The sequence below is a fragment of the Sus scrofa genome, chromosome X, assembly GCF_000003025.6.
Source record: "Sus scrofa isolate TJ Tabasco breed Duroc chromosome X, Sscrofa11.1, whole genome shotgun sequence".
In the NCBI taxonomy this organism is placed as follows: Eukaryota; Metazoa; Chordata; class Mammalia; order Artiodactyla; family Suidae; genus Sus; species Sus scrofa.
The window spans coordinates 98,751,602-98,895,780 of NC_010461.5; the positions used below are offsets into that span (position 1 = coordinate 98,751,602).

Sequence of the window (144,179 nt, forward strand, 5' to 3'; positions counted from 1 at the left end):
CTTCATAGTAGAGCTTTCACTAAATTGCCAAAGCAATGGCAAAAGCAATGTAACCATTCTTGCAAAGAATCAGTGAAAACTACTAAAGAAATGAGAATTACATGGGTTAAAAGAAATAGTATTTATCAAATTGAGGACTTTTAAGGCAACAAGGATTACCATATTCTAATACTAAACAGTGGCTTATTTTATTGCTCATGCAAAGCTTACATAAACTAATTGTTTGATTCCTTGTATGAATCATGTGTTTGGGCTTTTTGCTTTCCACAAAATACCAGGCCTATTGTTGACCTCATAGATAGTAAATATACACAAGGAATTGTATAGTGTACAGACTCTATACTAATAAAGGTGGACATCTTTTTTTATTATGCTAGAGACCCCAGATATACACCATAATTCATCATTTCATACTTTCTAAATAAGTCATTTCCCCCATTACCCTTTAAATACTTTATAGTATTTTATTATTGTTGGTACTGGAATTGAGTGATCTTTTTTTAATTAGAGTTAGGGGACTCCTTTGCGGAGGTTGGCAAAAATTTCTGAATGCCAAAAGAAAGCTAAATTTTTACAAACATGCTCTTCACATAACTACCCAGACATGCATTGAATGCACCAATCCAAGTCAGCTGGCACTAAAAAGAACACAATATTTTAAACAAATGAGTGGGAAATTAGTGGTACATCATTACTAGACTCTGTGCTTTCAGTAACTTTTCTTTTTTCTTTTTGTCTTTGTCTTATTAGGGCTGTACCCGAGGTTCCCAGGCAAGGGGTCCATTAGGAGCTGTAGCTGCTGGCCTATGCCAGAGCCACAGCAACGCCAGATCCGAGCCACGTCTTTGACCTATACCACAGCTCATCAGCTCATGACAATGCCAGATCCTTAACCCACTGAGTGAGGGCAGGGATCGAACCCGCAATTTCATGGTTCCTAGTCGAATTCATTTCTGCTGCGCCACGACAGGAACTCCAGGGTTATAGTTTTTGGCCTACTGAATGCATGATGGTCAAATCTGTAACTACGACCTCAGGAGCACTATTTTCTGTTTTACTGACTCAGATTTTATCTACAAGACTATAAATAAGTTCGAAGAGACAGCATATTATTTAAGACAACTAACATTTTATAAAGGAATAATCATGTATAAAAATACAATCAAGAGCATCAATTCAGTTTAAAAAGCAATTGTTTCCTAGTACCCACTAGGAAATCAAACAATGGAATGCATTCTCTATTTATTACAACTATACCTTGATACACTACTGTACTTGAAGGTGATAAATACAGTAGAACAAATTTCATTTTTTACTCACACTGAACATGATTTGATTTGTAGTAATTACATATAAGACCACATATTAGGGTAACTGATAAAAGGGTTTTATTATTTTTCAAAATTAATAACCCTTCATTTTAACCAAGAGCCCCACTGAAGAAAATTGGATAAATTAAAACAAAGGGTTTTATTTTTATTTATTTTTTGTCATTTTAGGGCCGTACCTGCAGCACATGGAAGTTCCCAGGCTAGGGGTCAAATCGAAGCTGTAGCTGCTAGCCTATGCCACAGCCACAATGCGGGATCCGAGCCATGTCTGCAATCTACACCACAGCTAACAGCAACACCGGATCCCCAACCCACTGAGCGAGGCTAGGGGTCAAACCCTCAACCTCATGGTTCCTAGTTGGATTTGTTTCTGCTGTGCCACGATGGGAAATCTCCTATTTATTTATTTATTTATTTATTTATCTTTTTAGGGCCACACCCATGTCATATGGAGGTTCCCAGGCTAAGGGTTGAATCGGAGCTACAGCTGCCACCCTACACCACAGCCACAGCAATGCCAGATCCAAGATGCGTCTGCCACTTACACCACAGCTCATGGCAACGCTGGATCCTTAATCCACTGAGCAAAGCCAGGGATTGAATCCGAGTCCTCATGGATATTAGTCTGGTCCATTAACCACTGAGCCACGATGGGAACTCCAAAACAAAGGGTTTTACACACTACTTTGATGATCAAATTTGAAGCCTGAGGCCTGCTTGAGGAAATTCTCTTTCTCGTTTGCAAAAGCTGTGGGAGACCATTAACATTACAAGGTCAATTTCAGAAAATACTGATCTCTAAAATATCATGGTCTCACACCCTATGGGGACTTATGGATCTAACTCAATATGGCATGTGCAGACCTGATGACAGAAGTCATCTCAAATATTTCACACATTTACTTATTTTTGGGGGCCACATCGGCAGCACATGGAAGTTCCCAAAATCGGAGCTGTAGCTGCCGGCCTATACCACAGCCACAGCAACACCAGATCCTTAACCCACTGAGCAAGGCCAGGGATCAAACCCACATCCTCACGGATACTACTCAGGTTCGTTACCACTAAGCCATGACAGGAACTCCCTATTCCACACATTTATAAACATAGAAGTTATTGGGTGCACCATCCATAAAGCTGGGTAGCCGCTGAAATTAGGCAAATGGCATAGTAATCCAAAGTGAATGATGAGGTTAAGGCCTCCACACCCAAAGCTGTTGGATATGGTGCAACTATGAACATGGGAAAAATTTCAGATTTGAACAGGTAAAGAAAAACCAGGATAGACTCAACACAGGTAAGTGAAATTGCCAGACTACCAAAAGAAGTTCTTCAAAGGAGATTTCCGCAGAACTTGTTTGCTCCGCAGGAGTAGATAAACCTCAGCTGATAAAAGTTTTATCCAAGCCACAGCTGAGAGCTTGATTAACTGGGAAACAACACAGTTAAATATTATATTCTTTATAGTCACCACTCCAATTTCAGTATCTGCATAGAGAAATACAGAGGGTTACATTGAAATTGTGTATGATGAGGAACGCCACTAAATTAGCTCCCAGGAAAATTATTAATCTTTATAAGTAATTCTTATTTTTTCTCACAGGGATAGATTTCAACTTTCACTTTAACAGTGGCTGAGAACATTTCCTTTGCTGCTTGCTTGTGGATGTTGAGAAAGCAAATCCACTGGCACTTGCAAAGGCTTAGAACATAAACTAACACTAGAAGTAACAGAAACATGAGGCTAAAAGTTGTACTTTAATCACAAAATCACAGAGATTTCATTTGCATATCTTAGAAAGCTAAAAAGTTTTATTTTTAACCAATCAGCAAAAATGTGCCAGACTTTTAATGTTCATAATTTAGAATTATCACATAAATATATTACTTATAAATATAAGCTTTATTTGTAAAATTATTCTTAAACATTTCTTTCCAACACACTTGAAATTTTCATATGTGATTTAAGGAAAAAAACCCACCCTATTTAAAAATGTACTGCTAAACTTCAATGTGCGAATAAACCAGTGTCACCAAACTGAAAAAGAGAAAAAACACAGAAAAGAAACATACTGTGTTGGATATTTGTTTGTTACTACAAATGATGACAATGTGTCCTACATAGTGATCATATACATGCTCTTGTTTCTAGTCATTGTCAGAACCATTTGGAGGTAGGAAAATCAATGCATCACTGAAAATATGCCCAAATGCCCTAAGACGGTATACCCCATACATCATCACATGCATCTGATTAGGCGTCAGTCCATTAAAAGTAACAGCCATATCTGAACAACACCCTTCTACCACCTGGTTGGGGTGATTAGTCATTGCCTCTTTAATAAAAAGCCCAACAGATTTGGTATTAAATACATCTTTTCCTTCAGCGTCTTCTGCATTTTCTGCAAACACTCCAGCATATTTCAGGCAGACTGCTAGCTGCTTATCTTCAGATATCTTCCAAATCATCCCTCCCTGTTCGGGACACTTTTCAGGAATATCGAGAAGGCTGTTAAGTCTTTTCATTGATTCTATACTTAAGACAATTCCTCCTTCCACACTCACATATTCAAGGTCTCCAGATTTTACAGTGTGGCCTAGATAGAAAGGTTGTGATGGATCCTTTTTTAACAAAAAGTACTTTAAGTTTTCAATAATAGCAAACGTCGTGGGGCGTGCAAGGAAGAACCAGTTGTATTGGTCTCTATATTTATCAAAGGCGTATTTGTAAGCTTTTCTCATCATTAACCACATGTCATTTGTTTCCATGTTAATTGACTCAAACACTTTAACATTTTCAGAACTGAAGAACTCTGCTTGGTCACAGTGTTTGGTCCAAGTCTCTTTCACTGCAGCCCATAGACTCACATCTTTGGGTTTTACAAGGATGATACAGTATACCTGAAAGCTCTTACTGAGCTCCATGCGTTCATCCTCTGAAATTTTCAAGATATCTTCTTTATTAGGAGCTTGTAGGTGATGGTGCTCATGGTGGTGCATTCTATTTCCATGAAAAATCCTAATGTGTCCTAGCGTAGTGATCAAGGCACAGAAAATGCTTCCGAGCATTACACCCTTCAAAAATGAACTGCTTTCAGAAAGCATTTTTCCTATAAAGAAGAGAAAGATCCTTAAGATACTGAATAGAAAAAGATTAGTCTAGGGATTTGATTTGGTATTTCTACTATCCTTATATTTTGATCTTAACGTTAAAAAAAAAAATGGGCTCCCAAGTTTGAAATTGAGTTAGTTGCAAATAGTACCAGAGAGTCTAAGAATTTTTTGCTTCCAATGGTATCTGATTACTGCCTGGTATAAACTGGAACTTTGCAGCAACACCTCTCTGTAGTAGAATTTTCTAGTAGGCTATTTTTGCACTTCATCTATGGGAATTTAATTAACCAAGTACTAAACTAAAGCACTAACCCCAGAAACCAATGTTACAGAGGTTGTCTGTCCATCATTCTCTTTAAAGGAGTTTTGTTTCGGGAGTTCCATAGTGGCCTAGTAGTTATAAGATTCAGCATTGCCACTGCTGTTGGCTCAGTTCAGTCTCTGGCTTGGGAACTTCCACATGCCAAGGGTATGGCCAAAAACAAAACAAAGTAAAGGAGTTTTGTTTCATAAGCTTGCATTATGATGTTTAAATACCTCTGTGGATATAGATGGACTTTTATATCAAAAACTTAAATTGAACAGATAAAACTACCTACAACTGGCAAATTGCCAATAGTTTCTGTGTTGGCCTTTGTTCTTAACCTAGTGCTTTATTTAACTGATGGCTGCTGTCCTTAGGTGTTCTGAGTACATCCAAATCAAGTTTCTTAAAATTGATACCATATACGTTAATATTTACCCTTTTGTTCCAAAGACTAAATGGTTTCCAATACAATATTCTAACTAACTGATGTAACAAAAGCCTATAATGAAAATAGTTATTTGAGAATTGAGTCAATATAGGCGTATCTGGGGACCATTAATGAACATTATTTCCTCGAAAGGCATTTTCTTATTCTTTGGGGAAGTAAAAAGGGAAAAGTCTATACTTTCATTTCAATTAGAAATGAAAAGAAAAGCCAACATTAAATACAACTGTTGAGATTTCCCCAATCTCCCTTCTTTCTCCACAAGGAATGTTCTACTGAGCTACTTAGATTTTCCCTTTGTCTCTTAAAGTTAAAAAGAGTCTTAGAAGCTACCTAATGTAATTTTATAGATAGGTAAACAGAAGGTCCACAGAGGTTAAGTAACAGATCTAAAGTTATAGTCAGTGATAGAATGGAACTAGAAATCAGATATCCTCACATCACCGTAATGACTTTTCTATTACAGAATAATGATCTCAACAGTGCTTCTACCCATATTATCGGAAATTTAATAAATTACTGAATAAACTTGTTTTCCTATAAAAGAAAAAAGGTAAGATCTGTTTTGATATTTTGCACCCAACATCAGTATGCTGCTACAAGGAAATCATTCCTTGGTTTTCTTCTAGAGGAAGTGGATTTTGACTTCCACTACCTTAGGACAAGGTGTGGAATAGCTTGACAGATTTAATTCCTACGCAGGGGTGAGAGCTGAGGTGGGGAAAGAGGTATGAAAGCTTTCCCGTGTCACTCACAGAACTTAGTCAACAAATGCAGGTCTAATAAGGAAAAAAGAATTGACAGGAAATGAGCTCTACTTAGAATTGTCAGATGTACTCTAAAATGAATTAGTTTATATAGGATTTTGGCATTATACAATTTTCATCATTTCTGGATAATATATAATTCACTAGTGTCTCTTAGCTTGATACGGCATATGTATGTCAGAATCCTTCCTGATGGGGATACTTACTACTTATGAATCATTTGCACAAATTTTTCTAAGGAGCAGCTTTTTTCTTTTTGCCGTCAGAAAAGGCAACCCCCCCCCCAAACCCCACTAGAGAGGCACATGATAGGATATTCGGTGCAAAGGAGAGGGAAACTTAAACCGCACACGGGCACAAACGAGGCACAAACTACCAGAGTGGCTTTTGAGATGAGTCTTTTTAGATGAAGGTGGTTGGGGTGGAGTATGGAAAAGGGAGGAGGATGAGATGAAGAAGAGAAATGAGGGGGGAAATCAAGACCCCGAGGAGGGGCCAAGGGAGCGCCTCCAGGAAGGCGGCGCTACATCTGCCCGACTCACGGTTCCTCCCACTGCACCTGCCCGGGGACCCCGCGCGGAGCATGCTGGGAGTGGGCCAGGGCCCAGGCCTTCCCCGAAGAGGGGCGGGGCTGGGCCTCTCCGGGGGCCGCTCCAGGTGCCGGCCGATGCCCCTGCACTCACCCGCGTCTAGAACGGCTCAGGGGAGGGAAAGCGCAGCCGCGCACGTCTTTCCTCTCACGTTCGCGCGCCACTCGGTTACGTTCCCGGTCGGGCTGCTCTAGATGCAGGCGGTGTCTTCTCGTTGGTTTCACTAAAGGTGGGGAGGGCCAGGAAGTGGACGCCACGACAGCGCGGGCAGCGAGGCGGGGCCGTCGGCCCGCGCCGACGTCGCAGGGGCCGACACGCACGCAGCGCGCCCTTTCTCCCCGCCCCCCGCGGAGTTCAGAGGCGCGCGTCTTGGCGTGACCCGCACGCTCGCCCGTACCCAATGGGACGCCCGAGAGTCGTGCGTGCGTACGACCCACCGACACCTCCCACCGGGGCACCTTCCTGCCGTGGAAACTGCGAGAGTTAAGAAGTGCCTTGCAGGAGGCTGGGTTCCTGCGGGCTCGCTAGGTGGTTTCTCTGAGGAGCCTCTGCGGCATTGCGCTCTCACCTTGACCAGAGGGTGCTCCAGCCAGTACTCCCGGGCTGAGGTTAAATGCAGTGAGCTAGTCATCGAATTATGAGGGCAAGAATTCGCTATGGTTATTGGAATGCCATCTGAAGCCCTACTGTTCGGAATCCAGTCCTGTCTTCACCGCGTTCTTTGGTATGCTGGGGAAGTTACTTCACCTCAGTTCCCTCCTTTCTAAAGTACAGAAAATACCACAGTAGTGCGGTCTCACAGAAGACGAAATGAGATAGTGCCAAAGACCCAGCCTAGAGTAAGCATTCATGAACTGTTAGCTGTTATGTTGTTCATCCACATAGCACTAGCGCTTAACTGCCAGCACGCAGTGGACAATACGTATTTGTGGAAGTAATGATTGTTAGAGCTACAGATGAGGAACTTTCTAAAGGGCACACAGTAATTAACGGGAGAGGTGAAACAAGAATTCAGCTCTAATTACAAGTGTAGAGCTCTCTTTCTGCTAAATATGTGATAGGTCTTTTAAAATTCACGTTTGTGGAAGAAAGAGCTTTATGCTAAAAAGCATACATTCTTACATGTTTTTTAAATGTACTGTTAACAGAGTACATCCAAATATCTTTGGTGACAACGCAGGCCTAATTTCCTAAAGGCACATTTTTGAGTATTGGCAATGACCCAGTTTAAGTGGACTGAAGTTTTCAGGAAGCACTGAAATAATGAACAAATAGAATAGATTTTAGGTGATTACTCTCCTGGCAGCACTACCGTGAACAAAATTAGCCCCCTGCCTTCAAGGAACTCTCAGTCTAGCAGGGAAGAAAGACATCAACCAATTCATTACAAATGCATGAACTGTGGTGGTAGTATGTTCTGCAAGGGAATATAGAGATGAATTTTAGAACTAGAAAAGAGCTTAAGACTGGGGAGTATCTCCACTATATTTTGTTAAATAATATATATTGCCTATTGTCATATATTATTGTTGGTGCAAGTTCCTGTGCCCAGAGCATGGTGAAGCCAAACAAACTGAAACGTCGAAGTTTGGAGCAGAGAAAAGTTTACTGCAGGGCCGTGCAAGGCCACGGGGGGAGTGGTTCGCAGGGTAATTGAGGAGCTTGTGCACAGTTCTCCGATTGGCTGATGATGAGGTCATGATTCTTAGGCTCAAGGAGGTTTGGGGGCTGTGTTCTCAGGGTCATCAAGTAGTTAACATTTTCCACTTGGTGGGGGGGATTTTCACATTTGTAAAACAAGTAAGGAAATAGGCATCTGAGGTGGTTATCTAGGTACTTCAGAGAGGAGGTAAAGCGGAGGATATGGAGGAAGGGCCAGTCCAGGGAAAGCCCTATAGGGTCCTGCTCAGTTAGATTATACGTAAATAAACGTGTATGTATATATATGTACATAAGTGAAACAAGTTAGAGAATGTAATATTATACTTTGGTGAAAACAAAATTTTATATATGCGTACATATGTTTGCTGAGTTTGTATGAACAAGGGGAGTTAAAATCTCAGCAGGCTTATTGATCACATCAGGAGGTCGAGGTGTGGCTGATTAGCTGATTAGTTTTGTCTTTATACATCCTCTATTTTGTTTCACTGGTTATAACAACATTTGTTATTTTTGAGTTTGAAGAACAGCAAATAAAGGGATCTTTAAAATTAGAGGGATAAAATGAATAAGAAGGAAAGATACCAATAAAAATACCTTTTAAAGAGTGCAGAGAATCAGTCTCGCCTTGTAAAAAGGGACCAAGGAAAGACAGAAATGGCACTCAAAATTCAGAGGCAGTGACAAGGAGACAATTTTTTTTTTTTTTTTTGTCTCTTTAGGGCGGCACCCATGGCATATGGAGGTTCCCAGGCTAGGGGTCAGATCAGCTGTAGCTGCCGGCCTACACCACAGCAATTCAGGATCCAAGTGGTGTGTCTGTGACCTACCCACTGAGTGAGGCCAGGGATCGAACCCTCATCTTCATGGATACTAGTCAGGTTCATTACCGCTGAGCCACAGTGAGAACTCCCCAGACAAGGAGACGATTTAAAATGCTGCTTCTTTGCAGGTTCGATCCCTGGTCTTGCTCAGTGGGTTAAGGATCTGGTGTTGCCATTAGCTGTGGTGTAGGTTGCAGGAGCCGCTCAGATCCTGCGCTGCTCTGGCCGTAGTGTAGGCCGGCAGCTACAGCTCTGATTCGACCACTAGCCTGGGAACCTCCATATGCTGTGGGTGTGGCCCTAAAAAGATCAAAAAATAAAATAAAATGCTCCTTCTTTCTAGTACAGGAAAGAATACCAACTGAAAATACTGATACAAAATGCTCTGAAACAATAAACCATGGGATTTTCAACACCAGAAGCACTATTGATGAGAAATGGTCTAAGAATCCAGTTCTCTACTTAAAGCAGAGCTTTTGCATCTGGAGTGAGGTGATTGCAATCTTAAAATGACTTTCCACATTGTAACCCTAATTAAAAATATATATGCAGTTAGTTTCTTCTATTTATAAATATTTGGCCCAGCAAACCCACATCTTGTAATCTCTCCTTCAGAAATTAAAGCACCAGCATATAAGGCTAAATGTATGTCATATGCATTGTTGTTTATAATAGTGGGAAATATCCATCAATAAGAGAATAGTTGAATTAATTACAGTGCATCCATATAGCATATAAGCATAAAATAAACAGTTTATTTCAGCTGCACTAAACACTTAACACACTAACCTGAACCTTGTTTGGGGTAGGGTTGCTTTTGAATTTGATTGCCTTCATGTACCCAGCCAGTAAGGCAAAACTGCATTGAAAACTGACAACACTGCATTTTTGGTAAAGCCCTCCTGCCAAGTGCATGCATTATTTAGTATGACAAGTCATTAATTTTTAGTAATTGGTGATCACTTTCATGTGAACACTCACATTTTCAAAATCTGTCCAAAGGCCTTTGGGAAATTAACATTGCTTTCCACAACAGTTCACTGGAATAATAAATATTGAAGAAAATCTAAAGTGGATTGTTTTCTGCATAACATCTTTTTGGAGGGTTAAAAATGTCTTCTATGTTTACTGAAATTAATACCTGTAATATATGTACCTCTTTTGCCCAGAATTTGACTACTGTTCATCTTCAATAAACAAATTCCCTTGTCTGAGCAAATTCATTATTTCCATTTGAGTATAGATTGGTCCCTAAATGAACCTCACTTGTGTTTTCAAGCATATTCATGCTTGCAATCTCATTTCAAAATGTTTTTCCATTTGATGACCATCTGGAAGCGTTCTTTTTTTTTTAATTAACAAACCCATTTGCCTGCCAACAAATATGTATTAATGTTTACAGTAGGTCAGGAATTGTGTTAGATACTGTTTTCTCAAAACCCTTTATATTATGAGGGATTTCAAACATACACAGAAATAGAAACGTATAATGAAGTCACACGTACTATTTAACATCATCAACTCTAAGCCAGTCTTGTTGCATCTTCACCCTTTCCACTTCCCTCCCTTCCAGATTATTGTAAAGCAATTCTGGGACATGTCATTTCATCCATAAACATTTCAAAATGTATCTGTAAGAGATAAGGCCTTCTTTAAAAAAACCCAACAAGACCACTAGAAAACTAAAAAGTGATTAATTCCTTAATATACTTAAGAAATTACTTAACAGTGTTCAAATTACCAATAATATCACAAATGTCATGATATTTTAATAATCTGAATCAGAATCCAAATAGTCTACCCACTGTGATTGGTTTTGTCTCTCTCTCTTTTTCCTTTTTGGCTGTCCTCAAGGCATATGGAGTTCCTTGGCCAGGGATCAGATCTGAGCTGAAGTTGCAGCCTGTGCTGCAGCTAGGTCCAGTTAGCTGGATCCTTAACCCACTGAGCAGGAACGCTAGGGTTTGTGTCTCTTAAGTCTCTCTCTCTCTTTTTTTTTTTTTTTTTTTTGGCTTTTTAGGGATGCACTTGCAGAGGTTCCCAGGCTAGGGGTCAAATTGGAGCTGTAGCTGCTGGCCTACACCACAGCCACAGCAATGCAGGACCTGAGCCGCGTCTGCGACCTACGCCACAGCTCACAGCAACGCCAGATTCTTAACTCACTGAGCAAGGCCAGGGATCAAACCTGTGTCCTCATGGATACTAGTCGTCCAGTGGTCCAGTTCGTTAACTACTGATCCATGATCGGAATTCCTCTTAGGTCTCTTTAGTCTATAGGTTTCTTTCTCTCTGTCCCCTCCCCCCCCCGGATATTTCTTTGTTGAAGTCTGGTTATTTGTCTTGTACATTTACTCACTGTCTGGTGCAGATAACCTCATTCTGATTCCTTTAGTATGTTTCTCTGTTCTTATTGTTCCTTATAAATGGGTAGTTGGATCTAAAGTAGGGTTGCCAGATTTAGCAAATAAAAACACAGAGTAGGAGTTCCCACTGTGGCACAGTGGAAACGAATCTGACTAGTAACCATGAGTTTTCGGATTTAATCCTCAGCCTCTCTTAGTGGGTTAAGGATCCAGCAATGCCGTGAACTCTGGTATAGGTTGCAGGTATGGTTCAGATCCTGCATTACTGTGGCTGTGGTGTAGGCCTGTAGCTGTAGCTCTGATTCAACCCATGCTTTGGGAACCTCCATATGCCATGGGTGTGGCCCTAAAAGAACAAAACAAAAAACCTTCGGGATACTCAGTTAAAATTGAATTTCAGATAAACAATGAATACTTTTTTAGTATAACTATGTCTCAAACGTAGCACATGGGACATAGTAAATATTGCATGGCCTATGCTTACACTAAAAATATTTGTTGTTTATCTGAATTTCAGTTTTAGCTGGGCATCCTGAAATTTATCTGGCAACCATTACCCTAATCTAAAACCTTTGTTTGGAGTTCTCTTGTGGTGCAGTGGTTTAAGGATCTGGTGTTTTCACTGTAGTGGCTTGGGTCGCTGATGTGGCACGGGTTTGATCCCTGGCCTGGGAACTTCCACATGCTGCTGGAGCAGTCGGAAAAAAAAAAAAAAAAAGCATTGTTTGATTTAGGTTCAATTTTTTGGGGAAAGGTGAATTACTTCTTAATGATGGTGTGTGCTTCCTTTGGGAATATTATGTCTGGTTGTCTTTATTATAGCTGCCATTGCTGCCTAGATCCACCATTCATTAGGGTTGCAATATGGTGATCTTCTAATTTTCCAAGGCTTTTTTTTTGGCCGTGGCATGGGGCAGCCTGATGTGGGATCTCAGTTCCCAGACCAAGGATTGAACCTGGGATTCAATAGTAGAAAAAATAAAATCCTAACTGCTGGACCACCAGGTAACTCCTCTAAGGCATATTTTTTTTATTGTTTTCTGCTTTTTTTTTTTTTAGGGCCACCCTTGCGGCATTTGGAAGTTCCCACGCTACGGGTCAAATTGGAGCCACAGCTGCAGGCCCACACCACAGCCACAGCAACACCAGATCTGACCTGCACCACAGCTCACGGCAACACTGGATCTTTAATTCACCGAACAAGGCCACAGATTGAACCCAAATCCCTGTGGATACTAAGTTGGATCCGTTTCTGCTGTGCCACAATGGGAACATCCTCCAAGGCATAGTTGTAAGACAAGTTTGGTGTAGTGATTAAGAGGTCAGGCTTTGGCATAGGAAAGACTTGGTATGAGCTCTGGCTCAGCCACTTTCTTAGCTGTGTGACTTAGGACATGTTGGTTTATTTTTCTCAGTCTTAGCTTCCTCACCTGTAAAACAAGGCTAATAAAATTATATGTATGTCGTGAGATTTTTTTAGAGGATCAAATGAGTTAAGGTATGTGGAAGATTTAGAACAGTGTCCAGCACACAGTAGGTGCTCCTAAGAGCTGTCTATTATATATTGAAGAATTGGAGCCTTTCTGTGAGGATGGCTTTCCCACCTTGGATATGAAATTTAATACACAATTTACAATCTCAAAAAAAAGAGCCTTTCAAATTCAAGATTCCCCAATATTAAAAACTTTAAATCCTCCATTCAGCACTTAAATTATATTTTCACATGGTAAAAATTATGAGAAAGAGGTACAGAATGAAAAGCCTCTCTTACTTGTCCAGTGCTTTGCAGTTAATAAAGACGTTCTTCACATGAATCCATTCTTTTTTTTGTTGTTTGTCTTTTTAGGGCTGCACCCACAGCGTATGGAGGTTCCCAGGCTAGGGGTCGAATCGGAGCTGGAGCAGCTGGCCTACGCCACAGCACATCAGAGCCGAGCTGCATCTTTGACCTACACCACAGCTCTCGGCAACGACAGATCCTTAACCCACTGATTGAGGCCAGGGATCGAACCCACAACCTCATGGTTCCTGGTTGGATTTGTTAACCACTGCGCCACGATGGGAACTCTGAAGTTCTTGTTTCTTTCTCAAACTACACCCTCCCTTTCCCCATCCTTGGTCTCTTTGTCCTCTTCTGAATGTAGTTGTTCCCCAAGGTTCTGTCCTTGAGTCATTTTTATTATTGTATCCTTCCCCTTTAATATCTACTCATTAGCTTCTTCTATTCAAATAGCTTCAACCCTTCCCTTTGGGAAGATGATTTCCAAATATTTATTTCTGGCTTCTACCTCTTGAATTTTTGACTGCAAATTTCAATTGCCTGCTTGATGTTTCCATATTGCTGTTTCAGACAGAATCTTACATTCAGTGGGTCTGCTTATCTAGATCCTGATTTTAACCAGTCAGCTATATAAATCAAACAAACATGGAGCCAACTGAGGAAGTTTGAGTGTTTACTGATGACACTGAAGGCTTGAAAACTTCCATATGCTGCACATTTGGCCCTAAAAAGCAAAAATAAATAAAGGCTTAATGTTACCTTATTTATTTATTTATTGTCTCTTTTTAGGGCATCACCCGCAGCATATGGAGGTTCCCAGGCTAGGGGTCAAATCGGAGCTGTAGTCACTGGCCTACACCACAGACACAGCAATTATCTTTAACCCACTGAGTGAGGCCAAGGATCAAACCCGTGTCCTCATGGGTACTAGTCGGGTTTGTTACTGCTGAGCCATGACGGGAACTCCCTAATATTACTTTTTTTAGATGGTTGAGATAATTATATGTGGCTATGTAAAGAATATCTTTCAGAAATACCAAAATGTTGATGGATAATATCGTATGATGTCTGGAATTTACTTCAAAATAATCCAGTTGGGGAAAGAGTAACTGTATTGATGAGAAAAAAGATTGGCTACGAGTTGATAATCCTTGAGCCAGGTAATGGGTATATGGGATTTCAATATCCTATTCTCTCTCTTTTTCTCTCTGTTTGGAAATTTGCATAATAAAACTAATAAAAGCTTAAATAGGCCCCAAACCAAATTGATTAACCTTGCCTACATCCATCTCCTGACAATAATTTCTCCTTATCTTCCCAGTCACTTATTACGAAAACGCAAAACTCTTGATTTCTTCCTTCTCCCTGACCTCTACACCCAGCCAGTTGCTAAGTTGGGTCAAGACTACCTTCACTGTAAATCCTGCTTCTTTCTTTTCTTTCCTGTTCAAAGTGCTACCACTCTATTAAATCCCTAAGTACTTCTTGCCTGCACTAGTGTAATAGCATTCATAAATTTCTCCCCGTTTCCAGTCCCTCCTCACTTGGTGCATGTAAAACATCTAGCACAGTGCTTGGTACTTAGTCCCTTCTACCTTTCTCCTTAATCGTGAATTCATCTTCCTCCCTGAGGCTTGTTTTACCCGCTGATGATATTTCCCTTCCCTGAGACTGCTCCTCACTCCTTTCATTCTTTTTTTCTCTTTTCATTCACACCCTCAACATATGGAAGTTCCTGGGCTAGGGATCAAACCTATGTCACTGCTGTGGCAATGCCAATCCTTAATGCACTACAGCAGGCTGGGGATCAAACCTGTGCCACCTCAGAGACAATGCTGGATCCTTAACCCCCTGTGCCACAGGAGGAACTCCCTCACTCCCTTTCAGAATTGCTTTCTTCCCTATCCCTCCTAGATCCTGAAGCCTCACTGTTGCCTCCACTTCACCCAACTGCTATGCTTTGTGGATGAATTGTGTGTCTGAATAAAGACTGATTTCTTAGTTCCAAAGTTAGAGCAGGGGAATTCTCTGGTGGCCTAGCGCTTAAGGATTCAGCAGTGTTGTCACCTCTGGCTCGGGTTTGATCCGCGGTCTGGGAACTTACACATACTGTGGGCAAGGCCAAAAAAAAAAAAAAAAAAAAACCCAAATAAAAATACCCCCACAAAGTTAGAGCAGGATTTTTCTTAGCTGTAGATGAGTGGAGCCCTTACGTACAAACAAAACAGGCATACTAAGTGTGAGAAAGCAAAATTTAAAGCTGCCTCTTGTTCCCTCAACTCTTTGGTGGAGAAGAAAATGGAACATCTCTATCTAGAGGGATCAGCTTCTAGATCCAGGCAGGGTAGGGTAAAAGCCAGTGGCAAAGAAGGGGCTAGGTGGATATTATTTCAGCAAATTGGGGACTTCTGGAGGAAATACCTCTTACCTTGTGTGGCTAAGGGAAGTTGAGAGGAGCTACCTCCAATGGGTCTCACAAGGACAGCATCAGCAGTATGGGTTGGGCAAAGGCCCTGTTGCTCAGGGCTGTCCCAGAGAAGTGGTTATAGAACCCTTACCTTTGGTGGACTGGCTAGGTGTAGTTCTGTCTGTTAAGAGAGCAGCCAGGCATTCAGGGGCTGGACTAACCAAGCACAAAGAACCCCCCTATCCTTTAAAAAGAAAATGCTATAAATCAATCACATTCTTACATTTTAAGCATAATGGTTGCAACTAAAACCAAACTTCTGTATTATAATCAAGATGCATCTGCCTGTTTTATCTTTAAGGCCCACAGGCTTCAACTAATTTAGGGGACCATCTGGTGAGAAAGAAAGTCTTATTACAAAGTGGTATTTGTTTGCAGCCTCAGGCATCAGAAGGGATTGTTCTGGGGATCCCAACCAGTTTCCTGTGCCAGCGCCCAGTGCTCCTTACCCTGGCACTTAGGTAGAAAGGCACAGCTCTTGGAGTCGGACAAGATTCAATTCCTCCTCCAGCATTCACAAACTGAGTGTCTTGAGTCACAGGATTTAAGAGGTTTGAATTTCTTCAGTTTCCTTATATGTAAAATGGGAATTAGATTATACCTGAAGTTGCCAGGAAGATGAAAGGAGATAAAGTCTCCCAGAGGGAACCTGGAAACATTGCTTCCTTTCCCTTGATCCATAACTTAATCCTCCATCTTATTCCCTTTGAGCCTTGCTCTTCTTGCCTTCTTTGCCCAATATCCACTTTCAGATGGGTAGATGTGGGCATGCTTTTACACAGATCTTTGAACAAAAGGTCTGAAAAATAAGTTTTATTCAAATGCTGTTATTTGTTCACTTCTATAGAAGGTAAAGAATTGAAATGGAATTGCCTTGGGATATAGTTGTCAGAAGGCAGTTTTGCCTCTTCTGCAGTATGCTAAATAAATCTTGTTTTCCAAGTCCTTCTGTCCTACATTTAAGTAGTTGAAGGGATGAGACCAGTTAGCTGGGACAGATGCCAGTTGCAGCTCAGGGACAGGAGGAGAGGGAGTTAGAAAGCGGGTTGGTTAGAGATGGAGAATCTGGGAATGGGCATGCTTTTATTTTTATTTCTTTGTTCATCTTCTATATTTTATTTTGTTTTCTATTTTATTATTTCTGCTCTTATTTTTATTGTACCATTCCCCTTTGGATTTATATGGATGTTCTTTTTTTTCTTTAAAAAAATTTTTTATTATAGTTGATTTACAGTGTTCTGTCAGTTTCTGCTGTATATATATATACATTCTTTTTCTAATATTCTATCATGTTCTATCACAAGTGATTGGATATAGTTCCCTGTGCTATCTAACAGGACCTCATTGCTTATCTTCCCTAAATGTAATAATAGTTCAGGATGCTTTCAGAGTCTAACTGGGTAACAGCTACTTTAGGTGACAGCTTTATTTCAAGTGAAACTATTGATTTGTCTGTATTCCTACTTAGATTTCTAGGAATCTAAAATTTACTCTAAATCAGGAAACAAATTTAAAAAGTGATAATTGAATTTCCTCTAAAATTTCCTCTAAATAAGGAAACGAACTTAAAAAGTGATAATTGAGATTGGCAGAGTGTAATAGCTGAAGCCGGAACTTCATTGCACTATACTCTATACTTTTGTGTGTGTTTGAAAATGCCTGTAATTAGAAGTGTTTTGTTTATGTAACAATTATGGGACAATGGAGATCACTTAAGAACTGTTGAGGTTTTTTTTTTTTTTTTTTTTTTTTTTTTGGTCTTTTTGTCTTTCTAAGGTGCACCCGTGGCCTATGGAGGTACCTAGGCTAGGGGTCGAATCAGAGCTATAGCTGCTGGCATACACCACAGCCACAACAATGCAGGATCTGAGCCGTGTCTGCAACCTACACCACAGCTCACGGCAACACCAGATCCTTAACCCACTGAGCGAGGCCAGGGATCGAACCCGAGTCCTCATGGATGCTAGTGAGGTTCATTAACCCACTGAGCCATGATGGGAACTCCCAAGAACTGTTGAGTTTGATGTCATATCAGTAAAGCTACTAGAGGATATTTGACCCAAAAGAACTCCTTAGAGGAAATACAGTGATTTCTATAATTCTTATCTAGCTAACTGGATTTACTTAAAGGATTAGAATAGCATGCTGATAAGACATTTGATGGATATAATATAAATTGGCCTCAAAAAGTTTTTTTTTTTTTTTTAAGAGCCATACCTGTGGCATATGGAAGCTCCCAGGCTATGGGTAGAATTGGAGCTGCCAGCCACAGCCACAGCAATGCCAGATCCAAGCCTTATCTATGACCTACTCTTCAGCTCAAGGCAATGCTGGATCCTTAACCCAATGAGCGAGGCCACATCCTCTTGGATACCGGTTGGGTTCTTAACCTGCTGAGCCACAAGAAGAACTCCCCTCAAAAAGTTTTTAACAAGATGTCAAGAGTATTATTTTTTTTTGGCTTTTTAGGGCTTTTTAGAGCATAATGGAAGTTCCCAGGCTAGGGGTTGAATTGGAGCTGCAGCTGCCAGCCTACGTCACAGCCACAGCAGTGCTGTATCCAAGCTGTGTCTGTGACCTACACCACAGCTCACGGCAATGCTAGATCCCCAGCCCACTGAGCAAAGCCAGGGATTGAACCCGCATCCTCATGGATACTAGTCGGATTTGTTTCTGCTGTGCCATGACAGGAGCTCCCAAGACTACTGTTTTTAAGGGAATTGAGTCATTGTAGAACCGTGACCCCGTTTCCTCTGAGTAGATGTCACCTTAAAAATAGGAAACACATAGAGATAAAGAAGGTTAAGGACATTACTTTGACATTTTGAAAGCATGATTTCTTAGGAATTGCAGGAAAAATGGGGGGCTAGTTTAAAAAAAATCTTTATAGAAGATTCAAAGGAAGGAATGCATAGTGAAATCTCCAAGTGGACAATTACATGAAACTTTCTGACAATAAAAAGCTTAGCTGATGGAAATAAACCATAAGGGGCTCGCATGGGTATGTTCACTGGTAGCTATGAAGACTGGCTTTAATTGTTGCTCTGAGTTGTTGCTAAACTACTTAGGGATATTCTGAAAACCTTGCTTGGAAAGGCCCTAGGCATGAAGACTTATTATTGAATGACCTAATAATAATTCACTCATGTAAATGTATACATATGTGTTTGATACTAGACTAGCAGCTGGGATTGATTGTGGATCACAGGAGAACAGATTTTTTTTCCTGCTATGATTGGCATTTTCAAAGGTAGATACTTTTATATAGATACTTGCAATCCATCCTGTTAGGCCGGGAGTGGGTGTACAAGTAAAAACTAGTAGGGGAGAAAAATAGTCTGCCCTCAGAGGCTTTCTCTTCCCTTCAGGGTGAGGATTGCTAGGCCTGCTGACAGTGGAAAAATGAGTCAAAAGCTTCCTTGTTGAGAGGTTTTACCCTTCTACCTGAAGGAACAAAAATGAAGTAGCAAGTTCACACATGGTGGTAGTTGCAGTGCAACACATTTCAGGAAGAGAGCTGAAGGGGCAAGCTATAATTCTGATAGGACCAGCTATGTAATTTGCAGGACTCAGTGCAAAATGAAAATGTGGGGCCCCTTGTTCAGGAATTATTCAGTATTTCAAAGTAGTGACAGCAGAATATTACATATGTGGATATGTACTCTTCTAAGTGTGGGATACTGTGTGATAGCACAGGTTGTATTGTTGTAGTCCCACCAAGCTGACCTTACTTCTGGGCAGTAGGAATAATGATAACAAAAATTCAGAAGGTATAATAGAAAGGTATAAAGCAGAAAATCAAGATCATCTAAAGTCCCACCACCTAGAAACGACCATTTTTTTATATTGCAGAGATTTTTTGGTATACATATACATATCGTACAGGTTTTTTTGGTGTGTGTGTCTTTTTAGGGCCGCACCCTTGGCATATGGAAGTTCCCAAGTTAGGGGTTGAATCAGAGCTGTAGCTGCCGGCCTACACCACAGCCACAGCAATGTGGGATTCAAGCCACGTCTGTGACCTACACCACATCTCATGGCAATGCCAAATCCTTAATTCACTGAGCGAGGCCAGGGATCGAATCTGAGTCCTCATGGATACTAATCGTGTTCGTTAACATGTGAACTCCCAAACAGGTTTTTATACTATGGAGATAGTATGTTAAAAAAGAGATAAGGCCTAAAATGGAGTCGCTTGTGCTAAACCCATGCTGCCAAACCAAGACTTGATACTTAACCTAATTCCAGTTTCAGCCTCTCCCAGAAATGTAATCTTAACTAGTCAGTCTGGAATTTCCTGGTCAGCACTAATGTGATAATCCACTTGTTAGACCCCTGCTGCTCTGCTCCGCCAGAGGAATGTGATCTTGCCTGAAATAGTCCACTCTTTGCTAGTAACTTTCTTTTCCCTCCCTCCTTCTGCTTATAAAATTTTTCCATTTTTGTACAGCTCCTTGGAGCTCCTTTCTGTTTACTTGATGGGATGCTGCTCAATTCATGAATTGTTGAACAAAGCCAATAAGATCTTTAAAATTTTGTTATTTAACAGATTTGGTGGCAGCAGTGAGATTGAAGGAGACTTCTGACAGCTTCAGGGACAATGAGAAATACAGGCCCAATGCCCTGTGAATCCTTTGAGTTCTTTGTCTTTTTTGAAGTTTCTGAGGGCCACAGGTAAGTTCCTCTGGGTTCTGAGCTCTACCTTCTTTGCATTGAGCTCCCAATCTAATTGTCTTTCTGTAGCTTTCAAATTAGGAACTTCTGGTAGTTAGATTACAATTCCCTATTTGATTGGAAACTCCAGACCCTGGTTTAGTCCCCAGATTCCATGCTGGGGACCGCTGGCAATTCAGTCAGTAGGTCCCCACTTTTTTTTTTTTTTTTTTTTTTTTGCTTTTTAGGGCTGCACTCGGGGCATATTGAGGTTCCCAGGCTAGGGGTCGATTCTGAACTATAGCTGCTGGCCTACGCCACAGCCACAGCAACGCAGGATCTGAGCTGTGTTTGCAACCTGCACCACAGCTCACGGCAGCGAGGGATCCTTATTCCACTGAGCGAGGCCAAGGATCAAACCCACAACCTCATGGTTCCTAGCCAGATTCATTTCCACTGTGCCACGACGGAAACTCCCATGGTCCCCATTTGTTTAGAATCCCAGTCTGCAGTCCGCATGTGTTAGGTTTGTTGGCTCAGTCCTTTCCCCAGTCCCAGGTTCCCCACTGGGAATTGGCAGTGGTGCACAGGGCCTTCTCTTGGCCAGGCTGCAGAAACAGTTCTTGGTTCTTGCTGGTGTGTTAACGTGCACATGTTCGTTTATCTTGTTTTGTGTAGATAAAGCCTATTGCTAATGGGAATCTCGGAAGCCAAAAGTCAGAAAATTGGTGTGCATGAATCGAACACTTCAAATCTGATGGAGCACTCACTACTTAACTCTAAGACTCCTGTGTTAGGATACGTTGATAATGGAGTGGTTACCCACCAACCTCATGAAAATTTCCATGCCGTGAGGTATACTGTAAAATACCACACAGTCCCCAACTTAGCAGCACAGCCCTCTTAGATATTACAGTAATCTCATATCTGCAGTTTCAACTTCCATAGTTTCTGTTACCTCTAGTCAACTATGGTCCAAAAATAATAAATGGAAAATTCTAGAATAAACAATTTATACATTTTAAATTGCACATTGTTCTGAATAGTGTGATGAAAACTTGTGCTGCCAACTCCATTCTGCTCAGGATTCACAACCATTGACATACATTGTCTGCTCCTGACATCCAACCAGCGACATCATTGTGGCTTGATGATCCAGGATCACCTGAAGCAGATAATCATCCTGACATTTTATCAGAAAGTCAGCAGTAGTGTAACACTACATCACAATGCCCATGTCATTCACCTTACTTCATCTCATCACATAGGCATTTTATCATCTCACATCATCACAAGAAGGTTGAGTACATAAGGTATTTTGTAACAATAAGATGTTTTGTGACAGTGACCACATTCACATAATTTTCATTACAGTGTATTATAATTGGTCTATTTTATTATTAGTTATTATTGTAAATTTCCTACTGTGCCTAATTTCTAAATTAAACTTCATAACAGGTATGTGTAGGAAAAAATACAGTATCTATAGGAGTCAGTACTACCCATGGTTTTAGGCATCCACTGGGGTCTTGGAATGTATCCCCTGTGATTAAGGAAGAACTGCTATAATTTGGCTCTGAGAGGGACCCAAAAGACTTAGCTGAAAAAATGGGATTCTTAAATTCTGGAGTTAAACACTCCACCTTCTGGCATTCCTGCTTATTTTATGTCTAAGAACTATGATCCTGGAAGCCATAAACATCAACAAAAATGGCAAAATCTTACTCAAAAAACCCCTAGAACTACAGTGGCCATTGTGGAGAACGTCTCAGACAAGATTTTTTAGTTAAGAGGTGCACTAAAAAGCAAGGGTTCCCAAATCAAACAAGCAGAATGGAATACCTAATTTAATTGGTATGTAGAAGTTTCCAAAGGGCTTCAAGATTCCAAAATAGCTTCTATGGAAATTTTAATGCAAAAGACTAATTGAAAAATAAAAAACACAAAAGGTATCTAAAACAACAACTAGGTCTCCTGAATTACACCCTCCTAGGTGTTCATCATCAAAATGTTGGCCCAGGGATTGATATTTCTTGTTCTATCAATGGGATAATAGAAAAGATGTTGTTCTCAAAGGTCCAATGCAAATTCTTCAACATTAGCTTGAATACCCTCATATCTACCCTATATGGACCCCCCAGAGTTGATTAGACTCTGAAGGATTTGTCTAGTAAACTATTACTTTATTCCCTTGAAGCAGCCAAGGGGAAACTGAAGTTAAAAATCAGTCAAAAACCTTACCAAATTCTGGTGTAGATACCAGAGCTACAATCTACTTTAAACCCCACTTGGAGCCTGCAGATAGGATCCTTGGAAAACTGGCAAAAGCTGGTTAAGGGTGAGAATTCTTACTAGAGTTGGCTGTCCTGGATCTGTCTATTGTATCGTGTACAGAAAGGAAAATAAAATATCTTTTGCACCCTCTTTGGGGGCACCTCTTAAGTCCAAGGGATTGTTCAGTACTGCCAGAAATATTTACTGTTTGTCCTAGATGAAACCTTACAAGATGTTTGAAAGGATTTTTTTTTTCAAAAAGTAGCTCTGTGGTCAGAAGTTGGCCAAGTTGGAAGCTGATAGCTAAAACCTGATGGGGACTTTTTAAAAGGCCTTCTCCTCCAGGCTGCAATGAAAACTATACACCCAGAGGGAAAGAAAAACCTTCTGAAGCCTTTGGGGAAGTATTTACTAAAACATTCCAAAGACAAATAGTGTTAAATCCAGAACATAGAAATATTTCGATTTCCTTCTTGTTGGGAATCTCTGATATAAAAAGCAAATTGAAGATAATGTGGTTGGATGGGTGGAACAACCTCTGATGCCATTTAAGTTGCAACCCAATTCCTTGAGAAATCAGAAGCAACTGTCCTTATCTTACAAATCTTAGCAAAACCAAAAGTAAGGCTCTAGAAATAATTCAAAGTCTATTTATCCTTTTTACCAATACCAAAACCTCCTCTATTTATCTCAGAAGGCTTGTAAGTATTGTAAAAATTCTGGTCTTTATTTATTTTTTTGTCTTTATAGAACTGCACTCACAGCATATGTAGGTTCCCAGGCTAGGGGTCAATTGGAGCTGTAGCTGCTGGCCTACGCCACAGCCATCGCAACACCAGATCCTAGGCGCATCTGCGATCTACACCAAAGTTTACACCACAGCTCATGGAAATGCCGGATCCTTAACCCACTGAGCAGGGATTGAACCTGAACCTGCATCCTCATGGATACTTGTCAGATTGGTTTCTGCTGAGCCATGATGGGAACTCCTAAAAATTCTGGACTTCAGAGAACAAAAGTCTTTCTTGGAGGAACTTGTATTTTTTCCTTGTGCTTTTGAGATGTAAATGTTTTACCTAGTCCTTCTCTGGGAACTCTTATCTAGACCATCCCCAATTCCTGAGACTGAAAGAAAAAAGTGATGAAGGCTTTCAAAAAAATGCAAGCTGCTGTAAAAGCTCTCTCACCCAAAATCTGTTCCACAGCTTCTATAAGATCACTTATCAAGGATAAATATAAATCTAAGTGTCTTCTCCACAAATGTTAGTACAAAAGACTTTAGTCATAGCCATCTGAACAGGTATACTTATTTCAGTTGTTCTTTTATAAGCTAGTGAGTTTTATATTATCATATCTGTCTCATGGCTAAAATTTTATTTTATTTTTATTTATTTAAGGAATTATTGGGAGTTTCCATCGTGGCTCAGCAGTAATGAACCCAACTAGTATCCCTGAGGATGCGAGTTCAATCCCTGGCCTGGCTCTGTGGGTTGGGGATCTGGCGTTGCTGTGAGCTGTGGTGTAGGTCACAGACATGGCTCAGATACTGCATTGCTGTGGCTGTGGCCAGCAGCTGTAGCTCCTGTTCGACCCCTAGCCTGGGAACTTCCATATGCCAAGGGTGTGGCCCTAAAAAGCAAATAAATAAATAGTAAGATAAAAGTGACCTATGACCTACACCATAGCTCAGGCAATGCCGGATCCTTAACCCACTGACCGAGGCCAGGGATCAATCCTGCATCCTCATGGATACTAGTAAGATTTGTTTCCACTGAGCCACGATGGGAACTCCTAAAATCATGTATTCTTTATCATTCATCTGTCAATGGACATTTAGGTTGCTTCCATGTCTTGGCTGTTGTAAATAGTGTTGTTATGCATGTTGGGGTATGTGTATCTTTTCAAATTAGTTTCCTCTGTATATATGTAATGGCTAAAATTTATTTATTTATTTATTATTTATTTATTTTTTGTCTTTTGTCTTTTTAGGGCCTCACTTGCGGCACATGGAGGTTCCCAGGCTAGGGGTCGAATCGGAGCTACAGCTGCTGGCCTACACCACAGCCACAGCAGCGTGGGATCTGAGCTGTGTCTGTGACCTACCCCACAGCTTATGGCAATGCCCGATCCTTAACCCACTGAGTGAGGCCAAGGGATGAACCTGCAACCTCATGGTTCCTAATCAGATTTTTTTCTGCTGCGCCAAGATGGGAACTCCATTTTTTTTTTTTTGAAAATTTTAGAATAAGAACTGTAAGGCCTCTTTTTGCATCTGTCTATGTTTATGTGTATCTCTTTATGTTGTAGATGTGCAGTATTTTTTTTTAACCTCCAGATAATATTGCCAGGATTACTTTGTAAAGGGTTTTATTTAATTGGCTTAAAGAAAATTAAATGCCTAAATGAATAAAGTATTCATAAAATTCTCAAAAAAACTAATAGAAACTAACTCAAGTGCTTTTTAGGTTCATGTGATCCAAGGAAATATTCTGTATTAAAGATAATTTAAATCTATTGGGTTTTTTGTTTGTTTGTTTCGACCATGCCTATAGCATGTAGAAGTTCCCAGACCAGGGATCAAACCTACACCACAGCAGCAACCTGAATCACTGCAATGACAATGCCAGATCCTTTACCTGCTGCACCACAAGGGAACTACTCCATTGGTTTAATTAAAATAGACATGTCTTTAGAGTTATCAACATTCTCTCTGTTAATTAAAAGGACAAAGTTTTTATGAACTGTTGGTCTGTACTTGTAAGAGATTGTAAATGGCTTTTCCTTATCTTTTAAGTAATTTGCCTAGAAGATAAAGATTTGGTATCTTACCAAAATAATTTCCTGTGTTTCATGTTGTCTTTATCAAATCTTTGATTACTTAAGGAAATTGAGTCTTCTCTATCAAAAGAGCTAAGTTTTTTTTTTGTTTTTGTTTTATTACAATTTTTTAACTTTCTGTATTTGCCTGTGAAGTCTTTGTCATTATGGCTAAATAGATAATTAAGTATTATTTCAGTGACCTATGATCCTATTTGACCAAATGTCTTTAAAATCTTTGGATATTTTTGACAGCTCTTCTCCAAAAAAATCAAATTCTTTTCTTTTTTTTTGCCTTTTCTAGGGCTGCTCCCACGGCATATGGAGGTTCCCAGGCTAGGGGTCCAATCGGTGCTGTAGCCACTGGCCTACGCCAGAGCCACAGTAACGAAGGATCCAAGCCTCGTCTGTGACCTACACCACAGCTCACAGCAACGCCGGATCCTTAACCCACTGAGCAAGGCCAGGGATCGAACCCGCAACCTCATGGTTCCTAGCCGGATTCGTTAACCACTGAGCCACGACGGGAACTCCCCAAAAAATCAAATTCTAAATGAAGTCTTTTGACCTAGAAGTACCTTTGGGATTTTTCCAGAAGGCCCCTGGAAAAGCATAAAAGAATTCTTTTCTCTTTTAATAAAAAAGAGAGATGTTAAACTAATTAGGCATTTTTTGGTATGCTAAATTACATAGGAAGCATTGTCAAATAAGAAGTAGTACTCTAGGGGAGTTCCCTTCCTGCTCAGCGGTTAACGAACCCAACTAGGATCCATAAGGATGCAGGTTCAATCCCTGGCCTTTCTCAGTGTGTTGAGGATCTGGCGTTGCTGTGGCTGTGGTGTAGGCCAGCGGCTATAGCTCCGATTGGACCCCTAGCCTGGGAGATGCCTAAGGTGTGGCCCTGAAATAGCCAAAAAAACAAAACAAAACAAAACAAAAGTAGTACTCTAACCTGTATGAGCAAAGAATCTGAAAAAGAATGGATATATGTATAATTGATTTACTTTGCTGTACACTTGAAACTAATACAACTTTCTAAGTCAACTATACTTCAATAAAATTTATTAAAAACAAAAATAATAATAATAAAGTAGTACTAAGTCTTCTTTACTGTATAGATATATGTTACGTGTTCCAGAAATTGTATGAAATTCCTGGGAATTTGATATGTTCTAGTATGTTATAATAATTCCAGCTATTATCTTAGAATGTTGTATGTTACAGAAATAACCGCATTTCCTCATCAATTCCATTGTAGTTAACGCTCATCAGATCTTTAACAGCATTTTAAAGTATTTTTATAGACAGTTACTGTTTTACTCTGATACTTTTCCAAAAGTGTTCCTGCAAAGTATTTCCATGTTCAAGGAGAGTCATGGTTCTTTCAAAGTTCTTTCTTTGACAGTTGACAAGTATAGATTTCTGGTAACTTTAAGGTCATAAAATTGAACTGGATAAGAATTTTCAGAACTAATGGAAAAACTGAATTCAAGCAGAACAGGTATTAATTACATGGGACTGAATGAACTGAAGAGGATGATTGTAATTTTTTATGACTTTTTGATTGAAACATTGCTGATTCCTTAATGTTTATTTTTCCAGATTTAAGGAAAACTTTTCTCTTATGTTAGCTATGACATGCAGCAGTGTGGTAAAGTATACCTTTGTAAACAATAATGAAACATTTACTTTTTCTCCCTACCCAGTCCCTCCAGAATTTGGAAACTTTCGAGTAGTCTTTTTCATAGCAATATGGTTATTTGCATAAGTTCAATAAAGATCTGTATTCCTTGTAACCAGACACAATTAGAAAAGTTGGCTTTATTATCAAGGTGACAGGGAGGTTGTATTTGAAAGAAATGTGCATAGACTCAGATATGACCAGACAGCTTTAAGGAACAAAGGTTGACTTTATAAAGCCAGTAAAGCCCCTTGGAAAAAATCGACCTGGTACCTTGCTTACTGGATCCCTGACAGCCTTACTAGGTAAGTAAGGAAGGTCACTTCCTGGCAGGCCCCAGAAGCTTGGGATGTTTGGGGAGTCTCAAGAAGGGAAGAATTCACATAAACTATAGGCAAAATCTTGGCTAAGCTTCCTGGCCTTAGAGGCTTTTAAGAGTTTAAGCTGAGATTTCTTATGAAAAGTTCCAGCAAAGCAGTGTTAAAAATAATTTATATGGTCAATCACTGTTGGTGCTGCACTTATGCAAATAACAAGGCCAAATTTATTTTTTAAATTTTTTAGTTTTTTTTTTTTGCTTTTTAGGGCCTTACCTGAGGCATATGGAAGTTCCCAGGCTAGAGGTCTAATAGAAGCCACAGCCGCCAGCCTACACCAGAGCCACAGCAATGCGGGATCTGAGCTGCGTCTGCAATCCTACAGCACAACTCACGGCAGTGCTAGATCTCTGATCCACTGAGTGAGGCCAGGGATCGAACCTGCATCCTCATGGATATTAATCAGATTCATTTCTGTTGCTCCACAGCAGGAACTCCAACAAGGCCAAATTTAATACGCACAGATTTGTTTTAGTGTGATTATCTGTCTTGGTTAGAAAAAATGATGGTGATTGTAGAGAGAAAAATTATGTTTGCACCTTTGCAGATACCAGATTTTAGTCCTGTTAACTGTCTTTGAAGTTTTGTTATATACCTATAAATTGGACTGGATCCTGCATTCTTTTTGTTTCCTCAACTATCTGGCTACAACTCTCTAAACTAATGTTCCAATTTTCTCACACCCTTCTGATTTGGAATCTCTAAGAACAAAGACTGCCCTTAAATTTTTTTGGAAGGGACTATACCAGGTCTTCCTCACTTACCCAGATGGCAACCAAACTTTAGGGACTTGAACCTTGGTACACATCTCATAGCTAAAGAAGGCTACACAGGACATCCTATCCTGTGTAGACACTGGAGACCTCCACATAGCTGCCCATGACTTGGAGCCTTGACTCCATGATCAAGGTTGCTCTTAATAAGAAGATAACCTTTGATTGTTTTTTAGGTGAGTAAGGAATTGTTTGTGCTATGGCCAACACCACTTACTGCACCTGGAGGAATACTTCTGAAGCTGAAACTCAGCTACATAAGATCACTGAATCAACCACTTGACTTAAGAGTAACTCCTTTCTTTGATGTATTTGATTTTGATTGGTTTGGTCTTAGGACCATGACTCTAAAGGGCACTGCAGACTTTGGGAATTGTCCTGCTTATCATAGTCATAGTAGTCTCCCTGGTGTGCCATATTCTCTCAAAAGCTTTAAATGCATGGTTGCAGCCACCCACCACCAAGCAAATGTTCTCCCTAAGCCTGGAATGTCAGGAATAGAGTGAAGAGAATGACTGGATAAAAAAAAATTGTGAACCCTAAGTCATGACCTGTAAATAACACAGAGAATATGCAAAAACTGTGGGAACCTCAGAGTTTTAGCTACAAGTGGTACTAATGCCTTAAATTTTGATCACATCTCACAGTTAAGCTGAGAGTCTGATCAAAAGGGGGGAATTGTTAAAAAAAGATACAGTAGTTCCCAAGTGGAGTCACTCATGCCAGAAGTCACCAAACTGAGACTTAATACCTAACCTAACTGAAGTCAGTCTGGAATTTTCTGGTCAGCACTAGTGATGTAGTCCACCAGATAGACCCCTGCTGCCCCCCGCGCCCCCCAAAGAACAGTGACCTTGCCTGAAACAGTCTACTCTTTGCTGGTAACTTCTTTATCCTTCCTCCTTCTCCTTGTAAAAGTCTTCCATTTTGTACAGCTCCTTGGAGCTCCTTTCTGTTTGCTTGATGGGATGCTGCCAAATTCATGAATTGTTGAATAAGGCCAAGAAGATCTTTAAAACTTAGTTGAATTTTGTTATTTACAGGTATATTGTACATTCTCTTCCATAGCCTTTTAAAAAATGTATTACATTTTAGGGAGTTTTTCATGTTAGTAAATATAAATCATTTCAGCCCTGTTTTATAGAAGTTGTATATTCCATTTAACCAAACCTTATTGTTGGGTGTCTGATGAGTCACAAGTTTTTTGTTATTGCACATGATGCACATTGAATATCAATAAAGTTGAATGAGGATTGAATAAGTCAATCAGTATAAAACATTTCACAGAGTACTTGGCAAATAGTAAGTTCTTTATAAATGTTAGTGTTATTTTTATATTGTCAAATTGCCCTGTATAAAAGTGAACTAATTTACATTCCCAACAGCAGCGTGAGAGGGTTCAGTTTCCCTTAATCCTTGCCAATTCTTTCAATTTTTGCCTTTTATATTTCTCCTTCTGTGAATGGCCTATTCATGTTCTTTGACAGTTCTCCTATTGGATTCTTCATGCTTTAAAGTTTTTAATTGATTTCTGTACTAGGGCTGTCAATCTTTTGTAATATGAATAACAGGTACTTTTTCTTCTATTTTTTGTTTGATTTTGCTTGCTTTAACCACAAAGGTATTTTAAAGTTTAATACAATTAAATCTGTTCATCTTTTCCTTTAAGATTTCTGTCTTTGCTGTCCTCCTGAGAAAGTCTTTTGGCATAGAACAGGTTTGGAGTTCAGTGGTGGTGAAACTTTTCCTACCTTAGGTTAGGACTGAAACTGGTAATATTAACAGCCTGAACCCAGCCTAAACCCAGATTGGGACTTGAACCCCAAGTTTTAAATTAGAATCACTCACCCTGTGTCTGGACTCACTGAGGTTCAGGTTCTTCATGTCTCTGCACAGAAGGAATTCAGCAAGAGACAAAGTGATAGGCAAGAAATAGATTTATTAGGGTAGGATGCTTGTGAGGGTTGCAAGCGGGCAGGCATGGAAGCTCTCCCTTGAGGATCTGGTGGGCTAGTTTTTATCAGCCAAAGGGTGGGGGTTGGAAAAGCCTCTTTCTTCTGGGTATCAACTCCTTAGTATCAGGTAAGGTGTGTATTCAAATCTGCGGAAGGGTTGTCCTCAAACTCTGACCCTTGGTCTCAATATGAATGCAGGCCTAATCCCACCCCCCACCCAACGACCTGAGGCAATTCTCAAGGCTCCACTAATGAAGCAAACCTGCCTTGTTTTGATGGCTTTTTTGAGCAATTTATTTACTTACAGCGATCTCCCAATGTCTCCTAAGTTTCCGTCCTTATACGTGGTCCCTTATCGGGACTTCTAAAAATACCTGTGTTTACTCCATCCCTATCAGGACCACCAGATTTCCTGAGGCTTCATTCTTCTGGGGTGTGGTGTTCCAAATTCTTCAGAATTCACACCACTAGAATACTTCAAACGTATATGGGAAAAGAATACTTTTATTAACTTTGAACTTATATGTGAAAACACGATATATTTATTAATAATGAATGTTTTCTACATTCTCTCAACCCGGAAAACAGTTTTGCCTTTTTATTTTTTCTGCTTTGCTTTCTAAGGATAGTTCAGTTTTTACCAAAGCTATTCTTTTGGGGATCCAACCAAAGAGAAATTGAGTTGCAGATATATTTATTTGGGGATAGTGGGTGTAGACTTAAAAAAAATGCACAACCTGGAGTTCCCGTCGTGGCGTAGTAGAAACAAATCCGACTAGGGACTATGAGGTTGCAGGTTTGATCGCTGGCCTCGCTCAGTGGGTTAAGGATCTGGTGTTGCCGTGAGCTGTGGTGTTGGCCGGCAGCTACAGCTCCGATTCGACCGCTAGCCTGGGAACCTCCATAAACCGAGGGGTGTGGCCCTAAAAAGACAAAACAAACAAAAAACAAAAAACGCACAACCTGAAAGTTGAGAGTTAAATTTTATTTGGGGCAAAATTAGGACTTAAGCCCAGGAGACAGCATCTTGGTAGCCCTGAGAGACCACTCCAAGGAGGCCAGGGGGGAGCTAGGATATACAGGAGTTTTTGCAGCAAAGGGCAGGTAGCTGGAACAAAAGAGGCCTGGGGTCACCGAAATAATTCCTTTGATATGCACCTTAGCTTTCAGGGCCAGTATCCTGAGTTTTCACAGCCTGCAGGACTCACTGGCTCTCACTCTTGGAGGTGACTGCATTCACAGATGACTGTGACATTCTTTGTTTTATCCTTAAGTACAGACCTGGAGGCAGTGAAATACCACCCAAAGAGGAAAGGGGGAATATCTGGTTATGATAAAGGTGACGGGGAGGTACATGCAGCCATACACACATCTTACAAAAGTTTGTTGCTGGTCTCCTGAAGGTTACTACTAGTCACAAGGAGCAGACATCACCATGAAGGATTCTGGTGTTTTTCTAAAACTAGATATGAGGAGATGCAAGAACTGGGCACATAAAATCTTCTGAAAAATATCTGACTCTCTGAAGACCAGTTTTCCCAAAGCACAGAGTGCTTCACTCCTGATTTTCACCCTGAGCTTCACCCAGGGGGTTCTGCGGGTTGGAGCTGCAGTGGCTCATAATTTAATCCATAGAGGCTGATGGCAAGTGCCAAACTCCAGTTCATGTGGGATATATTTATGTGGCTTGCTATCACTTCTGCATATAGTTAAGTTATTGCTGGCTGTACCAGTGTAGGAATGACTTGTGAAAACATTTCTGAAGTGGTAAATCTAAAGCTTATTTAAGATTAGTTATTGCATAAAGAAGTCAACACATCATAAAATATTACAGCTCACAGTATAAATGAAGTGATAGAGGTTTTCTTAAATATTACACAATCCAGAAAATTTACATGTTATTAACCAGTGGTGAGTTGTGAAGCTGAAAAAGACTTGCCCAAACTCTCAGAAAAAACTAAATTGTTTTTCTATTATTCTCTATAGAAATTGTACTATAAAAGGTGTGTTGGATGAAGAGGTGATCAAACGATATACAGCCAAAACCATATAGAAAACAAGGCAGCATAGAGGTATGCTAATTAGAGAGTTAATTAAAATAAAAATACGGTATTTAAGAAATTTTGGTGATGTTTGTGATATTTGTCAGCTTTAAAAGTGTGTATTTCTTATTTATTATCTGATTCTAAATAAATGTTAAGGATTATATCTAATTTTGCACTTAAACCCAATTTAACCCAATAGTATAAGCTTCAGACCCCACAAAACCTAGATCTACCACTGCTTGTAAAGTGAATATTAATGGTCATTTGGAACGTACCTTGTTACAGATGATACTGGGTTGTCCAAACTAGTGTAGATTGTTAGTGGTAGAGCCAGGATCCAACCCTGAGTCTGTCTGGCTTCAAAGCTTATGTTTTTTTCACTATGTAAAACTGTCTTCTTTCAGATTAAAATGTCTAATAGTCAACCAAAATATAATAATAATAATAATAAACTGAGTTCTTACTTGGTGTGAGGCATTGATATATCATATATATTTCATTTAAACTGTATAATAATCCTATTATGTGAGGTCATACCTCATAGTAGTTTTGATTTGCATTTCTCTAATAATTAGTGATATTAAGTATTATCATCCTCATTCTATATGTGGGACTTGAAGATTCAGAGAAGAAATTGTCCAGGCTCACACAGCTAATAAGTATTAAAGCCAAGATTTGAATTCATATCTAAACAAGTCTAAAGTCTCAACTATGTGTAAACTGCCAGGGGAGAAAACTCTGGAGTCACTACAAGGAAGACCCACTTATCATTTCCTTCCATCAACCTCCAGATGGGTACAGAAGATAATAGGTAATGCGTTCTCCAATCCAGATGTGAGCAGAAGGACAAGTCCTTCCCCCACAGAATTTGGTACATCAGGATACCTTGGATGCCTCCTTCTGCAAATCCTAGACAGCATTCTTCTTCTTCTTTTTTTTTAATGATTTTTATTTTTTCCATTATAGTTGGTTTACAGTGTTCTGTAAATTTTCTGCTATACAGCAAAGTGACCCGGTCATAATACATATATATTCTTTTTCTCACATTACCCTCAATCATGCTCCATCACAAGTGACTAGATACAGTTCCCAGTGCTATATAGCAGGATCTCATTGCTTATCCATTGCAAAGGCAATCGTTTGCATCTATTAACCCCAGATTCCCAGTCCCTCCCCACTTCTTCCCCCTCCCCCTTGGCAACCACAAGTCTATTCTTAAAGTCCACGAGTTTCTTTTCTGTGGAAAGGTTCCTTTTTGCCGTATATTAGATTCCAGATATAATTGATATCATATGGTTTTTGCCTTTCTCTGCTTAACTTCACTTAGTATGAGAGTCGCTAGTTCCATCCATGTTGCTGCAAATGGCATTCTTTTGTTCTTTTTTATGGCTGAGTAGTATTCCATTGTGTATATACACTACATTTTCTTAATCCATCCATCTGTCAATGGACATTTAGGTTGTTTCTATGTCTTGGCTATTGTGAATAGTGCTGCAATGAACATACAGGTGCATATGTCTTTTCCAAGGAACATTTTGTCCAGATGTATGCCCAAGAGTGGGATTGCTGGGTCATATGGTATTTCTATATTTAGTTTTCTGAGATATCTCCATACTGTTTTCCATAGTGGTTGTACCAGTTTACATTCCCACCAACAGTGTAGGAGGGTTTCCTTTTCTCCACACCCCGTCCAGCATTTGTTATTTGCTGACTTGTTAATGATGGCCATGCTGACAGGAGTGAGGTGGTACCTCATAGTTGTTTTGATTTGCATTTCTCTAATAATTAGTGATGTTGAGCATTTTTTCATGTGCTTGTTGGCCATCTGTATATCTTCTTTGGAGAAATTTCTATTCACATCTTGTGCCCATTTTTCAGTTGGGTTGTTGGTTGTTTTGCTGTTAAGTCTAGACAGCATTCTGTCATTCATTGCCTTTGCCCGTTCTTATTTTCTCTGATCTTGGCTGTTCAATTGTAGTGTTCCTGATAGAGTGAGTGCGGGCCCGAATGTGACCAGTCAAGGAGCTTTCTGGCTTCTTCTTCAGGGACATACTCACAGTTGCCTCTGAGGGCCCAATGCATTAATGCTGTAGTAACCCTGCCCTCCCTTCCTTACTTTCATCAGTCATGCTTTTGGCAATACTGCTATCTTTTTTGACTATTGATGTAAAAAATGGTTGCCAGCACCTGGGCTGCCATGGTCCCTTTTTCTTTGAGTCCAGACACACACCTGGATCCTGTCACTTCTCACTTCACCTCTCAGCTTGAAGGAGAGGAGGGACCCCTGGGTCATGGCCTTTTCTCATTCTACTATGAGATTTCAACCTGCCTCCTTGGTAGGCAGAGAGAGGCTGAAACAAGCATCTTGCAGTCCTCTGAAAAAGTGGGAGGCAGAGGTTGCCTTCTTGAAATAGCGCTTATTTGACTCAAGCAAGCTGAGGGAAAGCATTTTGCAGGTGTTTTCTCAGTTCCAGAGACTGAGCCTGTACTTCCTTTACACCTTCCTCCCCACCCTCTTTATCCAGCTAATAGTTCAACTCTCCAGCATAGTGGAGATGTCCTTTCCTGAATCAGCCTGGGCCTATGGTCCTTGCCTTCCAGGGCATAAAATACCTGAGGACATTGTCTGTAATTGTCTACTTTGTGCTACAAACTCAAATTTTTAAATTGGATCTCAGGTCTCGCCGGTTGACCAACTACACTTGGCAAGAAGCCATGGTTATCTTTGCCTCTACGTTTTTATGACGTAGCACAGATCCCAAGTCTTCAAAACTGGCATCAGTTTATAAAAGGCTTCCGTAACACATGCTAAAGCAGAACCCTGAGTCAGGCAGCCTGCAAGTCTCTGGAAGTTCAAGAGTCAGAGCACATGAGAAAAGTTTGCCCAGGCAAAAACTACTTTGTTTGCTTTTTGGGGGGGGTCCTCTCACAAGGACAGCTTTATTTTGATATGCAACATAGTTGAGCCCCAAGCACAGTTCTTCCTGACTAACAGGCCCTGGTATTTTGTCCCTGCCTTTCCCTCCTTTTTCAACTCTGTGCTCTGATGATTCTGATCTTAGGAGCCATCTCACTGATGTGTTTTGCAATCTTCGAACAGCCCTTCAACCGGTTCCTTTAATGTCTACTGAATCCCCAGCCAATGTTTTTAACTGTTGGACCCTGGCCATTTAGTGATATTCCACAGTCTGTGCCCAGCCCCTTTTGTGGTTTTATATGTTCAACATATTTTATTGAGGTTTGGTATGACTGGCATTTGTCAAGGGACAGTTTTCGGCTGTGTTTCCCAGGCAATCCAGTCACATAAGGAGCCATTGTTCCTCTCTTCCAAAGCTCTCTCAAACATAATTATTCCATCCAAACAAATAAGCACCTTCAGGTAATTCATATCGCTAATTGCTTTTTCCATCAAACTCCTCAAGGTGTCTGGGGCTCTAAAGTTGCGTGGGGCAGACTTTCACATAGGTAAAACCCCACAGGGCAGATGAAAGCTGGCTTTTCTTTACCCCAGTCAGCTGTAGGAATTCAACAGTAGCACTTCACAAACAGCACTGGAAATTACTGACATCCTCTACTGTGCAGTCCAGAGGTTAGTCTGGACACAGAACTCTCTCTGGAAGGTGGAGAAGGCTAAGAGAACATTGTTATCCCCACCCCTGTCCTGAGTCTGTCCTCTCCTATTATGAGCTTTCCTTCTTCTCCTTTACATATTCATATATTCAGCTAAATCATAGTTCTCAACCTGACTGCCTGTTATAACTTACCGAGTTTCTCATAGAACATCTATCCCCGGGCCCCACCCACCCCTAGAGATCCTAACATTTTCTGAACACTTACTCTGTGCTAGGCCCTGTGCCCTGCCCTAGGAGTAGAGGCTATTCACTCATGGTCCCTTCCTCCATGTAGTTCATAGTCGAGGGGAAGAGACAGATACATTAGAAAGTATAATTCAGTGAGAAAATACAGTGTAACTCCATGTTCTTTTCTTAATCTAACTCGGTTCTCATGAAACTGTGCCAGTATGGGTAAAGTAAATATGAATTTTTTCAATAAGTCCTAGTATATAGGAGAAGGAGGCTTTCTTGGGCTCTCAGGCCATAAAAATTTTATTTGTAATAGCCAAAAACTGGAAACAGCCCAAATGTCCTTCAGTGGATGAATGGTTACACAAACTGGCACATCCATACCTTGGAATACTACTTAGCAAGGAAAAGGAATGAGCTGAGGATACATATAACAATCTAGATGAATCACCAAATTACGATGAGTGAGAAAGGCTAATCCCAAAAGGTTACATCGTGTGTGGTTCCATGTAACATTTTCGAAGGGACAAAATTATAGAGATGGGAAAATGTTTAGTGATTAGGGAAATTAGAGAGGAAGGTAGGTAAGTGTGGGCAAAATGAAAAGGCAAAATGAAAGGGCAAAATGAAAGATCTTTGTAGTGTTGGAAATGTTCTATATTTTGATTGTGGTGGTGGTTATGCAAGGCTATACATGTGGTAAAATTATATGGAGCTAACCACCCATCCATATACACACCCAGATACAAATGAGTACATGTATAACTGGTGAAATCCGAATAAGCATTGTGAATTGTACCAATGTCAATTTCTGGTTTTGATGTTTCATTATAGTTGTATAAGATGCTAACATTGGGGATACTGAGGAAAGGGTGCATTGAAACCTCGTTATACATTTCTTGCAAACTTCTTTGAATGTACAATGATTTCAAAAAAAGAATAATGCAAGAAGTTACCAGAAATCTAAAGGATTAAAAATGTTACGTACATTTATAAGTGCAGAACCATAAATGGATACATTAGGAGAAGCTGGGACTTTAGCTACTCTCTGAAGTTATAAGGAAGACAAACAGTCCTTCTCAAGGAATATTAAAATTTAAAAATATGTTTTTTTTTTCCCATTAAAAATGAATGTTTCTGACTGGGTCACTATGCTGTACAGCAGAAATTGGCACAACACGGTAAATCAATTATACTTTTAAAAAAATCAGAAAAAAGAATGTTTCTTCTGGAAAATTTAGAACATGTAGCTCAAAAATGTCAGGTAATCCTACCATTTTGAGATAGCCATTTTTTCAACATTTAAGGTATATATCTTTGCAATCTTTATGCCTAAAAGTAAAAGAAAAAAAAATTCACACTCAGCGATAAGTAAATTCTTCCTGTCTTTAAAGAGCTTATGTAGTTTTAAAGTAATATGACTTTAATATATATAGTATTCTATCATATGGATGAAAACTAAATTATTTAGGTAGTCCTCTATTTTGAATAGATTGTTTTAAAGTTTTTGATATTATAAATAATCCTGTAATACAAATCATTGTGCTTGCATCTTTGTATATATCTCTGATTATTTCATTAGTAAAAATTCTTAGGAGCAAAATTACTGGGTCAAGAATTATAGAAAATTTTGGGGAGTTCCTATTGTGGCTCAGTGGTAATGAACCCAACTAATATCCATGAGGACGTGGGTTTGATCCCTGGCCTTGCTCAGTGGGTAAGGATCTGGCATTGCCACGAGCTGTGGTGTAGGTTGCAGACGCAGCTCGGATCTGGAGTTGCTGTGGCTGACAGCTGCAGCTCCCATTTGACCCCTGGCCTGGGAACTTCCATATGCTGCAAGCATGGTCCTAAAAAGCACCCCCCCAAATATATATAAAGATATATATATATAAAATTTTATATAAATTTAAATTATGAATATGAATGATAGAATTATACAAAATCTTAAAGCTTTTGCTATGATTGGCTAAATTGCCTGCCAGAATGGTTGTATGAATCTTCCACCTTTGTTTTTTCTTCGTTGCTGATGTTAGCAACTGGGTAGTAGGCTGGGTAGAGCCACTGTGACAATTCTTCTGTTCCTTGGTACAGTGGTATAGGATCTAGCACAATGCTGGATGCACACTAAGCCCTCAAAAAGTATTTGTTTATTTATTTATTTATTTAGTCTTATGGCCGCACCCGCGGCATATGGAGGTTCCCAGGCTAGGGGTAGAATCGGAGCTGTAGCTGCTGGCCTACACTATAGCCACAGCAACGTGGGACTCTAGCCGTCTGTGACCTACACCACAGCTCACGGCAACGCTGGGTCCTTAACCCACTGAGCGAGGCCAGGGATCGAACCTGCGTCCTCAAGGATGCTAGTCAGATTCATTAACCAGTGAGCCATTAGGGGAACTCCTATTTGTTGATTTAATATCCTTCATAATGCATTCTTTGAAACTCTTATCTATGGGTTTTGGGAAACAAAATCATAAATCATCAAAATATTACTGTGCTTTAACCCCGAATTATATTACTTATATCTAGTAAAGAGCAAGGACTTAAGGGAACAGATAGTTACATTTTGATAGAGAGGAAGGATTTGGGAAAGGTTTGGAGGCTCTAGAGTGGGAAGCAGAAACCATCTGAGGTTTCTGGGAGCAGACTGAAGGGGTCTGAAAAGCTGAGGTTTGCGGTTTGCTGGGAAGGGTAGTTGCTGGGAGAGAGAGAGGAAAGGTCTTGCCTGTTACCCCCCTTCCCACAACCCTACTCCGTTAAGCACTCAGGGTGTTAATAGACTTGGTGGCCTTCATGTAAAACATTAGTGTGCAAACTTCTCCCACTGAGAAGTCTGGGCATAATTATTCTGAATGATGCTTTTATTTTTTATTTGGAGTAGGGAGGATACAGATTTCATCTGTCTTTAAGTTTCACTCTTTGTGTCCTCCATGTGGCTATTACCCATGAAGTGGAACCAGTGGCCAGAGGTCTGGGCTTCCCATCACTGCTGCTTCTTCCACCCTCTGCCTGAAATACAAAGAGAGTGGGCCTCTTCACAGGCCCTAGGGCTCTCTGGAAGGAGCCCATTGTTTCGTCAGAAAAAATTTGAACACTATCAATTCTGTTCAATCACCAGATGTGATTAAATAATAAAACTATGTGAACACTAAAAAAAAACCCACAATCTTCTTGGATGACTTTATGTCATCTTATTTAATCTTTCTAATAACCTGGCAAGATAGATCATTATTTTCCTCACTTTACAGTTGAGGAAATGGACTTAAGATCACCCACCTAGTATGTTACAGATCTAGGGTTTGAAATTGGATTTGAAATCCCATCTATTTGATTCTACACTCCTCCTCCTAACCACTACCTAATTTAAAGCATACAGAGTAATGTGCTCTTCCTGAATCTATTTCCTGCATTGCATGTCTTATTTTCTTAGATTCCGCCATTTGAGATTCTATCCCTTGGCTTATGAAGGCTTTTCCTACCCAAATATCCCTTTTTTAAAAATTACTCAATGAATTTTATTACATTTATAGTTATACAACAACCATCACAACCAAATTTTACAGCATTTCCATCCTAAACCCTCATTGCATCCCCTCAGCCCCCAACCTGTCTCATTTGGAAACCATAAGTTTTTCAAAGTTGATCTGTTCTGCAAAGAAGTTCATTGTGTCCTTTTTTTAGATTCCACATGTAAGTGATAGCATTTGATGTTGGTGTCTCACTGTCTGACTAACTTCACCTAGCATGATAATTTCTATGTCCATCCATGTTGCCACAAATGCCATTAATTATTTCCTTTTAACGGCCGAGTAATATTCCATTGTGTATATGTACCACTCCTGCTTTATCCATTCCTCTGTCAATGGACATTTAGGTTGTTTCCATGTCTTGGCTATTGTATATAGTGCTGCAATGAACATTGGAGTACATGTGTCTTTTCGAGTCATGGTTTTCTCTGGATAGATGCCCAGGAGTGGGATTGCTGGATCAAATGGTAGTTCTATTTTTAGTTTTTTGAGGAATCTCCATATTGTTTTCCACAGTGGTTGCACCAATTTACATTCCCACCAACAGTGTACTAGGGTTTCCTTTTCTCCACACCCTCTCCAGCACTTATTGTTTGTAGACTTTTTGATGATGGCCATTCTGGCTGGTGTAAGGTGGTACCTCATAGTGGTTTTGATTTGCATTTCTCTAATGATGAGTGATGTTGAACATCTTTCATGTGTGTTTTGGCCATGTGTATGTCTTCTTTGGAGAACTGTCTGTTTAGATCTTTTGCCCATTTTTTGATGGGGTTGTTCATTTTTTTGGTATTGAGTGGTAGGAGGTGTTTATAAATTTTGGAGATTAATCCCTTGTCAGTTGCTTCATTTGCAAATATTTTCTCCCATTCTGTGGGTTGTCTTTTCGTTTAGGGTTTCCTTTGCTGTGCAGAAACTTTTAAGTTTACTTCATTCCTGTTTGTTTATTTTTGTTTTTATTGTCATTACTCTAGGAGGTGGATCTGAGAAGTTATTGCTGTCGTTTATGTCAGAGAGTGTTTGGCCTATGTTTTCCTCTAAGAGTTTTATAGTGTCTGGTCTTATATTTAGGTCTTTAATCCATTTTGAGTTTATTTTTGTGTATGGTGTTAGGAAGTGTTCTAATTTCATTCTTTTCCATGTGGCTGTCCAGTTTTCCCAGCACTACTTATTGAAGGGGCTGTCTTTTCTCCATTGTGTATTCTTGCCTCCTTTGTCATACATTAGTTGACTGTATGTGCATGGGTTGAATTCTGGGCTTTCTATCCTGTTCCACTGATCTATATTTCTGTCTTTGTGCCAGTACCATATAGTTTTGATGACTGTAGCTTTGTAGTATAGTCGGGAGCCTGATTCCTTCAGCTCCATTTTTCTTTTTCAGGATTGTCTTTGGCTATTCTGGGTCTTTTGTGCATCTATCCAAAGGAGCAAAGGTGGCTTAAGCATGATCAGATAACATTGATATAGAGGACAATGGGCTGTTAGCTAAGTTCCCCAAACAAAGGACATGGGCAATGAATTCAGTTTCCTCAGGGTAATCGGGTTTTGGAGAATCAGGGGCACAAAGGTCCAAAGAAGGAGAGATTAGATCAGGTATAAATTTTATATTGGTACCTTCAGAGATTGGCTACCATTTAGAAAGCAAACCCTTTGGGCCCACTCCATTGTTTCGGCATTCCAGATGATGTTACTAACATATAAAGTAAACAATTCATTTTAATTCTTCAGAGGCCCCAACTCAACTTTCTGTAGCTTTTCTTGTCTCCTTCAAAGTTCTCTTTATTTCTCAAGGTTACAGGGAGGTTCAGTCATGTTCCTGTATCATGAAGGAGTTTTTCCCCAAGCAGGCTGAGACAGCACGCTGTCATAGGCCCCTTAATATTTTGGTTTTGGTGTACATTTTAATAGGAACTTGTTGAGACTAATCAATGAGCTGTAAGATGTAACAGTAATATTGTTGAGTGCATGTTATATTCCAGACACTGTGCTAAACACTTTACATGCATGATCTCATTAAAGTCTCATGAGTTTGAGAACAAACTCTGTCCCAGACAAGTTGACTTGTTTAATGTCACAAAGATAGTAGCAGAACAAGGACTTAGTTCTAATCTGACTTCAGAGTCTTATAACTCTGCCTGTGGTAACTATAGTTATATAGTAATAATTGATCTAAACACAGGGCTTTGAAAAATTTGGTGTGATATTTACAGATGAATAGTGTAGCCTGTGCTACCATTATGCTTAGAGCTGGGTTAAAAAATGGAGTCACTTGGAATTCCAGTTGCAGCTCAGAGAGTTAAGGACCCAATATAGTCTCCGTGAGGGTGCAAGTTCCATCCTTGACCTTGCTCAGTGGGTTAAGGACCCAGTGTTGCCACAAGCTGTGGCATAGTTTGCAGATGTGACTGTGGCAAAGGCTTGCAGTTGCAGCTCCAAGTCCTGGAGACAGCATCTCCAGAACCCAGAGAAAACTGCTCAGAGGAGGCTGGAGGGAGCTAGGATATAAAAGAGTTTAGCAACAAAGGACAGGTAGCAGGAACAAAGGATTACTGTTAATAACGGGAAAACTAGATATCTCAAGTCAAGGAATTTAGCACTTTTCTATATATGGGAAGATGTAGAGGTCTGGGCTCAATGAAATCATTCCTTTGATGTGCACCTCAGCTATTTGGGGCCAGTATTCTGTGTTTTCAAGTCCTGAGCTTCCTCGGGGTGCTAGATGGCAGGTATTCTTTGTTTCCTTCCTGAGTTCCCTCAGGCCTCACCCTTGGAGGTGGTTGTAATCACTGACACTATGACATCCTTTGTTTACTGATATGGCAGGCAATATTTTATTTTTCACTGACTTTAAAAACCTTTCCTACAGTTCTTTGGAGCTCCTTTTTATTTTCTAGATGAGATGCTGCCTAATTCATGAATCATTGATGAAAGTCAATTTGATTTTTTTTTTTTAGGGCCGCACCCACAGCACATGGAGGTTTCCAGGCTAGGGGTCGAATCAGAGCTGTAGCTGCTGGCCTACACCACAGCCACAGCAATGCCAGATATGAGCCGCATCTGTGACCTACACCACAGCTCATGGCAATGCTAGATCCTTAACCCACTGAGCGAGGCCAGTGATCGAACCTACGGCCTCATGGATATTAGTCGGGTTTGTTAACCACTGAGCACAATGGGAACTCCAAAGCCAATTTGATCTTTAAATTTACTCAGTTGGACTTTGTTTTTTAAACAGCTGGTTCCTGGAGGGATAGTTATCAATGAAATAGCATATTAATAATAATAGTAATAATATTTAATATAATTAAATAATAAATAGTAATTATTACTATTAGTGTTATTTTTATTTGTAGTAGTTAACATCATCATCATTCAATCAACAAATATTCATTGAGTGTTTCCTATATGTCAAGCATTGGATAAGTTTCTGGGGATAAAAAAAGTAAGCAAGGAGTTCCCCTCGTGGCGCAGTGGTTAACGAATCTGACTAGGAACCATGAGGTTGCAGGTTCGGTCCCTGCCCTTGCTCAGTGGGTTAACGATCCGGCGTTGCCGTGAGCTGTGGTGTAGGTTGCAGACTCGGCTCGGATCCCGCGTTGCTGTGGCTCTGGCGTAGGCCGGTGGCTACAGCTCCGATTGGACCCCTAGCCTGGGAACCTCCATGTGCCGTGGGAGCGGCCCAAGAAATAGCAACAACAACAACAACAACAACAACAAGACAAAAGACAAAAAAAAAAAAAAAGTAAGCAAAAAAATACGTGTTCCTTGCTTTCTTGATGCTTACAGTTTAGTGAAACAGACATTAAACAATCATGCTGATGAGTATGTAATTATAGAGATAAGTGATCAGAAGGTTATATAGTGTCTTGGGTTCTCTGTGGGCAAATAACAAAAGAACCTGAAATAGATGGTGGGATCAGGGAAGGCTTCTCTGAAGAAGAGAAAGGTGGATGAGCTGGAATGAACTAGGGCAGAGGAGTTGGAGCTGAAATACACATCTCATTAAAGGGAACAGCATTAACATCTGTCTTAAATCCTAAGAGCAGTGAGAAGTCACTGGCAGGTTTTAAGCAAATGTGTGTTATGATCAGATTTACATTTTAGTAAGACTGAGTTGCTGCACAGATAACAGAGTGGAGGGGAGCAAAGGTGGAAGTTAGGGGACCAGTTAGCAATAGTCCAGGCTAGAGATGGTGATGTAGACCAGGGTGGTGGCAGTGGAGGAAGAAATGAATTTTGGAGGTATGAATGAAAAATGTGCTTGCCATATCAGCAAACAAAGCCATTGGCCACTAATGCTGCCCGATGGTGAACCCTGAGGGAACTCAGGATGGGAAAGCATAGGACTGGCCTTGGATAGTTAAGTTGCATATCAAAGGAGTGATTTTGATGAGCCCAGATTCTTGCATCTTCCCATACACAGAAAATCGCTACATTCATTAGGTTGAGATTCTGATTTTCTTTAATTAATAGTAATCTTTCAATGTTCCAACTACCTGGTTTTTGTTGCAAAACTCCTATATAGCCTGGCTCCTCCCTTACCTCTTTGGAGCAGTCCCTCAGAACTATCTGAGAGGCTGTCTTCTGGGTTTAAGCCCTTGTGCACCAAATAAAACATTATTTTCAACTTTTATGTTATGCATTTTTTTCAGTCTACATAGGTGACAAATTTCTGGGAGATGGTGCTGATAGAACTTGGTGGTAGGAGTTCCCGTTGCGGTGTAGTGGAAATGAACCCGACTGGTATCCATGAGGACTTGGGTTAGATCCCTGGCCTCGCTCACTGGTTAAGGATCCAGTGTTGCTTTGAGCTGTGGTGTAGGTTGCAGATGTGGCTCAGATCTGGCATTGCTGTGACTCTGCTGTAGGCGGGCAGCTGTAGCTCCGATTAGACCCCTAGCCTGGGAACCTCCATATGCCATGGGTGTGGCCCTAAAAAGCAAAAAAAGCAAAAAAAAAAGAACTTGGTGGTAGATTCAGTAAGGAGGTACAGAATGGGAGAGGGCAGTGGGGCTCTTTAATCAGCACAGCTACCCTATGAAGGAGGTGTACTATTTGTCCTCTTTTACAAATAAGGAAACAGACTTCTTACTGCTTTAGCATACGATTTACAGGCCTCATAGGGCCCTCAAGATGCTATAACCTAGATTTTGTTGTCTGACATGTTCTGGTCTCCCCTCTGCCATTATCCCTCTAGTTCTCTGTGCTTCAGCTATAGTGGCTTTTTATTTTTATTTTATTTAAAATTTTTTATTGGTGTATAGTTGACTTACAATGTTGTATTAGTTTCAGGTGTATAGCTACAGTGGCCTTTTAGTTCCTTGGCATGCCAGTTCCTACTCTTAGAGCCCCCTCCTACGCTCTTCACTTGCCCTTGAAATACGTTTCTCGTCTTCCTTGTCTGGCTCATCCTTCTTTGGGGAAACATCTAACCAATAAAACTGGATTAGGCTTCAGGTTATAGGCCTTCAGGTTATCTGCTCTCATAGCACTCTGTCCTTGTGCACCCATTACTATTGTATCTAGCTTCTTGGGTGATTATGATTAGACTTGGGTGATTTCTTTCTTGAGTGATTATGTTTATGTCTCCCCTACAAAACTGTAAGTTCCATAGAAGGAATCTTGTCTGTCTTGTTTATCCCCCTGTTCCCGATGACCAGCACAAGGTGTTACATACATATCTGTTGAATGAATGAGTGAAGCTTATAGAGTCTTAATTTAACTTGCTTACTGTTGAACAATAAGTGATGAATCCAAGCCCGGAACTAAGTCTAGCTAACAGCAGGGCCCAAGCTCTCACCACCATGCAGACTGTCACTGTTCATGTTTGCAGCTGAAACATGTTAAAGGCCATACAGCTCTAGAGAACTTACAATCACTTTTCTTTTTCCTCCCTGCCCCCTCCCCTGCTCCTCCTTTCTTTCCTTCCTCCCTCCCTTCTTACTTTTCTGTCTCCCTCCCTCCCTGCCTGCCTCCCTGTTTTTCTGTCTCTTTATTTTGTAAGATTTGGAAGGGCTATTAGAGGTCATCTTGTCCAACCTGCGCATTTCACAAATGACAAAACTGAAGCTAGACCAAATTGCCTGCCCAGAGGCTACAGTTATTGGCAGACTTAATAGAGAACTTTAGCTTTTATGGTGGGCATCATTCTAGCAAAATCAATGGAGATCTAATTTATTTCAATCTTGTTTACCCAATGTCCATTTGTTGTAACCAGGTTAGTCTCATCACTGACCTGGGTACATGTTTTGCTCATTTCTACCTCTGTAGCATGACCCACACTTGTCCCTTTGCCTGGGATTTATTCTTCCTTTCCAACCTATCTATTTTATTCATCCTTTAAGCCCCCGTTCAGTCTTCGCTCCCTCCGTGTAGACTTTCTTGCCCATTCTGGCTCATTTTAAAATCAGACGGCAGTCTATATCATCATTTGGCCTGTAATCTCACATTTACATATATTTTCATTTAAATGTTCTCAGATGTGTCTTTTCTTACCCTCAGACTGCCCTCTCTCAAGCTCAAGGGCAGGAACCATATCACATAGTATGCCTCTTTTGTAATCCTTTTGATTCCTAGAAAAGCACTAAAAACATAGCAGACATTCAAAGAATAATTTTTGAATGAATGAATGAATAAATGATGTAAGCAAGAAAAACATGAAATGGTAAACTCTGCCATCTTGTGGCTATCGGTCTTTAGTGTTGTCATTTTCAGAGTTTTTCAGTGTTGTAATTAGAAAAGTGGCACATGATAAGAAAGGTGATGGTGGTGAGTTGGTGAAGGTTTCTTTTTTTGCTCAATGTTGTGGCAACATGATTACTGAAATGTTTTATAAGAGAAAACAGAGTTGGAAGGAAACCAAAGACCAAACTAACTGTTTACTTAAGGACTGAGTATAGAACTGGGGGAACATGATTGGATTTCCTCCCTGCTTTGAAAGGGACAAGTAACAGAAACTGTCCCAACATGTTCAGCAGTCCAAAGCACTGATCAGATGACCACTCCCTTAATTAGGGGATCTATTAATAGACCTTTCATAACACTCATCTGGTGAGGAGAATCTCTGTCTTGGAGTTAATCATCCTAGGATCCCGTCTTAGTTTTGCTGAGCAACATGCTCAGCCTCAGTTTTCTTATCTGTTAATTTATTGCCTCATTCAACCCCAGGGCTGTTGTGAGACTCTGTGAACTACAGGCAGGAAGATTCTAAGTTGTTTTTTTTTTTTTTTTTTTTTTTGTCTTTCTCTCCTTTCAGGGCCGCACCTTCGGCATATGGAGGTTCCCAGGCTAAGGGTCCAATCAGAGCTATAGCTGCTGGCCTACGCCACAGCCACAGCAATGCCAGATCCGAGCTGCGTCTGCACCATAGCTCACGGCAACGCCAGATGCTTAACTCACTGAGTGAGGCCAGGGATTGAACCTGCGTCCTCATGGATGCCAATCAGGTTTGTTAACTGCTGAGCCATGACAGGAACTCCATTAGAAAAATTTTTAGGAAGTGATATATATGTTTAATATTTCCATAACAAAAATGCATACGCTTTACATACATAGAGTATCTAAATGTATGTAGAGTGCCTTGATAGCCATTATTTATTTTCAGTCTAGGAGGCAGGCAGGCAGGCACTATTGCCCTCAATTTACAGGTGAATTCGTATTTACAGATATTCATATACAGAGTAAATAAACATATTGAGGACCTCTTACATGCCCAGCATAGTGATAGGTGCTTTCACATGTTAGAGAAGAGAACTGCTCTAGCAGAAAGCCAGTCACTCAACATTCTAAAAGTCAGTCTGGGTGTTCCTGTCTTGGCTTAGTAGTAACGAACCTGACTAGTATCCATGAAGATGCAGGTTTGATCCCTGGCCCCGCTCAGTGGGTTAAGGATCCGGTGTTGCCGTGAGCTGTGGTATAATATAGGTCACAGACACAGCTCAGATCCTGTGTTGCTGTGGCTGTGGTGTAGGCCTGCAGCTGCAGCTCCAATTCGACCCCTAGCCTGGGAACTTCCATGTGCCATGGGTGTGGCCCTAAAAGGACAAAAAAAGTCGTTCCAACTTTCTCAGAGACTGGTCATGGCAAACGTCAACAGCATTTAGTGAGGGAGGGAAGGGCAGTAAAGAAACATTTTAGAAATGTCACTTGTTGAATCTGATTTTAGTAGTGCAAGCAAAGTGAACAGTGGTGACAGAGGTAAATCATTAGAGCTAAAGAAGAACTAGAAAAGAGAAGGACATGGATCCCACTTTGAGGAAGAGAAAGGGATGGCAGACATCTCACTTCAGAAGGACAGACATTAAAAGTCCCTATTCATTCATTTATTCATTCATTCATAAATTGAGTGTTTACTGAGCACCTCCTATGTGTCAGGCACTATTCTGGGTACTGGGGATATAGCAGTGAACAAGCCAGGCATAGAGTTTAGAATCATGGAACTTTCATTCTATTTGTGGGTCTAGGGGAATGGTGCTATCACCATGTCCTGGTGACCTTGAGTGTCTCAACAACAGTCTGACTCAAGCCTTAGAGGAATGCCCTGTAATCCTCTGTTAAACATGGCCAGATATGCAGTTTTTTTTCCCTTCATTTTATGGCCATACTCGCAGCATATGAAATTTCCTGGGCCAGGAATCGACCTATGCTGCAGCTGTGGCAACGCCAGATCCTTTAACCTGCTGTGCTGGGGATGGAACCTGGCCTTCGCAGCAACCTGAGCTGCTGTAGTCAGATTCTTAACCCACTGCAGTATGGTGTGATCTCCAAGATAAGACATATTGTGAGGAGATGTTACAAGATCATTTCTCATCCACCTCCCCATCGTGTGGGAGGCTGCCATGAAACAGTTTCTCATCTGCTTCTTTGGTTCTGGGAGGTATAGAGCTTTCCACTATCACATACACAATCCCCTTCTTTATACCTGCAGTATAAACTCCTTGGCTGTAGTTTAGAATTGGCTTCTCTGCAAAAGGTTGACCCATTGATCATGTCATCTGCCATCTGGCCCCTCCAATTCAGTGTCATCCTGTGGGATTAGGGACATAGGGTTCCGACACCATGATGATCTTGCTTTTGCTGCCTGTGTAAGAATTGAGCTGTCTAAATCCATTTGGGCTTGTTGTCTTCTAGTTAGTTGAATCCATGGAAGTGCCAGTAAGCTAACCTAGCAGCTGCCAGTGCATGCTGCTTAGGGACTACTTGACTGACTGCTTGATAGTAGGGACAGGCTCATACCAATTAGACAGAAAAACAAAATTATTACAAATTGTGATGAATACAATGAACCCTAAAATGTCAGCTCTATGTGAACTTAGAAATCACCTTAATTCTGGGGAGAAGAGACAGGCCTTACTTACAGATGAATTCCAATTTAGAAATTTAGAAATTCTAATAGAAAAAAAAGAGAAAAATACAAAATCACCATTTTATTTTTAAAAATTTTATTTTATATTTGTATTTTTTGCTTATTTATTTATTTATTTATTTTAGGGCTAAACCTGCGGCATATGGAGTTTCCCAGGCTAGGGGTCAAACTGGAGCTGTAGCTGCAGGCTTATGCCACAGCTGCAGCAACACAGGATCTGAGCTGTGTCTGTGACCTACACTGCAGCTCACAGCAATGCTGGATCCTTAACCCAGTGAGCAGGGCCAGGGATCGAACCTGCGTCCTCGTGGATACTAGTCAGATTCATTTCTGCTGAGCCATGACAGGAACTCTGCAAAATCTCCATTTTAAACAAAAAAAATAATAATAATTGTTGTGAATAAGTTGGACGCTTAAATCAGTGTGCAAACGTCTGAGAAGAAATGGGATTTGTGTAGTCTCAAAGTATCTCCCCCAAGATATTTAATAATTGCAAGGGGAAAAGTAGTAACTTTATAGTGGAGAAACCCAGTCCCCTCTGTTTGTTTGAGAGGGAACATTTGGGGGTCAGGTAACTAATGGAGTCCTGGCCCAGGAATAGTTCATCATAGGTGTTCTGGCTGTATGGACATACCTGATGGTCATTTCCCTAGTTCCAATCTGTAAAATTAGATTGGAAAAATTCAGCAGTTGGCAGAACCCTCTCATTGTTTCCTTGACTAGGAGAGTAAGAACTGTTGTGGTAGGAAAGGCCAAATAGAAGCCTCAGAAACTTCTTCACTCCCACATACCAAGATAGTTAAGTGAGTAAAATAAAATTTAAAAACCATATTGGGAGTTCCCGTTGTGGCTCAGTGGTTAACAAACCTGACTAGCATCCATGAGGAGGCAGATTTGATCCCTGGCCTTACTCAGTGAGTTGATGATCCGGCGTGGCCGTGAGCTGTGGTGTAGGTCGCAGACGCTGCTTGGATCCTGCGTTGCTATGGCTGTGATGAAGGCCAGCGGCCACCGCTCAGATTGGATCCCTAGCCTGGGAACCTCCACATGCGGTGGGTGTGGCCCTAAAAAGACAAAAACATAAACAAAAACCGTATTGTATCTCAGGGAGAATTGCAGAATTTAGTACTCTCAACGACTTAGATGATGCAGTCCCCATCAGGTACCTATTTAATTTGCTAGTGTGAGCCCTGAAAAAAAGATGAATCATGGCAGGTGACAAAATGAAGTACTACAAATTTTACTTAGTACCAGTTGCTGTGTCATATGTGGTATCATCACTAGAGCAGATTAACATATGTGGCTTTTGATCTAGTGAATGTGTTATTTTCTATACCCATTGGAAGGCAGATCAGAAAGTTTGCATTCACATGGCATGACTATCAATACATGTGCTGAATGCTGAAATGTGCCGTGTATATCTCCTTTCAGCAATGAAGACGTTTTATTCCTTCAGCTGCAGGGATCGTGTCTAGAAGATAGCCCTCAGTTGTCAGCTTTCCTTAGGGATTACCTCAGCTAAAGAAAACTGCCTCAGTTAAGATCATGCCTCCTTCCAAGGGGAGCTCACATGCAGGGGGGTATAGAGCCCTGCTCCCTTGACCTGGTTTGGGACAACCAGTTATCCTATTTCCAGAACCTACTGTGGGGTTGGGTGAGGCATTTATTGGGAATGCATTATAGCTTCTCTGACCAGTACTGTTTCCTCCAGTGCTTTTCCACAGGTGTTGATCCCAAGGGCACTCTCTAATAAACATCCCCCACACTAGTCTCTATTTCAGAGCCTTTTTCCTGGGGAACCCAGACTCTGTGATAGTTGATGCCAGGAGTGGTCTGTAGAAACAGGTGTTATGAGATTTTGGACTGGAGCACCCACTTATGCCTGGCACTGAAGACTCCATACTGGTGAAAAATGAAGCATGGATATTCCCTGACACAAGGTAGCAGTACAGTGAAAACTTGATGGAGGGAGTTCCCATTGTGGCTCAGTGGGTTAACAACCTGATATAGTCTCCATAGTGATGTGAGTTCGATTCCTGGCCTTGCTCAGTGAGTTAAGGATCCAGTGTTGTAAGCTGTGGTGTGGGTCGCAGATACAGCTCAGATCCGGTGCTGCTGTGGCTGTGGTGTAGGCCTGCAGCTGCAGTTCCTATTCAGCCCCTAGCCTGGGAACTTCCATATGCTGTAGGTGTGGCTGTAAAAAGGAAAGAAAAAGAGAAGAAAAAAAAAGCTTGGTGGAAAGGAATACATTAGCTATCGGCGTATAACAGACATTTGAGAAATATGAGGGGGGAATAGAAATCTTTAAAATAATAGAATTTGGTGGTTATTTCCAAGTTTGACTGACACCCTGGAAAAAGATTACAAAAAGCAGAAAGTGATTAGTTGGCAACTTTAAGTGTGAAAGCCACAGAATCTCCTTGGTAGTGTATAAAGGGGCTCCCATTCCCGAAGCAGGATGAGAGAATGGGAAGGACCAGGTCCAAGACCTAATCATAAGCGTAGTCGATCTCCGAAGGTGGTTAAAATCCCAACTAAGGCAGGTCTGTGATGCCAAGGTCAGGGCTCCGGTTGGGACAGGATGAGACTCTGACATGAGAGAGAGAGAGAGAGAGAGAGAGAGAGAGAGAGAGAGAGAGAGAGAGAGAGAGACACTACTGGGCCTTGAAAACCTTGAATTTCCAGATTTCTCTGAACCCTCTGAACCTGTAGAAGTGCCCAATCCTTCCTATTAAGAGCTAATATGCCCCGTTTGCTTGAACACAATACAGAGGCCTCTTCCTTACAAGATAACATGAGCCTGCCCTGTTTTGAGTTGCCCCCCCAACCCCCTACCTCACTTCTCCTGGACAGTAGGCCGATAACAAGAGTTAAATCACAATGTAGCCCAACTGGGGATGTGCTATGCTGCTAAGATGGGAAAGGGACAATACCCTGATAAAACTGCAGCATCTGTCAAAATGTATCAGCAGGAGCTGGGACAGTAGGTATGGGCAAGGATTTTGCTAAACCACCAGGGCAGGTAGAACACGAATTTGGAAGAAGATAGTTTGTAAATATAGGTGTACTCTCCTGGGATACAGGATTTAACACCCTGGCAAGGACCTACAAGATGATACAAATACACTGCTAGAATGGGTCCTAGAAGCGTGGAAAACATGCTGGCTGACAATAGGTTGGGTAGAGATATCTAAAGTACCACCACAGACTGTGGATCAAAAGACTCAGAATGAAGCCTGGGAGTGGATATATTATGTGAAGCTAGAAGATCTTCTGGAGGATTATGTTGCATACAAGGGCTCCGGGAACACTGTTCACCAAGGCCACGAGGAATGTGCTGTTGAGAGGGCACCAGCATCACTAAGAAGTTCATGTGCAGGCCACATGCAGACCAGGGAGGATAGGAGAGGTAACTGCAGAGTTAGGTTCATAGCAGGCAAAGGGGATGGGGAAATGGAAGTAATAGAGGCCAGGTGGTTATGCTTAACTGCCAGAAGTTAGGTGGATGCAGCAGTCATAAGAAGGAGCTAGATCAGAGTGGAAGCAAAGGGGGTCTGACCCAGCAGGAGTCAGTGGAAGGTGGCTAATAACATATGCTATCCCTAGGGGCAAAATAGATGGGCAGGCAACAAGGACGCTGCTCAATCTGCAAAATCAAAAGCAGTCAGGCTTGAATGATCAGGATGCTGAGAGCAGTTGCTCCAATACGAAGTCATGACCTCTTGCTGAGTTTCTGGACACGAGCCAGTTTTCATACCTGGAACCTGTGGACTAAATGGGGGTCCAAGTCCCCAGGGAGAAAGGACCTTACAATATCAGTGCAAGGTATATACCACCACAATACATATACTGCAAGTATATGTAGTAATGATTCCTTTAGTCCTTTCCTAAAGGGACCCATGGCCATTTACTTGAGTAACTGTACTCAAGTAACTGTACTGGAAAAAGGGAACAATCATTTGGATAACAGTTGGACTGATGGGCATGGGGGTACAATAGGCCTTTTTCTCAAGTTGAAAGGGATACTCTGTAGTGAAATTTGTACTCCAGAGGCTCTCCATGTGATCAGACTGAGGCTAGTCTCCTGCTAAGACCAAATTCTTGCCTAGCTTTCCCCTCTGGGTCTGTCCTGCTTGCCTGACTTCCTTCCCCTGAGAGCACCTTTTCAATGAATCGGATGCACAAGAATCCTTGTCTCAGATTCTGCTTCTAACAAACACAACCTAAAATTAACTGTGTCCATTAATACATGAAAGATTCATAGGAATCCATGGAATGGTGGTGTCCTGATATACTGATGGGCATTTGGGATTTATCTAGTCTTTTATTATTACTATTATGTTATTATTACAGACAACACTTCAGTGAACTTCTTTGCACCTGATTTTTTTTTGTCTTTTTGTCTTTTTAGGGCTGCACCTGCGGCATATGGAGGTTCCCAGACTAAGAGTCGAATCGGAGCTATAGCTGCCGGCCTCCAATTCGACTCCTAGCCTGGGAACCTCCATGTTTGTGGCCACAGCCACAGCAACAAGGGATCCAAGCTGTGTCTGTGACTTACACTACAGCTCATGGCAACGCCAGATCCTCAACCCACTGAGCCACTGAGCGAGGCCAGGGATCGAACCCGAGTCCTCATGGTTGCTAGTCGGGTTCATTAACCACTGAGCCACGACGGGAACTCCCTTTTTTGTTTGTTTGTTTTTTTGTTTTTGATTCTTTATATCCCATATGTTCTCAAACTTGTCTTCAGAAATGGCTCATCTAGGATTTTGGGTAGTCCCAAGAGGGCTATGAATATTAGTTTTGTGGACTATGGCTATATTCTAGGAAACTAATTACCTAAGGTAAATCATAAAAGTCCATGAATTATGGAGCTACACAAAGGTATTCACAAAGCATCACAGATTAGGGAAATGAAAAGGAAGAAGAATAGTTGGAGCAATAAGTTGAGTTAGTGTGAATACTCCAGATAAGATTTGAGGAAGTGGTTAGATGTAAGCAGCATTTAGGAGTACTCTTACTAGAGGAAAATTAGAATATTGAGGTTAGGTAGGATTAAGTAGCAAACACAGATTTGAATTTCTAGTTAATTAGGAGACTGAAGAGAGGAAGAGGAGGCAAGGGACTAAAGTGAGGATCTTAAAGTGCAATATTGGAAATTACAATCAAAATGGCTAAATTTAACAGATGCACTTAGGAATGAACTATTAATGAATACAGATGCCTAAGAATAATTTTTCTTGAGCTTATTTCCTGTAGTGCTTTTCTGAAAGAACACCGTGCCCTTTTCTAAGCTTATTTTCTTTGTTTTGATCATCATTCCTCCCTCACTTCCTGGCTTCATTGCCAAGATCCAAGAGGCAAAGATGGGCAAGAGAGCACGTCACGGACCATAACAAGACAAGCAATATGACTTGGGGGCCAAACGGAGGTTGGGGCACAGAAATTCTGCCTTGGCTAAGCTTTTACACAAATGGGTCACCTGTCCTATTTTTTAAAATTTTATCTGTCCATTAATATGACAATGTGCATTTTGTGATTGTTCCCTTTTATGTGTTCCTATGGCATGCTGCTTTTACTCCTATAATATCTCTGTTTTCATTCTGATTTTCATTATAGTTAAATTTTTTACTATTCTGAGGTCACAAAGTGGTGTTCAGGACACTTTTGGCCCATAGATATGCTTCATTAAGCTAACGTGTTTCCATTTAAAAAGTATTTCAAAAACAGGAGGGTTCATCCAGACATATGGATTCCTGACCTCTGAAAAAATGGAATCTGGCACATAGAGCCCCCCATTTACTCATGACAACAAGTGACTGTAAGCAAGCAGTGGCTGCCCTTATTATCAACTTGACATTGAATCTGAAAGTCTGTTACTGTTTTTTATGTGATAGAACCGGCATTGTTCTTACAGTGACATGAAGAAGAAAGTGAAATATTTTTCTATATCCAGTTTCTATAAGAATCTGGAAAACAATAGCTAGACTGAGAGGGAGAGGACTGTTACAATTTAAGAATCAAGTGACTGAGGTGGGTTGAAGACTTCGTTAGGTTAGGAAAGGAGAGCTTGGACAAAACTGCTGAGATGGCAGAGGGAGAAAGTAGAGGTGGCTGGATCACTTCTTTTACCAGGTTTCTCATGGGGAAACCACTCCCAGGGCATACTGTACTGTTTCTCTGCCTTCAACTGAAATTTTCATTAAGTACAGGCAATAGGGATATGGTGGTAAATAGAGGAGACATAGCTTCTTCTCTCCTGGAGGTCATTGTTGACTGGGGGAGCCAGACATTAATAAATACTATGAGGGAAAATAAGAGGGTGCTAAGAGAACAAACACTAAAGAAACTTTTCCTCAAGGTCCATTATGTTGTCACAAATGTCCTTCTTTCTCATGGCTGAATAATACTCTATTGTGTGTGTGTGTATATATATACATATATCTTCATACATGTACACACATATATATCTTCTATATCCTTGAGGACATTATACTGAGTGAGGTAAGTTGGACAGAGAAAGACACATACTGTATGATCTCACTAAAAAAGTCAAACTCAGAGTTCCCATCGTGGCTCAGTTGAAACGAATCTGACTAGTATCCTTGAGGACCCACGTTCGATCCCTGGCCTCCTTCAGCAGATTAAGGATCCATGTTGCTCTAAGCTCTGGTGTAGGTCGCAGATGCAGCTCGGATCCTGCATTGCTGTGGTTGTGGTGTAGGCTGGCAGCTGTAGCTCCGATTTGACCCCTAGCCTGGGAACCTCCATATGCCATGGGTGCAGCCCTAAAAAGACAAAAATAAAAATAAAATAAAAAAGTGAAACTTTAAAAAAAATTCAATTAATCAATCGTTTGACTAACCACAAGGGTGTGACTCTTTTTTTTTTTGACTGTGCCTGCAGCATGTGGAAATTCCCAGGCCAGGGACTGAACACAAGCCACAGCAGTGACAACACAGGATCCTTAACTGCTAGACCACTAGGGAACGCCTATATATTTTTTATTTTTTTGTTTTTTTATTTTTTATTTTTATTTTTATTTTTTTGAGGCTGCACTTGTGGCATATGGAAGTTGCCAGGCTAGGGGTTGAATTGGAGCTGCAGCTGCTGGCCCACAAATCCAAGCTGTGTCTGCGACCTATACCACAGCCCACGGCAATGCTGGATCCTTAACCCACTGAGTGAGGCCAGGGATTGAACCTGAGTTCTCATGGGTACTAGGTGGGTTCCTAACCTGCTGAGCCACAGTGGAAACTCCCTGTATCTTTTTTTTTTAAATAGGAGAATAGTTGCAGTACAATATTATGTTAACAGGTGTACAATATAGTGATGCACAATTTTTAAAAGTTATACTCCATTTATAGTTATTATAAAGTGTTGGCTATATTCCCTGTGTTGTACAATATATCCTTGTAGCTTATTTTATACATAATAGTTAATAATACCTAATGTGTAATAGTACCTTTTGCTCTTCCACCCCTATATTGCCCCTCCACATGTCCCTCTCCCTACTGGTAACCACTAGTTTGTTCCCTATACCTATGAGTCTGCTTCTTTTTTTTTTTTTTTTTTTTTTTTTTTTTTTTTTTTGTCTTTCGTCTTTTGTCTTTTTGTTGTTGTTGTTGCTATTTCTTGGGCCGCTCCCGCGGCATATGGAGGTTCCCAGGCTAGGGGTTGAATCGGAGCTGTAGCCACCGGCCTACACCAGAGCCACAGCAACGCAGGATCCGAGCCGCGTCTGCAACCTACACCACAGCTCACGGCACACGGCAACGCCGGATCGTTAACCCACTGAGCAAAGGCAGGGACCGAACCCGCAACCTCATGGTTCCTAGTCGGATTCGTTAACCACTGCGCCACAACGGGAACTCCTGCTTCTTTTTTGTTATATTCACTAATTTGTTGTATTTTTTAGATTCCACATATAAGTGAAATTATATAGTATTTGTCTTTCTCTGACTGACTTATTTCACTTAGCATAATGCCTTCCAAGTCTCTCCATGTTGCTGCAAATGGCATTATTTTATTCTTTTTTATGGCTGAGTAGTATTCCATTGCATATGTGTGTGTGTGTGTGTGTGTGTGTGTGTGTGTGTGTGTGTATCACATTTTCTTTATGTAATGCATCCATTGACGGACACTTAGGTTGCTCCTATATCTTGGCAATTGTAAATAATGATGCTATGAACATTGGGGTGCATATATCTTTTTGAATTTGTGTTTTTGTTTTTAAAAAGGCCAAATTCTGGAGTTCCCGTCATGGCTCAGCAGAAGCGAATCTGACTAGGAACCATGAGGTTTCAGGTTTGATCCCTGGCCTCGCTCAGTGGGTTAAGGATCTGGCATTGATGTGAGCTGTGGTGTAGGTCACAGACATGGCTCGGATCTGGTGTTGCTGTGGCTGTAGTATACGGCAGCAGCTGTAGCTCCGATTCGACCCCTAGCCTGGGAGCCTTCATATGCCATGGGTGCGGCCCTAAAAAAAGACAAAAATAAGATAAAATAAAATAAAAAAGCCAAATTCTCAAAAACAGAGTAAAATGGTACTTACTAGGGGATGGGGGTGACAGGAAAGGAAAGGTGTTTAAGGATACAAACTTACTACTAGTAGTAAATAAGTCCTGGAGATCTAATACGCAGTATGGTGAATATAGACAACAACATTGCATTATAATAATTATACCTGATAAAAGATTTAAAATTAATTATTCCAACCATTAAAAAGAAATAATTATATAACATGATAGAAGTGCTAATCATTGCTACAGTGGCAAGCATATTACAATCTATAAATGTATTAAATTAACATGTATACCTTAAATTTACACAGTGTTGTATGTCAAATATATTTCAATTAAAAAAAGGAAAAATTTTCCTAATCTAGGGGGTCAGAGAAACTTTCCCTGTAGAAGTGACACTTAAATTGAGGCCTGAAGTAAATAGGAGTTAGGCAGAGAGGAGGGGATAGAGCTTTACAAACAGAGGGAACAGTCTATGCAAATACCACAAAATAGGCAGTCGTTTGACAGCACTGAAGACCTGATAGAAAGTCTTGTTGGGGAGTAGAGAGGAGAGTGGCTGACAATAAGGCTGGAAATGTCAAAAAGGCTGCTGCACAGCCTTTGAGGCTGCCGGAAGCGGTCTGGATCTTATCTTCAGAGCAGCGAGAGTCACCAGCAGGTTTTAAGCAAAATGTACCAGGACACAAATTTTGTGGGTCTCTTTTTGTTTGTTTGTTTTTGGTCACAGCTTCAGCATATGGAAGTTCCTGGGCCTGGGATCAAACCAAAGCTGCAGTTGCAGTAATGCCATATCCTTAACTCACCGGACAGGGGGGGGGATGAACCCACGCCACCGCGGAGACAACGCTGGATCCTTAACCTGCTGCACCACAGCAGGAACTCCTACAAATTTTGTTTTAATACTTGCTTCAGCCACCCAGCAGTGAGCCCTTGTCCACAGAAGGCTTATCATTCTCACTATTTTCTATTGTAAAAGCAGCTAAAGGTTTTTCCCATAGAAAATTAAAATTTTTTTTCATTCAGAAATAATAATTGCAAAACAGATCTCTGACAACTGTGGACAATATGTCTTTCAGTAGATCTAAAGTAAGTCTAGGAAAAAAACGCCACTCTTCGCTGACTCGCTGAAACCAGTGGAAGTTAGGAGAGGTGTAATTTTTGGTCATGCCAATTAATTTTAAAATTTAGAAGAGTACAAACGAAATCATTTTATTTTTATTTATTTATTTATTGTTATTTCCCCAATACATTTTTTTTCTACTGTACAGCATAGTGACCCAGTTACACATACATGTATATACTCTTTTTTCTCCCATTATCATGCTCCATCATAAGTGACTAGACAGAGTTCTCAGTGCTACACAGCAGCATCTCATTGTGAATCCATTCCAAAGGCAATAGTTTGTATCTATTAACCCCAAGCTCCCAGTCCCTTCCACTCCCTCCCCTTCCCCCTTGGCAACCACAAGTCTATTCTCCAAGTCCATGATTTTCTTTTCTGTGGAAAGGTTCATTTGTGTGGTATACTAGATTCCAGATATAAGTGATATCATATGGTATTTGTCTTTCTCTTTCTGACTTACTTCACTCAGGATGAGAGTCTCTAGTTCCATCCATGTTGCTACATATGGCATTGTTTTGTTCTTTTTTATGGCTGAGTAGTATTCCATTGTGTATATATACCATACCTTCCTAATCCAATCATCTGTTGATGGCCATTTGGGTTGTTTCCATGTCTTGGCTATTGTGAATAGTGCTGCAATGAACATGCAGGTGCATGTGTCTTTTTTTTTTTTTCCTTTTCTAGGGCCACTCTCGAGGCACATGGAGGTTCCCAGGCTAGGGGTCTAATCGGAGCTGTAGCCGCCGGCCTATGCCAGAGCCACAGCAACGCAGGATCTGAGCCGTGTCTACAACCTATACCACAGCTCATGGCAACGCTGGATCCTTAACCCATAGAGCAAGGTCAGGGATCGAACCCACAACCTCATGGTTCCTAGTCAGATTTGTTAACCACTGAGCCACAACAGGAACTCCGGGTGCATGTATCTTTTTTAAGGCAAGTTTTGTCTGGATATATGCCCAAGAGTGGGGTTGCTGGGTCATATGGTAGTTCTATGTATAGTTTTCTAAAGTAAAAATCATTTTATTAATTAACTCTGGCTCATTTGCCCTTAGATGTATTTTTCCTATATATCTCTGCCATTCCAGTCTCATAGCTACTGCTCTTCTTCAGGCCCTTGTTACCTTGTGATTTGTGGTTTGCTCACTATGCTCCCTCTTCATCTTCCACCATGATATATGCTTGAGCTGGAAGCCATCAGTCATTTCTGCTGTCAGCAGGCCTGCCTACCCCATCACCATGTCACTCTGCAGCTCCAAAAACCCTGACAGCTCCCCCACTGCCTACTAAAGTGTGGCCCATGACTCTGCTCAAATATATGTATTTGCTTTCATATCATAAAAGATCTCTGGAAGGATACTTAAGTAACTGGTAACATTGATCACCTTCAGGGAGGAGAATGAGTGCCTGGGGGCATGGTGGGAAGGAGCTGTCTCTTTATATAATCCTTTATACTTTTTGAATTTTGACATGTGATTTTTAGTATTTAAAAATTTATTTTTAACTTTAAAATTTTAAAATTTTTATTTTTTTAATTACTCAATGAATTTTATTACATTTATAGTTGTACAACAATCATCACAATCAAATTTTACAGCATTTCCATCCCAAACCCTCAGTGCATCCCCCCAGCCCCCAACCTGTCTCATTTGGAAACCAAAAGTTTTTCAAAGTTGTTGAGTCAGTATCTGTTCTGCAAAGAAGTTCATCGTGTCCTTTTTTTAGATTCCACATGTAAGTGATAGCATTTGATGTTGGTGTCTCACTGTCTGACTAACTTCACCTAGCATGATAATTTCTAGGTCCATCCATGTTGCCGCAAATGCCATTAGTTATTTCCTTTTAACGGCCGAGTAATATTCCATTGTGTATATGTACCACATCTTCTTTATCCATTCACTGTTGATGGACATTTAGGTTGTTTCCATGTCTTGGCTATTGTATGTAGTGCTGCAATGAACATTGGAGTACATGTGTCTTTTCGAGTCATGGTTTTCTCTGGATAGATGCCCAGGAGTTGGATTTAGTATTTTTTAAAATTAAGAAGTATGGTTTGGAGTTCCCATTGTGGCTCAGCAGTAATGAATCCGACTAGTATCCATGAGGACATGGGTTCAATCTCTGGCCTCGCTCAGTGGGTTAAGGATTCGGCATTGCTGTGGCTGTGGTGTAGGTCGGCAGCTGTAGTTCTGATTTGACCCCTAGTCTGGGAGCTTCCATATGACATGGGTGTGGCCCTAAAAAGACAAAAAAAAAAAAAAAAAAAGAAAGAAAGAAAAAAAAGAAGTAAGGTTCATGAGTGTATTCTTTTGTTAGGGTTGCTGTAACAAAATACCACGGATAATACCACAGACTGAATGGCTTAAACAATAGAAATTTATTTATTTATTTATTTATTTATTTATTTATTTATTTATTTATCTTCTCACAGTCCTGGAGGCTAGAAGTCCAAGGTATTAGCTGAGGCCTCTCTTTGGCTTGCAGATGATTATCTTCTCACTGTGTTCCCTCATATGGTACATATTCCAGGTATTTTTTTTTTTTTTTTGGTTTAATGTCCTTGTCTGCTGTTTCCATCATCTTGGCTATATCTTGATCTCTTTCTATTGACTTTTTTACTGATTATGGGTCATGTTTTCTTGCATCTTTGTATGGCTAGTAACTTTGTATTGAATGCCAGAGATTGTTAGACATTTGTTGTTGGTTGCTGGATTTTGTCATATTCCTTTAAATAGTGAGTGTTGGATTTATTTTTCAGACATGCAGTTAAGTTACTCAGAATTAGTTTGATCCTTTCAAGTCTTGCTTTTTTTTTTTTTTGGCTGCACTTGCAGCATGCAGAAGTTCCTGGGCCAGGAATTGAACCCAAGCCACGGCAGCAACCTGAGCCACACCAAATCCTTAACTTGTTGAGCCACATGGGAACTCCTTTAAAGTCTTGTGGGTTTTTTTTTTTTTTTGTCTTTTTGTCTTTTTGTCCTTTTAGGGCCTCACCAGTGTCATATGGAGGTTCCCAGACTAGGGGTCTAATCAGAGCTGTTGCTGCCGGCCCATGCCACAGCCACAGCAACGCCAGAGCTGAGCCGCGTCTGTGACCACCACAGCTCATGGCAATGCCAGATCCTTAAATCGAACCTGCAACCTCATGGTTCCTAGTAGGATTCGTCCATGCTGTGCCACGACGGTAACTCCCTAAGTCTTGTTTTTAACCTTTGTCAGGACAGGTCCAGAACAGTTTTAGACTGGGATTGATTTTGTCTCCCTACTAAAGTACCATCTTTTGGTGTGAGGATTCCTTTTTTTTTTTTTTAAATTTTATTGTGGTATAGTTGATTTACAATGTTGTATTAGCGTCATCTGAGGATTCCTGCTGAGGATGATCTGTGTGTTAAAAGATCTTTCTATTCTGGCTGGTTGGGACATGAAATATTACCAGCCTTATAGGAGCTCCAGGAATTATTCTAGTGTGTGTATTCTTTGCTGTGTGTTTCTTTTCCTGGCCCTGGGTATCTTCCTCTCACATCTGTGCAGGTCATTACTCAGCCAAAGGCTTAAGGGGACACTTCTGCATATCTTTAGAGCTCTTTCTCTGTATAGCTCCTTCCTCTCTGATAGTCTGCCTTACCAATAGCTGTCTTGACTCCCCCACACACACACCAGTCTCCGTCTCTTCAACTCAGTGAGATTGCTGGACTCTGTGTGGGCTCCTTCTCCTTGCACTGCATCCTGGAAACTGCCTCAGTTCAGTAACCTGGTGCAATTATAAGGCTCACTTTATTTCCACAGGCTTGTAGCTTACAGTCCTTCACTGCTTGTTGCCCAATGTCTGAAAGACATTCTTTCATATATTTATACAGTTTCATAGTTTTTATGATGGAAGGATATCCAGTCCCTGTTACTCCTGCTTGACTGGAAGCAGAATTCAATTAACTAAATTTTAATTTTGGTTTGTTTTTCTTATCTTGCTATGCTTAGTTTTTAGGAGAATGAAGCAAAGAACACACAAAAAAAGGCTGTATTGGGAATTTATTTAAATAACTAATTTTTAAATAAATGTACCAGGCTCAGTCCATACTCACCTGATCTGAGAACTATATGCTCTAGATGTTTAATTTTTCGTAATTGATAACAGTGACCCTTAGGCTCTTGGCCAGGAGAAAGATACTGTGTCTCACGGGAGTTGGGGCAGTAACAATGCTGGAACCTTAACCCACTGTGCCATGAGAGAACTCCCATTCATTTCTTTTTAAATGTTACAATAAAATCAAGTGGGATAGAATGGTTTTAGCAATTAAATATCTATCTCTATCCCTACATCTTCATTTCTACCCTCTATCTCTATCTTTAGCATATATTTCTATATCGATCTAGGGTTTGTCCTTACATGTTAATCATAATGAGGGAGAGGGAAAGTAATAGTAAGAATTTGTTTTACATTAGATACTTTCTTGCCTCCTCCCCAAAGTCTAACCATTTCCCTACCATGTCTAAAAGGGACACATAGTTGATTCACAGTCTGAAGGCATAAGTTTAGTGAGGGCTGGTATTCCAGTTCAGAGAGCCTGGGAATAGCACAAGAGGCTAAACACTCCCCATGGGGTAGTAGGGGTGGATTCTCAGATTCTGGGCACTTTACTTCTGGCTCAGGGTTAGAGGGAAGGGCAAAAAAATTTACCTAGACGTAGGGAGGAGAATCAGAAATCGACTTGTGCAGGTGCAGCACCAGGGAAGGAGGTGGGGACATGAACAGGAACATTTTATTTTATTTTATTTTATTTATTTATTTTTATTTTTTTGGCTTTTTAGGGCTGCACCTGGGGCATATGGAGGTTCCCAGATTAGGGGTCTAATTGGAGCTACAGCTGCTGGCCACAGCCACAGCAACACCATCACCATATCCCAGCCGAGTCTGTGATCCACACCACAGCTCGCGGCAACGCCAGATCCTTAACTCACCAAGCAAGGCCAGGGATTCAACCTGCAACCTCACGGTTCCTAGTCAGATTCGTTTCCGCTTTGCCATGACGGGAACTCCGCATTTTATTTTATATCGCTGAACTCACTTGGGAAACTGGGAGAGACCATTTTAGCTATCCTTGAGGAAGGAAGGCTGGATGGATAATGGGAGATGCCTCTGGAAGGAGAAGGAGGAAAACGTGCTTAGGAGGGGTCAGCAGTCCATTTCTTTTTTAGCATGAGGAGAAAGCCAGAGCACCGGGTCTGTATGTGACTGTACAATGACAAGACAAATTTTTGCAGCTTAGGAATCACCTGTGTGCTCCCACCTAGCTTCTCCTTCTGCTCCTTGGCTCTTGGTGTGGGTGCTGGTCTCTGGCCTGGACAGCTCTTGGCCTGGAGCCCTGTCTCTTGTGTCTCTGGCATGACTGGCAGAGACTCCTCTGTCTGGGACCGCTGGATCTTGGTGGGGTGGTGGTAACCTTTCCTTCCTGGCAGCCTCCTCAGTACTGCCAGGCTGACCTCCTCCTTCTATTCCCCACTCCCCTTGGTGAGTGAGGCAGGAGATGCAATGTCTTCAACCTCTTTCTGGTTTCTCTTGGAGGATAGGCCTCTATTTGAATGGCTCCTATAAGGGAAATTTTTTCTCCTCCTCCTTCTCTTCCTTCTCCTCCTCCTCTTTTCCCTCCTTCTCCTTTCTTCTTCTGAGCCTCTTGGGGGCTCTCTTTTGGACTCAAGACTAAGAGGCGTTGACTCAGTGGTACCTCTGGTGGCCTGGGTTGCCTCCTCTGTCGACTCAGAGTGAGGGGACTCCCCTTTGCCTATCAATGCTAGTCTTTATTCAGGTGGCCATTTTCCTGTCCTTTAGCCTTGGTGGTGGGGCAGGGCTGGAATAAGCATTTGTATTGCCCTAGGGCACCTAAGAGCTCTGGATACTCATGGGGGCGGTGTTTGCTGGGGGATATTCAGGGCTTTCCCAGGCCCATGCCCCTGAGGGAGTCTGGTGCTAGTAGAGTGGTGAGCCTGCGTTACATGTCAGGAGAGGAGTTGCGCTAGAATCTCTCATTTTTTTTTTTTTTTTTTTTGCTTTTTAGGGCTCCACCTGCAGTATATGGAGGTTCCCAGGCTAAGGGTCGAATTGAGGCTGTAGCTGCTAGCCTACATCAGAGCCACAGCAATGCAGGATCCGATCTGAGTCTGCGACCTACACCACAGCTCACGGCAACACTGGGTCTGTAACCCACTGATTCAGGCCAGGGATGGAACCCACAACCTCATGGTTACTAGTTGGATTTGTTTCCGCTGAATCACAATGGGAACGCCCTCTCACTTAATTCTTAAGACAACTCTAGGAGATAGATAACTCTTGTTATTCTTGATGAATGATGAAACAGTATCAGAGGAATTAAGTTACTTGTCCAGTTACTTAATTTCCTAGTAAGTAGGAGGGGGGATCTTGGGGAGTCTTTTTTTTTTTTTTTTTTTTTTGACTGGGCTCAAAGTATGTGGAAGTTCCCGAGCCAGGGGTCGAACCTGTGCCATAGCAGCAACCAGAGCCACAGCAGTGACAATGCTGGATCCTTAACCCACTGAACCATCAGGGAACTAGGAAGGGGTGTCATAAATTAAAATCGATGTTTGTCTCCAGACCCTGTGTTCTTGACCAGGATAGGTTAGGTTAATTTGATTGTAAGTCAGTAAACTATTTGAATGTTAGTACAGGCAAATATGACTTTTCTTGCTGCTGACTGTGGATATAAGAAAGTTTCTAAGAGATATTACTATCCCTTCTGAATTATATACCTTTGTGGACAGGGATAGGACCACTTACTGTTCAGATGTCATGGCATATGTGACTAGGACATCTGAAGGAAACTGGAGTATTTGCCAGTTGGACAAGTTCAAGTCACTGCGTCACGGTCAACAGAGCCATAGGAAGTGCTAAAGGAGGCACAGTTAGTAGTGAATGGAGGAGAAACACACAGTGAAGCAGAGTTCCTCTCATTTGCCAAGCTTCTTCCCAAAGGGTTTCCTGATGAAACTTGTCTGGACTGTCTTTTCTTGAGTGAGTCAGGAGTTTAGAATGCAGGCATCTGGCTGCCAGCAGGGTCCTTTTACCCCCCTGTTGGAAGGTACCAGCCAGAGCTCTCCTGTGAGTGCAGTAAATTACTAAGCTGTTATTGGAATGGGCTTTGGAAGAAAACTTGTTTGAAGGGTTATATCCTGGGAATTTTTACTCCTCCAATGTTATTAAAACCCAGTTGCTTTTTTCCCAGTTAGGCAAATTTTAGAGGAAATGAAATATAAACAGAAATTAATTTCTTTTCTCTGACATTTGAATGCATCAATTCTAAATTATACTGTGTTCCTTTTAAGGCTCTGTTTTACAAAGTTAACATATATATGGTTTTATTTTGGGATTGATAATAAACTTTAAAGCTCATGTTTCTAGAAGAGAGCTTTGATGTGACGTGCCTCTTTTTTGGTTTACCCAAATGGTATACTCTTTTTCTTTTTCTTTTTGACTGTGCCTGAGGCGTACGGAAGTTCCTGGGCCAGGGACTGAACCCAAGCCACAGCAGTGACCCAAGCCACTGCAGGGACAATGCCGGATCCTTAAAGTGCTGTGTCACAAGAGAACTCCAAATGGTGTATTATTTTTTAAAAAATCATATTGGAGTATAATTAACCTACAAAGTTATTAATTTCAGGCATAGAGCAAAGTAAATCAGTTACACATATACATATATCCATTGTTTTTCAGATTTTTTTCCCATATAAGTTACCCTACTGTAATGTGCCTACCCTCTTCTCCCTTTCTCTTGCAAGAACTTAAATATCATCCAAATGTTCTCCCTCAGGACTTTCTACCCCACCTCCTGGCTTCATCCTACCATTTTCTTTCTTTTATTCTGGACTGGAACTGATTCTTCCTCACTCTCCTGGTCCAACCTCTACGTGACTCTGGTATCAGTCTCATTTACCCTACCCTGTGCCAGAGGTAACAATAAATATTTATTTGGAGTTCCTGTTGTAGCTCAGTAGGTTAAGAACCCAACATAGTGTCCATGAGGACACAAGTTCGATCCCTGGCCTCGCTCAGTGGGTTAAGGATCCAGCCTTGCTGCAAGCCGTGGTGTAGGTCACAGTTGCTGCTCGGATCCTGCATTGCTGTGGTTGTGGTTTAGGCCGGCAGCTCCAGCTCCAGTTTGACCCCTAGCTCAGGAACTGCTGCAGGTGCAGCCCTAAAAAGAAAAAAAAACAAACAAACATTTATCAAATGAATGAATAGGTGAATGAATTTGAGGAATTGTGATACCCAAACAGCATATGATATCCTTTATTTTATTTATTACTTTGAAATCATTTTATCATGAAAAATTTCAAATATACAGAAAAGTGGAGGGAGTAGTATAAAGAACTCTGATGTACTCATCACCTAGTTTCTGTGCTTTCAACACATAGTCACTCTTTTTTTATTTTCACCCCACCCACCTTTTGCCAGGCCCTTTAACCAAACAGGTGCATGAAAGCCACTAAGGTATCTGCTCTTCATCATCTGAATTCATTTAGAACTCCTCCTCGCTCCTGTGACTCTTTGCCCTTAACTTTCATTGTTCCTTGTTTGGTATCCTGTTTTTACTTCTCTCAGGGATTCTTAATGTGGGTGTAAGAGTTCCCAGGGAGTCCATGGATGAAAATCAAGGGGTAATTAAATTGGTATGGAGAAAAAAAAATACAGCTTTGTTTTCATTAACCTCTAACTGATTTTTAACATTTTCTTGTATCATGAATGTAAGCAGTGAACCACAGTAGTGTTCACAGTACCTGCAGCTTTGAAACCAGTAGGGATCCTTTTAAATCATATTGCAGAAGTTGTAGAGATTTCCAAATATTTTTATGCTCATCACTGCTTTTGAAATTATGGTAGTTATTACACCCACCACTAGGTCTTATTATTTAATGTGTTCATTAGGAGACGTATATTACTATATCATGTATAAAATCTTCTGTAATTTTTAGCAGCATATTTTGTTTCCTTTGTAATACATCATATTTTATTTCATGCACTTAAAAATATTATTCTGAAAAGAAATCCATAGTTTTTACCAGATTGTCGCAGGGGTCAATAGCTCAAAGAAGGTTAAGAACCTCAGGTCTAAACACTTTGATTGACAGCAGATTTGAACTCCCTATTCTAACTTTGACTTGCTGTCTTCCTCCCTGCGCCCCCCCCCCCATACTGTTTACTCCTTGTTTTCTGCCTAATACTACACAGGTAAGAAGCCTGTCTCTTCCAAATCCTACCCTTAAGGCTAACTGCCCAGGGCCTGCTCCTTTTACTGTCTGCCAGAAGAGCCTAAGCAAACTTTGGTGGCAACCCCGTAAAATGGATTCAGCCAATTATCATTTACTAGCAATAGGAGGGTCTGATGGATGACTTTAATATATTTCAGTTTTCTACTGCTCAGGTAATTCTCATAATTCAGCTAGTTTCACATTGTAATCTATTTTAGCCCCTGACTGATGGGTAAATATTTAATGCCTTACTCTTCTGAGGTATTGGCAAGGCACCCTCCCATTGCAACCCCGCCCCAGTCCTCGAAATTGTAACAGAAGAAATGGGTTATGTTCTATGCCTCTCCACACTTTTTTTTTGTTTTTTGCTTTTTCGGGCTGCACCTGCGGCATATGGAGGTTCCCAGGCTAGGGGTCAAATTGGAGCTACATTTGCTGGCCTACACCACAGCCATGACAGATCCAAGCTGCGTCTGCAACCTACACCACAGTTCACGGCAACGCCGGATCCTTAACTCACTGAGCAAGGCCAGGGATTGAACCCGCAACCTCATTGTTCCTAGTCAGATTTGTTTCTGCTGTGCCACGATGGGAACTCCCACACTTTCTTTTATCAATACCTCTCCTTACTTTTCTGTACCTTCTCTGCCTCTTTCCCCTTTACATTCAAAGGCATTTTCCTTCCTTCTGGGCCCAAATCTCTGCTAGGTGGCAATAGAAAAAGATCTAGTGGGCCTTATGATTTGATGGCCTCTGCACTGAATTGATAAGAATGAGCTGTAGGAGCACTGCTCAGGTTGAAAGGGAAGGCTTTCCCAGTTGTGTAGTAAGTCTCCTCTACTGGAGGTTTTGTCTCATTCGGCCTCAGCTCCACTCAGCTGTCCTCATTTTCTCTACCTCTTACCACTCTTAGCCTTTAGGCCACTGATCTGACTTGGATAACTAGCATGTGGGCTTACTTCCTCTGGGCGGGGGACTTCCATAGCAGATACTAACACCCCTGGAACAACTGTTTCATGTAATATGCACTTTCCAATGTCCAACCTCCAGCTTTCATGCAAGAGACAATTGTTTTCTCTTCCATTTCTAAAGTCCCTGTGCCTACAATGAAATGTCCTCTACATTCTTTTATTATGTCTGAGGGATGCTGCTATTTCCATAGGTCGTTTGCAGAGGAGAAAAGATTTACATGCCCCAATTCTTCCCTTCTCAGGCTAACAGCTCCTGTCAGTTTCCCAGGTAACTTCTCTCCTTAAAAGGGAATGTTCTCAAGAGAATCTAATAATTGTGGTTTATAATGTCAAAATACTTCAACTTTCTGTTCTTTTCAGGCCTTTAAATGCAAAATCAGGCATGAGAAATGTATAAAAATCTGAGGTAGACAGCTCAGGATTAATTTAGGCCCACCCTAACTTGCTTCTTATGTTAGCTTCCCTATATCTCTCTAATTTTTGCTTCTGTATCTTGGTTTTACATTTCTGCTAAGCCTTCAGACTGATTGATTTATGCTTTGGGCTCTATATCAGTTTGCATCTTAGCATCCTCCAGACTCTACCTTTGGGATCTGCTCCTTTGTTCCATGCCTTGTAACCCTGGGCAGCAAACATGTTGGCTCTATCCACAGATCTTGAAACATCCCCTCCCCCTGCCTAACACAAGCACTGAGATCATTCTCTTTCCAGGGCTTCCAGAGATCTCATATAGAGCCATGGATCATGAATCCTACCCTGAAGCTCAGCAAAGCAGCATCTGATGAGAATGGGATGAAAATTGAACGAGCACACCGAACTACCACCATCCTTATGCAAAAGCAAGTTTGGAGTTGCTGGCAGGGTTCTCAGGCCCCCTGTACAAATGCTCTTGAACTGATTCTGCTTCTGTAATGGCTTCTCATTTCAAATAAAACATTGACACGGATAAAGCAATCTCTTTTTTATTGTGGCAAAATATATATGATAGAAACTTTGCCACTTAAGCTATTTTAAGTGTACAGTGTAGTGGCATTAATTACATTCACAATATTATGCCGCCATCACCGCTACCTATTTCTAAAATTTTTCATCACCCCTAAAAGAAATTCTGTACCCATTAAGCAATAACCCCCTATTTTTCGATCCCTCCCATTCCTAGTCCCTGGTAACCACTAATCTATTTTCTGTCCCTATGAGTTTGCCTATTCAAGATATTTTCTATAAGCGGAACCATGTAATTTTTATTCTTTGCGCCTGGCTTATTTTGCTCAGAATGATATTTTCTAGGTTCATTCATGTATCTAGTATTTAATTCCTTTTTGTGGCTGAATAATATTCTATTGTATGGGCAGGCATACCATATTTTATTTATCCATTCATCTGTTGATGGACACTTGGGTTGTTTCCACCTCTTGGCTATTGTGAGTAGGGTTGCGATGAACATTGGTGAACAGATATCTTTTCTTTGAGTCCCTACTTTCACTTCAGAATAGTAATTCTGTGTTAAATTTTTGAAAAACTGCCACACTTTTTTACAGTGACCTCACCATTTTACTTCCATCAGCAGGGCATGGGGGCTCTGATTTCTTCAACTTCTCATCAACACTTCTTATTTTCTGATTTTTTAAAGATGATAGCTGTTTTAATTGGAGTGAAGAGTATTTCTTTTTGGTTTTGCTTTACATTTCCCTAATGACTAGTGACATGGAACATCTTATCTTTTGCTTATTGGCCATTTGTATATCTTCTTTGGCAAATGTTTTTTTTCAATTCTGTTGCCTATTTTATTTTTTTCTTCTTTTTCGGCCACCCCCTGGGCATATGGAAGTTCCTGGGCCAGGGATCAAATTCAAGCCACAGCTCTGACCTATGCCACAGCTGTGGCAGCCCTGGATCCTTAATCTACTGCACCGGGCTGAGGATCAAACTCATGCCTCCACATAGACAATGCCAGATCCTTAACCCATTGTGCCACAGCAGGAATTCTTCCTTTGCCTATTTTAAAATTGGGTTGTTTGTCTTTTTGTTGTTGAGTTGTAGGAGATCTTTCTGTATTTTGGATATTAAACCTGATTCAGATATATGATTTGTAATTATTTTTCTCCCATTCTGTGGGTTATCTTTTCACTCTCTTGATGTCCTTCAATTCACAGAAGCTTTCAATTTTAATGAAGTGCATTTAATTAATTTTTTTCTTTTGTTACTGTTCTTTTGGTATGGTATTTAAGAAACCATATTCCAGGTAGTTCCTGCTGTGGTGCAGTGGGTTAAAGATCTGGTGTTGCTGCAGCTGTGTTGTAGTTTGCAGCTGTGGCTCAGATTTGGTCCCTTCCATATGCTGTGGGTGTGACCAAAAAAGGGGGAAAATAAAGAAAGAAACTATACTCCAAACCATAGTAATGAAGATTTGTACTTAACGTTTTCTTCTATGAATTTAGGTCTTTGATCCATTTTGAGTTAGTTTTTGTAGGTGGTATATATTAAGGTCTGCTGCTTTTGACAGTCTTGAGTCATAAGTTCTCTTGGCTCTTTCTCCAAATTTGACTTCATAGCATTGTTTCTACCATTGAAAAAAAAATCCACACCTGAGGATTCGTTATGCATCTAGGACCTTAATCCCATCAAGTTTCTGCAAGTAAGAGTCACTTAACCTATGTGCTCTATGCTAGTGTGTCAGAGAAAGATATCAGATATAAACATGGAATACCAGAAGATTGGTCACCAACTCTAAGATAAGGATGTTTTCTTACATTATTGTGCAGGAGAACCATGTATTTACCACATGTCTAATCAAATATAAATGAATAAAAAAGTATAAAGAGTATAATATGTATAACTGTATAACAGTATCATTTATTAAAAGTATAAAAGGATATTGTAATACAGAATTCAGAAAGATTGAAGAATCATAGGTTGCCCACAGAAGATCTGTAAGAGCTGAGATCTGGCTCTCTCCATGTTAATCAGATGACCCAATATCTGCTACTGTTAATCCTTGACAGTATAAAGAATATATCCCATAGTAGAGGATAAAGGATAGTAGAAAAGTATATATCTCTTTTTTGTCTTTTTAGGGCTGCACCTGCAGCATATTTGACCTACACCACAGCTCACGGCAACATCAGATCCCCGAACCACTGAGAGAGGCCAGGGATCGAACCTGTATCCTCATGGATACTAGTCAGATTTGTTTCTGCTCCACCACAAAAAGTAACCCGAAATTCAGGATTTTACACTCAGATTTCTCTAGAGGAAATGGGCTTTGAGGATGTATGTGAGAAAGATGTAGAGTTGAATGAAGGAAATAGGGCATGCTCCTATAAGAAAATCTTCCCTCTGCCAACAACTATATGATTATATCTTGTTATATTGTTGGGCTTTGCTAATATAGTCTATTAACAACAACAACAATGATAATGGTAAAAAATAGTTAACAGTGAGTACTTATTTTTATTAGGCATTGTACTAAGCATTTTACATGTATGAACTCATTAAATCTTTGCCTCAATCACATGAAGTGAATTTATTATCATTCCCAGTTTACAGATGAGGAAACAGAGGCACAGACTGATATGCTGATTTTGCTGTATAGGTTTATATAAATAATTGTCGTGAGACATGTTTTTCCAATCTTCTTGCTTGATCATCCACCCATAGCCCCTCCTCACGTGATCTCATCAGAGTAATGTAAAAGCGTGTGGTTTCTTAAGGCGGGGCTCTTGGTTCCAGAGACCTTGAGTCCCCTGGTTCCCACCTGTACTGTCTCTGTGTCTTACTTTATGTTAGCTTTTTCCCTTAAGTTCCACAGCACCCGTTCTTCAGCCCCATCCTGCTGAGCTGGTCTCGGCAAATAATGCAGCACCCTTGGGGATAGATGTTTCCTTTCAAGGGAGTGGCAGTCCAGTTGAACTCCACCTGAATTGAGGCTGCATTTATTGCCTAAGAGTCTCTGGCTTACCATGTTGATCCTGTTGGCATGGATGATGTCCTGAAGGCTGTTGGAACCCTCTTAGGAAACCACGTGTCTTCTGCCTTCATCGGGGACTGCCTCTGTTAAAAAGGGCTATTAAAAGTCAGAAGCATATTGGTTAATTTAAAAATGTGACCAGAAAATTGAAGTTAATGTAAAATTTTGGGAGAACAACCTGAACTCCACAATTTGTTATAACTGACTTAGCATTGACTGAGAAATCTGTGACATGAGATTTTAGAACCATGGGGACTAACTCTATAAATCCTGATTAACCAAGCAAAAATTTCCCTAATTGTGCTTTGGAATTTCTTACATCACTCAGATTTCTCTGGCTAGTGAACTTGTTAACTGTTAATGTTGAGTGTTTTTCGTGTAACCTTGACACCGAAATCTATATAGCTATTGGCCAAAAGATATCCTTGAAAGCTTTTGGGAGGCAGCTGAGTAACAAATCAAAACACCCTTGGGATAGAACATTTTTTCTTTATCTTCTTCCCCCATCTTCTCTCCCTCTTCTTCTTATATATAAAAGCCCTCAATCCAGTGCTCTCACCAAAATATGCAATCTGCCTTGAAAGTGGATAAAAAGATAACCCCAATCCCCTCTTCAGTTGCATCGTGATCAGTAAGCTAGTTTTGCAAATTGTGCTAATTAAAAATACCAGGTAAACTACTTTTAAAGTGGAACAGAAAATTTTATTAAATTTCTGGTGCTGGGAATATAGTGATGGTCAGCAAGTATGTATATTTCTCTCATATGCAAAGCTCTTTGTTAGATGTTACAGTATAGGAGGTAAAAGAAGAATAAGACACAGTTTCTGTCTTCCACCAAAGGCTCAGCCCCAATTTACACTGTTCTTTAAATAGTCTTTTGACACGCCTGTTCCACTTAATTGTCCCTGCCAAGGTGGTGGTGTGGGCTGCTACTCCACCAGACCTGCTTTACTGCCCATAGTCTCCTGGGCCATTTTCATCTAATTTCTGCCTCACTTGTACACTGTTGCCAGATTAATCTTCCTAAAGTCTTCTTTCCCAAATTGTGCTTTGAGGAATGTTAGCCCCTTTAAAAAGAGAATTGTTGAGCTAACGCAAGTTTAGGAACCGGGGAATGTTCAAATCCCTCTCGAAAATTCACTTTGTACACTATTAAAGAGTCCAAGGAGTCCTGTGATAAAGAAATATCTTTAACTTTCTTTAAACCAGTATTTCGCATGTTTTAATTGACCACAAAACTTATTTTTCATGTAACATCAATTAATATTACATACAACACTTTTTCAGAAATGCTGTCCTAAAGCATCGTTTTATGTTTTTTTTGCTTTTTTTTTAGGGCCACACCAGCAGCATATGGAAGTTCCCAGGCCAGGGGTTGAATTGGAGCTACAGCTGTGGGCCTGAGCCACAGCCACAACCACAGCAATGTCAGATCCGAGCTGCGTCTGCAGCCTACACTGCAGCTTACGGCAACACCGGATCCTTAACCCACTGAGCAAGGCCAGGGATCGAACCTGCAACCTCACGGTTCCTAGTCGGATTTGTTTCCACTGCACCAGGACAGGAACTCCATAAAGCATCATTTTAATCATGCCACTTTCCCAGGTTAAAAATCTCCAATGGTTCTCCATTTTCTCCTTGGGGAAGGATCTCCACCTTGTCAGCCTTCTTTCAAGGGCCTTTGCAACCTGATCCTAACTTAGTCGGGCCCAACTTCATTTTTCACTGCTTCCTCACATGGACCATTTCCACCTAACTAGATTGCTCTTCTCTTCTCTCAGTGCTCCTCAGCTAATAAGGGCCAAGGGAGGAGGTAGGCCAAGAACGGGTGGGGACCGAGATCTGAGGCTTTAGGTAGCGGTCATTTGTGTGTAGGTTACCCTGGAAGGCCCAGCAGCAGGAACCTGAGCCTGGGGCAACCCAAGCAGGATGAGTAGGTATGGGAATACCAGTGGCTGAAAATGGCTTACAACTTGAGATGTAACCCCAGACACACAGTGCAAGGTCTGACAGCCAGAGAAATGAACAGGACAGGGAAGATTCCAAAGGTAAGTGCCAAAAAAAAAAAAAAAAAAAAAAAAAAAAAAAAAAGAAAAGAAAAGAAAAGAAGCAGTTGTGAGATCAGGTCAACCATTTTTCATGTTCAGAAATAGCTATAGGGCCTGCCAGGCTAAAACATCCCTAAAGACAAGACATGGTATGTGTGAGTGTGTTATGTGCATGCGTGCACATGTGCACACCTTTGTTTAAAACGGTAATTGATGATATTCTTTGAGAATCTGAGGGAAGTTATGAGACTATTCTTCACAAAAATGTACACACGCAAAGAATTTTAAGGGTTTCATAGACTCTGAAGTTCATGGGTCTAAGTTTACTGAAACCTTCTTATCTAATGTTTAAGAGGAAAGATAGAGATAAAAAGAGAGAGAACTTTCCAAATAGAGATGCTACCCAGGCTGATCTCTTAGGTGTGTTTTTCTCCTTTATTTTTCCAAAGCAGCCCCAATTATAAAAGCCAGCAGCATGACATCAACCAAATTGTACTTCACTTCTGCTTATTGACTTTGATACTTCTGGAATTGATTCAGTGACCTGTTCTCTGTTACACTTTTCTATGTCCCTGGGAAATATATTCTCTGTGACCTTTCGATCTGTGAAACACACATACAGACATACTCACACAGAGTTGCTTAGATACCTCCATGTCCATTTAGTATCCTGGAGAGAAGGGGACACATGAAAGAGGACAGGAGTGTGTATGAATCAAGATCCCCAGAGGGCTTTAAGAGAGGGAGATTTCAGTGTGTGTGAGGATAGGGCAGGGCAGGAATGAAGCTGTTGTGCTGGGTGAGTGATTAGTGCGCTGTGCTTGCTTCATGGAACAAGCTGGCTTGGGGTTTGCTGACACTAAAGCATGAGCCTTGACTTTCTTATCACAATTCCCCCAAAGCAGTAGTTGTCAACCCTGGCTATGCACTTGATTCACTTGAAAGGCTTTAAAAATATGCCAACGTCCAGGCCTGAAACCCCAGGGATTCTGATTTAATTATTCTGAGGTGGGGACAGAGCATAATTACATCTTATTAACTGTAAAACACTTAATATAAAAATGCTACTCTAGGAATTCCTATCGTGGCTCAGTGGTTAACAAACCTGACTAGTATCCATAAGGACTTGGGTTCAATCCCTGGCCTTGCTCAGTGGGTTAAGGATCTTGTGTTGCCTTGAGCTGTGGTGCAGGTCGCAGATGCAGCTTGGATCCCGAGCTATAGCTCCTATTTGACCCCTAGCCTGGGAACCTCCATATGCTGCAGGTGCGGCCCTAAAAAAAAAAAAAAGCCAAAAAAATGATACTCTATAATATATTAAAAATAGCTCTTATAAATACCCATAATGTATTCTTTTTTTTTCTGCTTTTTAGGGCTGCACCTGTGGCATATGAAAGTTTCCAGGCCAGGGGTCGAATCGGAGCTGCAGCTGCTGGCCTACACCGCAGCCACAGCAACTCAGGATCTGTGCCATGTCTGCAACCTGCACCACAGCTCAGGGCAACGCAGGATCCATAACCCACTGAGAGAGGCCAGGGAGTCTACCCACATCCTCATGGATACTAGTCGGGTTTATTACCACTAAGCCATGACGGGAACTGCCGATAATGTATTCTTTAGTTACCAGATTTCCTTCGCTTAAACATATTTTATCTATCTGTCTGTCTATCTATCTATCTATCTATCTATCTATCTATCTATCTATCTATCTATCTGTCATTATCATCATCCTCATCTAGCTAAGGAAACTGTAAGTTCCACCTATGGAAAGCCCATATTTATTCACAAATGTGTATGGCCAGATTCCTCAGACTCCATTTTTTGGGGGTAGTTATATTTTATTTTACATTTATTTATTTATTTAGTTAGTCTTTTTAGGGCTGCACCCACGGCATGTGGAGGTTCTCAGGCTAGGGGTCCAATCGGAGCTGTAGCTGCCGGCCTAAGCCAGAGCCACAGCAACTCAGAATCCGAGCCACGTCTGCAACCCACACCACAGCTCATGGCAACGCTGGATCCTTGACCCACTGATGGAGGCCAGGGATTGAACCCACAACCTCATTGTTCTTAGTCGGATTCATTTCTGCTGTGCCACTGGGAACCCATATTTTATTTTTTAATTGAAGTATAGTTGATTTACAGTGTTGTGTAAAGTGATTCAGTTATACATACATATACATTCTTGTTTATATTCTTTTCCATTATGGTTTATCACAGGATATTGAATATAGTTCCTTGTGCTATACAGTAGGACTTTGTTATTTGTCCATTCTATATGCAATAGTTTGCATCTGCTAACTCCAAAATCCCAGTCAATCCATCCCCACCCCCTCCCGCTTGGAACCACATGTATGTTCTCTATGTCTGTAGGTCTGTTTCTGTTTGATAGATAGGTTCATTTTTGTCTTTTTTTTTTTTTCCTTTTAGGGCTGCATCCGTAGCATATGGAAGTTCCCAGGCTAGGGGTTGAATTGGAGCCACAGCTGCCGACCTACACCCACAGCCACAGCAACGTGGGATCCCCAATCCACTTAGGGAGGCCAGGGATTGAACCTGCATCCTCATGGATACTAGTCGGATTTGTTTCTGCTGCACCATGAAGGGAACTCCTGTGTCATGTTTTAGTTTATTTTTTCTTTTTGGCCACACTTGCAGCATGTGGAAGTTCCCGGGCCAGGGATAAAACCCGAGCCACAGCAGCAACCCAAGTCACTTCAGTGACAGTGCAGGATCCTTAACCTGCTGCACCACAGGGAACTCCTGTGTCCTATTTTAGGTACTACATATAAGTAATATCATATGGTATTTGTCTTTCTCTTTCTTTCTTTTTTTTTTTTTTGTCTCTTTTTGTCTTTTTTTTTTGTTGTTGTTGTTGCTATTTCTTGGGCCGCTCCCGTGGCATATGGAGGTTCCCAGGCTAGGGGTCCAATCGGAGCTGTAGCCACCGGCCTACGCCAGAGCCACAGCAACTTGGGATCCGAGCCGCGTCTGCGATCTACACCACAGCTCACGGCGACGCCAGATCGTTAACCCACTGAGCAAGGTCAGGGACCGAACCCGCAACCTCATGGTTCCCAGTCGGATTCGTTAACCACTGCGCCACGACGGGAACTCCTGTCTTTCTCTTTCTGACTTACTTCACTTAGTATGATAATCTCTAGGTCCATCCATATTGCTGCACCTGACATTATTTCATTCTTTTTTATGGCTGAGTAGTATTCCACTGTATATACGTACGCCTTCTTTATCCATTCATCTGTCAGTGGACGCCTAGATTGTTTCCATGTCTTGGCTCTTGTGAATAGTGCTGCCGTGAATATAGGGGTGCATGTATCTTTTTGAATTATAGTTTTGTCTGAATATATGCCAGGAGTGGAATTCCTGGATCATATGGTAATTCTATTTTTAGTTTTTTGGGGAACCTCCATACTGTTTTCCATAGTGGCTGCACCAACTTACATTCCCATGGACAGTGTAGGAGGATTCTCCTTTCTCCATGCCCTCACCAGCATTTGTTATTTGTAGACTCTTCTTTTTTTAAAGTAAACTAATTTTATTATTTTTTGCAGTTTTTTGATTTATTTTATTACTATTATGTCTTTTGTCTTTTGAGGGCTGCACCTGAGGCATATGGAGGTTCCCAGGCTAGCGGTCCAATCAGAGCTGTAGCTGTCAGCCTTGCCAGAGCCATAGCAACACCAGATCCGAGCTGCGTCTGTGACCTACACCACAGCTCACCCACTGAGCGAGGCCAGGGATCGAACCTGCAACCCCATCATTCCTAGTCGGATTCGTTTCCACTGTGCCACGACGAGAACTCCTTATTATTTTTTTTGATAGTTATTTCCACAATACAATTTTTTTCTACTGTACAGCATAGTGACCCAGTTACACATACATGTACACATTCTATTTTCACACATTATCATGCTCCATCATAAGTGACTAGACAGAGTTCTCAGTGCTACACAGCAGGATCTCATTGCGAATCCATTCCAAAGGCAATAGTTTGTATCTATTAACCCCAAGCTCCCAGTCCCTTCCACTCCCTCCCCTTCCCCCTTGGCAACCACAAGTCTATTCTCCAAGTCCATGATTGTCTTTTCTGTGGAAAGGTTCATTTGTGTGGTATACTAGATTCCAGATATAAGTGATATCATATGGTATTTGTCTTTCTCTTTCTGACTTACTTCACTCAGGATGAGAGTCTCTAGTTCCATCCATGTTGCTACATATGGCATTGTTTTGTTCTTTTTTATGGCTGAGTAGTATTCCATTGTGTATATATACCATACCTTCCTAATCCAATCATCTGTTGATGGCCATTTGGGTTGTTTCCATGTCTTGGCTATTGTGAATAGTGCTGCAATGAACATGCGGGTGCATGTGTCTCTTTTAAGTAGAGTTTTGTCTGGATAGATGCCCAAGAGTGGGATTGCGGGGTCATATGGAAGTTCTATGTATAGATTTCTAAGGTATCTCCAAACTGTTCTCCATAGTGGCCGTACCAGTTTACATTCCCACCAGCAGTGCAGGAGGGTTCCCTTTTCTCCACATACTCTTCAGTATTTGTTATTTGCTGACTTGTTGATGATGGCCATTCTGACCAGTGTGAGGTGGTACCTCATAGTAGTTTCGATTTGCCTTTCTCTAATATGCAGTGCTGTTGAGCGTTTTTTCATATGCTTGTTGGCCATCTGTGTATCTTCTTTGGAGAAATTTCTATTCAGGTCTTTTGCCCATTTTTCAATTGAGTTGTTGGTTTTTTTGCTGTTGAGTTGTATAAGTTGTTTGTATATTTTAGAGATTAAGCCCTGTCAGTTGCATTGTTTGAAACTATTTTCTTCCATTCCATCGTAGGTTGTCTTTTTGGTTTTTTTAATGGTTTCCTTTGCTGTGCAAAAGCTTGTCAGTTTGATTAGGTCCCATTGGTTTATTTTGCTCTTGTCCCTTACATTTCTTTTAATTTATAGGTTCTCCTTATATCTTTTTATTCTTTGCACTTTATTGAAGAAACTGGATTGTTTGTCCAGAAGAGTTTTCCACAGCCTGGATTTTGCTGAATGCTCTACCATGGTGTTTAACATTTTCTTCTGTCCTCTGTATTTCCTATGAATTAGTAGTAGGTCTAGATACTACTCAGATTCAAGTTCAATTTTTTAAAAACAGCCTCAATTATTAAACACTGAGATCAAATCATAATCAATATTATTACAAAAGACCCACTACATGTTTAATTAGTTCTAGTATTATGATTGCTACCCAATAAGTTATTAACTTATTAATATACAAAAATATGCATCATGAGGAGGAGAAACTATCACCCATCCATTCTGTAGATTAGCAGTTTGCCACTCTTGAGCCACAGTGCTCCCTTCACTAAACCTGGGTAGTCATCGTTCACACTCATCTTGAGTGCATGAAGGGATGACCTAAGCTCAAATGCAACATATAGACATTTCTTTGTGTAAAAAAAAGTCACCAGTTAAAAAAAATATCTTGCGTAATCTACTACAGAACACATAAAAACTGCCTTAGCTTAAACTCTTTCTCACTCTATCGAGCAGGATAATAGGGCATCTTAGGGCATGATGGAGATTCTCTTATCAAAGATGACTCAGGTTAAAATCTTCAAATAAAACCACCCCGCATGCTTCACTGGCTTTCTGAAGTACCCTACGGCTATACTCTGGAACCTCAAATCTATTTTGAAGTCCTGGATAATTTCCCTTACCAGCTTCTGGAAAGAAAGCTTTTGGATCAGAAGCTCTATTGATTTCCAGCCTGTAAGACAAGATCTTTTAAGCCCCAGGCAGCCTTAGTAGCAAGCTAATTTTGTGGGGGCCTTCCAATCAGTGTGTTTGACGCAAGCAGAGTGCTTTGTGTCATCCATTTCCTTTAACCCAATATCAAAGTCTTAAGTTGCTTCTGTGTCTGTTTATGTTACTATACCACTAGAGTGCCCTAGTAATCAAGTGAAGAAAAAAAAAAAAGCGGCTCTTTTAACCAGTATTTAGCTTTTATACTCTTAGAGTCAATGTCTTTTTAAAAAGTTACATATATGTATCTATGTGCACACACACACATGTAACACATATACATGCATATATGTATGTGTTTGTATGTTCACATAGATACATGTATAATTTACATAACTGTTTGTTTATTTATTTATTTATCTTTTTAGGGCCTCACCCGGGGCATATGGAGGTTCCCAGGCTAGGGGTCAAAATGGAGCTGCAGCCCCTGGCCTATGCCACAGCCGCAGCAACGCCGGATTCGAGCTGCATCTGCAACCTACACCACAGCTCATAACAACACTGGATCCTTAACTCGCTGAGTGAGACCAGGCATCAAACCTGCATCCTCATGGTTACTAGTCAGATTCATTTCTTCTGAACCACAACAGGAACTCCTACACAACTTTTTAAAAACTAAGGACTTGGTTAGTTTATAACCACAATGCTATTTTCATTTCTAACAAAATTAGTAGTAATTCATTAATATAATCTAATAGCCAGTTCATATTTGAATTTCCCTGTTTCTCTTAAAAAATGGTTAGTTTGACTCATGATCCAAGCAAGGGTCACATATTGCATTTCGTGGCTGTGTTTCTTTTCTTTGCTTCCCTTTCCTTTTCTTTCTTTCTTTTTTTTTTAGTGACTCACCTGCGGCATATGGAAATTCCCAGGCTAGGGGTCCAATCAGAGCTATAGCCGCCTGGGGCTGTGTTTTTTGTCTTTTTTTATTCTATAACAATTTCCCCTCCTCATTTTCTTCCTATGTACTGTGGGCTGAATGTTCGTGTCCCCACCCTCCTCAAATTCATATATAGAAATCCTACCTCCCCAGTGTGGTGGTATTAGAAGGTAAGGCCTTTGGGAAGTGATTAGGTTATGAAGGTGGAGCCCTCATCATAAGATTAGTGCTTTTATAGAAGAGACCCCACAGAGTACTCTCACCCCTCATACCATCTGAAGGCAAAGCAAGAAGGTAGCTGTCTGCACCCAGGGAGCAGGCCCTAAGTAGAATCCAGTGATGCTGGCACCCTAATCTTGGATTCCAGCCCCCAGAAATAGGAGAAACAAATTTTTGTTGTTTATGAGCTATCTAGTCTATCATATATTCTGTTATAGCCACCTGAACTGGCTAAGACACCATGATATTGGAGAAATTGGGTTATTTGTTCTTTAAAATGCTCCATTTTCTGTATTTGGCTGATTACCTCCTTCTGGTACCATTTAACTTGTACTTCTGTCTCTTTTATTGCCTTTATAACTGGTATTTAGATCTAGGCTAGAGGATCAATTTGTTTCAGGTTCATTTCTTTTGGCAAAAATACTTTGTAGGTGGTTCTGTGTACATTTAATTGCATCAGTTAGAAGGCACATCTTGTCTGTCTCACTTTTAGTGATGAGGTTGATTTCATTATGAGGTGTGTTTGGCCTGTTCCTTGTTAAACTTGCACCTAATAGGTTTAGAATTCATTGATGATCTTTGCCTAAATCCATTATTTCATTAGGAGTTGGGAAATGGTGATTTTATCATCCTATCATTCCTTTTGCATTGATTAGTGGAATTCTCCATGATGAAGAACTTTCATTCTCAAGTATTTTAGTGACCCTGAAATACTGTTTGACCAGGAAATGCAGAATCAATGCTTAATTCTTTACCCTTATTAATTTTTAGTATAATAAATTGTTGCTCTAGAAACTTCCAATGATAATGAATTTTTTCTTGAGAATGAACTTGTAGGATTTTATATATTGGACGTGTTTGAATCAACTACAGTCGTTTTTTTCAATGCTCAACTAGTTTGACAATCTCTGGTCAATAGAAGCCCCATCAGGTTGGCTCCTGAGTCCTTTTGACATGCCGCAGTACTCTTGGATAGCGTCCTTGCTTTCTGGTATGACAAGGTAGCTTAGGCTCATCTTGAACATCTTCTACCTTAGATCTGGAATCAGCTGTTTTCCAGGGAGCCATGAATCCTTGTAATGAGAAATGCAATGGGCTTAAGTATTTTTTTTTTTTTTTTGTATTTTTAGGGCCACATTGCGGCATATGGAGGTTCCCAGGTTAGGGGGTCTAATCAGAGCTACAGCTGCCGGCCTATGCCAGAACCACAGCAGCGCCAGATCCGAGCTGCATCTGCGACCTACACCACAGCTCAAGGCAATGCTGGATCCTTTAACTCACTGAGCGAGGCCAGGGATTGAACCCACAACCTCATGGTTCGTAGTCGCATTTGTTTCCGCTGCGCCACGAAGGGAACTCCTTGTTTTTGTTTTTTGAATAGACTTTATTTTTAGAGCATTTTTGGGTTTATAGAGGCCAAAGTACAGAGAGTTTCCATATTATATCCCCTCTCCCCCTCTTCCACAGTTTCCCCTGTTATTACCATCTTGCATTACTCTGGTACATTTGTTACGATTAATGAACCAATATGGATATATATTATTAACTAAAGTTCATAGTTTAAATTAGGGCTCATTCTTTTTTTTTTTTTTTTTTTCGTCTTTACTAGGGCCGCAGCTGCGCCATATGGAGGTTCCCAGGCTAGAGGTCTTATCGGAGCTGTAGCCGCTGGCCTACGCCAGAGCCACAGCAACGCAGGATCCCAGCTGCGTCTGCAACCTACACCACAGCTCACTGCAACACCGGATCCTTAACCCACTGAGCAAGGCCAGGGATTGAACCCACAACCTCGTGGTTCCTAGTTGGATTTGCTAACCCCGAGCCATGACAGGAACTCCAGGGCTCATTCTTTGTGTTGTATAGTCTATGGATTTTGAAAAGTGCATTGTTTTGTGCGTCCACCATTGTAGTATCATACAGAATGTTTTCACTGCCTTAATAATGTCCTGTGCTCCACCTATTCATCCCTTTCCCCCTCTCTCTGAACTGCCAAGCTTTGATCTTTTCACTGCCTCCATAGTTTTGCTCATAAATATATTTTCTTAAGTTCCATCGAATGAAAGAAGTTGCTAAAAGACAAAAAGTGAGGATGAAATGTTACCCAGAGGAGATAAATGAAGGGCCAGTGTCCCTGTAGAGGCAAGAGGAGATGGAATCTATGAGGGATTAACCTCAGATAGAAGCACCTAAATTCACTAAGGATGTTGACAAGAAGTTAGAAGAGAGGATAACTAAGCCTGGAGAGAAGTACTCCTCAAACAGAATTTCTACTACCACTTCCAGGTTTCAAGTGGGATGCAGATCCCAGACAGTTTCAGAACCTGCCTCCTGCATCTTTATGTACTGGTCTCAGAGGAGCTAGTCCTTACCTTTTCCACCTTCAGGGTTCTCTCCTTTCCTCCTACCCTTAGAGCCCCCCATTCTTAGACAGTCAGGCTCTAGTGCTTATCTCTATGAGAACTGTGAAGCATAAATGACATACTACATATAACATGCTTTACACACAGAAAGCACTCAAGAATAATCAGAGGTTGCTGTTACTGAATTATACAATTGCCCATATTTGAGAACACCTGCTTAGGGCCCAGGAAAAATGACCACTGCCTTTTTTTTTAATTTTGTCTTTTTTTTTAGGGCCACACTCATGACATATGGAAGTTCCCAGGCTAGGGGTCAAATCGGAGCTGCAGCTGCAAGCCTACGCCACAGAAATGCCAGATCTGAGTCATGTCTGTGACCTTCACCACAGTTCATGGCAACACTGGATCCTTAACCCACTGGGTTGGGCCGGGGATTGAGCCTGAGTCCTCATGGATACTAGTTGGGTTGGTTACTGCTGAGCCATAATGGGAACTCCCACTGCCTTCCTCTTATTCTCAGATTTTACAAAGTACCTTTACAACCCAGAATGCCTTGTCCATGTAGTGTAGTGTAGTGCCCATGAATGTAAGTGAATCTTCTCTTTTACAGGCAAATCTGGGGTAAAACTGGGGTCTGCTCTTCTTCTTTTTTTTTTCCTATCTCTGAGAGAGACTATACTTGCTTTGAGGAGACCCAGGCCAATGGTGAAATTTTAATTCCTTGGAGAAACAGTGTTTGAACTTCCAGTCTTTAGAGTTTACCTAATAGAGAAGACATGGAATTATCAGACAAAATGAGCCCAGATGGGCTGTGCTGCCGTTCTTATGTAGGTCATGGGCAGCATGAACAGAAGTAGATCAAGATGAAACTTAACTGCTCTGCAGAGCTTCGGGTCTGGACCTTTCAGACCTTTAGTAGGTGCCAAAACAGGAAATAAAGAATAGTAGCCCTGCTTGTTCCCCTACCTGGGTGCCTTAGCTTTTCAGTGGCAAGGTTTAGGGTCATCCAGGTCCCTCCAGACAGTGATGAGATGCTCCCACAGAGCAATGCCTCTGGGGTTGTTGTTGGAGGGGTGTGGCTTTGTGTCTACAGGGCCAATATTTGCTAACTACTTAATAGGCTGATGCCATCGACCATAAAGTGGTAACTTCCTCCCTCAGCTTCTATGATAACTAGAATTAAGAATGACCTAGTTGTTGGACTTCCTGTCGTGGCTCAGTGGTTAATGAATCCGACTAGGAACCATGAGGTTGTGGGTTTGATCCCTGGACTTGCTCAGTGGGTTAAGAATCTGGTGTTGCCATGAGCTGTGGTGTAGGTCGCAGACACGGCTTGGATCCCACATTGCTGTGGCTCTGGCGTAGGCCGGCGCTACAGCTCCCATTAGACCCCTAGCCTGGGAACCTCCATATGCCATGGGAGTGGCCCTAGCAAAGGCAAAAAGACCAGAAAAAAAAAAAAAAAAGAATGACCCAGTTGCTGTGAACGCTTCCAGGAGGTGTCTCTAGGACAAGTGGCTCAGGGACTGATGTCTAGGTCTGGCCAGTGAAAGCTGCATAGTCTGGGTAGGAGAACCATTTTGGAATAAAACATCTGAATAGAAGCACATTGAACTCCAGCTCGGGCTGGGGTAGGAGATGCCCAAAGTGTTAGTGAGATAGACATCCAAAGTTAAGCCTGGGATATCAGTCTGCAAACCTAGGTTGGGACTCCATTATAGACCTCAGAGTGATAGGCTTCTAGTCTTAGGTCTTTTTAACTTTATAGACTAGAGACTTTGTGTTGTCCCAAAGTACTGAGGGGTTAGAGGTGAAGGCCAAGGAACCAGGCTACCAGAATTTAGACATCTGCAGGGGAGGAAGCTAGGTAGGCTTGAACCTAATCTCTTTGGGCATGCTTCCAAGAACCATTCCAACTGGAATCCTGAAATCTAGACCCCCTTCTGTTACTATCTCTCTCTCCTTTTCAGGACAACTAGTTATTTAGCAATTAACAATTTGTTAATTGCTTGGAAATGTTTACTTGACTAAGCCAGGATTTAAACTTGCTTCTGAGAGAGTATCTTAGAGGGTCAGAAGCCTGCAATGGGTAGTTGGTTGCAAAATGGGAGTTAGATGGATAGCAGATCCATCTCTATTAATCTCCACTTAGGTAGTGATTAGATTTGTGAAGAGAGCTAAGAACTTAATTGTTCAGTGTCATCAGGAAGTCAATTATTTTAATCTTTCTTCAATAGTTAGCTATCAATTAACTGGGGAAAAAAGAATAATTGGAGATGGATTTGCTCTGACTAGCTTGTGCCTTGTGGAGTCAATATTCTTGGCTGTTAATGAGACCTTGGATAAAAGGAAGTAGGCACAAAGAAAGGAAAACAACTACAGGTGATGCTTGGCTAAGAGCAATATGATGGACTAGATGGACTCAGAGTGCCCTGCACCTTTCCCCAACTTTTTCAGCAATCTTTCCCCCAAGACTCTACACAGCAGTCCCAATCCTGGGGCTAGGCCACTATAGACAAAACCCCAAGGTTTCACATGTAATTATTAAGAGTATGAGTTTGGAGTCAGATCTCATCTAGAATCCCAGCATGGCCACTTCCACCTGTGTGACCTTGATTAAGTTACTTAATCTCTTTCAGTTTCCTTAGCTGCAAAATGGCAATAACAATAGTACTTACCATATGATTGTTCAAAGAATTATATGAAATTAATGCACATAAAACACTTATCATAATGCCTGACAAAAAAAGGTACTCAACAATGAATATTTGTTTTCCTTTCATGCTTTCCCAGACCATGAATCTTCTGTGGTGGAAAATCCCAAGTGCTCTGATATTTTACACATATTCCTTCCTATAAGGCTGCTACCAATGAAGGCTTGTAAACCCTTGCACCCGGCTCAGGGTTGTGGCCTGGCAGACCCTCTGTCTTTGACTGACCCACCTCTACCCTTTCCAGTGTGTTATAATGGTTTTCAGTGGGGGTACTGGGGTATGGACAGATCTGGGCCGGAATCCGCAGCTCAACTACTTTCTGGCTGGATAACTTTGGACAAATCATTTAATTTTTCTATGCCATAATTTCCATGTCTGTAAAATAGCAACAATAATATTGTTACCTCATGGGATTACTGGGAGGATTCGATGAGCTGATGCATGAAGAGAACTCAGAACAATGTCTGGCCCATGATAAGTGCTCACAAACTGGTAGCTATATTATCTATATTGTTCTTTCCATCCTGGCTACCATTCTCTCAGGGACTTGAGGGGTATCAAGAGTTTGTCTAACAACAATCATGTAAGCAGACACTTAATGGATTAAGTGCCTCCTACTCTACCACCATAAAACCCAAAACACCATTACCTAGTGACAGGTTATGGGCTCTAAGCTGTGCCGTTTTAAAACATGGCCTCCAAATCTTTGACACTCCTTCCATTGAGAGGTAATGTCTAGTCCCCTCCCCTTGAATCCAGGTTCTGTGAATACTTGACCAATAGAATACAGCAGAAGTGGCACCATGCCAGTTTCTGGGCCTATGCCTCAAGAAACTGGCAGCCTCCCCTTCCTGTCTCTGGGGGTGTTCACACTTGGAACTCAGCCATATGCTGAGTGGGTTCAATCTCTGGCCCGGGAACTTCCACATGCCATGGGGGCAGCCAAAAAAAAAAAAAAGACCCTGGCTAAGAAATTTGATATTAGAAATGGTTCTAGAAAACAGACTATCAGGATGAAGTTTTGGGGTTGGATTTTTGACCTGTCTAAAAGCAGTAGGGGCCCTGTTGCTGGTGTTAAGTGTATGAAGATAACCCCTGCCATGAAAGGGCATTGCAATCACTTGAGCTCTCACCTGTGGTATGTGGTAATTTATTGGTATGATATGAAGGTACAAGGCATGCTATGGGGAGGTCAAGTATCTATGGCACTTAATCGATAGAAGGACAATGTTATTTATGAGGATCTTGGAGTAGAATGGTTGCTTTTGACTGCAGTAGGAACTCCGTCTCTGTGGCAGTTTTAAAGGAGATCCTTATCTCCTGCAGCTACAGGACAGATTGTACTAAAAATCAGACTCAGGATCTGATAATAAAGGTGGCAGAGATGCAAAAAGACTAAATGTACAGCCTTGTCGTGGCTGTTTTTTCAAGATCAGATAGGGAAAAAGTGGAACATGGAGATCTGGGATGGTTATTTGGTAGATGAATCTAAGTATTGTGAACCCTCCAATTTTCCTGAACTTTTCTAGAAGCAGCCGCTTTTCTCTTGCCAGAGGAGAATAATTTTCCTTTTCATGGAGACTGTGTAATGATTTCACCTGAAGCAGCTGCCTTGTGAGATGACATTTTTTCTCAAGATGGACCCCATCATCCTCATTACCTCCAGTCAATAATGAGAACCACATCTCAGCACAGCTTTGATAGAAAAGCTCTAGAAATTTTGTATGCTCATTAATAGGGAGCATTGAAAACAGTTTACAATCTCAAAGAGATTATTTGCATGCAAGAAACCAGATACACCCCAAAGAATTTTGGGGTTTTGGGGTGCAGTGAAGCAAGTTAGAGTTCTGGGATAATAGAGACATAACTTTAAATACTGGCTCTACAACTTACATGCATGACCTTGGGCAGATAGGTTTATCTTCTGACCCTTATTTGCTATATCTTTAAAAGAGATAATAACAGTATTTTCCCACAGAGTTATTGTGAGAATTAGTTAATGCTTTTAGTAGTGTTTATCAAATGCCTAGAACAGTGCCTGGCAAATATTGTGTACAATAAAATTGTGTGTGAAAAGAACATACTTCTCATTTTAAGACAGAATGGTATGACTACAAAAGCAATGAGATGGAACATCTCAGAAGGTACATGAAGGATCTTCTTTGATGGTACCCTCAGAAGCGTGTCAATGCCTGTGCCAAAGATAGCTTCATCTTGACGCTAATGCAGCTTGTGCTCCAGGGTGCTGTGTTTTCACCAGCCCTTTCCAAAATTCTGAGGGTGGCCCTAGGAAACGTCATATAATCATATGAACTATATTTAAACTATATTCTAAAGTTTCTTTTAATAGATTTTCTCCAAAAATCCCCTTTAACCACTAATATTTTCTTTTTAATTTTTGCATTTTGTTTCTGGTGTTCAATAGGAAAAGATCTCTCAGATAGCTATTTGTAATGCTTTTCTGAAAATGATATATTGCTTTTATTTCCACATTGATAGTCCTGCTCTGTTCTTGGGCACAATTGTCATTCTAGGACCACTCTTTGCATCTCTTCTACGTTCCATCCACCGTTTCCTGGATTTCATATGTTCCTCTCAAGAAGCCTCCTAGGAAAAGATGCATTGGAGTTAAATTCTCTGAGAATTTGAATATCTGAAAATGTCTTTATCGTTTTCTAGAACCTGTTGTTTGCCTGGGTATGGATTTCTAATTTGGCAAAAAAAAAAAAAAAAAATCCCAGTGTTTAACTTCCAGTGTTGCTGTTGAGAAATTGAATGTGATTCTGATTCTCAATCAGTATTCTTTTTTTTTTTTTTTTGTCTTTTTGTCTTTTTTGTTGTTGTTGTTGTTGTTGCTATTTCTTGGGCCGCTCCCGCGGCATATGGAGGTTCCCAGGCTAGGGGTCTAATCGGAGCTGTAGCCACCAGCCTACGCCAGAGCCACAGCAACGCGGGATCCGAGCCGCGTCTGCAACCTACACCACAGCTCACGGCAACGCCGGATCGTTAACCCACTGAGCAAGGGCAGGGACCGAACCCGCAACCTCATGGTTCCTAGTCGGATTCGTTAACCACTGCGCCACGACAGGAACTCCTCAATCAGTATTCTTGACTGCCATATGTGTCCTATTGTGATTATTCCTTCTCTGGAAGCTTAGAATAACTTACCTTTAGCTCTGATTTTTCCAAAATTTAATAATGATAAGTCTTACTGGGGATGTCTTCTCATTCATTGTGCTGGACACTCAGTGGGCTTTTCTCTCTGGAAACTCAAGTCCTTTAGTTCTGGGGCATAATCTTGATTTCTTTCTTTAATATTTTCCTTCTCTCCTTTGTACTGTTGTCTCTTTCTAGTATATCTATTAGTTAGAGGTTGGATATCTTGGACTGGAGCACTGATTTTATTTTTTTATCTCTCTCCTTCTCTCTGTTTGATGAAACCAGGCTTCATCAGTAACTCCTAACCTCACTAATATGGGGAGGGAAAGCAGATGTAAGACTGGTAAATGACTGAACAAAATGGAGGAAGGTATCATCCCAAGTGCTCACAAAAGAAGACCAATGGAAACTAAGCTGATTCTGCCTCCAAAATTCCAGGTAGGCTCAGGAATTGGAGGAACCTTGTAACTTTGACAGTGAGTACAGGTTTGAATGCTTGGAGATAATTTAAAAGTCTGTTTATGGAACAGCTGATTCTGCCTCCAAAATTCCAGATAGGCTCAGGAATTGGAGGAACCTTGTAACTTTGACAGTGAGTACAGGTTTGAACACTTGGGGATAATTTAAAAGTCTGAATAGTTCAGAGATGTTAACATTTAGGGAAATCTACAAAAAATGCCAGAAAGCCACATGCTTGTTCTAACATGAAGCCCACCAGTTGACAAATCCTGCCTACACACAAAGATTCCATTCAGCATTTAGAAATTCAATTTAAAATTAAATGAGCAAAAGAAGATCACTAGTCATTTGAAAAAGGCATCCAAAATGAAAGAATGACAAAATGATCAGAGAAGCAGATCAAAAGAACAAGAGATAGCAAAGAATATAATATTTCTAGAGAAGTAAGATATACTAAACTACAACAGGATGCTACAGAACAGGAATGGAGAACAAGTTGTTGAAGCCAAGTTTGTGTGCCTGATGCATAGTGAGGCCAAACAAACTGAAACATTGGAGTTTGGAGCAAAGGATATTGCCGGGTGAAGCAAGGAGAATGGGAAGCTCATGCTTAAAAACACCTAATTCCTTGATGGGTTTTAAGAAAGCATTTTTAAAGGCCAGGTGAGGGAGGAGAATCCCAGGGTATATGATCAGCTCTTGTGCAATTCTCTGATTGGCTGATGGTGAGGTAACTGGGATTAACATTATCAGTCCTCAGGCTCCAGTAGGTCTGGGGGCTATGTGCTCATGGTCATCAAATAGTTAACAACTTCTATCTGATGAGAGTTTTAGCATTTGTAGAACAACTCAGGAAATGTGCATTAGATACTGTTATCTAGGTACTTCAGGGAGGAACTAAAGATTCTATATGGCTGATTTTTTACTGTTTAAATTGTTACCAGTTCTCCTGGCCCAACTGCTGTTTTTAAAAAAAATTTTATGGCCACACACCCAGCATATGGAAGTTCCCAGGCCAGGGATTGAATCTATGCCACAGCTGTGGCAATGCTGGATCCTTTAACCCACTATGCTGGGCCAAGGATTGAACCAGCACTTCTGCAGCAACCCGAGTCACTGTAGTCAGATTCCTGAACCACAGCAGGAAATCCCCAACTGTTACTTTTGTCTCTACAAGTTCACATACTTTCAATCACTAATTCTTGATCCAGGCTGTTGTGACTCAGGGGAGGCCTGGAAGACTATAGCTTTTCTACAAACAAGAGGCAGGTGGAGGACTTGGGGAAGGGTCTGTCCTGGAAAGGCCCCACAGGGTCCTGCTTGGTTACAAGGTGACTTTGGAGCCCATCCTAGAAGATAATTTTGGTTTTTGCCTTCCAGTTGTACATAACATGATAGAGGGTAAGAGTGCGGTTATGAGCCTGAGTAGCATACTAAAAATAGGGGATGTGCATGTGATATGAAAATACATTTCTAGGTTCTCTCATGTCACAAACAATCCACATTGTTTAATTTTCCTTACATTATATAAGAAAAAGTGTATACTGTCAGCCAGACATACATCTTAGCGCCTTCTCAGCTTTCTTCTGATCACGCACCCTGTCCTGGGCATGCATGTGGCCTTCCAGATTCCCAGGAATATGTGGAAGCTTTTCAAAGCCCTTATTCCCCAAAGCATCTCATCGCCCAGCCGTTCTTCCCAAGGTTTTTGCTTAGTCTATTGTTTTCCCAACTGTTATGCCTTACCCCAGGTGGCAGCTTCTAATGTTTGCCTTTAAATGATTTTGACAATTACCCCCTGGGCAGTCACCTTAGCCCTGGAAGAGTTCTGAGCTAGTCTAAATAAAGGTAAGCCCTTGGAGTTGGTCTTTCAGGAAGTCACCAGGCAAGTTAAAATAAACAGACACAATTCTCTGAGAGTAAAGTCTGTTCTGCTGTACTGGGTACTGGATTCTTATACCAGGAATGTGGGTTATTATTGTCTTCAAGGTCATTGCTGAGCTGTGGAGCAAGGAATGGGTCCAAGGTAAATTAAAATGCCACAAAACTCTCTTAGCAAGATCCAGCTGCTTTTTCTTGATTGAACATATCCTTGTTTCTGCAAGCTTTTGATTAGGAAGTATCCAGAGCTCTGAAAAAGTTAACTCTGATGGTTTTTGGCAGTTTATTCATTGCTTTTATGGAGGGATGAACTTTTGGAGTGCCCTGATCTACCATATTCGTAGATGTCACCTGGATTTTTCCTTGTTTTTGATGGCCTTGACAGTTTTGAGGAATATTGGTCAGATGTTTTTTAGAATGCCCCTCCATTGATAACTGTCTGATGTTTTTTTCTCATGATTATGCCGGTGCTATGGGATTTGGCAGAGGCAACACAGAAGGAAAGTGCAAGTCTCACCACACTTATACCACAGGTATATACTATCAGCATACTTATTTTTGGTAGAGTGGAAGTAGAGTGTAGCGCTTTAGGGGTTTGGGGTTGATAGTCAAACACAGCTGAATTCAAATCCTGGCTTCTCCAGTTGCTTGAGTAAGTGATGGAAATTTTTAAGCCTCAGTTTTCTCACATGTAAAGCAGGAGTAATAATAGTAGCTACCTCATAAGGTTCCTGTGGGGAATTGAATGAGAAAATGCGTGTGAAGTAGTTAACATGATGTCTGGCACATAGCGAGTGCTCAGTAAGTGTGAACTAGTACAATAAGAGGATGTGTGTGTATGTTAGGTATACACAAGAACAGTTTTAAAGGAAATATCAAGAGAATCTAAAGGGATTTTCATTATATAAAAAAGTACCATTATTTTCCTGAAAGATTTGATGGGAAACCCAGAGTTCAGTATGGTTAGATATATTTGGATAAAATGGGAAATTTCACGTGTGAGGCATTATTCCTGAAGGCAAGCCAGATAGCTACCTAGATAGAGTTCCTAGGTAGCCAGAGGCTAGTAGAAAGCCTAGCCTTTGTGGTCAGGGAGGAATCTTAGAAGAAAAGGAAGGGGTGAAAACCATGTAGCCATTAAAAGCACATGTAAACCCGAGATCAAATCCTGGTTCTCCTTTCGCAGGCTCTGTGACCTTGGGTAAAGTGACTTAACTTCTCTTAGCTGAAGTTTTCTCGTTGTCGTTAAAATGGGAATGATAAATTGAGGTTAATGAAATAACCCAAGTAAATGGCCCAGAGCATCTTCTATCACATACTTAGTGCTCATCATTAATTGCTCTTTATTACCTAACAATGGTGTCTGGGTTGGGAGACATATTGTAGGAGTTGTTAAGTCTTTTAGTCAGGAAGGGCATTCTGTGCCAAGGGGTGGCTTTAGGAATCTTCACCTTTTAATGTGGAGGCTGTTTGGGGCTCCTCCCTTTTGCAGTGGGCTCAATGCCTTGCTCAGGCTTGCTGCAAGCTGCCCTAGGAGCAGGGAGCTTTTGTGATATTTGTGGTGGCTGAAAAAATAAAAAGACATTTAGTGTACAATCAGAAAGAAAATGAAAACCACATGGAAAATTCAGCCCATTCCAATGTGTTCTTAGTGTCCCATTCTACATCCTGCTAGGCTCTCTTCTGCAGATGATGACTGAGAATATCCTCTATAGACTAATAAATCACAGGAACATTAAATGCATCCTTGCAGCTGCACCAGGGCTAGTTAGAGGCCTATTCAAGAAAAGGGCTTATGTGGAGGAGTTCCCCCCCTCCTTTTAAAAAGCCACCTGTATCATTTTTGTCTTGGTTTTTAAGTGGAAATAATTTTAAGATGTAATTTTCTTCCTCTACTTGTTTTTATGATGTACAAATAGTTCTTTGTTAATAGGGGAAAAAAAAAACCCAAACCCAAATGCTAAACCTAATTAAGTCTCTTTAGAGAAAGTGTGCCTCTTTAACTTTCCAACTTCCTTTCTGAGTTAGTAATTTCGGGGCCGGACAAGATGCAGGTGGAAGGAATTGCTTCATTGACAGCTGGCCCTGAATCTCTCACATTCCTGGAAGTGCACCAGTTCAGGGTACAGAGCTATCTGGGAGAACTAGGGCTAGTCTGCAAAGAGCACGTACTGTAATCTAAATCCTTTTTCTGTTGATTGGCAAAATCCCAGAAGTTCTTTGAGGCTAGGAGAGATAGCTTTGAGAAGAAAATTGGGACCAGATCATCTAATCCAGATGTGGAAAACCAGACCTTGAGGAAGAAAAAAAAAATCTTTTTATTTTAAACTAGACCTTGAGAAAAAAAAAAATCTCTTCTTTATAAACTAGACCTGGAGGAGGGAAAATCCTTTCATTGTAATCATATCAATTCCAGTTAGATTCACATAATGAGGTTAGCTGTGCAACTTGGTGAAGATGATGATCAGCCATGTAGAATGATTTAAAGAGTTCCAGAAGGCTCCCTCTGTGCAACAAAATCACCCTTAGTCAGGTTCGTAGTGCCTGGTAGCCCTTCATCAGTGATTCGCAGTCCTTTTTCAGTCAAGGACTTGCTTTAGAATCTGGTGAAAGACTGTTCCCTGCAGGAATGCATATGAATGTGCACACATCAGTGTACCTTTTTATGGGGGTTCACAGACTCCTGTGAACTGCTTTGGGGAGTCTTTGAATGGTCAGTGTTTTTTATAGTTGATTTTCAAGAGCCACGTAACAGGCACCCTGCCCACATACAGACAACTATAGACGTAAATTGAAAAGAAGCTCCATCACATTTTTATCACCATTACATTAAAATATTATTTAGAATTATTTAAATTAATAGCAGGGAAAAGGATGATATTTAGGGGTTGTATTTCACCAAGGTATGTAGATCTACCTTAGTGATGCATAGCTTGAGCACAGATAAGATTCTATATTGAGCTGGTTTCTTTCCTCCCTATTTCTACTAAATTAAAAAAAAATCCAAAGTTTAAAGTACTTTATTTTTTTCTGTCTTTTGTCTTTTTAGGGCCACACCTGCAGCATATGGAGGTTCCCAGGCTAGGGGTCAAATGGGAGCTACAGCTGCCGCCCTACGGCACAGCCGCAGCAATGCAGGATCCGAGCTGCATCTGCGACCTACACCACAGCTCATGGCAATGCTGGATCCTTAACCCACTGAGCAGGGCCAGGGATCAAAACCGAGTCCTCATGGATACTCGTCAGGTTCGTTAACCTCCCAGCCACAACGGGAACTCCAAAGTTTCAAGTACTTTAAATGTAAATAAAGTACTTCAAGATAGATGAAATAAGAATGGCAAAATTTGATAGCTATTTGTCTTAGTTGGGTTTCTTTGAAGCAGAGTCTGAGGCAAGGACTTGGGAGTGGTTGGGTATATTTGGGATATTGTCCCAGGAAGCAGGAGTGGAGTGTTTGGGAGAGTTAGGGGAGGAGGAAAAGTCAACTCGAGGGTGCATTGTGAGGTTGCTGCATTGGGCCATGAGGGCTTGATTCTGGTTGGGCTTCCTGAGCATGTCCCAGAACCGTGCCCCTGATGGATGAAAGGCTGGAACTCTCATCTACTTGTTCCTATCCCCCAGTGGCTCAAGGTTACCCTCAAAGAGATTAATGCTCCCACGCTTACAGGCTGTGCTTTCCTGTGGACTGACCTTGGAGAAGGCATTGGGGCAGAAGCAGAAAGAGAGAACCTTGATCTTGAGGTAGGATGCAGTTGGGGTGATATGAGGTCTAATCTTGCATAGAACTGTCTGTCACAGCTCTGGCTGAAATCATAGGTGGATGGAGAAATTGTAATATAGGGCCCCAGAGGCATTTGCCTCTGAATCTGAGTAGTCGGTACATGGAGGTTTAATGTCCTATCCACCCTACTTTTGTATATATTTAAAAATTTTTCATAAGAAAAACTAAAAATCCTAACTCAGAATCATAGGTCATTGGGAATTATCTCAGGTATTTAGTGGCTTTATTGTATAGTTTTGGGTGTTTGGAGCAAATATTGGCCCATAAATTACAATGAGAATTCCCTGCTGACACTTTGAAGCACTCCATCAGATGCTGAAGTACTTGGACAAATCACACTCAAAGGCTGGAAGATTGATTAGTTCAGCTAGGAAGTAGATGCATATGGATTAACTGATCACCTCTTGGATTGATTCAGGTCTTGAAAGTGTAGTGGCAAGTTCTACTGAAAGACTTGCATGTGATGTTTAAATATTACCAATATATGTAGTCTATTTCTTTCTGTGAGACGTGAAGAAATCACCATACGTTGGGGGCATAATCAAATTCTTATTGATAAAACTGCCCCATAGTTTGGCCTTTTAAAAGAAATCCTGCTTATTTCATCTTTAACATTAAACCTTGTGATATTTCATCGCTGAAGTAATTACTTTCAGCCTCTTTGAGATTCTGAGTATATGGCTATGAAAAACCTCTTGAGCAAGGCATTTAAAATCTGAGAAATTATCTTTAGTGTCATTGTCAACATTATAAAGTCTTTCCTCCCCACCCCTACCTTGTTGTAATAACTTGTGGGGAAGTGATTTCTTTCAACAGCTGGTATGCTTACAGTGAAAAAGTGGGGTTTGGTATTTGCCGCATTTCTTTGTGTAGTGTGCTGGGAAGACATACTCTTAGGGGCCACAGTTTGATTATATTCGCATGTTTATAGTTTTCTTCAACACTGAATCATGATCAGGGGACATGTAGCTGATTGCTAACTCTTACCAGAGAATCGAGCAGTGAGTGGCTTGGCATTCGGGTACAACCTCTATTATTTTGCTTAGTAACACATATGTGGATTGTGCTCATGGCTAATGCTCCTTGGAATTGATCCCAGTGCCCCTTTTCTAGCCTACTTTGTGATTCACAAAAAACACTCTATAACTAAATTAAAAACCTTTCCTCTTTAAAAAAATTTCTATGTAACTGACATTTAACATTATATTAGTTTCAGGTGTACAGCATAATATTCAATATTTGTATACACTGCAAAATGATCACTACTATAAATTTAGTTACCGTCTGTCACCAAAGTTACAAATTTTTTTTCTTGTGATGAGAACTTTTTTTTTCCCACTGTACAGCAAGGGGATCAAGTTATCATTACATGTATACATTACAATTACATTTTTCCCCCCACCCTTTGTTCTCTTGCAACATGAGTATCTAGACAAAGTTCTCAATGCTACTCAGCAGGATCTCCTTGTAAATCTATTCTAGGTTGTGTCTGATGAGCCCAAGCTCCCGATCCCTCCCACTCCCTCCCTCTCCCATCGGGCAGCCACAAGTCTCTTCTCCAAGTCCATGATTTTCTTTTCTGAGGAGATGTTCATTTGTGCTGGATATTAGATTCCAGTTATGAGTGATATCATATGGTATTTGTCTTTGTCTTTCTGGCTCATTTCACTCAGTATGAGATTCTCTAGTTCCATCCATGTTGCTGCAAATGGCATTATGTCATTCTTTTTTATGGCTGAGTAGTATTCCATTGTGTATATATACCACTTCTTCTTAATCCAATCATCTGTTGATGGACATTTGGGTTGTTTCCATGTCTTGGCTATTGTGAATAGTGCTGCAATGAACATGCGGGTGCATGTGTCTCTTTTAAGTAGAGTTTTGTCTGGATAGATGCCCAAGAGTGGGATTGCGGGGTCACATGGAAGTTCTATGTATAGATTTCTAAGGTATCTGCAAACTGTTCTCCATAGTGGCCGTACCAGTTTACATTCCCACCAGCAGTGCAGGAGGGTTCCCTTTTGATGAGAACTTTTTAAGATTTTTCTCTCAGCAACTTTCAAATATGCAACGTATTATTGACTATAGTCACCATGCTGTACATTACATCCCATGCCTTATTTATTTTTATAACTGCAAGTTTGTACCTCTTGACCTCTCCTTCACCCATTTTGCCTACTGTCAAACTCACTCCCCTCTGGTAACCATCAATCTGTTCTCTGTATCTGTGAATGTGGTTTTATTTTGTTCTAAAAAACCTTCCCTCTATGGGTAGAAACTGGGTCACTGTTACATTGCTGGTGGAAATGTAAAATGGTACAGACATTCTGGAAAAGGCTAAATATCCAACTACTCTACAATCCAGCAATTGCACACATGGGCATTTATCCCAGAGAAGTGAAAACTTATGTGCATACCAAAACCTCTACACAAATGTTTGCAGCAGCATTACTTGCGATAGCCACCAAATGGAAACAACCCAGATGTCCTTCAACAGGTGAATGGTTAAACAAACTGTGGTACAGCCATATCATGGAATACTATTGAGAAGTAAAAAGGAACAAATTATTGATGCACACACCATCTTTGGTGTGTGATCTATAAAGAATTACACTGAATGGTAAAAACTATTGCCTAAAGGCTACATACTACACGATTCCTTGAAATGACAGAATTATAGAGATGGAGAACAGAGTAGTGGTTGCCAGTAGTGATGGGGGTAGGGGTGTGGCTATTAAAGGACCATGGGAGGGGAGTTCCTGTGATGGCTCAGCAGTAACGAACCTGACTACTATCCATGAGGATGTGGGTTCAATCCCTGGCCTTGCTCAGTGGGTTAAGGATGAGCTGTGAGCTGTGGTACAGATCACAGACTCAGCTCTGATCTGGCATTGCTGTGGCTGTGGCTGTGGCTGGCAACTAAAGCTCTGATTTGACCCCTAGGCTGGGAACTTCCATATGAAGCTCCCCCCCGCCCCCCGCAAAAGGACCACATGAGGGATCCTTGTGGCGATATAACTGTTCTACTTTGTGACTCTATCACTGTCAGTATCCTGGTTATGATATTGTACTACAGTTTTACAAAACAATCTTATTGGGGAAACTGGGTAAAGGATACCTGGTGTTTTTTTTTGTTTTCATTTTGTTTTGTTTTGCTTTTTAGGCCCACACCTGCAGCATATGGAAGTTCCCAGGCTAGGGGTGGAATTGGAACTGCAGCTGCCTGCCTACACCACAGCCACAGCAACACCCAAGCTGACCTACACCACAGCGTGTGGCAACGACGGATCCTTAACCTACCGAGTGAGGCCAGGGATCGAACCACGTCCTCATGGATACTAGTGAGTTTCATTAACACTGAGCCATAACGGTAACGCCTTCTTTGTTTTATTCTTACACTGCACGTAAATCTACAATTATCTCAAAATTACAAGTTTAATTTCAAAAAACCCCTTTCCTCTTCTAGCATGGGATTTCAGGGTCATAAATGCAAAAAAGTCTTGGAGCACTTCTCCCTATGACAAGCGTCTGCAAATCAGTTGCTTGGTCTGACTCCATAGTAAAAGATCTGCTGGCATTCACATGTGTTAGTAATTGCCTGACTACAGTGTGTGCCATAGATATTATGGATGTCTGGTGATGTTTGTTACAGGAATTTTGCCAATAGCTCATCCTGCTTTCTCTAAGTCATTTGTCATTAAAGTTGTGCCTGGTTTTACAAGCTTCTTGGCAATAAAATGACTCGTACTTGTTTTGCCAAGAGGCCTAGCAACTTTGAAGGATACCCCTATATTATAGCTTTAGTATCTTCTCTGTGTTAGTCACAATATTCATTAATTTCATAAGCAAGGAATTACTTCATGCATAAGCAAGGAATTACTTCATGCATGTTCTCAAAAACTTCAATTGGTTTACCACAGGGTTCACTGTACTTCCTTTAACAATTTGTAAAAGCTTTGATGACTTCATGCTACAATTTGATAGGTTTTATTACAAACAGCATGCTGGAGATTAGGGGCAAAGGGATAGCAGGGGTAACAAAATCAGATTTTCAGATATTTATCTTCTTACTTCATATTTGCATTTTTGGCTGCTTGTGTGCGATTGTCACCTGCACATATTTTATTTGTCACAGCACATACAGATTCACGTTCTGTATTTGTACTGGAGTCCTGTTCACTATTTATGTTCATGATGTTTACTGAGTTATAGCATTTAATTTACTATTTTTATTACTACTTTAACATTCAGGGAACCACTTTTGAGTGGTTAATTCGGTTGGGGATATAATGGTACACAAGAGTCATAACACAAAATGCAAATTTAACAAGCACAAGCAATAACATGCAAAAGGCACAAATATATGTTAACAGAGATGAATTGTAGCCTGACAAATGATTGTTGACAGAGACAAATACAGCTCTTGTTCATGCCCAATTTTTAAGAACATAAGGATTGTTAAGAATGCAGTGTGATTGGAGTTCCCGTCGTGGCACAGCGGTTCAACCCCAAGCCTGGGAACCTCCGTATGCCACGAGTGCAACCCTAAAAAGCAAAAAAAAAAAAAAAAAAAAAAAAAAATGTAGTGTGATTGCTGTGAAAAATCATAATTAGCGTTACATCTCAAATAAGTACAAGGTATGTGAAGAAATAATTTCATTGCTTTTTCCTCTACCACTTGCTAGGTTTCTGGGGAAATCAGTGGCCCTGGACCACCCAGAGTCCATGCACCATACTTTGAGAAACAATGCCTAGGGAAAAGGCACGTGTTACACATTAAACACATATGTCTGTCTGTGCGTCTGTATGTCTCTTTCTTTCTTTCTTTCTTTTTTCTTGGCTGCACCCAAGGCATGTGGAAGTTTCTAGGCCAGGGATTGAACCCTCATCGCAGCTGCAGCCTGCATCACAGGCAAAGTTGGATCCTTCACCTGCTCTGCCACAAGGGGACTTTCTAATTTGCATTTTTGACAAGGTCCCCAGGTGATATATTGCACATTTAAAACCTGAGAAGCCCTGGACTAGCTGCTTATCTCTTCCTCCATCTGCGCCACAGCTGTCCCTAAACTCTGAGTTGCCTAAAATATGAACTCTTCAGTTGGCAACTGTGTCATAGAGACTGTAGCAGATTCAGTGGTTTTATAGGCCAGTGCCACCTAAAATTGCAGGTAATGTTGAGTTTTCTGTCTGGGCCATGTGCTAAAATGAAGTCAGAAATCATACCCACAGTATGAGGAGAGGGCCATGTCTAGGCAAGCCTGGACCTGGGTCAGGCTTTCATCTCTGCCTGGGTGTGGCATCTATGTCCTAAGTTCTCTTGGCTCCTCCTTTGGCTCCATTTTCTCATCTACAAGGCCCTATCCCTTTTCCTTTCAGGTGCTGGGTGCCCTCTCCAACCAAAGTGAACATCTGGGAATGAAGGCATGTACTCTAGTGTGAAATTAAGTACATGTTTCTCTTCCTCTGGCCTTGCTACTTTCTCAGTTGGGTGCTTCTTTGTGAATGCCCTTTAAAAATGGATTTCAGTTCTCAGCTAACTATTGGACTAGGGTATTTGGAGAGGGGTTGGGTGAATAAGGACAGCTCTCTTTCTAGCCTTTCGCCCTAGCCCTACCCATATTCCGGAATCTCTCTACTTGACCAACCTCTCACACAGTTGCCCTTCTTGCCTTCACAAGTCTCTCTCTCTTCCCACCTCACCCTGCCCCTCCCAATCTGGGCTTTGTTGGGCTATGTGTGAGGCTAGATTGGGGACAGCTGTGCCCCAGAGACCAGTCAGAGACACAGAGATACTAAAGCAACTTGAGGAGGCCCAAGAAATCAGAATAGGAAGAAATGCAGAGAAGTAGGCATAATATGGTGCCTGTGGGTCTGGTAAGAGGAGATTGGAGACTGGAGACTGGGATTCAGAAGTAAGAAAGGCTTCATTTGACAGAAGAATCAGGGAGTTGGCCTTAGATCTGGGAACTTGACATGCTGACCAGAAATCCAGGGAATGGTGTCATGACTGGACACCAGTTATTGGCAAGAAACCAGGGGCTGGACAGAGGTTCTGAGGTCACAGAAAGGCCAGAAGCTGGGAGAGATTTGAACCTATAAGTGAGGTTGGTGGCTTTAGGAATGAAGGTTCAAGTCCTGTGCTGAGTTCATTTGAGTAAGAGACTTGGGCATTATAGAGTGGGTGCTGGGGAGTTCCCGTTGTGGCTCAGGGGTAACATATCCAAATAGTAAGCATGAGGATGTGGCCTTGCTCAGTGGGTTAAGGATCTGGCATTGCCGTGAACTGTGGTGTAGGTTGCAGTTGTGGCTTAGATCTGGTGTTACTGTAGCTGTAGCGTAAGCCAGCAGCTGCAGCTCTGATTTGACCCCTAGCCTGGAAATTTCCATATGCCGCATGTGTGGCCCTGAAAAGATAAAAAGAAAAAAAAAAAGAAAAAGAAAAAAGAATATGGGTTTTGGATCTAGACGGCTGGGGTTTTATTCCTGGTTCTACCACTTACCAGGTTTGTGCCTTAGGATAAGACACTTAATCTCCCTGTGCCTCCGTTGCCTCATCTGAGGGATGCTGTGAGCATCAACTGAGACAACGCATAGCAAACACTTAGCACAGCACTAGTGCAAAGACACCCTAGATAAATGCTGTGCATTATTATGATTAACCTTTGTCAACCTAAATAAGGAGGTAAACTGAGGCAAACTCAAATTATATGAAATTTGAGTTTACTCAGGAATATTGGTGAAAAAGGTGATCCCTTGAGGGTACCACGTGGGCCGTATTTATGGGCAAGGAGCGCAAAGAGGGGGAAGTCCAGCCAGAGTTGAAGCAGTAGCTTCAGGATGAGGAGAGAGGTTCATCGGTCAGGAGATAACTCTGGGTCTTCTGTAAATGAGGCATTTAATGGAAATCAGTCTCTTGGTTTTTAAGTTCTGTTCTTTTGAGGGTGCATGTGTGAGATTCTCCGTTTCTGATGCTCTGGTTCCATTTTAGATTGGAATTGTCTCACACTCTCAAACTCCATGCTTCCATTTTGCTGCTCTCCAACGCACCCATGGTCATTGGTACATGTTCCTTCTGCTTGGAAAATCCTTTTTTGTTAACTTCTTTTCATCTTTGGGCCTCAGTTCAGAAACCACCTTCTGTGGGTGTGTCTATGAGAAAAACTCACCGTGTTTTCCTTTGCGCTCACACTCACAATACTTTTGACATCAGATATGTGGGTTTCACACCTAGCAATTCTCTGACATTAGCTGGGTGTCCTACAATTCAGTTCTTTCCCAGTGCTAACCAGAGTTATCACAGACCGCACAGGCTAAGGGCTCAGTCCCACAAGACTGCGTCCACTGAGATGCCAGTTGAAAGTCCAGGTAGTCACCTGTGCTTCTCACCGATTGCCTATAAACTGGAGGTTCTCGCGACCCACTCCTTGGGTTTGATCATTTGCTAGAATAGCCCACAGAACTCAGTGAAACATATTTATTGGTTTATTATATAATAAAGGATATGATAAAAGAATCAAATGAACAGCCAGATGAAGAGATACATAGGGCGAGATCTGGGAGGGTCCTGAGCACGGAAGCTCTGTCCCTGGGGAATTGGGGTACACCACCCTCCTGGCATGCAGGTATGTTCATCAACCCAGAAGCTCTCTGAATCTCATACTTTTGGGATTTTTACAGAGGCTTCATCACATAGACATGAATGATCATGAACTCAACCTTGAGACCCTCTCCCCTTCCTGGAGGATGGAGGGCAGGGCTGAAAGTTCTGAGCTTCTAATCATGCTTTGGTTTCTCTGGTGGCCAGCCGCCGTCTGGAAGTTATTCAGTAACCTGTCCAGAGTCACCTCATTAGAACAAGAGATAGTGCTATCACCGAAGAAATTCTAAGGGATTTAGGAACCTGGAGTCAGGAGCCAGGGTCAAAGATCAAATGTTAGAACAAAAGGTACTCTTAGTGCTCTTATCACTTAAGAACTTACAAGGGTTTTAGGAGCCCTGTGCTAGGAACCCAGCAGGGGCGTGGGTGGGTGTGGAGAGTGGTGTGCAGAGACCAATGTACAGATTTCTATTATCTCACAGGGTTCCTTCCCAGACCCTCTTGGAATGGGCAAGATCCCCTTCTTCATGTTCTCACAACCCTTGCTCTTTCACATCATGCCTTGTAATTGCTCATTTCCTTGTCTGTATCTCCCATCAGACTCTCAGCTCCATGAGTTTTAGAGTACATTGTTATTTTCTATTGCCATCCTAGCAGTGCTGACACATGGTAGAAATTCACTGAATGTTTATTGATTAAATGAATAAATGGTGAGAGACTCCAGGCTTAGATTCTTTGGGGAGCCATAACCAGACAGGATTTCTCTGTTAAAGCTTAATCTACCGGCAGCTGAACAATATAGAGCCAGGGCCCCAAGGCCTGAGGTCCCACTCAAGAGGTGGTAGTGAAACTCACCTGGCCCCTACCTTACCTGCTTCCTGTGTGCTGTGTGGGCCACAGTAGCACTGAGGGGTACAGCTTTCAATTTGAGGGAGTCCAACACATCCTCCAAGCTGCTTTGACAACTACCATCTTCCCCCATCTAGCTTGTATAATGATGCCTGGAGACTGGTAAACAAAAAATACTCTAGGAGTTCCATCTGTGGCACAGCAGGATCGGTGGTATCTCAGCAGCACCAGGATGCAGGTTCAATACCCGGCCTGGCACAGTGGATTAAAAGATCCAGTGTTGCTGCAGCTGTGGCATACATTACAACTTTGGCTTGGATCTGATCCCTGGCCTGGGAATTCCATATGCTGTGGGGTGGCCAAAAGTGGAAAAAAAAAAAAAAGTCTAATACCATTCAAAGCATTCTGGGAAGTACAGCGTGTGTACCCCTGCTTGTGGCATTGAATATGTCTTACTTCATTAAGATGCCTCTTTCCCAAGTGTTCACTTTTCTGTTAAATTTATTTTATTTTAATAGACCTCTTAGTCTGTCTTTGTGAGCAAAATGATGGCCTCCACCAGCAGAGCTGCTGGAGCCAGAGTAGGGGCTTGAAGGCTTAGAGACCTGAAGAGATGGGCTTAGAAGTCACAGCCTTAGAAGGCTGGACAGCAGGCCCATCCTTCCTCCTCCTGAACTCTGCCAATTCCATGGGGAGCAATCATAGAACATTCTCAGGGACCTCTAAGTGACCGTCATCCACTGCCTAGGCATTTGTAGAGACATTCTACATGTCTTTCAGGTGGTAGAGTTTGCCTGGGGAGAGTTCATTTTGCATGAGAAAAATAGACAGGTAACCCAAAAGCAAGTGAGAATCAGAGCCAGGCAGATAGCCAGTTGCTCTCAAGATGTGTACTAATTCCAGGTTTGGGGCACTGGGAATAGGACCTGAGAGTTTGGCCTTCTTTAGACAACTTGAAAAAAAAAAGCATATTTAAGCTTTGGAGATCCATATTTCTTGCCTCATTATCAAAGGGCAATTTAGAGTAACATTGCTGCTCTTGGATCCCAGGGTATGGTTTAACAGATTTAGCAAATAAAAATATGGGATGCCCAGTTAAATTCAAATTTCAGGAAAATAACAGGTAATTTAAAAATGTTTGTGTATTTCAAATATCATATCCTGTAATTTATCTGGCAACCCTGTTCTCTGGTCATTATCACTTGGAGCACAACACTGTTGGTTTGCTTCATAAGGCAAATGCCTGAGACCCTCCTGTTACTGGGGCACCCTCAGCAGCTAGAGTTATTTCACTTCCCCCTCTAATGAGCTGAACTCTCTGTGTGTGTGTGTGTGTGGGTGTGTGTGTGTGTGTGTGTGTGTGTGGGTGTGTGTGTGCGGGGGAGTCTTAAATAAGCCCTTGCTGATGGTGTGTATAAAGATGGGGGTGGATGTCTTTCAGCAGCCCCGTCCCCTACTTCCCATCCTCTTTTCTCCTTGGTGTATGCCTTGAAAACCCATACTACAGTTGGTCCTGCAAATTGATAGCTTCCACATCTGCAAATTCAACCAACCACGGATTGAAAGTTTTTTTTTTAATTCTAGAAAGTTCTCCCAAAGCAAAACTTGAATTTTCCATACCAGCAACTATTTATGTAGCATTTACATTGTATTAGGTGTTATAAATAATCTAGAGCTGTTTTAAAGTATGCAGGAGGATGTGTGTAGGTTATATGCAAATTCTATACCATTTTATATAAGGGACTGGAGTATCTATGGATTTTGGTATCCTGAGGGTTCCTGGACCAAACTCCATGGATACTGAGGGACTACTCTATTTCACTCTACTCTAAACCTTTTTTCCCAACAGTCAACTCCAAACCAGTTAAGACTTTGACACTTTCAGCCTAAAGTCAACTTATTGTCATAAACAGAAACCACAGGATTCCAAAGGAAGCCACTGTCTGTAGAATATTCAATAGGAGAAAAATCAAAAAGGAGACTTGCTTAGAAACCCAATACCTATTCATGTGGGAACAAAGAATCCAAATATGGGCATCTGAGAGGACTGCCAGGACCTCCCTCAGTCATTTAAATGAGAGAAATGATGCAGATTTAAATGAAAGACAAATTGAACTGGAAGCAGCATCTGTGTTTGGCCAAGTGGCTTTTGGACAGTGAGCTGTAAGGAGGGGCTGTTTGTGTCCCTGCAGATGTCTTGCAGGCTCCTGTAAGGAAAGAGCTGTTCCCACATGGTTTTGGGAATTGGACTGGAAGTGTTTATTGCTAAGTGACCTGCCCTAGCCTGTTCACAGCAAAGGAGGGCAACTCTGCCCACTTGAAACTGTACTCTCTATACTATTATTTACCTTTTTTTTTTGGTTTGTTTTTTCAGGGCCCCACCCTTGGCATATGGAAGTTCCCAGGCTAGGAGTCAAATCAGAGCTGCAGCTGCCAGCCTCCACCACAGCCACAGCAAGCCCAGATCTGAGCTGCATCCGTGACCTATACCAGAGCTCATGGCAATGCCGGATCCTTAACCCACTGAGCAAGCCCAGGGGTCAAACCTGCATCCTCATGGATACCAGTTGGATTTGTAACCTGCTGAGCCACAACAGGTACCCCTATATTTCCTTAATTTTTTTTTTTTGTCTTTTGCCATTTGTTGGGCTGCTCCTGCGGCATATGGAGGTTCCCAGGCTAGGGGTTGAATCGGAGCTGTTGACACCAGCCTACGCCAGAGCCACAGCAACGCGGGATCCGAGCCGCCTCTGCCACCTACGCCACAGCTCACGGCAACGCCGGAACCTTGACCCACTGAGCAAGGGCAGGGATCGAACCGCAACCTCATGGTTCCTAGTCGGATTCGTTAACCACTGCGCCACGACGGGAACTCCTCCTTAATATTTTTGAATCAACTTGCTTTTTTAATATTTAAACAAACTTTCATTAAAAGGAAACTTTATATCACTATCATAAATTGAAATCTAGTATCCAGTGCCCTAGATAAAAGTGTAATAACTAGCCTGTAATGGTTAATTATAAATGTTCATCTGGGCATGACTTACAGTCATCTCACATCTCACCAGTGGTTTACCTAACACACTTTTGGCAACACGACATTGTTCTAAACAATTTCTCCATCCTCAGGATTATAACAGGCCTTGAAAGCTATTCGATGACCCTCCTCCCATCCTGAGATACTCTACGCAATCTTTGATTGATATCCTCCTGCTTCAGTCTGAACTTTTCTAATGAGGAGATGAAAAACCTTTTGCCTCTGACCAGAAACTACCATCACATGGTCTTCTTTGCCTTTTGATGTTGACATAAGTATATAGCCTTTGAAGGACTTGTACTGCTAGTGCAAATCTGATATAAGGCCACCTGCGTGTCCCCACCTTTGCACTATCCATCTGCCTTTCTTTTCTTTTAACTTAGGCCTTGTAGAGAGGAGGACAAAGGAGTGCATAGGTGATACTGGTGCGTTGGTGTGAATACACAGGATTCAAGTTTGATTTATGTGAATCATTCGAAGGGAAACAAAAACCAAAGATAGTGAGCTGGATCCAGTAAGAAATCCTTAGTCTTGGGAGGAAAGGGGAAAATTCTGAATGCAGATGTGTCTCCTGGTACAGCTGCCTTTCGAATCGTTTCTGAATCTTTTGAGAAAAAGAAGGTGGAAGAGAAGTGGGGGTGTCTCTAAATGAAAAAAAAAAAAAAGCCTTAGTAGGACATCAGCTCATAAGCGTGCTTGGTTGTTCCTTTAAGAAAGGGTATCACGGAGTTCCCGTCGTGGCGCAGTGGTTAACGAATCCGACTAGGAACCATGAGGTTGCAGGTTCGGTCCCTGCCCTTGCTCAGTGGGTTAACGATCCGGCGTTGCCGTGAGCTGTGGTGTAGGTTGCAGACGCGGCTCGGATCCCGCGTTGCTGTGGCTCTGGCGTAGGCCGGTGGCTACAGCTCCGATTCAACCCCTAGCCTGGGAACCTCCATATGCCTCGGGAGCGGCCCAAGAAATAGCAACAACAACAACAAAAAGACAAAAAAAAAAAGAAAGGGTATCACAAAGGGAAGAGGCATTGTTCTCCATCCACGGCACAGTGGCTTTGCCATCTCAAGGGCCTCAGTGCCTCAGTGGTAGCTGCAGATAGCAGTGCCCAGTAGACACAGAGTTTCTTAGCACAGGTACCAAGGAATGAACAGGAGGACAGTGGCAGCTGTCCCTGGCAAGAAGAAGCTACTCCCTATGCACTCAAATATTATTCAGGGGTCTTTTGTTAGAGGCTAAGATAAAGGCAAGAACTGTAAAATTTGGGAGACGACCGGTAGTATGACCTTTTATGTATCCGCAGGCTGGCAAGGCCTGGGGAGCTCAGGTAACAAATGGCTCAGAGGAAAACTTTGTACCAAGGCAGACTAAACCAGTTCTAGCCATCACAGAACAAGGAGTACAGGCCCTTCTAATGAAGGTCTTTTCCAAAACTCTCAGAAAGCCTTTAAAATATAATACATGGAAGCAAAGCCTGCAACAAAGACAGGAGGTGTCCTGCCCCATCATTACTGTGAATTAGCCACTTAATCACTGGCCATCGCTTGAACATACACACGCTGCAGCAGCAAATGGGTCTGCGTAATTGGAGGCCAGCTATTTGTTCACTAGAGAGACAGAGCTATTAGGGCAATGTCTGGGTGAGTTATTGAAGGGGAGGGATGCACTCATAGCACAGAATGGGTCCTTGAAATACTTTCTTGTATGATGGCTCAGGAAGAAAAATGGGACTCTGGCCCCATTTGCTAACGTCTGCTGCATCTAGACGGGAGTGGGGTCTCTCAATGAGCTTCATGTTGACACAGGTGCTGGGGAGACACTGGAGAGGAGAAAACAGGCCAGAAACACCGCTGTCAGGATCAGCACTGGGGAGGGGAGTGGCTGTAGGGGAAGCAGCTGCATTTGGGTGGTGGAGGTGGGAGGAGGAGCAGGAGCTTGCTGGGCTCTGCGCATCCAGCCCAGCTCCACCCTGCGGGCCCTAGAGAAGACAGCCCTGGGCAGTGACTGGGAGATGGGGAGAGGAAGGGAGCTCCTGAGGTCAGAGGCATTCACCTGAGGTTGGGTGTTCAGCGGATATTGTCATGTGTGAGGCGTGCACCGAAGTCCTAGACTGGTGTAATGCCAGGTTCTTTTTTGTTTGTAATAGCTCAAATTCCTGGTTCACAGGTATTGATCAGCAAAACGGTCAGGTGGCAAGGACCTGCATACCTCATATCTGCTTAGGAAAGGAGCCTTCTGCTGACCACCACCCTCACAGGAACTGCAAGGAGGCTCTTGTCTCCTCCTGAAGCTCCCTCTTGCCTCAGCTCTTACAAAGCGCACCAAGAAGCCACTTTCTTGCCTCCTTTCCATAGGAGAAGGAAGGAGGAATAATAACGAAAGTCCGTATTTGTTGAAGACTTTCCATGAGCCAGGCATTCACAATGATCCTGAGAGGTAAGTGTTAATACTGAGCTCATTTTACACATGAGGACACTGAGGCTCTTTTACTCCTGCTTATTTCCTTCACAACACTGGTTACCATATCTAATCATCTTTTTTATTTGTACCTTTGTTTGCCTGCCTGCATAGAGTACATACGCTGTGAGAGAAGACTTTTGCCTGTTTTGTTCACTGTGTAACGTCCAGTACCTAGAAGTATATGTGGCACATTACAGCTTCTCAATAGGTTGTATCTTTTGTCGGGTCTGGGATTGGATTTTACCCTACTTACCAGCTCATAATTTAGCCTGTTACTGATTCGTGGGTGCTGGAAGGAAACACAAGACTCCTGAATCAGAGACAACAGGCTGTACAAGTCACAGTACAGCAAGTAGCATGAACATCAGTGTGTTGTCATCAGTTCCCCACATCCCCAGGTCCCACAAGGCAATGCATAGAGACTCAGATGCATGCTTTATACATACTCAGTTTACATCATAGCTGAGGGACACTGAGCTTGGGGAAGCCAGCATTTTGTAGCAGGCAGTAAACGTGCCTACTCTTTGTCCCAGAGGGTGACCTTAACTCATCCATTAAGATTGGTTGCTGCAAAAGTCACTCTGAGAAGTGTCCCAGACAAAGAGCTCTCAGGGCCTTGCATTTGTAGTATGGCCAGCAACAAACACAGGAGCGCAAGAGACCTGTTGAATGATGTCTCCCAATATCATCCCCTCTCTACACTTCTGAACCGCACAGGGCACTTGGCAGAGCTACCTAGTATTAGTCTCTCTTTTTTTTTTTTTTTAAAGACAAAATTTTCAATGTATTAGTCTCTCTCTCTTTGGCCACATGTGAGGTATGTGGAAGTCCCTGGGCCATAGCAGTGACCTGAGCCACTGCAGTGACAATGCTGGATCCTTTTTTGTTTTTTTGTCCTTTTAGGGCCACAACTGTGGCATATGGAGGTTCTCAGGCTAGGGATCAAATTGGAGCTGCAGCTGCCAGCCTACACCACAGCCACAGCAACTCGGGATCCAAGCTGTGTGTGTGACCTACACTACAGCTCATGGCAATGCCGGATCCTTAACCCACTGAGCAGGGCCAGGGATCGAACCCACATCCTCATGGGTACTAGTCGGGTTCGTTAACCACTGAGCCATGGCAGGAATTCCCAACGCTTGTTCCTTAATCCGCTGCACCACAGAAGAACTGTGTTAGTCTCGCTTTAATGCATAGGCCTTGTCTCCATATTTGATCTAGACTGTGAACTTACTGGGGACAATCCCCCAGCATAATTTGTGGTCCTCACAACTGTCCAAGTTGTGTTGCACCCAGCACCACCTTAGTAAAACAACAAAGGCAGTGACAATGACAGCAGCATCAGGCTTTGGAGTAGCAGGCTTAGATGTGAATGTCAAGTCTGATTCTGACTTATGACCTTGGGCAATTTTCTTCACTCCTTCGAACCTATTTCCTTGTCTGTAAAATGGGTACAAGATGAGGTGTTTATTTCAGAGGGTTCTTGTAATTTAAATAAATTAATCCAAATGTAGCAAATAGAAGGGTGTCTGGCATGTAATAAATATTTAATAAATGTTAGCTATTTATTGTTGCAATTATTACTGAACCCCGATGTGTCATGCACTTTAACAGTTTTAAAAATGTAATCCTTATATTCAAGCATAATAGACGTTATTTTCCCCTTTTTTTATACACAATGAAACAGGTTCAGAAGGATTAAAGTAACTTTTATACAAAGTGGCAGAGTGGAGTTTTGAGTCCTCTGTGCCACTGCTGAATTGTTTCTTCCTTTCTGAAGGAGTGGAATGGTGACACCATTTTTAAATGTAATGCTTGGAGACCCTCACAGTCACCAAGCCACCTAGGATCTTCCCTCATCTCTCCTCAGGAGCCTGGCCTGGGGGAGTTGATGGGGCGAAGCTGATTGGAAGGGCTGGGGTGGGGGCTGGCTTTCTGAGGAGCTGCGGGTAAGAACAGCATGTTGAAGGAGGGCCAAAGCAGAATTAAATCCAAATGCAGGTGATTTCACTGAGTCTGGGAAAATTACAGCTCTCTGGCCAGAGAATGGACCCCCCCGCCACCCCAGGCAGAGGGATCTGAGCTCCCAGCAGCTGGGAAGGCTCCTGCACTCGCCACAGCAGGCAGGTCTCTGGGATCCAGTGTTTGCTTTCCTTTTTCCTGGGATTTGTGTAGAGAGGGTTGCAGAGCAAGAAACCATCAGAGACCAAATAAAACCAATTCAAGGCCAAACAGATGCTCTCTTGAAGGCATTCAGGGTGACTTAATCTGCAACAGAGCTGCTTGTCACCCCTCCCTAATTTGGGGGCCTCCTGTTGAGGAGGCTCATCCCCTTCTCTTGGGACACGAGCCAGCTGGGATAGATGTTGCACTCTATCCCAAAAGGCACGTGTGCATTTTGTCCCAGATCTGAGCTCACTGTGAAGGGTCTTTGAACTCATCAAGCAACTCCAGGAAGTGGAAGAGGATCAAAGAACATGAGGGAATCATGGTTTAAGCCTCTTTGAAAGTCTCAGTTGGATGTGCTGTCAGGAGGGAGGAGGCAGCTTCCTTGTCCAAGGGCATCGTACAAAGAGAAGAGCTGTGAGGCCTCAAAAAGGAGCACTTGCACCATAATTCCCTGAGCAGAGGGGGAATAGGCCTTATGCAGGTTAGTGGGCCCCCTCTCAGACCCTCTACATCAGAATCTCTGGGGCTGGGGCCCAACAGTTAGCATGTCAAACAAGCTCCCCAGGTGAGTCTCATGTACCCTGGGTTAAGGCAAGTGTTTAGAGAGCTTGAATCTTACCTGTATTACATACCAACTCTGTGATCTGGGGCAAGATGTTTAACTCTCTGAGCCTTAGTTTCTTCCTTACAGAGTGGAGTAAGAATAGTACGTCCTTCACACCACTATTGGAAGGATTAAATGAGATAATATATGTCTCATTCAAAATGATAGTTGTTATTAAACTTCTTGTCTCCCTGCCATGCATTTTTCTGCTTCCCCTATTCAGTGGGAAATGCAAACTTATTATTCTCTGTTTGATGCACTCCTTCTCCTCTCACCGGCAAGTGTTTGGCCCCTCTAAGCACTTGTTAAAAATAGTGTTAAAAACCCAGGCAAAGCAGAGGCTCTGTATAGTGGCTACAGATGTCTAGCACACAGCAGGGTTCTCTGATGAGTGCTTACCTGGCAGTGCCCCCTTTCAGACTGCCTTCTCACCCTTCCCAGAGCACCCCCCTACTCAGTTCAGATTTATGCATCCAGAGTTCCATCTGTATGTGGCCCTCCTGTGGGTCAGGGTTATGGACCATGAGTTAGTCTTGTAGCCGCATAATGATGCAACCTTTGTGATAGGTCTCTCTTGAGTTTGGTGAATGAGAGTTAATTCCTCAAGAATAGTCCTTTCAGAGGAGGCTGACAAAATAACAGTTAATTTCTGAAACTGAGAGCTGATTCCCAGATCCAAGTTGACCCCATGAAGGCACAGGTCCCCATAGGCATGGCCTCTGTCCCAACTCTTAACCATAGCACCTTTTTTTATTTTTTGTCTTTTTGGGGCCACACCCACAGCACATGGAAGTTCCCAGGCTAGGGGTCGAATTGGAGCTGCAGCTGCCGGCCTATGCCACAGCCATAGCAACACCACATCTGAGCCATGTCTGCGACCTACACCACAGCTCACAGCAGCACCAGATCCTTAATCCACTGAACGAGGCCAGGATCAAACCTGGGTCCTCATGGATGCTAGTCAGATTCATTTCCCCTGAGCCATGAGGGGAACTCCCATAGCACCTTTAATCATGCCCCACAGCTCTGCCTTCCACGTATTCCACTGCCTGCCCTTTTTGGGTTTTTTCCCCTTTGATGGTCATTTGAACCTGATTTTAGCTAGATTCTTTCTCGAGCTAAGAAGGGTGCAAGAGGTTTCTTCTGCAGAGGTGTTGTCCCAGAGATTGCCAGTACTTACAAGCTATGAAGAGTTATTTGACTTGGAAGCAGGGTTGATGCTTACTGCACATAAGGATCACCTGCTTAGTTTTAAAACCAACACTTGGGCTCTACTCACAGAGATTCTGATTTAACTGTTATCAGAAATTTTAAAATCACCCCACCTAGGTGAGGTGATTCTAAAGTACAGTCTGGGCTGGGAACTGCTGCTTTAAACTACATAAATGTGCTCATTCCATAAACGTAGGCATATTACCTCATTTATTCTACCTTGCTGTATTGTGCTTCATAGGTACTGAATTTTTTTTTTAAAAAGAACTGACGGTTTGTGGTAACGCTGCATCAAAAAAGTCTATTGGTGCCATTTTTCCAACAGCATTTGCTCACTTCATGTCTGTGTCACATTTTGGTAATTCTCAAATATTTCAAAAATTTTCATTATTATATTTGATATGGTGATCTGTGATCAGTGATCTTTGTTACCGCTGCAAAAACATTACACCCTAATGAAGGCTCAGATGCTGGTTAGCATTTGTTAGCAATAAAGTGTTTTTTTTTTTTTTTTTTTTTTTTTGCTTTTTTTTTAGGGCCACACCTGCAGCATATGGAAGTTCTCAGGCTAGGGGTCGAATTGGAGCTACAGCTGCCAGCCTGCACCACAGCGATGGCAACACTGGATCTGAGTTGCATCTGTGACCTACACCACAGCTCACGGCAATGCTGGATCCTAACCCACTGAGCGAGGCCAAGTATCGAACCCACATCCTCATGGATACTAGTAGGATTCATTTTCACGAGCCGCAATGGGAACTTCAATAAAGTGTTTGTAAGTTAAGGTATGTACATTAGGTTTTTTTCTTTTTTTAACATTTTCTTATTCTTTTTTTAATATAAAATTATTTATTTATTTATTTTTCTGCCTTTTTTTGGTTTTGTTTTTAGGGCCGCACTTGCGGCATATGGAAGTTCCCAGGCTAGGGGTCAAATCAGAGCTGTAGCTGCTGGCCTACACCACAGCCACAGCAACTCGGGATCTGAGCTGCGTCTGTGACCTACACCACAGCTCACGGCATTACCGGATCCTTAACCCACTGAGCAAGGCCAGGGATGGAACCTGCATCTTCACAGAAACAATGTTGGGTTCTTAACCCGAGAGTCACAACGGGAACTCTTGTATGTTGTTTTTCAGATATAATGCTATTGCATACTTAATAGACTACAGTATAGTGTAAACATTAACTTTTATATGCACTGGGAAACCAAATAATTCATGGGACTTTATTGAAATATTTGCTTTATTTCAGTGGTCTGGAACTGAGCCTGCAATATCTCCTAGGTCTGCCTGCACTGAGTGCTTATCATATACCAAGCACTGTTATAGCCCCTGGGAATACAGCTATGAACAAAAGTGACAAATCTCTACTTGATGGAGTTTATGTTTCAATGGGGAAGACAGATAATAAGCAAGATAATTATATATAATACATATAATGTTAAATGATGGTAAGTACAATGGAGAAAAATAAAGGAAGTTAGCAGGGAATGCCAGGAGCGATGTGTGAGGCACTTTGAATGAGGGTGCTTGTTTTAGTCTGTTGGGGCTATAATAGAAATACCATAGACCGGATGGCTTTAACAACAAACACTTATTTCCCACAGTTCTGGAGGCTGCAAAGTCCAAGATCAAGGTGCCAGCAGATTCAGTGTCTGGTAAGAACCTGCTTCCTGCTTCACAGATGGCTGTCTTCTCACTGTGTCCTCACATGGCAGAAGGGGTGAGAGAGCTCTCTGCAGTCTCTTATAAGGGCACTAATCCCATTCATGAGGGCTCCACTCTCAGGACCTAATCATCTTCCAAGGTTCCACTTCACTACCATCGCACTGAGGGTCAGGATTTCAACATAATGAATTTTGGGGAGATGCAAATATTTAGTGCACAACAGGGGTCAAGGAAAAGTTCAGGGAGAAAGGGGCAGGTAAGGAAGACTTGAAAAAGCGTCCTGAGGTGAGCCGTGCAAATATCAGGAGGAGGCGTGTTGGTGGAGAATAGCCAGTGCAAAAAGCTCAAGTTAGGAGTGTGCTTAGTGTTTTAGGAAAAATAAGGAGCTAGTGTGGCCAGAGGGAAGTGAAGGAGAGCGTGGTGGATCGAGAGCTCATGGTGGCAGTGGTAGCGGGTGGGCAAGTTGCTCAGGGCTGTGTAGGCCCTTGTAAGACTAGATTTTTACTTTGAGTGAGATGAAAAGACATTGTATGGTTTTGAGCAGAGGAGCGGTGTGATCTGACTTAATGAAGGTCACTCTGGCTGCTGTGGGGAGGCTGGACTATAAAAGGGCAAGAATGGAAAGCGTGGGTATGTGGGGGGTGGGAGTATTTGGATTTATCTGGGTCTTCTTGTCCCCTCGTATTGTCTCCCACTGTGAGAATGGGGGTTGTGGGGGAGTGCATGACCCTGGACTTTGTCCCACAAGGTTAAAGGGAGAAATAAGTCAGATATGAAAGTGTGCCTAACGTTTGCAGATGTGGCTTCTCTGGATTAAGAGCCAAACACATCATGGCAATTTCTCTTTTGTCTCTGATTCCATCTCAGATTCTTCCTCTGGACCTATTCCTTGAGGATTCCTAGACATATTTCCTCCCCCTATAGTGACCTGGGTCTTTTATCTTGCTTTGCCGCCCGCTTTTGACAGAGAGATAAAGACTTCTGCATTGATGTCAGTGGAGATCTTATTATACTGGCCACCTGTGAAACAGCAATGGGCGGTAGAGATGCTTAATGTGTAAAATGTTCCTTGCCCTGGAAAAAATCAATACCATGGATGTGGACTTAATGGGACCCCTTGGGGAAGGGGAGTCTGGGCAATGTAACATTCTAGTTAATTGAAAGGTAACCCACTCCTCACCCCTGCTCCCCCCCCCTTTTGCATTAGCTCTTGTTTCTGAGTCTAAGAATAATGTGTTTACTGTGAGCTTATAATGTGCCAGGCATTGTGCTAGGTGTTTTATAGAGATTGTCTTATTTAATACCTGTAACAACTGAAGATGTAAATGTTATCATTAGCCCCATTTTTTTTTTTTGGTCTTTTTTTGCCGCACCCACCGCATATGGAGGTTCCCAGGCTAGGGGTCCAATCAGAGCTGTGGCCGCTGGCCTACACCACAGCCACAGCAACACCACATCCGAGCCGCATCTGCAACCTACACCACAGCTCACGGCAATGCTGGATCCTTAACCCACTGAGTGAGGCCAGGGATCGAACCCATGTCCTCATGGATGCTAGTTGGGTTCATTAACCGCTGAGCCATGATGGGAGCTCCATTATCCCCATTTTATTTTTTTGTCTTTTGTCCTTTTACGGCTGCACAGCAGCATTTGGAGGGAGGTTCCCAGGCTAGGGGTCTAATCGGAGCTGTTGCTGCCGGCCTACGCCAGAGTCATAGCAACGACAAATCTGAGCTGCGTCTGCTACCTACACTACAGCTCATGGCAATGCCAGATTCTGAACCCATTGAGCGAGGGCCAGGGATCGAACCCGCAGCCTCATGGTTCCTAGTCGGATTCCTTTCTGCTGCACCATGGCAGGAATTCCTATTACCCCCATTTTAAAGTTGAGGAAACTGATGCTCAGAGAAATTAAATAACTCGCCCAAGGTGACACAGCTCATGAATTGGCTGAGTATGTCTGTTTGATACTGAGGATCACCTTTAGTGATCAGTTTTTGCCCTGATAGACTCTGCTGTGATTTCTGGGCTTCAGACGGGGCCTCAGCACTACCGTACCGGCCAGCTGGAAGACTGCTCAGGCTCAGCAGTGCAGGCAGAGATGGAGCTCAGGAGCCTGGGTTGTGTGACGGTGGAAGACCTGGGAACAAGGTCCATTCTGATTATTAAAAAAAAAAAAAAGAAATCCACAACAAAAGCATGTTTTTTTTTTGTTGTTAGGCTCTTTTAGTGGACTGTGGAAAAACAATGTTTAGTTCATTGATAACAGTGTTATAATGTTACTATGAGTGATAAAGCTCCTTAATTTGACACACCTAATTTTTATTTTTGGCAGTGTCGAGGGGGAGAGGGGAGTATGAGTGGTGGGCAGTGGTACAAGGAAGTCAACATGAATTAGCTATAAATCTGAAATCCAGACTCTTTTCAGTATATACGGTTTCATTCCTTTCAGTCACACTTAGTGACATGAGCTAAGGTTAACAAAGTGACAAAGTGAAAACCTATTTTAATAAATAGATAAGAAAAATCATTCGTTGTTCTATGCAAATGGATTCTTTCCTAGTTTCAAAATGTCTGAGGATGTTTACTTTTTTCAAAAAGAATAAAAGCTCTCCTTGCCATTTAGTTTATCCCACTCATTTGCTTAACAAAGCCAGTTTTCACAGATCAAAGCACAAGACTCTGGTCTGAATTCCTGCAAAATCAGAATGAGCAGTTCTGTGCTGGATAGCTTCCATCTGCCCCTTCAGACCCTCTCTCCATCCTTCTCCATCCCACACTCTGCCTCGGGAGGGGAGGCTTACCTGTGGGGATGATGTCAAAGGCTTGCCCATCTTTAGTCAGGCCTAGATGGTAATGGCATCCACAGCTCCTGTTACTAGCTCCAGGACCCCTGCCTGTGCCTTTATAAACTGTCCATTTGTTAACCTTTCCTTTCCAAAATACCCATTTGAGTGTGCCATCTACTTCTTGCTGGGGCCCCAAATGATTTTCAGTGCTGTTTGTGTCTATTCCGCCTACAGGTTTGAGACATCAATTTCTGGGTGATACGACTACACTACTAATTTGAATGTACAAACCTCCACACAAGTCCAGTGATTGGGTGGTGTCAGGGAACACATGGACAAAGGAACAATCACAGACCTAGCCATCACATTCCTATGATGTCGGTTTCAGGAATCTGGGTATGGATAGATTATGACTGGGCAAAAGATAGGACCAGATCAAGGGGTAATAGTGGCCTCTCTGCCTCTTTGTTTCCTTATCAAAATCCTTCTGGCTAGGCCTTGGGTCTCAGGCATGGAGTTAAGACAAGAGACCCTTGTGGACTGGATTCAATGCCCACAACTGGTCCAAGGAGCAGGGTAGGAACCCTTGGTTCAAGTAAGGGACTTAGGAAAGGAGTCTCAATCAAGAATCACATAGCGTGACCCAGGAGAACACTGGATCATAAATTCTTTGAGGAAAGACATTATGTGGCTACCTTGCTCACTGCTGTATTCTCATTAGCACCCAGCCAGTAGGCTGGCAGATAGTAAGCATTCTATAAGTATTTGAGTGAATACTTATAGACGATGAAAGAACATGCTGACTTAATGCACAAAGAAGTTAGGGGGGTACCTTAGGGAGAATCAATCCTAACCCAAGTCTCGAGGTCAGTGTTTGGGAATGAGAGTGGTAATTTACCTTCCTCAGTCACAAAAGCCCTAGCTGTGCACCACACATAATCCTTTGGGCAAATTAGCCTACCAGAGCCAAGGACCAGGACCCATGGTCAGTTTGCCCACTGCTAGTTTTAAATAAAGAAGATTTTGAGCAAATGAGAATCTGTTGTGATGAAGGTTTTCTTGGAGCTTAAGTAGCTGTTTGAAAACGCAGGGAGTCTTTTTTTTTTTTTTTTCTCCTACTGACAATAAAATGTGCCTGTATGATCTCTTTTATTAGAATCTGGGAAATGCCATTTTCAGGCATTTTTGTCTGAGAACACAATGTCACATAGACTATCTGGTGGCAAAGCAGTGCATTATAGTTCTCAACACTTCTGCTGGCAGGGCTAATCCTTTTACTTAAGAGTACAATGTGCAAGTGGAATGTTTTGGGTTTTAAAAGCAAGTCTGTATGTATTTGGAGGATTTTTGCTTTATAATTTCTCCCTAGACAGGCCTCCTGAGGACTTCTACTTGGCAATGATTGGTTGGGAGGAGGGCACTTAAAGTCATACTCCATGATTTCAATTAAGAAGGCAAGTTATAGTACTGGAAAGCTGGAGGTTTGAGATCTAATTCATCTGGGGAACCTTTTCAAATTCGCAGATACTGCCCCATCCCACGCTGATCAGAATCATTTGGGAGTCACCAATTTATTATTTTGTACCCTTTTTTTTTTTTTTTTTTTTTTAGGGCCACACCTGCAGCATATGGAGGTTCTCAGGCTAAGGGTTGAATCAGAGCTACAGCAGTCAGCCTATGCCACAGCCATAGCAACTCGGGGTCTGAGCCGCATCTGTGACCTACACCACAGCTCATGGCATCGCTGGATTCTTAACCCACTGAGTGAGACCAGGGATTGAACCCGAGTCCTCATGGCTCGTTACCACTGAGCCATCATGGCAACTCTCGGAATCACCAATTTAAACTTTGTGTCAATTCGAACCAGCCATCCTCCTTCCAAAGATCTGAAGTAGGAGGATAGCCTGAATTCCAAGAAGCATGAACCATGGTTTGGGAGAGGATTGGGTCGGTGTGGTTTTAGGCTCAACCATTGGTAATAGATTACAGCCATCCAGAGCTGATGTCCTCCTTTCCACTCACCCCCTAGGCACCTAGAGCTTGTGGGAGGGAGCAACTTCACAGCCCTGCTGAGCAGCGGTGGACCAAAAAAAAAGTGAGGTCGTGCCTTCCTTTTACACAATTTTAATGTAATCCTCACTAGCATTAGTGAAAATTGCTTTTTGGTGGCTGGAGGGAAGCAAAGAGCACTTGACTGTCTTAACATCCTCATCCCTGACAGCCTCTGTTAAAATGGAAAATTGGTGCGGTGGGAAGATCGGCTTCAGAGACTGACAGGGGGGCAGCAGGTTCAAATCAACCTTGATTAATCCATCTTCTTTGAAAATTGGTTGTGTCAAACGGTCAAGGTCATAAGGAGTCACTTCAGTTCCCAGATCCTGTTCAAAGAGTGATTGTTCTGTCTCGTTCATGTCGAACACTAAATGTGCCGTAATTACGGTGGGGGAAAGGGATTCAGAAAAGGAAAAGTAAGGTGTAGAAGGGAGGAAAGGAGAAGAATTTAGAGAGCAGGGTTGAAAGTAAAAGAGGGAGGGGATGGAAAAAGGTGAGGAGTGAGAAAAGAAACAAGAGGTTGGGGGGTTATAATTCAGCCCCAGCAGGGTACTGACAGAGCCACAGGACATGCTGGGAGCAAGCGATGAGGAGCTGAGGAATAAAACCTAGGTTAGGAAGAAAAAAAAAAGGCATAACATCCAGTTTCTTGTGTGTGTGGAGGGGGCGGGGTGGGTGGGGGACTGACAGTCCAAATACAGAGTCCAGACAGGACGGGATCAGCTTTAGTCACATGGAGGCTGTGGGGCTCTGTACCTATGGTAAGTATGATAGGAGTACAGTGCTGAGGTACATGGCAGAGATGGTGACAATGCCCATTTCTATACCTGTCTGCCTAGGAGTTGAGTCACAACAGGGCCCGGTGTAACCCCAAGGTTAGCATCATGTGAGTTGGGGCCGAGTGGAGGGTAGAAGCCACCAGTGCCCATGGGTCTGGAGCAACATGGAGAAGTCAGTGGCATAGCTGTCTGCGTTATTTAGGAGGACTTCTGGCCAAAGGGATGCGAAAAGGCCATCTCTGGCTCTGGGTAGACTGGGCGATTCCTGACATCCTGGGGGTGTGTGGGCGAGGCCTAAACAGTGCTGGCCCTGCTTCCCCCTGTCCCCTGTCAGAGGGAGGCATAGCCTGCAGACCTCACTCCAATATCAGGCTCCTGCCTGGGCCTGGGGCAGGTGGAGGATTGCATTTGGAGAAGAGTGAGACTAAGAAACAAGGGTGGATGTGGCACAGGAAGAAAAGGTGGAGGAAGGAAAAAAAAAAGGTGTAAGAGAAAGTTGATAAGAGTCATAGATTTAGGAAACTGGAGAGAAGGAAGGATCCTTATGGCAAGAGAAGAAAAGAGCAGAGTCCCTCCTTCCTCATCTCTCCAACTTTGAACCTGTTATCAATTTCTGAACAAGAGTCTTATTCTCTAGTTTATGGCAGGATGGTTTTATAGATTCTCTGCTAATTTGACCCTAATTTCTTTTGCCTCCGTGGTGATAGATGGCATACTCTAGTTGTAATTGTTCTAAAAACCATAACTGTTGCTCAGATACCATCCCATGTGTGGCATATAGGATTTTTCTGGATCATGGCTGTAGGGGTGATGGTAGTGGAGTGTCGAAGACATCAAGTGAGTGGTTTCTGAAGCCTCTTCCTTTCACATATGTTAATCCATTTCTACATGATCAAAGGCAGTGGAGCCCAGCCAGCTTGGGCCCTGCCTGTGTATGTGGGTCCCCAGCTGCTCCACTGATCAGGATGCTTTTAAAAGATCTGGCTCCTCAGTTACCCTGTTCTCCAAGGTGGGAAGGTGTGGCTGGCCTCTTTTGTCAGCTGCTTCTCCAAGCGCACCAGGGAGCCAAGTTTCGGTGACTCTGTTTGCTGTTTCAGAAAGGATTGGATACGGCTGTGCTCTGTGCTTTAGTGTTGCTTCTGGCCAACTGCTTGCAGTAGGCTGGGAAAGCCAAACACCACAAATATTTGTCTGAGGTGGTGGTTATTTAGAATCTCTGATGTCAAGGGAAGCAAAATTAATGCTAAAAGCAGGAAGAGCCTCTTGTTGGCCTTGGGAATGCACGTGGCTGTATTTGATTCTTCCCACATGTTTGGTAACCATCCTGAGCTTACTGGAACACTTAATAACATTTTCAACTCTTAGTAGAAAGAAAAGGTTATTGCCCTTTGCATTGGTAGTCAGTGAGCATGTCTCTGGAGCTATGTGGTATATTAGAAGGAGCACTGGATTAAGGGTCGGAGCACTGGATTAAGGATCAGAGCACTGGTGCTATCAGGTATCAACTTGGTAAACTTGGATGTCTAGGTCTCAACGTTCTCATCTGTAAAATGGCAATGTTGGGCTGGTAGAGTGTTTCTCAAACTTTCACATTCATTGGAATTGCCCAGAGGGCTTGTTAAATCACAGTCTATCCCTCAAAGTTTCTTTTTTTTTTCTTTTCCATTATGGTTTATTACAAGATATTGAATATAGTTCCTTGTGCTATACAGTACGTCCTTGTTGTTTATTTTATGTATAGGAGTTTGTTAATCTCAAACTCCTTATTTATCCCTCCTGCCCCCTTTCCCCTTTGGTAACCATAAGCCTCAGAGTTTCTGATTCAGAAGGTGGAGCCTGAGAATTTGCATTTCCATAAATTCCCAGGTGATGCTGATGTGGCTGGTCTGGGTACAACACTTTGAGAACGATTGGATCTCACCAAGGTGGTCTATTTCTGAAATGTTGAGATTGTGTGACTGTGTGTAGGATGGAGCATGGTGGGCGATAGCCAGAGGAAATGGAAGGCCAGCTCTGAGCCAGTCTTTTAGCCAGAGTTAGAGGTAGCACCCAGTGTGTGACCCAAGGGGCACAGTAAATTAGCTCCTTTCCTAGCCTACCATGTGCCTGAAATCTTTGCCACAAGTCTGTTGATTGGTTCAAGGCAAGAGCTGTTAGAATGTAAATATACTTCCTGGGAAGAGAAGGCATATATTATCATCAATCACTAGTTTCCTGAATCCACTCCTATCACTCAAAGGTCCTAGAGGACTGGGATATAGGACAGACAAGTTCTGAGTAGGTAAGAGAAGGGCTGTAGCAAGACTTGCTTCTTGGAGAAGGTCAACCTAGATAAGATGTCATAGTGGGGGCTCTTGCTAGCATGAGGACAATATATGCCTAAGGCGTTAAATGGTGATAAAAACCCAACTTTTTAAAACCAGATAATCTTTAAAGCAGTGTATATTAGAAGAATATAAATGCTGATAAGTATTGGCAAAGGAAACTAACACCTGCCATAAAGTATGCAAGGTTCTAGGAGAGAAGAAAACACAGGGGCCACAGGCAGTGACCATAGGAGTTACAGAGGGTGGGAACTTTACTCCTGTCTGGCAATGGGATACAGGGGCTACCCAACGCTGTTTAACACTGTTTTAGTGTTAAAGTTTGTCATTAGTGCTTTCTTTATCCCCTTTTATTTATTGAAAACTCACTATCTGGTAGATATTTTATTATACTTGATACTTCATGTAAATCATTACATCTAATATCTCAAAATCATGCAGTGTATTGTTGACTTTTACATATGAGGAAACTGATTCAGAGAGGTCAAGTGGCTTGCTCATGGTCACACAGCCTATAAGTAGCGGAGTTGAAATTAAAGCCTCTGCTTACCTAAAACCAAAGATAGCACTTAGAAAATTAACTTTATTTAGTAGCAATTTGCATACAATAAACTGTACCCATTGAAAGAGTGCAATTCAGCGAGTCTTGACATATGACTATACTTATGAAATCAACACTTTCATCATGACATAGATGAAAAATCTTCCTCCTTCCTTTTTGCTGTCAATCTTTGCCCCCTGCCCAGCCTCAGGCAACTACTGATCTGCTTTCTGTTGCTCCGGATTAGTTTACATTTCCTAGAATTTTATATAAATTGAATCATGCATTACGTAATAATGTTTTACTGTTTTCCATCACTCAGCAGTTTGAGATTCATCCATACTATTGCATGGATCAGTAGTTTATTCCTTTTTATTGCTGAGTAGTATTTCCTTGTAGGGATATATCACATTTTTTAATTCATTCAGTTGTTGATGGAATTTTTTTTTTCGGTGTTTGGTTGTCAGGAATAAAACTCTATGACTATTTGTGTCTAAGTCTTTGTGCAGACATGTATTTTCATTCTCTTAGGTAAGTGACTTTCAGTTTCAGCTCTGACATGTGAAGACATTATAAGTCATTATTCCAATCCTTACAACAAGGAAAAACTAGACAAACTGAACATTAGTGACTTTTCTTGAACCAGGTCAGAAGGCAGACTGCCACCCCAAATCTGCAGAGACAGGCACTATAGAGAGATACAGCATACACTTATAGAGAGATTTGCTGACATGGAGTAGAAGTCATTGGACTCTGTAAGCAGTAAGACCACTTACTTGGCTAGTAATTTGGACAAATTGCTAGAGGCTGTGTGTGGACTAGCATGATGGTGAGAAACTCCTGGGGCTGCAATTAAAATGGGGCCCCCACATGTCTATAGGCTTTTCCTCCAGGAACCCCACCAGGCTTTCAAAGTGAGGATCTGAGAAAGATGCCCTCCTAGTCCTGGCTGGGGAAGGGGAAGGGGAACCATTGCTGCACACACCTGAAGCCTGCTCTATGACAAAGGCTTCCTCTCCAGGGAAAACCCTCTACCATTGGAACTTCATCCCACCTGGGAAAAGGGGAATACTCCCTACCCCCATTCCAGCCAGCTCCAGCATTCCTATCACACTTAAATAAAAGACAAAACCAAAAAGAACAAAACAGTCAAGAAGGGACATGGTGTCATTGAAATAGATTGGGAATGCTGCAGCTAGGGAAGAGAGTTGAGGACAAGGTGAAAGATAGCTATGTCCCTAGAGAAGGAACAGAAATACTTGGCAAGGCTGCATTCTAGAGATGAAGGCCTACTAAAAGACTGAGGCTTAAATCAGGAGATTACAGGATGTTCCCTTCCCCCATAAACTACCATCATCTCAACCAGCTGAAAGAGCTGCATGACACAGACATTTATTCTCTAAGGAGGTATACTTGGGGAAGACCAAGGTCAAGAGGAAGACAAAACTAAGGAAAAACACTAGAGGAATTTGATGCCCCAGACTTATAGTTACAACACATATTAAACACAGCCCAACTCCTAGTCATATTAACATAAATGCACTAACAATCTATTTACTTTAGTTTCTGTTGACACAGTGTGTCTGGTGTTCAACAAAAAATTACCAAGTATGCCAAAAGGCAAGATAAAAACAGTCTGAAGATTTAAAGCAACCATTAGAACCAGACTCAGATACGACACAGGTATTAGAATCATCAGAGAATTTAAAATAAATATGATTGATATTTGAAGGTCTCTAATGGAAAAAGTAGACCACATGCAGGAACAGATGGGTAGTACAAACAGAGATGAAGATTATGAAAGTCAAAAGGAAATGCTAGAAATAAAAAACAATAACAAATGAAGAATGCCCTCAATGGGCTTATTAGCAATGTTGACACAGCTGAAGAAAGAATCAGTAACTGTGAAGATCTGTCAATAGAAACTTACCAAATTGAAATGCAAACAGAAAATAATCACTACTACTACTACTGGAACAGAACATTCAGGAACTGTTGTACATTATCAAAAGGTGTAGCATTTCTCTTAGGTAGGTACCTGAGGTAGGCAGAATTCTAAGATGGCCCTCAAGATTCCTGCTCTGTGGTCTACATGTCCTATGTAATTCCCTCCACTGAATGTGGGTGGGACCTGTGAATGTGATGGGAGATCACCCCTATGATTAGGATGCATTATATATCAGACATTTAAGGATTGTTCAGATAGATGTAATTAAGGTCTCTGGTTGACTTTCAGCTAACCAAATGGAGATTATCCTGGGTGGGCCTGACCTAATCAGGTGAGCACTAAAAGAGAGTCTGTAATAGAGACTAATCTGCTGGCTTGGAAGAAGCCATGAGTTATGCAACTGCAAATACCTGAATCTGTAGATAACCATATAGTCTTGGAAGAGGACTCCAAACCTCGGATGAGACTGCAATCCTCATCTTGACACTTTGATTGTGACCCTGAAGAGAGGATCCAGTTAAGACACATGTAGGCTCTGAACCATGAGAAATGTGAGATTATAAATTTGTTTTGTTTTAAGCTACTAAGTTGGTAGTAATTTATTATGCAGCATAGAAAGATTAATGCAATACCTATGAATGAAATTCTGGGGTCATAGGATAATTGTATATTTAACTTTGTAAGAAACTGCCGAACAATTTTCCAAAGAGGTTATATCTTTTCACATTCTCACCAGCAATGTATGAGACCTTCTTTTGCCAGCATTTGGTATTGTCACTCTTTTTAATTTTAGTCATTCTAGTGGGTATGAAATGATATCTCATTATAGTTTTAATCTGTTTTTTTTTTGTTGAGAATATTTTCATGAGCTTATTGCCCATTCATATATCTTCTTTTGTGAAGTGTCTGTTCAAATGTCTTTTGTCTTTTTAGGGCCACACCTGCGGCATATGGAGGTTCCCAGGCTAGGGGTCCAATCAGAGCTACAGCTGCTGGCCTAAACCACAGCCATAGCCACAGCCACGCCAGATCTGAGCCACGTCTGCGACCTACACCACAGCTCAAGGCAATGCTGGATCCTTAACCCACCGAGTGAGGCCAGGGATTGAACCTGCAACCTCATGGTTCCTAGTCAGATTCATTCCTACTGTGCCACAACAGGAACTCCTTGCCTATGTCTTAATTGGATTTTTTCTTATTCTTTTTATACTTTGGATAAATGTTCTGTCAGGTTTATATATTGCAAATATTTTCTTTCATTCTGTGGCTTGAGTTTTCATTTTCTTAATGGGGTCCTGAGCCATATGAGAGTAAGTTATATATATCATCATGATCATAGTCTCTTAATACCTTGATGAATACTTCTGAAAAATAATATTCTCTTACATAACCACAGTATAATTATCAACTTCAGTAAATCTAATACAGATACAGTATTTTATCTCATCTACTGACTCTATGCCATTTTTTTCAGTTGATTAAATAGTGTTTTCACAGCATTATTTGCCCCTCCAGTACAGGATCCAGTCCTAGAGTCAGGTATTGCTTTTCATTGTCATGTCTCTTCAGCTTCTTTTAATCTGGCATATTTACAAAGCCTTTGTCTTTTGTGATACTGACAGTTTTGAAGAATAAAGTCCTTTAAAAAAAATAGAACATTCCTTATTTTGGGTTTGTCTGATGTTTCCTCATGGTTAGATTCAGGTTATGTGTCCTTAGCTGGAAAACTACCTGAGCAATGCTGGGTCCTTCTCAGGGCATCACAGAAGCACATGATAGCCGTCTGCCCTTCAGTAATAGTGCTAATCCCAATCACCTTGACCAGGTGTTATCCAGTTTCTCTACTGTGCGCTTACTGTTATTTCCCTTGTAAATAACAAGGAATCCGTGGGATTAGTGTTCCATGCACAGGGCAGAGCAGGTACAAAGCCCTGAGTCAGAAATAAGCCTTGAGTGTTGGCAAAAGAGCATGGAAGCAGTTGGCTGAAGTAGAGTGAATGAGGGTGAGGCCAGCAGGAGAAGAGGTGAGAGAGGTAGGAGGTGGCCGACACTGAGGGCTTTAGAGACGATTGTAAAGAATTTGGCTGTATACTGACCAAAATGGGAAGCAACTGAAGGTTGAGAAGCAGCTGCTTGTCATTTTTTGTTTTGGTTATTGTTACTTTTGTTATGGAAGGGGCCCAAGTTTGGTGGGTCTGGCTTTCACTGAAGCAACCAGTTCCTGGAGCTGGGCAGCAAGTGGAGACCTGAATTAAGGGACAAGGCAGAAGCCCAAAGAAGTGCTGGGGCTCAGGTTCTTGGGAGGAAGAACAGGATGTGGTAGTGAAGCCCCAAGCACTGTTAGAGGCCCCTTTGGACTTACTGCCACTGGTCTGCATAAGAGTTAGAACCTCAGTGGAGCTTAGCCTGCCAATGGGGCAAATGACCCAGTAGGGAAGAGAGGGGAGCCGCAGGGGCCCAGATCTAGGCAGGCCCTAATCCCTAGCAGCTGACTCTGTTCGAAGGTGAGAACTCAGTAAATTCGATGAACAAATCCACCCTCATGGTAGAAGTCCAGCTGCCTTCTCTCTCACGCTGGGTGCCCATTCCCACTTGCCACTCCCCTCTCAATTGCCAAGCATGTAACAAGTATCGCTATGTACCAGATGCCACCTACCCACGGAAGCAGGTCCTTGGAGGCAATGCCGTTGTTAGCTGTTGTTAGCTAACCTTAAGAAGTGATTCAATGATGCTTATAATAATTCCAGGATCAATTAATAACTAGCAAGAGCCATATTTTTGGGTGGAGTAGGGAGTGAGGGGTGTGGGGGGTGGATAGGGAGTTTTCGGTTGGTATAGGATGGAGATTAAGATTGTGGGATCTGGAGTTAGACTGTTTCAAATCCCACCCCAGTCTTACTAGCTGAAGGATCTTGGGTGAGAAATTCAACCATTTTATTTCTGTGTTTCTTTCTTTTTTTTTTTTTTTGTCTTTTGTCTTTTTAGGGCCACACCTGCAGCATATGGAGGTTCCCAGGCTAGGGGTCTAATCGGAGCTACAACTGCTGGCCTATGCCACAGCCACAGCAATGCCAGATCCAAGCTGCATCTGTGACCTACACCACAGCTCACGGCAACGCTGGATCCTTAACCCACTGAGCGAGGCCAGGGATAAAACCTGCCACCTCATGGTTCCTGGTTGGATTTGTTTCTGCTGTGCCATGACAGGAACTCCTATTCCCATGTTTCTTCATCTGTAAAATGGGGCTAATGGTAATACCTGCCTTGTAAGTTTTTTGTAAGGATTAAATGGGTTAATATATGTAGTACACACATAGAACAGAGCCTGACATAGTTATTATTAGGTATTGGCTATTAGCATTATCATTATTAGTGCCCATCTTTGAGGGAATGGTTCAGATGAAAGATCCCTAGCTATTTCTTGCCCTTCATGTTCTCCCATTATACCAAACTCGGATTCTTGAACCTTGAATGAGAGCAATAGAAATCACTCTTCCTCTTCATGCATTTGAGGTAAGATTAGAATGTTTTTAAGAGACAAACACAATCGTACATACCAACAAAGAAATCAGACCTTGTATGGAATATGTATTTGCTAACATTATCATCATAATGATTGTCCTTTGTGTTTATAGTAATTTATGGAATACAAATACTCTTATTTTCATAATTTGATTAAATATTCACAAAATCCTGTGAGTTGGGCAAGGCAGAGACAGCCCCATCTGACAGAAGGGAAAAACTGAGGCCCGGCAAGACTGTACCTTGCAGTTTCTCAGTTCTAAATAGAACAGACAGAGTAAGAACTTAGACCTTTCAGTTCCAAGCCAGTACTCTTTCTAATGTACTAGATACTATCTAGCCAAAATCAATTTTGGATCATTTCTTTTGCCAGAATCTTATTCCAGAGTCCTGTTGAGGACATTTGACTCTATCCCCTTCCTTTGTATGTCCCTCTATTCCAGGTGAAAGCCTAGGTTGGATATTCCTGAGATGTTTTTTAAGGCTAGGGGAACAAAATTAAAGAATCATTTTGGGTTGAAGAAAGCATCAGGTCTGCATTCCAGGGCCAATGTGCATCTTGGGTACCCAGTGCCCACTTGGCTGAGTGAACCCTTAGGAGTAATCGCATATTAGGTTCAACTGTACCATAAGGGTGGCCACCTACTCTGTCTATCCCTAGGAAGTGTCCTGGAGCCCAAGAGCTGGTGGACTAGACTGGCAGGTCCCTCGATTCAAGCTGTGTGGAGCCGCTGGGGCCATTAAGGGTGTGCAGTGCTCAGGAAGTCTTGCCAAGGATGCAGACAAAAGAGATGTCAATGAAAGCATCCTTTGTAAATTATAGTAGCTGCAGATCCCTGGGTGAGTTCAAAGGGAAAAAAGACTATATCCATTCAAATGCTCTCTCAGTCTACTCAGATGCAGCAATCTCACTTTCGGCACAATCACAATGCATTTGTATCTCTTTATAGCTCAGTCCTGAGGAACTGAACTTGGCATCTCCAAAACCTCAAAGCTCTCATAGTTAAACAAAATCAAGGCCAACCTGTGAAAGGCCTTCCCTCTGGCTACCCTTACTGGATGGGATAAAGATGGAAGAAGATATGCTTTATTTTTTGTTTAACTTGTTATCATGGAAAATTTCAAACATATGCTATAGCAGATGATGCTTCCATAGCATCCCCTTTGTCCATCTCTGATTTTAGCCACAGCTCTAATGGATAGTTCCATGAATGCTCAGACTCAACTCAGAGTGACAATGTCCCACCTAAATATGTTCTCCTTGTCTTTCTATTTTCTGCCTCAGGACTTTTTCCCATGAATGCATTTTTCTCCTATACTTTAATCAGTCAATTTTAGGAGGTATTCTGTACACATCTCAGGTTGTCCTGGCAGATTTGAGTCCCCACTGTCCACAGTGGTGACCTCAGTAACATTCTTATATTGGATTTTCTACCTTCTCTATTTTATTCTTCCAACTCCCTTAATCCTGATCTCTGGAACTGACTCCCACATAAACTACCAGCATGCATGTCTTTGTCTCAGGCTCTGCTTTTGGGGACTTAAACTAAGAAATATGCAGAAGTAGATGGAACTGTATTATGAACCCTCATGTGCTCATCAGCCAGCTCAACAATGATCAACTCAGGGACAATCTTACTTTGTCTATACTTCATCCAGCCCCCACCCCAAGATTATTTTGAAGCAGATCCAAGATACCATACAAAGATGCACTTTAAGCTGCCTTGAACCCCTTTGCACTCTGGAGGGTGAATTTTAGAGGGTGAAATGATCAGACTAAGTCATAGTCTTGCATTTGTCATTTAGTTTGCAAGTATCACTATACCCAGATTTTATTTTTAGTATAGAGTAATAATACCAATCTCCTAGCTAAAGATTCTGAAAACATTAACTTTATCTAGTTGCTCCCCTATTCACTGATTCCTGTGGCTCTCCCACTGTTCACACTGCAGTTTAAAGGCCAAATGCCTCAGCTCAGAGATGCTCTGGTCTAATAGAGCACTGAACTAGGGGCCAGAACATCTCAGTTTCTAATTAGCAGTGTGTCCCTAAACTAGTTTCTTGATGGATCAGAGAATCCACTTCCTCATCTGTCTGCCCTGCCAGCTTCAGAGGGTATTGGAAGATCAAATGAGATCGGTATTTGAAGGCCTATTAAGCTGTGGGATACTCTAATAAATGTAAGCATCCTTACTCAAGGCCCTCATAGTTAGGCTGTACTATCCCTTTCGAGTCTTACTTTCCAGTGTACTTCAGTAGAAATGATTTGCTCCATACCTGCCAGAGCGTTCGTTCATTCATTCAAATAAACATTTACTGAGTGCCCGGACACTGAATTTCTGCGTATGAATTAGAACTAATTCTTGACTTACAGGAGTATACTGGCTGGGAAGGGAGACAAACAAGTAAACAATGACAAGAAGTTGTGTTAGTACACAAAGAGAAGGGTAAGCTGAAGCCTACCTTACCTTTCACCTGAAGCTGAAGCCAAGCACAGCTAGCTCAGGGAAGCTGAGCTGGGGAACAGATCCAGGAAGGCTTCTTGGAGGAGGTGCTAGCTGAGCTAAGAATTAAAGAAAAGTAGGAGTTCCCCAAGCAGATTGGGGAGGGAAGGTATTACAAGCAGAGGAAAAAGAGGCACAGAAAGGTGAAACTTGATGTACTCAGGGAAACTACAGCTGATTTGGCAAAGCCGGAGCCTGGAGTGTGTGTGGCGGGGGTGGTATCCAGTAATGTGGCTAGAAGAGTAAGCAAGGGTCAAATTAGAAAGGTCCTTCTCGTCAAGGACTTACCCTGAAAGCACTTGGGAACCTTTGGAAGGTTTAACCCTCCGTATATCATCAGGGTTTGCTGGATCCAATTTTATTTTATTTTATTTACTTTTAATTTATTTATTTATTTTTGCTTTTTAGGTCTGCCCCTGTAGCATATGGAGGTTCCCAGGCTGGGGGTCGAAATGGAGCTGCGGCTGCCAGCCTATGCCACAGCCACAGCAACGCCAGATCCAAGCTGCATCTGTGACCTACACCACAGCTCATGGCAATGCAGGATCCTTAACCCACTGAGTGAGGCCAGGGATCCAACCTACATACTCATGGATACTAGTCAGGTTCTTTTTCACTGGGCCATAGTGGGAACTCCCAATTTTTATTTTTTTAAGAGTTTATTTTGAACAGTTCTAACTAGTTGTAAGGAGTGTCTTTTTTCCCCATGTTTTTATTTTAAGTGAGAATTGCAACTTTTAAAATTTTTATTTATTATTTATTTATTTTGTTTTTTGGGGCCATGCCCATGGCATATGGAGTTTCCCAAGCTAGGGGTCAAATCAGAGCTACAGCTTCTGGCCTAAACCACAGCCACAGCAATGCAGGATCCTAGCTGCGTCTGCAACCTACACCACAGCTCACGGCAATGCCAGATCCTTAACCCTCTGAGCGAGGCCAGGGATCGAACCTGCAACCTCATGGTTCCTAGTCGGATTCGTTTCTGCTGTGCCGCGATGGGAACTCCTGTAAGGATTATCTTTTTAAAGAACAGAATATAACTATGTGATTCTATTGAGCTCTTTTTTAAAGTTAAGATACATTGTGGTATCTTACTGATCTTATTTTTCTTATACAGGTAGTCCCTGACTTAAGATGGTTAGACTTTATAATGGTGTGAAAGTGATATGCATTCAGTATAAACTGTACTTCAAATTTTGATCTTTTCCTGGGTTAGTGATATGCTGTAGATATTCTCTTGTGATGCTGGGCAGTGGCAGTTAGTGAAGCTCTCAGTCGGCTATGCAATCATGAGAGTAAACAACTGATATACAATAACAAGCACTTCTGTGCCCATACAACCAGTCTGTTTTTCACTTTCAGTGCAGCATTCAATAAATGCCATGATATTCTGGTATTCCCCACTTTGTTATAAAATAGGTTTTGTGGTAGATGATTTTGTTCAACTGTAGGCTAATGTAATTGTTCTGAACACATTTAAGGTAGTGTAGTCTAAACTATTGTGTTTTGTAGGTTAGATGTATTAAATGTGTTTTTAATTAATATTTTCAACTTATGATAGATTTATTAGGATAAAACCCCAACATAAGTTGAGGAAGATCTGTATCTTGAAATACTTTGCTATTTCAATGTCCCAGGAATTATTCAATTATTACTCACAGTCATTCTTAACTATGGTTAAGAAAAAAAAACTAAAATAAAAAGAAAATAGAATCCTGGATTAGTCCAGAAGGATAATGCAATTCTGAAATAAGTCATCACCATTACAACACTTTCAGTTTTTTTTTTTTTTTTTTGGCTGTACCTGTGACATGTGGAAGTTCCCTGGCTAGGGATTGAACCCATGCCACAGCAGCAACCAGAGCCACAACAGTGACATCGGATCCTTATACCACTGAACCATGAGGGAACTCCTCTTTTTTTAATTTTTATTTATTTATTTATTTATTTATTTAGGCTTTTTGTCTTTTAGGGCTGCACGATGGCATATGGAGGTTCCCGGGCTAGGGGTTAAATCGGAGCTATAGCCCCAGACTACGCCAGAGCCACAGCAACATGAGATCTGAGCAGCATTTGCAACCTACACTACAGCTCACAGCAATGCTAGATACTTAACCCACTGAGTGAGGCCAGGGATTGAACCCTCATCCTCGTGGATACTAGTCAGGTTTGTTTCTGCTATGCCACAAGGGGAACTCCCACTCCTGGTTTTTTAAATTGTGTTGCCCAGAGTCGTGCATTGTCCTTCAAAAATGTATAAAGAAGTCTGAAAACACATCTTTGTAGGTTTTTAAAGGCTTTTATTAAACACAGTTGGAAATTCAGAAATTTTAATTTTCTACCAAGAGAAGAAAATTGACAGGATAATGTTTCCCAATTATTTGATAAATCAGAAGATGAACCCAAAGATACAGCAGCACTCTAGACTAATGGTGATGGTGAAATTGATCATATAAGTGAAATCTCAGACAGTGAGTCTGCAGATGTTGATATCCTGAATATCCTGGATACAAATTTTCAAACTCAAGTGTCTATGAGGGAATAGTGTATTTCCAAGGATGAAAAGGAAAGGTGATATTCTTATCCAGCTAGTCATTTGATAGGAAGGACTTCATCAGGTAATATTTTGTGACATGAATCTGGACTATCCTGTTTTGCTAAAAGAACATATGATACCGTTCTTTTATCTTTTATAATATTTCTGCATGAAGGCTTACTTGATAGAGTTCATAAGTGGAGATGCTGAAAGCAAATGTATAGCCAAAGATGAATGTATGGAAAAAGGTGATGTAGAAATGAAAAGTAAAACATCATTGAATTGATCATTTTAATCAGTGTTTAGAAATCTAAAAATGAAAATGTTTTACAATTATGGAGCAAAGAAGATGGCCATTTTCTCTTCTGCAAAATTATGACCCATCAAAGTTTACAGAAGTATTACATTTTGACATTTTAGATGTATGAAAAAGAACCAGAAGCAATGACAAACTAGAATCTATTGGAGATGGGTTTGCAGTCTGGGATCAGTATTTATTAGATGATATGTTCAGGGTTTGTGTGTGGCAGTTGTTGAGCAGTTAAGTTACATTCAAAGATGTTGCCCATTTGGGGTAGATATACCTTTAAAACCAGGAAAACATGGAATAAACATATGATTTACTTAAATTCTTATTGAGCTTGCCAATCAAATAGGTTTTCATTACCCCTTTATCCTTACTTCTGTTAATTATTAGTAAAATGACTTAAAATATAAAAGTATAAAAAGGTCCATTGGGTCCAGATGGTAAGTGGTTATAACAATTTTTCCTGGTATATTGATGGTTAAGCAGGAGAATAATCTGGCTTCAGAATTAGTAAGTGATATGCAAGGGATTTAACTCAGAGTCACCATTCTCTACTTTCTATGTTATGATATGTTTGAACAATCCTGAATTGCTTACAGTCCCCATGAGCTGGGCTGACATCACAGACTCTGAATGGATGAGTTGGTCCTAAGACTTGCCTTTGGGAGCTGAAGATGGCTGGTACTTTCCAATATTTTTATGTAACTGTGTTGTGTACCTGTGGTTCATCTTATCTCCCAGTACGGATGGAAGCCCCTTAGGAGCACGGACAATAGTATCAATTGCTTTTGAATTCCCCTGTTTCTAGTGTATAGCAAATATATCAGAAATCTTTCCTGAATGGACAACCTAAGCAGAAAACAAAATCAAGTGCCTCCTTGTGATGGAGTGAATAGAGGATGGTTCAACTAACATTCATTGAGCCCTCGCTCTGTGCCAGAGAGTGGGGATATGCTACTTGTTCCTCAAGGAGCTCTTGGTCTAGCAAGTCAGATAATCCAGGGAGAGCAACAGAAATACATGCTCCCTTGCTGTCTGTGGCCTTGACATACACATGGGCTGGAAATCTCATAGCACTAGGTTCTCCTATGCCATGTGCTTTATATATAGCAGGCCTTTGGTTCAGGGTTGGAGGCTAACTATGGACTCAGTTTCTAGCACTGCCAATATCAGAGTTTCTTCTTTGACCTCCATTTCTGGTCTTTTAGCTCTGACTCCTTATGGCATGTTTTTCATTCTCTAAGGTGTAAGTATTGCCAAAGATCTCCTAATTAACAAGAGCCTGGAGTTCTGGCCTCAGACTCATCCCCACATCCTTGACCTAATATTTGACCAGTAAACAGAGCAGCCTGTCATCTGCATAGAGACTTGAATGAATGCATGGGTGAATGAACAGAGGTAGAGGCAATGTTTCTAGGTATCTGGTCCATCTCTAGCTCAGACATTTATTATGATTTGGGTCCAAAGGCTCCAAGGCATATAATAATATCCATCCATTGAAATCTAGGCAAGTTATTGAGGACTCAGCTCAAGTGTGGACAGAGAAGCAACGGCTGCAAACCATGAGCACTGGGACCTCAGTCAGACCTGGATTCAAACCTGTCACTTATTGTATGACCTTGGGTAGATGTCTTTAACTTCTCTGGTCTGTCTCAGTTTCCTTGTTTGTAAAGTGGGGTAACAATCGCACCCACCTCAGGGTAGTTGCAAGGATTAAATGAGATCATGTATACAAAGCTCTTAATACAATACCTGGTACAGGGTAAGCTCTCAAATGAGAGTATTAGTATTTCGGGCAGCCTGACCATTGAGCCCTCCTTTGAGGGCCAGAGTGGCACTGTGGTGTAGAGCTCCCCTGGGGCTTCTGGCCAGTTCTGGCAGGAGTTTTCCTCTCCAGCTGTTCCCTCTGAGGTTGACAGATGCTCCAGGCTCAGAATCGGGGCACGGGTGAGGTTGGGCCGTTCAGTGACTCTGGGCTAGGGGCTGCTGTGCTGAGGGAACTGGGAGGAAATCTTGGGCAAGCAGAGGCATTGCTAGGGCCAGAGGGGCTGAGGCATTCACATTCCTCTGGCTTTGACTCTTTCATATGGAGCACCAGATGCCTGCCCAGAGGATGACATGCCTCCCGCTCTGCCTCGTGTGTGCCATCTGCCATCTGCCTGGCAGTTGAAATACACTTGGGGTTTTACATAGGAATTCAAAGACAATGTTTATTTTAATCAGAAATTGTTTCCTATTATACATTCTTTCTTACTGAATATAAAAATAATAAGATTAGGAGTATGTAACATAGATAGGTAACATCCACTTTCCCCGTTTGCACTTTCCAGAGATAACCCTCATTAAGTTTGATATACAGTCCTCCAAATGTTCTGCCTACCAGTATTCAGGGCATCTGTGTTTTATGCAAGGAATATGTTACCAAGGGCCCAACAGAATTAGAAATTTGCATAATTCCAGACTAGTCTTGACAAAGGAAGGCCAGAATTTCTGTTTATCAGCTAAAGTGGCGCCACCATGTGGCAATAGTGTAAATATGACTTGCAATTCACTTGGCCTTGAGGTTTGGAAATTAAGTGATTTTTTTTTTTTTTTTTTTTTTTTTTTTTTTCTTTTTGCCTCACCTGTGGCATGCCCAAGTTGTCAGGCCAGGGATTGAATCCATGCCACAACAGTGATAACACTGGATTCTTAACTTGTTGAGCCATGAGGGAATCCATAAAATTATGTGATTCTTTTTTGAATTTTTTTACTTTAATTATTTATTTTTTAAAATTAAAGTATAATTGATTTACACTGTTGTGCCAATTTCTGCTGTACTGTAAAATGACTCAGTCATGAGATAATGTGATTCTTGATGACATTTTAATTTGGGGGAGATTTGCATTACTTCAAATGCTGTGCATAAACTGGGACTGAAATGTGTTTATATCAAAATATTTCAAATTCTATTTATAATCTAAATTTATTTAAAATGGAACTGCACTGTGTTAACCTTGAAATAGAGTTAGCTTTTTATAAAAGCTTTTCTAAAACTTGAATTTTAAAATACAGATAATAAGGAATTCCCATTGTGGCTCAGTGGGTTAAGAACCTAACATAGTGTCAGTGAGGATGCTGGTTCCATCCCTGGCCCCACTCAGTGGGTTAAGGATCCAGTGTTGCCATGAGCTGTGGTGTAGGCCGGCAGCTAAGCTTCGATTTGACCCCTAGCCCGGGAGCTTCCTTGTGCCTCGGGTGCGGCCATTAAAAAAAAAATACAGGAGTTCCCGTTGTGGCGCAGTGGTTAATGAATCCGACTAGGAACCATGAGGTTGCGGGTTCGATCCCTGCCCTTGCTCAGTGGGTTAACAATCCGGCATTGCCGTGAGCTGTGGTGTAGGTTGCAGACGTGGCTCGGATCCCGCGTTGCTGTGGCTCTGGTGTAGACTGGCAGCTACAGCTCCGATAAGACCCCTAGCCTGGGAACCTCCATATGCCGCGGGAGCAGCCCAAAGAAACAGCAAAAAGACAAACAAACAAACAAACAATACAGATAATGATATATTTAGGACACTCTCATGTCAGCAAATATACTTTTACTTCCTTTCTTTTTAACAGCAATAGATCATTCCAGTATAGCAGTGTATCCTAATGCATTTAACCAGTCCTCTATCTGGATGGTTATCTTTCCCCAGGGATAAAGCCTCCTCCCCCTGCCTTTCTGTCATCAGATTTATCTTCTGTACCAGGGAACTGGGCAAATCTATGTATGGAGTTCTTAGTGCTAGGGACTTACTTGAAGCCAGACCAAATCAAACTTCTGCCTCTTCTGGACCACCAAGGTAGTGACAGCCCTGACCAAGGGCCCCAGAAGTCGCTTGCCTTTTTCTCTTCCAAGCACATGTAGCTTTGTCATTAAACTGGCCTGGCCTTGTCATAGGGTGGGTTCTCTGGAAGCAGATGGTGAAAAAGAGTTTGGGGTATAAGCTATTTATTAGGGATTTGATATCTGTGAGGTGCAAGGAGAGGAAGCAGGATTGGACAGAGGAAGAAGCTGAACTCTGAGATTGGCCGGTTAAAGTTTTGGCCAACCTGGTAGGGAAGTTCTAGAGCAAGGACCGTCTAGCAGAGCTGTCTTGTGTAGGCCTACAGTGGCTTGACCTTTTTTACACCACTGCCTGGCTCAGTCATTGGATGCAAGTTGTCCCTGGGAGGACCATCTCAGGTGAGGCAACTCTCTGTCAGACCTGAGAAGCGCTGACAGCTAGAGGTTGTCTCCTGACCTCACTCCCGGGAGCTGGGCAGTCAGTCCTCCTCTGAGGTGGGATCTGGGCAGTGCATGTCTGTGATAACCACACCTGGTCTCCTGTCTCCTCCTGGGCACAGAGCTGACTCCTCTGGACTCCTGGCAGCCTTGGGGATTTACATGCAAGGTCCAGTTAGGATTTTGGAGGTTTGTGAGCAGGAAGGGCTTGCTGCCATGTCATGTAAGGGTGGCCAGGCAAAGTGGCAAGCAGTTCTCTACTGGGACACAGACACTACACTGGGGACTCGGTTTGGCTGCAGGGTATGTACCTGTGTGCAGTGAGGCTGACTGGCCATTTGTGCATGTGTGTGGGTGGACATGGGAATTATCTTCTACTGCTGCATGTGACATGTGTGGCGCTTAAGGAATTCTACTTGATCGATTGTTCATAGGATCACAGATAGATTATTAGGGTTAGTTTACTAGCCCTCTCAGATTATTTCCTCTGCCAACTGGGTGAACATACCCCTCTGTATTTGCTCATGACCTGCCATGTTTGCCTTTTGGCCCTGTTTGGAAAATAGTCAAAATGAATTTGAGCCATCCCTAGCTGGACACCTTGGATCAGCCAGATCTCTGGAGTGCTGACTGGCGTACTTGCACTTGAACAAGTTCCCAAGATGATTCCAGTGAACAGCCAAAAGAATTGACCATTAGGTAGCCCTTGTTGCTTTAAGTGTTCCCTCAGCTCTTCTTGTGTCAGTTTTATTTCACCAGTCAGACTGTTTGTTCCAGGAGGAGTATCATGTGTTCTACTGTTATGAGCTACTGGACACATAGTAAGGGCTGAGTTTGCTATGGGTAACTGTGTGTGTGTATGTGTATACATTGGAGAGGAGAATCAACTATAGCAATGATAACTTTTTTATGATTTTTATTTTTTCCATTATAGTTGTTTTACCATGTTCTGTCAATTTCTACTGAACAGCAAAGTGACCCAGCCATACATATATATACATATACTTTTTCTCACATTATCCCCCATCATGTTCCATCACAAGTGACTAGATATAGTTCCCTGTGCTATACAGCAGGATCTCACTGCTTATCCACTCCAAATGCAATAGTTTGCATCAATTAACCCCAGACTCCCAGTCCATTCCACTCCCTCCTCCTCCCCTTTGGCAGCCACAAATCTTCTCCAAGTCCATGAGTTTCTTTTCTGTGGAAAGGTTCATTTATGTCATGTATTAGATTCCAGATATCATATGGTATTTGTCTTTCTCTTTCTGACTTACTTTACTCAGTATGAGAGTCTCTAGTTCCATCCATGTTGCTGCAAATGGCATTATTTTGTTCTTTTTATGGCTGAGTAGTATTCCATTGTATATATATACTATATCCTCTTAATCCATTCATCTTAATCCATTCATCTAATCCATTAGGTTGTTTCCATACAATGATAATTTTGATGCCTTTTGATATGTATACAATCTCACACCTTTTCAATGCAGTTTGAAATTTCAACATATTAAATATCATGGCTAAAAGCAAATCAAACAATTATAGCAAGAGAGGAGAATCAACTGTAGCAATGATAACTTTTTTATGATTTTTTTTTTCCATTATAGTGGAATTTTTCAAATTATACTTTTGGATGTTTCTCATCCCTCCAAAATGCCAGCTATAATAAGGTATCATTAATTCAGTAAAAATGTGGGGATTTTGGAGAAGTGAAAAATCTGAATTAATATAGAAATTCAGTTTTGTATTTTATGGTAACTCAGACTACTGATGATATTCTATCTAGAGCACTTCCCAACATTTTTTATAATGAATATCTAAGAATTATTTTTGATTAATAATTTTGTTTTTAAAATGAATTTGCCAAATTTCTAAAATACAGTTTATTTTCTTAGGTTAAACCCAGCCCAATACTTATTAGCTGTATGGCCTTGGAAAAGTTGTTTTATTTCTCTGAGATACAGTTTTTCATCTGTAAAATGGGAAAGATAATAATACCAAATCTACAGACTGAATATATAAATTAATTCAATAATGCATGTAAAACAATGACCATAATACCTATTACATAACCACTGGTAAATAGATACTAAGTGCTATTATTGTTTATAATAATGATGATGGTGATGTTGAAGATGAGGATATCTGTGTCCTTATTTATAATCCAATCTGTATAACCTGGAGCAAGTCACCTTACCTTTTTGAGCTGCAGTTTCCTTGTCTGTAAAATAGATACAATAAAACCTGTTTCATAGGATGATTATGAAGATAAAATGAGGTATGTGTTGAGAGTGTTTTTGAAACAGGAGCTTATGAAGCTCGACATCTAACTTATGTAATAAACTTCCTGATTATTTGTTCAATAAACCTTTCTTCCAAAATAGCAACAGTATGTACTTCATTGCAGTTTAGGTCAAATCATTATAGATTTTGAATGAATAAAAGGTTTAGATAGGAGAGATAGCATTTTTGGAATTCTCAGTAGGCACATTATTGCAGGGCTCTTGCTCTGTAGGCGCTAAGGAAAGTCTGCTCTTAAGCTAATAAAGATAACTTATCTCAGTTGTTCAACAAATAATAGACGGGAAGGAGATAAGCTTTGACCTTCAAATGTGACAAGGTCACTCCCTGGGGGAGAGCATGCTTTTCCTCGTCTCAGATGGACTTGGGCTGGGTGGCCAGTGCGCTTTGGCCGAAAAGCCATTCGCCATGAAGATAACTTCCATGGTGATCCTCAGAAGCCTGTGGATACAAATCCTCCCAGTATTCTTTTAACATTTTGGGGTTCAGAGGGTTTCCTGTGGGGAAACAAATGAAAGTTTTGAAAGGGTAAGTGAATGATTGGCAGCAATACTCATCCAAAGATAAAATGTCAGGCAATTCGTACTTCAGAGGACATTTAGATTTATAGATCAGCCAGGGACATGTGCAGTCAAGTTGGTTCAATTTCATTATTTATTCATTTAATAAGCATTTCTAGCAAAGCGTCTTTTAAGCAAAATGCTCACAGAATGGAATTTTCTGGCTAACTGCACGCTGACCGTGTATACCTATAACTGTGAAAATGCAACTGTTAGAGCTGATTTTCAAATTAGAATGTTAAAAGTCTAAAGAAAAAGGATGTTTGTACATTTAAAAAAATAATCTTTTTAAGCTACGAAATGGTATTGCTAATATTCCTCTTCTTTCTTCTCAGAGAAACCTTAAGTTTTTAAAAATCCATGGTAAATAGGAAAAAATAACAATTGCATGAATTCCTCAGATTGTGACTTCTATACATGTATGTCTTAAATACTTTCATGTTTTTCAGGAAATGTTTTGTTTTATTTTTTCAATTTACAAAATAAAACATTGCAATTTGTATCGTAGATATGCTTTGTTGATATTTTGCCCTTTGGAAGTTTGGGGTTTGCATGTCAACAGTTCCTTTTGAGTGCTTCTGGTCTGTATTCCTTTAAGAGCAAAATGTGTCAAGGGGACTCTGGCTTCTTCTGTTGGCTTGTTGGTGGTTGGCTTTTCACATATTGGTTAGAATAAAAATGAAATTCAAGAATGCTCCATATATTGAGGTTTTGACACAATATGAAACTCCAAGCTTTGTGGCTCATTGTGACTGTAATCAAGATACGAAATTACAGCTTTCAAAGTAAATTGCTCAAGCTTTTTTTGCTTTTGTCTGAAACCTTTGGTTGGGCACCTTTTAGCGTGAGGAACTTCACTTTTTCCTGTCTCATCCAGGACCATTAGTTATCTATTCTGGCAACGTCTACTCTGGAAAAAATGCTATTTCAGAATACTTGTCATTACTATAGATTTTGCTCTTTAAGTGTCTACTTAATGAAAAGCATTGTATACAGGCTTTTGGAGAGGGAGGAAGGACAGTAACCACCACCATCTGGCTTGGCTCTTCATCCATCCTTGTGGCCTAGTTGAGATGACTAGGGCTCACTAATGTCTGTGTCTCTTCTTCTTCCTGAGCACAGCACCTGACTGCCCTTCCCTGCCCCACCCCGCTCTAGATGGTGCTAAGTCTCACCAATGGACTGAAATGATGAGTGTCACTTCCAGCCCCAGCCCATTGAAACCTCCATCATAAATTTCCATTCACTCTCTTTTCAAAATCTGCCAGCTAGATGAGGAGACAGTGGAGGACTCAGAGGCCCTAAAAGATGGCAGAGATGCATAGTGAAAAGAGCCTGGATATCTGAATAACTGCCTGGAACAGAGCCCTCCTCCCACCACACCCTACCCCACAATCCAATATCACTCATGTTTATTTCTTACCATTGAAATAAGCCATTAAACCATTTTCTGTTAAAGTAGTCAACCTACCTTTGTTAATAAACTTCAGACCTGCTTCTCCTTATTGGACCAGGAATGAGTACTGGACCCTTCAGGGACAGCAATATCCTCATTGGCTTGTGATCCCATGGCCTAGTATGTAACTGGGGCAATCAGATGCCTTCCTTTATGAAGAGCCTCAACTGGAAGCAAATAGAGTAGATATGAATGTCAGTCTGTTACTGGACCAAACTTGGGGCCCCTCGCCCACATGCAGTAAAGCCAATCTCCTGCACTGGGTTTTGGTGAAGGAAAGTGTAGCATTTATTGCAGGATCTAGGAGTCCAGGGCAGCTAGTGCATAAAAAGCTTGAACTCAGGAAAGTATTTTTTTTTAAATTATTTTATTGAAGTATAGTTGACCTATAACGTTGTGTTAATTTCTGCTGTACAGCAAAATGATTCAGTTATATATATCATTTTTCATATTCTTTTCCATTATGGTTTATTACAGGATATTTTTAAAAAATAAATTCTATTGGAGTGTAGTTGACTTAAGGAAAGCATTTTTAAAGGCCAGGTGAGGGAGGGGTGTCACAGGGTGTGTGATCAGCTGGTATGCAAATCTCTGGTTCCTTGATATTGAGGTAACAGAGCAGGGCCACAGGGGTTAA

General features: G+C 41.5%; 1 protein-coding gene and 1 long non-coding RNA gene across 3 annotated transcripts; one reads left to right on the plus strand and one right to left on the minus strand.

The window, feature by feature from the left end:
- C1GALT1C1 (C1GALT1 specific chaperone 1) lies at positions 1,110-6,827 on the minus strand. The gene is made up of 2 exons (XM_003135326.5): positions 6,648-6,827; positions 1,110-4,441 (listed from the first exon to the last, which is right to left on the minus strand). The coding sequence occupies exon 2, from the start codon at positions 4,434-4,436 to the stop codon at positions 3,480-3,482; it is 957 nt and encodes a 318-aa protein (XP_003135374.2). The 5' UTR covers positions 4,437-4,441; positions 6,648-6,827; the 3' UTR covers positions 1,110-3,479.
- Positions 6,962-69,743, plus strand: LOC102165926. 2 transcript variants are annotated; one of them, XR_002340593.1, is made up of 4 exons: positions 6,962-7,278; positions 20,197-20,321; positions 32,164-32,249; positions 69,505-69,743. It is a non-coding gene; the product is annotated as an uncharacterized LOC102165926 (long non-coding RNA). The 2 variants fall into 2 exon arrangements; XR_002340592.1 differs by lacking the exon at positions 32,164-32,249.

Coding starts and splice junctions, on each gene's coding strand:
- C1GALT1C1 (XM_003135326.5), bottom strand. CDS start 4,436: ATGCTTTCTGAAAGCAGTTCATTTTTGAAGGGTGTAATGCTCGGAAGC.